The following is a 144179-nucleotide window of genomic DNA, read 5'->3' as shown; positions in this document are numbered from 1 at the left end:
ATATAAGTAACAAGAAACAAGTTTAGTAATGGATGCTAACTTATCAGTATCCACAAGGCAATATTTCAGGCATAAAACAAACCATTTGCCTTCCTATGGACAAGAATCTTTTTGCATTACTGTATTTTATAACTTACAGAGCTGTGAAATACTTCAAAGGCAATGAAAGGTACAGGCTTCTTCAAACAAAATAACCTGGAAGCAGGTACTTGACAGGATATTCAGTAATCTATTTTTGTTCGTTTTTAAATCTTTAACAATTTTTCTGAGATAAATATTGGAGTCCTTTGTTTCAAACGACATGTTCTATGGAATCAATCTCTAGTCATAGCTCATATAAAGAAGAATCACTTTGGTTGAAATGAGTATAGGGGCTTCTGACTAAGCTTCCTCCTTATTTTTTCTCTTGGATTTTTCACTGAGACCCTAATCCAGAGTTTTTAGATATGTACAAATCACAGCTTGGAAACCATAAAAATGATCTCTGTAATTACTGATTTGCCTTATATTCAGTCCCTCCGTTTTCCTTTAGTAGTTCCCATGCCCACACATTGACCCATGTTTCTAAATGTTCTCTACTAAACACACACACACACACACAGAATTGTGTTAAGTAATGAAAGTATCCCTTTCAGCATCCTTACATATTCTCAAAATTATTCATGACTCCAAAACTATTCAGGGCTGTAGAATTTTCCATTTCTGAATTTCATAGAATAATTGAAAGTTACCTGAAAGAAAACTTCCCACTTCAGTAAATAACCTGCATCCTAAGAGTCTTGGCGTATTCTTGAAAATAATTTACAAATATATTTTTAAATTGGATTTTAGTTGGATTTTAGTGCGATGCCTCCTCTGTCATTAATGTATGCAGTTTATTTTCTTAATTTTGCAAAACATGGCCATATTTTTAGATGCCTCTGGGCATATGTACCAAAATATCTTTATGAATTCTGAAATCGTGCTTTATTTCAATCAGTTCTTTATTTCTATTTCAAATTATATGGATTGTGAACGTCTGTTGTCATGTGAAGACTGTGAAAGACATTCTTATAAACAGGACCCTGTTTCATCACTACCCATTCTGTTCTAAAATATTTCCTCCTCTATCCTGTTTGTTGACTTTACAGTAGTCTGGCTCAATCCTGATCCTGGGCATAACATACGTGAGATTCTTAGTGGCAATGGTAATTTCATTTCTTAGAACCCAGGGTCATTGTTAGTAATTCCCATCAAATGATCCACTGTCTTATTGTCCCAACTCCTTATAGTGAAACTCAGATCCTCAATTAATTTTCTGATTCATGCTACTTGTTCTTGAAAGTACCCTTCGTTTCACTGACCTATAATCAACTGTCTATTCAGCTGATCTCCTAGACTTGACCTTTTTGCCAAGATGCCTTTCCATTTTTTTTTCCTTGACTTACCCCAGAATAATTCTGAATGTGCTCTATACTCCTGTGCCATTTTGGCTAGTCTTTCCTGTCTTTAGCTTCCCAAATCTTCACCTGAGCTTCCTTCTATATAATTCCAGAATTGTAAGAGACCAAGATATTAAACTTCACTGTTACCTAGTAAAATACCAAGTTGTTTTTCTTGCCCTAAAGCTATCATTCACCCCCACTGCAAAATCCAACACAGTGATGTGGAGTATTTTCATAAGAGATCAATATTTTCTTAAAACATTATCAAAGAAAATCACTAGTTTAAGTCTGTTAGGTCCACTGAAAAATTTTTATTCTTCCTTCCTTCCTCACCTAGTCTCTTGAGTAGGGTAGAAGCATAGACCAATGAGAAAACTTGATAAGATAGTTAATTTTGCTAAGTAAAAGACTTAGCAGTCCTTTATTATTATTACCCACTCCAGTATTCTTGGACTTCCCTTGTGGCTCAGCTGGTAAAAATCTGCCTGCAATATATATGTCAATCCCAGTCTCTCAGCAAGAACTGGGAGTAAGGACTTTCTTAGCTGGTAAAGGACTCTCTCAGCTGGTAAACAATTTGCCTGAAACAATCCCCGGGTTGGGAAGATTCCCCTGGAGAATGGAAAGGCTACCCACTCCAGTATTCTGGCCTGGAGATTTCCATGGACTGTATAGTCTATGGGGTCGCAAAGAGTCAGACACGAATGAGTGACTTTCACTTTCACTTTCAAGGACTGTATACTAAATATGTTAAATGTTTTAAATATCTTATTCTTCACAATATCCTCTAAAAGGAATACTATTACTATCCTCATTTTACCGATGAGAAAAGGCTGAGTAATTTGCCAATGTCACCCAAATGATAACTTTTATAGACAGGACTCAAATTCAAGTCTTTCTGACTTCAGAGCTCACTAAACTCGACATCCTCCCAGGATAACACACTAATATCACAATCTATTACTAAATGAGTGGCAACCTTGACTGATTTGCATTTCAAAACATTTACATTCATTTGTGGTAGAAAAGTTCAGAGACAAATCATTAACCAGAGGGAAATCTCAGGAAAAAGAAAAACATCCAAAATAGTGGCAAGGGCACAGGTCAAAAGATAAGGAGGCCCAATTCTAGTCCCAGTTCTTGTAGCAGAAGCTCTCAGGTTTTCTGTTTTCTCATTTGTAAAGTCAGAGTTTAAAAAAAATTATTAGAGTATAGTTGCTGTACAATGTTATTTTCTGCTGTACAGCAAAGTGAACCAGCCATATATACCCTCTTTTTTGCAAAGCAGAATTAGAGAACAAATGTATGGATCCCGAGGGAGCAAAGTGGGCAGGTAGGAAGAACTGGAAGATTGGGATTGACATATATATTGCAGGTGGATTCTTTACCAGCTGAGTTACAAGGGAAGCCCATGAATACTGGAGTGGGTAGCCTATCCCTTCTCCAGCAGATCTTCCCTACCCAGGAATCGTACCCAGGGTCTCCTGCATTGCACGCAGACTCATTTCAGGCAGATAGTAACTGATCTATCAGGGAAGCCCTACATATATACACTACTATGCATAAAATAGATAACTAATGGGAACCTTGGAGAAGGCAATGGCACCCCACTCCAGTACTCTTGCCTGGAAAATCCCATGGATGGAGGAGCCTGGTAGGCTGCGGTCCATGGGGTCGCTAAGGGTCGGACACGACTGAGCGACTTCACTTTCACTTTTCACTTTCCTGCATTGGAGAAGGAAATGGCAACCCACTTCTGTGTTCTTGCCTGGGGAATCCCAGGGATGGGGGAGCCTGGTGGGCTGCCGTCTGTGGGGTCGCACAGACTCGGATAGGACTGAAGCAACGCAGCAGCAGCAGCAGTAGCAGCGGCAATGGGAACCTACTATATAGCACAGGAACTCTACTCAATGCTCTGTGGTGACCTAAATGGGCAGGAAATCTAAAATGAGACTTTTGTGCTAAATAGTCCCTAAGGTTTCTTCCAAAACATAACTATTTACTTCCTGAGGGGGCTGAAAAAATCCACAGACAGTATCATCAGTCTCTGAAGTTGAAAGAGAGCTATGACAGCACTGTACCTGGGTTGAGCTTGTGTAGATTGAGATTAATTATGCAAGTCAGTCTGGCTCACCTGTTGGTCTTCTCCTCTCTCGCTCTGTATCAGGACAACTGCTGAGTGAGTCGATGAGAACCAGGCAAGTGTGAAAGCAGTGTTACTTCCTAGGAGTGCTGTCATCAAAGTGGCAGGTCAGATCACCGCCTGGAAGGTAGTTGTGCATTCTACCTTAAAGTCAGTCTCTCAGCATGGAAGAGCCATTCCAACTTGAAGACACTGGCGTGGGCTCATGTGAACAAAGGAAGTGTCCACAGCAAATGATATAAGTGAAAACTTATAACTACAAGATGAAAATCTGGGAAACATGCTGTACAGTTTCCATGGAACACAGCTTGAGGGAGGAAGGCCTGGATGAGTATTGTTGAGCAACAGCAGCAGCAGATAGATCACTGATATGCGGTAATCACAGTGAGGGTGTCAGAACATCTGTTATTATGTCTGCCTGGCTGCCCTTTCTGTTGGAAACTGCTCCTCTACCACATCAAGCAAATCTGATGTGGCTATATTTCCTGCCACCCAAGGGTGGGCAAATAACTCAAGGGGGCCAATCAGAGTATCTCGTTTCCCAGAGCTCAGATACTGATTGACCAGAAATGGGCATGAGGCCTAAGTTGGGCCAATTAGTGTCTTTTGGGAAGAATTTCCATTGTTATGGGAGAAGAGGAATTTGTTTTGAGTTTATGAGCTATAAAGATCATTGTAAGATGGCTGCACCACTTGGAAAGAGTAAACCAACATGAAGGAAGGAAAGACAAGGGACATCACCTAAATACCCAACGCCAAACATGCCTGAAACCAGAAAACACTCAATATCTTAACTAGATGAGCCTCTAAATTCCACCCCCCCCCCTTTTTGGACAGGTTTATTGGGACACAATTTACATGCAGTAAAATTCACTCTGTTTAGATGAGTAGTTCCATGAATTTTGATCAATGTATAGAAATGGTATAATCACTACCACAATCAAGATATAGATTATTGCTGTCACCCCAGAAAGTTTCATCACACCCCTGGGCAGTCTCCTACTTTACCCTGCCCCTGGCAAACACTGATGTGTTTTTCTATCCCTATAATTTTGTCTTTTCCCTGCATGCTTAGTCACCTCAGTTGTGTCTGACTCTCTGCGATCCTGTGGGCTGCAGGCCCCAGGCTCCTCTCTCCATGGGATTCACCTGGTAAGAATACTGGAGTGGGTTGCCATGCCCTCCTCCAGGGGGTCTTCCCAACCCAGGGATTGAACATGGGTCTCCTGCTTTGCAGGTGGATTCTTCACTGACTGAGCCACCAGGGAAGCCCATAGTATTGCATTGTTTGGATATATCACAGTTTTGTTTATTCATGGGCTCACGAGTATATAGACTCTCTCACTTTTGGTGAATATGAAGAAAGCCACAATAAATAATTGTTTTTCAGGGTTTTGTATGGACACGTTTTCATTTCTCTTGGGTAAATATACCCAAACATGGGATCGGCTGAGTACTATGATAGATATATTTCTGATATTATAAGAATTTTCTGAACTATTTCAAAGTGGCTGTACTGTTTCGCATTTCAACCAGCAATGGAAATTTCTATTGTTCCTTTCTTACCAGCATTTCATGTTTTTTCTTTCTCTTTTAATTTGAGCAATTCTAATAGGTATCTCTTGTAATTTTAGTGAAAAGTGATGCTAAGTGTCTTTTTTAAATGTTTTTCCAGTGTTTATTATGAATAAATTGGACCTCCTGGAATTTTCCTACAGAATCATAATTAAATAACCCTGGTGGTGCTACCCAGGCTATGTGAGGAGCGGCTTGCTTTCAAATCAAAATCAACCATCTTTTCATACGCTGATTTTTCATTCATATCTTTAGTGAAGTATCTGATCAAATCTTTTGCCCACTTTTAATTGTGTTTATTTTCTTATTATTATATGATTAGAATATAGATTCTGGATACAAGTCCTTCATCAAATTTATGTTTTGCAAATATTTATTCCTAGTCTTTGATTTGTCTTTTCATTTTCTTTGCAATGTTTTTCAAAAAGCAAAAGTTTTTACTTTTGAAGAATTTCAATTTGCCAATTGTTTTATTTTATGGGTTATGTTTCTAGTATCCTATGTAAAAAAATAAAATTTACTAAACCTAAGGCCATGACATTTTTTTCCTAAATTTTTTTCCCCAGACACTTTCTAGTTTTAGATTTTCCATATAGAATTATGATCAGTTTGGGTTTAATTCTTGAATATAGTGTTCCTCCCTTTTAAAGCTGACTTAATTTGAGTTTTTGCCTCTAATGTCTAGAGTCTTGACTACTATAAATGGAGTTGTTCACAAATGTTGAATGAGAAGTATTTTAAGGAATTATTTAGAGGAAGAATAAAGGTGTGAGAATAGCAATGTATTTTATAAAAATAAAGAGACTTGGGCTCTAGATATTAAAACATACAGTAAACCACAAGAATTAAAGCAGTATGGTGCTGGTATAGGAAACAGTGGGCAAAACAGACAACCTAGACATAGGCCAGCATGTATGATTTTATCAGTATAAAATTATTTCCCAATAAATAGTGCAGGTAAAATTAGATTTAAAAATGTAAGTTATATTCTTACATTCATCAGTTAAAAGTAGATATTTAATTTCTAAACACATGGGGTTTTAAAAGTATCTTTGGTATTAATTTCTCATTTTGATATTAATTTCTAATTTAAATGCTTTCTTCTCTACAATCACCACCTGTGTTTTCTTAGTCTTCTAACTTTATTGAGGCTTTCAATGGCTAAGTCAAAGATCTCTTGATAAATGTCACATTGCACTTGAAAATATGTGGGTTATTTTCAAATATCTTTTGATATTGATTTCTAACATAATTCCATAGTGATAAAGGAACAGACTCTATCATTTCAATACTTTTAGACCATGAAAATTTTGCACTTGTTTTACGCCCCTAGATATGTTCCAGTGTCTCCTAGTTTATAGTCTATGGGAACTTGAATTCGTATCCTACCATTGTGTGAAATTGTATAAATCTTAATTATGTTGAATTGGTTTATGGTACTTTTCAGGTCTACTATATCCCTCTACTTTTCTGTATATTTATTATATTGAATTTTGAAAGTTTGATATTGAAAACTCCAACTAAATATCTTAATTTATCTACTTAAATAAACTGTAATATATAATAGAATTATGTGTAACTGTGTTCTGTATTTTCCAAGTCTCCTGGTAAATGTGTTATCATACTTTCATAATTTAAAAAAGAGAAAAAAATGAATTATATTCTTAAACAACATCAAAATTCCAGGTGCATTAGAATGAAATATGAAAGATTAAAACATCTAGGGGAAAAACTTCTGAAATGGTAATTCAGAGTTGACATCTTGGTTTTTTCAAAAATCTGTATCTCATTTCATTATACTCAGGTCACACAAGCATCTAGATTATATCAATCTTTTATGTTGAAAGTGTAAGCACTCTCTTTTGATGGGTAATTTTATTAATTTTCATCTATCACTCTCAAAAGTATGGGTATTCAGGCAAGATTTGTGAAAATATTTTTCTCACCAAATTAAATATTGCTTCTAATATATTCCAGCGAGAATGTTTTATAGTTAACTCTGTGGGTGTGGGGTGTGGGGGCAAAGTCGAGGGCTGAATTGACTGCAGTGTTTCTGTGAGGTGAAGCCACATTTTTCTTGTCTTCATAGATGCTTCAGCCTGGGGGATTAGTGTTTACCTTGATTTAATGTCTCATCAGAAGCATGACATCTGCAGCAGTCTGGCTGCAGCAGGATTAAATGAAGCATGGCTGTTTCTTCAAGAGAGACTTAGCCCTAGAGGGGAGGGGCAGGAGATGAAGAGAGAACAAAAAAATTTATTGAACTACAGAGTGAGAAGGAATGATTCAACCCCCTTCACCACAGGCACAGTGTAGGGAAGAGAAGGCACCACAGAGAAGAGGTTTGTACTCAAGAAATCTAGGAGTTGAACTCAAGTAGGAGGCTTCAGACTTTTAGGGAAGCTGCTCTGGGAGTTCAGGGAGGGGCTCAGCTTCTCTTGGACCACTCCTGCCCCTACACCACACCATTCTGTCTTTAAGGGAGAAAAAAATTGGGATTATTTTCAGTGTTTGGAAATTGACTCCAGAGCCCTGTGAGGACAAATTTTGCCACAGCAGCATATTACTTGTCCCAGAATCAAGCAAGTGAGTATAAAAAATGCTAAACTAGGGCAAGATGAAGGTCAGTCCACCCAGAATTCTGCCTCTGGCAGAGGATCAGGGAAGGGCTGTGGGAACTGAGCATTATGGGGTTCTTTTTGCACCCCCAACCCCAAATCTTCTGAGTTCCTCCACTGAATCATTAAGGATCCAGGGCTCATGAAATTATTTAAGTGTTTCTTATAACTCTTATATGTTTACTATTTTAATGAGATAACAAGTACTTTAAATTCACTCAATATTGTGTAAAGCGGTGCTTCTAATTTGTCCTAAAGTTAACCACTTTGAGTTTTAGTGAGTGGATCTATATTCATACATAGCAGAGTGTTAGGATTCTCACATTCTTTCTGTCCATCTTTTTCATGACTTCATAGGCTTCTATTCAGTTCAATTCAGTTCAGTTCAGTCTCTCAGTTGTGTCCAACTCTTTGCGAGCCCATGGACTGCATCAGGCCAGGCCACTCTGTCCATCTCCAACTCCTGGAGTTTATTCAAACTCATGTGCATTGAGTCGATGATGCCATCCAACCATCTCATCTTCTGTCATCCCCTTCTTCTCTGACTTTCAATCTTTCCCAGCTTCAAGGTCTTTTCAAATGAGTCAGTTTTTCGCATCAGGTGGCCAAAGTATTGGAGTTTCAGCTTCAACATCAGTCCTTCCAATTAATATTCAGGATTGATTTCCTTTTAGGATGGACTGGTTGGATCTCTCTGCAGTCCAAGGGACTCTCAATAGCCTTCTCCAACACCACAGTTCAGAAGCATCAATTCTCAGCACTCAGCTTTCTTTTTAGTCCACTTCTCACATCCATACATGACTACTCAAAAAACCATAGCTTTGATAGACAGATGGACCTTTGTTGGCAAAGTAATGTCTCGGCTTTTTAATATGCTGTCTAGGTTGGTCATAACTTTTCTTCCAAGGAGCAAGCATCTTTTAATTTCATGGCTGCAGTCACCATTTCAGTGATTTTGGAGCTCCCCAAAATAAGTCTGTCTCTATTTCCATTGCTTCTCCATCTATTTGCCATGATGTGATGGAACCATATGCCATGAATTTCGTTTTCTGAATGTTGAGTTTTAAGCCAACTTTTTCACTCTTCCCTTTTACTTTGATCAAGAGGCTCTTTAGTTCTTCACTTTCTGCCATAAGGCTGGTATCATCTGCGTATCTGAGGTTATTGATATTTCTCCCTGAAATCTTGATTCCAGATTGTACTTCATCCAGCCCAGCATTTTGCATGATATACTCTGCATGTAAGTTAAATAAGCAGGTGACAATATACAGCCTTGATGTGCTCCTTTTCCAATTTGGAAACTGTCCATTGTTCCATGTCCAGTTCTAACTGTTGCTTCTTGACCTGCATAAGGATTTTTCAGGAGGCAGGCAAGGTGGTCTGGTATTCCCATCTCTCAGAATTTTCCAGTTTGTTGAGATCCACACAGTCAAAGGCTTTGGCATAGTCAATGAAGCAGAAGTAGATGTTTTTCTGGAACTCTCTTGCTTTTTTGATGATCCAGTGGATGTAGACAATTTGATCTCTGGTTCCTCTGCCTTTTCTAAATACAACTTGAACATCTGGAAGTTCACAGTTCATGTACTGTTGAAGCCTGGCTTGGAGATTTATGAGTATTGCTTTGCTAGCATGTGAAATGAGTGCAATTGTGTGGTAGGTATTACCTTTATTCAGGATTGGAATGAAAACTGATCTTTTCCAGCCCTGTGGCCACTGCTGAGTTTTCCAAATTTGCTGGCATATTGAGCACAGCACTTTCATAGCATCATCTTTTAGGATTTGAAATAGCTCAACTGGAATTCCATCACCTCCACTAGCTTTGTTCATAGTGAGGCTTCCTAAGGCTCACTTGACTTCACATTCCAGGATGTCTGGCTCTAGGTGAGTGATCATACTATCATGATTATCTGGGTCGTGAAAATCTTTTTTGTATAGTTCTTCTGTGTATTCTTGCCACCTCTTCTTAATATCTTCTGCTTCTGTTGGGTCCATACCATTTCTGTCCTTTATTGAGCCCATCTTTGCATGAAATGTTCCTTTGGTATCTCTAATTTTCTCTAGTCTTTCTAATTCTATTGTTTTCCTCTAATTTCTTTGCATTGATCACTGAGGAAAGCTTTCTTATCTCTCCTTGCTATTCTTTGGAACTCTGCATTCAAATGGATATATCTTTCCTTTTCTCCTTTGCTTTTAGCTTCTCTTCTTTTCACAGCTATTTGTAAGGCCTTCTCAGACAACCTTTTTGCATTTCTTTTTCTTGGGGATGGTCTTGATCTCTGCCTCTTGTACAATCCCTGCCTCCATCCATAGTTCTTCAGGCACTCTGTCTATCAGATCTAATCCCTTAAATCTATTTCTCACTTCTACTGTATTATCATAAGGGATTTGATTTAGGTCATACCTGAATGGTCTAATGGTTTACCCTACTATTTTCAGTTTAGATCTGAATTTGGCAAGAAGGAGTCATGATCTGAGCCACAATCAGCTCCTGTTTTTTTTTTTTTTTTTTTTTTTGCTGACTGTATAGAGCTTCTCCATCTTTGGCTGCAAAGAATATAATCAATCTGATTTCGGTATTGACCATCTGGTGATGTCCATGTGTGGAGTCTTCTCTTGTGTTGTTGGAAGAGGGTGTTTGCTATGACCAGTGCATTCTCTTGGCAAAGCTCTATTAGCTTTTGCCCTACTTCATTCTGTACTCCAAGACCAAATTTGCTCGTTACTCCAGGTATTTCTTAACTTTGTACTTTTGCATTCCAGTCCCCTATAATGAAAAGGACATCTTTTGAGGATGTTAGTTCTAGAAGGTCTTGTAGGTCTTCATAGAACCATTCAACTTCAGCTTCTTCAGCATTACTGGTTGGGTCATAGACTTGTACTGTGATATTGAATGGTTTGCCTTGGTAATGAACAGAGATCATTCTGTCGTTTTTGAGATTGCATTCAATTACTGCATTTTGAATTCTTTTGTTGACTATGATGACTACTCCATTTCTTCTAAGAGATTCTTGCCCACAGTAGTAGATATAATGGTCTTCTGAGTTAAATTCACCCATTCCAGTCCATTTTAGTTTGCTGATTCCTAGAATGTCAATGTTCACTCTTGCCATCTCCTGTTTGACCACTTCCAGTTTGCCTTGATTCATGGACCTAACATTCCAGGTCCTTATTGCAATATAGCTCTTTACAGCATCAGACTTTACTTCCATCACCAGTCACATCCACAACTGGGTGTTGTTTTTGCTCTGGCTCTGTCTTTTCATTCTTTCTGGAGTTATTTCTCCATTGATCTCCAGTAACATATTGGGCACCTATCAACCAAGGGGGGTGGGGAGGGGGGTTCACCTTTCAGCATCCTATCTTTTTGCCTTTTCATACTGTTCAAGGGTTTCTCAAGGCAAGAATACCTTGCCTTGAGAAGTGGTTTGCCATTCCCTTCTCTAGGGGACCACATTTTGTCAGAACTGTCTACCATGACCCGTCTGTCTTGGTGTTACAAGGCATGGCTCATAGTTTCATTGAGTTAGACAAGGCTGTGGTCCATGTGATCAGCTTTGTTAGTTTTCTGTGACTGTGGTTTTCAGTCTGTCTGCCCTCTGATGGAGAAGGATAAGAGGCTTATGGAAGCTTCCTGTTGGGAGATACTGACTGAGGGGGAAAGTGGGTCTTGTTCTGATGCGTGGGGCCATGCTCAGTAAATCTTTAATCCAATTTTCTGTTGATGGATGGGGCTGTGTTCCCCCTGTTATTTACCTGGGGCCAAACAATGGTGACCCCAGGTAAATATGGGCTTCCCTGGTGGCTCAGCTGGCAAAGAATCTGCCTGTGATGTGGATGACCTGGGTTCAATCCCCAGGTTGGGAAGATCCCCTGGAGAAGGGAAAGGCTACCCAATCCAGTATTCTGGCCTGGAGGATTCCATGGACTATATAATCCATGGGGTCACAAAAAGTTGGACATGACTGAATGACTTTCACTTCCCTTCACTTCAAATTATGGTGGAGATAATGAAGACAATGGCGATCTTCTTTGAAAGGTCCCATGCTGGCACTGCTACACTCAGTGCCCCCAGCCTTGCAGCAGTCCACTGCTGATCCACGCTTCCACTGGAGACTCCTGGACACTCCTGGGCAAGTCTGGGTCAGTCTCTTGTGGGGTCACTGCTCCTTTCTCCTGGGTCCTGGTGCACACAAGGTTTTATTTGTGCCCTCCAAGAGTCTATTTCCCCAGTCCTGTGTAAGTTCTGGCAGCTTTATGGTGGGGTTAATGGCAACTTCCTCCAAGAGGGCTTATGCCACACCCAGGTCTGAGGCACCCAGCCATACCCAAGTCTGCTGCACCCTGAGCTCCTGCCCCTATAGCAGTCCACTGCTTCCCCTTACCTCTACTAGAGACATTCAGACACTCAGTGCCTCAGTCTCTGTGGGGTCTTTGGGTCCTGGTGCACACAAGGTTTGTTTGAGCCCTTTCAACATCTCTGATAGGTATTGGGTTTGATGCTAAATGTGATTTTGCCCCACCTACCGCCTTTCTGGGGCTTCTCCTTTGCCCTTAGATGTGCGGTATCTCGTCACAGTTGCTCCAGCACTGCGTGGCCGCTGCTCCAGTGCCTACTGTCTTGCTGAGGAGATGCAGTTTTTCTCAAGTTTCCCAAGCATGCCATCGAAAGGGCTTGTATATGGTACATCACTTGATTCAGTGGTGAAGAAGAGAGGACTTTGGAACTGCCTGAATCCAGAAGCTGGGTGATCTGGGGAAGTTCATTTCTCTCTCTGAGCCTCAGGATCATCAACTCCACAGGAGACACTCAAACACAGTTCTGTCTCTGTGGGTCTCTGGGTCCAGGTGCATACAAGATTTGTTTGGGCCCTCTGAGTGTCTCTGGCAGGTATGGGGTTGATTCTAAACATGATTTCACCCCTCCTACTGTCTTGCTGGGGCTTCTGTTTTGCCCTTGTATGTGGGGTATCTCCTCAAAGTCATTCCAGTGCCACACAGCTGCTGATCCTGCTAGGCTTCTATTAGTTCTTTCCTATTGTGGTCACTTCCCTCCCCTTCCAACTCCTTCCTTCCTCTCTCCCTCTCTCTTTCTCTTCGTTGCTTTTCTCCTTGTCTTTCTGCCATATTCTCTTTCTGTCTCTGCCTCTCTCTTTCTCTTAGTAATGAATGCTAAGGAGAATTATTCACTTTTCATCCTCCTCCTCCTCCCCGCCACCTTTCGGCAATCTTCGCCAGTCCCAGCCCCGACCAATCTGCCCTCAGATGGCATGGATCAGGGTCTTCCCCTGAACCCCGGTCCGCGCGGGGCGTCAGGCGGCAGCGGCGGGGTGGAAAAAAAAAAAAAAAGAATTATTCACTTTAGGCCTTTAGGCCATGCTCTTCCTTCCATCATGGTGCACTTCTATTTAAGTCAGTGCTTAGTTCTATAAAAGGCAGTGAACTTGCAGATAGAACATGGGCTAAAGAGTCAGACAGAGCTAGGTTCAAATCCTTCCCATATTATTTACTACTTTCATGACATTGAGTTTTTTTTAAAGCTTCTTTTTTTTTTAAATTTGAGAATAAATATGCATATCCTCATGAGTCATTATGAAGATTAAGTGATTTGAAAAACTAAATGGTTTGAAAAATATATAGTTCAATATTATTTTGATAAAACTTATTTAATTTATTAAGCAAATGAATACAAGTCTCAAGACAGGGTCTGACTTGTTATCAAATCTTCCCTGTACTTGAAAAATAAAGTTTTCCAGGTAAATGGTGAAAACTTCCTCCTTTGCCTAACTGGCAAGAACATGGCAGTCATTGACCAATAAGTAGAGAAATAGTTCATCACTTCTCCATTACACCTGGTAGTGTCGGTCTTGAGGGGACAAAATGAGGGAATTTTATCAGAGTAAACCTAGAAGCTGATCATGTATGAGCTAATGCTTGCCACTATACTCTACAACCACTTGGAAACTGCCCCTAGTACAAACATTCCCACAAAATGTTTAAAAGCCTTGGACAACCCAGTGGGGAGTTCTTGGGCAGGAACTGTTCATGAGCATTTTACCTTTTGGACTGAAATTGCTAGGACTTTGTAGTCCCACCTCACTAACTCACTGAATGTGGGCTTCCCTATTAAAGGCATGACCTCAGGAGAGGTATTTCTCAGTAGCTGAGGTAAACTCTGAAGGACTGACAGTTAGATGCTGTCTGCTAACTGCATTCCTACATCTGGGTAGCAAGTTCTTCCCTGAAGGAAGGTTTGGGCATCATACATGGTCTTGTCTGTCACGATAAGATATTATCTTCAAAATATGTTCTAGTGCTTTTTATGTCTTTATTACTGCTTCTTTAGTAAAAATCTCTGTCTTTATTCCTACGTCTTTAATGAAATAACAAATAATATTGCTACTTGCATTATTGATATGTAGTAAAACACTCCAGTATTTAGTGACTAAAAGTAATGACTTAGTATTTCTCAAAATTCTTTGTGTTGTCTGGGACCAACTGTATAGTTCTTCTGCAGTCTTGGCTGAAGTGACTCATGTACCTCCAGTCATTTTCCCTCTCTGTCATGGATGAAGGATATAATGGGATCTTACTCACATGTCTTGGGCCTTGGTGTTGGCTGGGTCTCTCTCCATGTGATCTCACTCAGTAGTTTAGCCTGTTTCCCTATGTGGGAGTAGAGTATTCCAAGAGGCAAATGTGGAAGCTATGGGACAGTCACCAGAATTGGTTGCATTCTATTGGTCAAAGCAAGTCATAAGACTACTCAGATCCAAAGAGTGGAAATGTAGATTCTGTTTCTTGATATTAAGAGCTGTAAAATATTGTTGCTCCATTTTTTCAATCTACCACATTCTATTCTCTGGCTCTGAAGTGCAAAAGGCACTCACTCTCTCCCCACGAAGCTGTTCAGTGCAGCACCATTATCAAGTTTGAAGTCCACAGTCTCAATGTAACTTGGAACAAAGCTTGATCATTTTTATTGCCATAATTGTGTTGTGCTAAAGAGATCTGCATCTAAGAAATGCAATTTTTAAAAGAGAAACTCTTTTGATATCCTTCGTGATGCAAGTTACTCCCTAATTTCTACTTTAGGTTTAGCTGATTTTTCTGGGTGACTTAAGAAAAAAACCTTTAGATCTGCCATAATGACAGTAAGCATCCTATGTTATTAAATATTAGGGCTTATCATTGTAGAAAATAAGTTCTGTTAATGTCCAATCAAATTGTGATCTTGATCAGTCTGTGTGGTAAATAGGTCTTTCGGATGGCTCTTTCCATCATAAATCTTATTTGAGACAAAAAGTGGAAAAGAGTTGTAAAGGATTGTTTGTCAAAAATACCTTGAAAACTGTAGCACTTCAAGAAAAAGTTGTAGATGGGGTTCATCTTTTTAATTTCATTTTTAAAATATTTTTTATCTATAATCTCTGTAGATAAATAATATTTGTATACTCTGCTTGGAAAAAAGTCATCTTAAAATTTCTTTTGACTCCATGAACCTATTAAAAATCTATTAATAGCTATGAAAAGTGATCATACACACAGGATTTAGGGGTTTGTGGCTTCTATGAAATCTTTTATGATAATGCTTGAGTTCTCAAAATTTTGAATGCTTATAAATATGTGGAAGTGTTTGTCAAAGTTTGAGTTCCAGGCTCTAGGAGTCACGATTTGTGACTAGATCAGGCCAGATGAGGATCAGAGATGTCCATTTTCTTTACAAAAGTGCCAGATGAGTCTGACGCAGGTTAGTTTTGAGTTTGATTTCATTTGAGAAACCTAGGAGTTCATAAACCTTCCAATTAAACTCTTTGCTCTTTCCAGAGATAGATATACAACTAAAAATAGCAAATGAATCATTTTTTTCCTTTCTTCTGGTCCCAGAATACTTAACAAGAATTTCATCGATTTATCTATTACATCTGGTTCAGCTAATGATTACAGTGGAGTAGATTTCAATTGGATGGTTGTCTCATTGTAAAAATAAAAATATGATATGGCTTTGATTACTTAGTTGCAATTTTAAAGTTCTAATTCCTTGAACATTTCCTAAACTGCCCTTGAAAACTAAACACCAGAGATTAACATTCTTCAATTGCTGTTAATATGTTTGTATTCATTTTCACATAGCTGGAATCAGCATAGTAATCTTCTTTCTTGTAACATTTTCCATATACAAGGCTGTATTTAATTCCCTTTATCAAAATCATCTACATACTTGTATTTTGTATAGCTATAATATCCCACTGTGACATGTGTCAGAATCTGTTTTATTTCTTATTGGTAAGCTTTGGCTTGTAGATTCAACTTAACATCAACTTTATGCAATGATATCTCCTTTTTTTTTTAATAGGTATTGTGAAGGAATTATCATGTGAAAGCATCCTGTAAACTGATCTTGAAAGATACTTGGGCCTTATATTGACACATAATTAGTCCACAAAAAATGGGTAATAAATTGAACCCAAAATGTTGTCAAGGAGGTAAACACAATTTTAGGCATCGTTAAGCATGATGTTAATAGATTCTAGACAGGAATATGGCAAGTGGAAATCAATCAAAAAGAGGGGGTGGAAGACGCTCCTCCCAGAAAAAAATATACCAACTCTATGCAAATTTATAAACTTGAGTTTGTAAGCATGGCAGAGGGCAGCTGGATGAAGTGATATTGTGTAAAGTTTCACAAGCCTCCTCAACAGACAAAATATGCTTTCTTAAGGCAGATTATAAAGATATATATTGGTGTTTCAGGAGACTTCAATTCTCTTGAAATCTGTTAGAACTCTAAATTTGGCTAAAAGGAGGACATCTGATAAATTTTTGACTACCCGACTATTTTATTACTGAGAAAGTAAGAGATTAAATGCAGGCAAATTCATCCTGGACTTGATTTTGACTGAGAAGGAAAAACTGATTGTTAATGTAACAGTAAATGCTTAATACCAAAGAAAAGGAACACTGGGCTTAGTTATTCATGTGCCCTAGACTTTCAAAGCCAGTTGTTAAAATGCTTCCTTGAGGCTTTGAAAGGGAAAATAGATGATGAAGGGCAGAAAGTTCTATAAATGTAATTCAGGCTGTATAAAAGTTTTTAAAAGTTCAATGAGAAAGGCAAAAGGAAAGACATCTAAGGAAAATAATGTGGTTGCATAGGTATTTTACTCTAAGTCCAGATTCATAAAAGACTTTTACAAAAGACATAAAGAGAGACATAAAGAGGAATATAAAAGAATGACTGGAATATAAGAAATGCACCAAGAAGCCTAAGGCACAAGTGAAGTGAATGAGGTAAACTTTAGAGAGACAAAACATTAACAAAAATGGTTCTAACTACACAGAGTAAAAAGAACCTTAGGTCCGTGGTCCAGACCTTTCTGGTCCGAGGTACCAAAAAACTGGAGACTTGCATGGTGGCTCAGACGGTAAAGCGTCTGTCTACAATGCGGGAGAACTGGGTTCGATCCCTGGGTTGGGAAGATCTTCTGGAGGAAATGACAATCCACTCCAATACTATTGCCTGGAAAATCCCATGGACAGAGGAGCCTGGTAGGCTACAGTCTATGGGGTCGCAAAGAGTTGGACACGACTGAGCGACTTCATTTCATTTTTCATTTCATCCCAGTTTTTAAAGGGAGACATGTTTATGTCAGAAGGTATGAACTGAAGAACTGAATTTTAATCAGTAACTGAGATTGGATTTTTAAATATAAAGTTCGTGAACCTTTAGAAAAGAATAGGGGGATCACCAAGAACCAATATGTACTCATCAAGCACGGGTGAAGCCATATTGATTTCATATCATTTTAAGGTGATGATTGACTGCTAATTCAGAAAAAGTGTCATTGACTTAGTACCTACTCATTTCAGTGAAGGGTTTGATTATTTTTCCTTCATGTTATTTGGGATAAAATGGTAAAACACTTCATGGATCATTAAATGAATTAATAACTTGTAGCTACTGTTTAATACTTAAGGAAAAGAGGTCTTTATTTGGCTAGAAAATGTTCTATTCTTAGCAATTCAAAATTTACACCAGTGACTTGAATGAAGGAATATATCGTGTACCATATAGCACACATGAGTTCTAGATAAAATATATCTCACTAAAACAATTTTATGTAGCTCTTGTTTTGCCACTCACACTGTTCACTGAATCCAGGGTAGATGAGGTGCAACCAGGAAAGCTAGAAGAAGACCGGAGGAGCCGTGGTGACTATAGACATGTTTATTCTCTCAGGGAACCAGCAGCAGCATTAGAGAGTCTTCAAAGACTACTGATATACTAAAACAGACAAAAGTGGCCCATGGCCAAGCGTGTGCGCAGGTGCAGTGCTCCCAGGGTCAGCAATATTGTTGTTTACAGAACATAAGGTGTGAGGCCATGAGAGAGTGGGGCAGGAGAGCCTGCCTGACGCCACGTTGTCAGTTGCTTTCTCCATGGATGTTGTTTACTCAGATTTGAGTCTTGAACACCACAAGTGAATCTGTGCCAACTAGAACCACATTGGACTATACGGATTATAAGAAGGATTTATTGACTATTATTAACTAACCCTCCATCTTTGAAAAAAAATTGTTGAGAGTTCACCCCCCTGTAGTAGGCTGAATGAATGCCTCTCAAAGACATCTTAAGTCTCAGTCCTTGAAACCTGTGAATCCATTACCTTACCTGGTGAAAGACACTTTGCAGATGTGATTAAGTTAAGAATCTTGAAATTGGGAGATTGTCTTGCACTGCTTGAGTGTAGCCAATATGATCACAAATGTCCTTATGAGAGAGACCTAAGAGGGTCAGAATCAGACAGGAACACAGAAGCAGAGGTTGGGCTATGTGAGCAGCCTCTGGAAGCTGGAAAAGAAGGAACTGAAGTCTCACCTGGAGCTCCCAGAGGGCATTCAGCTCCAGACATCTGACCTCCAGAACTGTTAGATAATAAACTTGTGCTGTTTTAAGCCACCAATTGGCTCCAGCCTGGGGCTCCAGGTTGTTGGAGGTGGGGTGAGGGAAGAGAGACCAGAGAACTCAGGTGGTTGGCATCAGCAAGTGTGAACTTCCTTGGGACAAAGCTTGGCGAAATCTGCAGGGGTCTTCAGCAGCTGTGCTGACCCTTAGTTTCTTCAGTTATGAAAAGTGCCAGGGCCATCTGAAGAGATGGTCACTGGCAACTGCTGTTGCTTCCACTGCACAGAGGATATTGGTAGCTCCTGCTTTTCTTCCTTGTTCCTAACTATCTCTATTCATCTCAGCTATACCTGTTCCTGTCAGGAGTGGTGGCGGTGGTGAAATGAATCTGGTTCTTTGTATTGTGCTTGGAAAGGCTAGGAAACCTGGCCACTCGCCCTGCACTGAGTTTGAGTAAGGGAAGCTTTTTCTAGCTTTCTGTCTTATTGTGGGCCGGTGCTGGCCTAGGAGATGGGGTGATACAGAAAAAATGAAGCTGTTCATCTTTTCCTTGTTGTGTGGCTATTCTCAAGTTTTTTTTTGTTTGTTTGTTTTGTTCCACGGTGTTGCTGGAGTTTCCTAAGTGAACTTCAGAGCTCTCCCAGAAATGTCTGTGTGTCTAAGTGTCCACTGTCTAACTGTGGAGCTTTGTGAGGGGACAGACGCTGATCTCTTACTCCACCAGCTTGGTGACATCACTGTAGAAATAGCTTTTCAATTCTAGCTCTTCATCAGGCTTTGTTTCCTTCAAATGCTGGTGCTGTCTATAGACTACTGTAGCTCTCCATTGGTCTAGTCTGTGTGTTCTGCATCGGTGTTCTTTTCCGTTCTTATAAGTGCCCTCTGCTCTGGCACCAGGATTCTTAGTGCACTGTGTCAAGAAGAGGGGAGTTTTTAATCCTATAATGCATTCAGTTGAAAAAGAAACCTAGTCATTGAGATTTCAGGGGATGTCTGGACGGAACAAATTACATCAATAACACGTGGAGGTGTCAGGTCAATCCGTGGCAGAGGAGAAGTAGTGAAGAGAGCAGTAAGGACCAGTTCTTCTTATGATAAATCATACAAACAATTAAGGCCATTCTTAATACCTCAAACGAAAGATGACAGTCACCTCCACAGAGAGGTAAAGGGGGAGGGGTCTTTCCTGTCTTAGAACCACCCTTCTTAATGAGTACCTAATGGGGTTAATAATTTATTACTGGACTCAGTGCCAATTTAACTAGCTTAGTATAACCCTTCAAGTTTGAATCAAAAGATGACACCTTCACAAAAGCCAGAAGTCATAATAAAGGCATGTTTTATATTCAGACAACAAACCAATGAGTAATCACTACCTATGTTCCCATAAAAAAAATGGGATAATGCTCTCTTCATGAGGAAAGAAAGAAAACCATCAGATTTCTACCAGGAAGGGAATCAACTCATCAGATTTCTATCAACACCAACCTCTTGATAGTCTTCAATACAACATAAACAGGCCGTGAAAGGGCAATAGAACCATACACCATCATAAAAAAGATTTAGCTTTGAGAGCAACCATTGAACAGAAAACCCAGACATAATGACGGATACATTTTGCTCCTATAGAACTTTGGTCACCCTATAGTCAATTTTACAACACTATCTGGCTTTTGGCAACATGAAATATATGTCTAGTCCAAGATGAAGAATCAAAATGATTTTTAAAAAGTATTCAAAAATAAAATTGGGGCTAAAATACAAAAATATTGAGCCCAATTAATGGCTAGTGCCAAAGATACAAGATACAAGGTTAATCAGTAGCTTTTCAAGTAATAAGGTGAATTGGCTAAACTGGAAATAAAAAATACTTGGTCAGTGAATGGCATTAGAATTGTCTTGTCCTTACACTACCAAATCCCACAGCTGAATCTGTTTAGTCTCCATCAGAATTCTTTGCACTGCTCCAGTTTGGTTTCTATTGCTAACCAAGGGAAATTATGAGAAATGGTAGACCAGTCACTCAGAGGTATTTGTCAAGACACATGTCAAAGACTTTTGTTCGGTTGTGAAAAAACCTGCCTGCCAAGCAATGATAGTGTCAAAAAGTTCTTTATGATCCAGCCAGTTGAGAATGTTTTGACTCCCCATTCACTTAGAAAGAACATAAAGAAGACCTTTACTTAGCATATCAACTAATAGGCATCAAATACTGATAAAAATAATTTTAAAAATGAGACTTCTAAGTACTTTATTATACGGGAGGATGGGAAGGAGAAACCTTCCAAATTTATAGATTATGCTATTTGAATGTCCTGTAATTGAGCAGTGCTGTGCCTCAATGTTCTCATCTGCAGCTGCTCAAATGCCCGCATCAACCATTACCATGATATTAGTTATCTGCCGGAATGTCAATCCAACCTCTGCCTTACTAACCCAGTTAGTTCTTCAAGACACAGCTGTGATGTTATCACCTCTGAGAATGAGACTTCCTGACCTGGGCTGGGTGCTCTCTCTTAGGAGCTCTTATAAGATGCTGCACTCTTTCTCTTTTTCTAGCAGCTTGTGCTTTGTGTTCAGTCTCTCAGTCAAATCCGACACTTTGCAACCCCATGGACTGTAGCCTGTTAGGCTCCTCTGTCCATGCAATTTTTCAGGCAAGAATGCTGGAATGGGTTGCCATTTACTCCTCCAGGGGGATCTCTCTGACCCAAGGATCGAACCCATGTCTCTTGCATCTCCTGCATTGCAAGCGGATTCTTTATTGCTGAGCCACCAGGGAAGCTCTTTCAGTAGCATTGCCAGTTTATTATTTCTCCTTGGGATTAAGTTATTCAAAGGAAGGGATTGTCATTTTTATGAATGCTTCTATAGGAAATTCTGATACATTGCAGACGCACAATGATGTGTTGAGTCAATGAAAAATGAGTGCATGCATGACTTCTCCATAAACCAGAATAGAACAGACATCTAAAAGGGCAGATTTCTTAGCAAAAGTCTCTAAAGATAGGGTTTAAGAGCTTAACAATCTCTATTAGAATATAAGTGCCATGAAGGCAATGACTTGGTTGGTTTTATTCACTGTTGGCTCTCCAGAACCAAGAACATTGTTTAACAGACAGTAGGTACTCAGTGAAAGTGTTAAACGAAAAAGTGGAAAATAATGAACCGAGGCTCATTTGAACTAAAACCTTGTTTCAAAGGCATCTATGAGAGAGTCTCAAAGGTAACTGTAATTATAACTCGAATGGTATTTTACAGTTCACAGAAGATACTTCATTTAATTCTCTTAACATTGCTCGGTAGATTTTATTGTAACCCACCTCTATTATGCAGAGGAGAAAACTTGAGCTGAGAAAATGGCACAATCAGAACTGAAACCTTAGATCTCTGACCACAAATTCTGGGATTTTTCTGCTGCACTGAACCTTTTCAATCCCTAGCATTAAGTGTAATTGTTAGGTGGGAATAAAGCAGCCCTTCCGCAGAGAGAACACAGCTTTGTTTCCAAAATAAACATTTAAAACATCTGACCATAAAATGGGACAACAACAACGATTCCCTGAATAGCATTAAAAGAAATGCATAAGATACAGAGTCTAGGACGCAATTCTCCTTTTTGAAAACAGAAGAAAAGCAACAAGACCTTTAGTGTGACAGTCCTTTGAGAAAGAAAATGGATTTGATTTTTTAGCTCACTGAGTGAAACTGTCAATATGCATACCTTCAGTGACAAGAAGCTGACAAGTCTTGGAATAATTCAGAAAAAATAATTACTTGCAGGAATTAATATAAGAACTGATTATTTGTAACTGTGCTCTCAGTTCCGTTCAATCACTCAGTTGTGTCCGACTCTCTGCGACCCCATGAATCGCAGCACACCAGGCCTCCCTGTCCATCACCAATTCCCGGAGTTCACTCAGACTCACGTCCATCGAGTCAGTGATGCCATCCAGCCATCTCATCCTCTGTCGTCCCCTTCTCCTCTTGCCCCCAATCACTCCCAGCATCAGGGTCTTTTCCAATGAGTCAACTCTTCGCATGAGGTGGCCAAAGTACTGGAGTTTCAGCTTTAGCATCATTCCTTCCAAAGAAATCCCAGGGCTGATCTTCAGAATGGACTGGTTGGATCTCCTTGCAGTCCAAGGAACTCTCAAGAGTCTTCTCCAACACCACAGTTCAAAAGCATCAATTCTTTGGTGCTTAGCCTTCTTCACAGTCCAACTCTCACATCCATACATGACCACTGGAAAAACCATAGCCTTGACTAGACGAACTTTTGTTGGCAAAGTAATGTCTCTGCTTTTGAATATACTATCTAGGTTGGACATAACTTTCCTTCCAAGGAGTAAGTGTCTTTTAATTTCATGGCTGCAGTCACCATCTGCAGTGATTTTGGAGCCCAAAAAAATAAAGTCTGACACTGTTTCCACTGTCTCCCCATCTATTTGCCATGAAGTGATGGGACCAGATGCCATGATCTTCATTTTCTGAATGTTGAGCTTTAAGCCAACTTTTTCACTCTCCTCTTTCACTTTCATCAAGAGGCTTTTTAGTTCCTCTTCACTTTCTGCCATAAGGGTGGTGTCATCTGCATATCTGAGGCTATTGATATTTCTCCCGCCAATCTTGATTCCAGCTTGTGCTTCTTCCAGCCCAGCATTTCTCATGATGTACTCTGCATATAAGTTAAATAAGCAGGGTGACAATATACAGCCTTGATGTACTCCTAGGTAATAATAAATAACAAAAAAATTGGGAAAATGTTAAAAAGGATTCTACTCTACAGTATCCAGGGAAGAAGACATCAATTCAACTTTTAGAGATACAAAGTTGATTGCAGCTGGATTTTTAATAAACTCAAGATCTGTGCATTCTATCAGCAGTATGTTTAAGGGCCTTGCCCGAAATACATATACAAATGTGATAGTCTTTAAAATGCCCTTTCCACAAAGATATCTATATCCTAACCCTTCTACAAGGGAATTTTAACTTATATGACTATATATATATATATATATATATTTTTTTTTTTTTTTTTTGGCAGGTGTGATTAAATTGAGAATTTTGAGATGGGGAGATTATCTTGGATTATCCTGGTGGACCCTAAATGCCCATGGATTCTTATAAAAGGGCACAGAGAAACCCTATCAAACAAATGAAGATTTGGCACAGATGGAAACAGGGAAGGTAGTGTGACCGTGGAAGCAGAGCTTGGAGTGCGTATCCACAAACCAAGGATTGCTGGCAGCCACTGGAGCTGGAAGAGGCAAGGAATGGATTCTTCCCTATAGTATCTGGAGGGAAAGTGGTCCTGCCAGTACCAGTGAAACTGCCTTCGGACTTCTGGCCTCCAGAATTACAAAAAAATAAACTTCTATCTTTTAAGCCACTAAGTTTGGGGTAATCTGATCATAGGAAACAAATACACCCACTACACATAGAGCAGCACTGGCAGGTCATTTTGCTGAAATGCTACCTTGATTTTGCTGAGGAGGCTTCGTAAAATGAACACAAGCGACAAATGATTTTGAACTTATCTCCAGTCCTTAAAATGTAAAATCTTCTGCTTGATACTAGAAGAGGACTCTGTTGTTTCTCTTTTCTAAGCAATTCAAATTGGATTTGAATTTTGCAGAGGGAAATATGGAGAGCATCGTCTTTCGTTGAATGATCCTACTGGAAAGTTGAGGAATGACTTAGTTTTTTGGCTTGGGCATGTAAGGCCCATGAGGAGTTAGAGGAACCAGTTGGGATAGTACGGGCAGAAGTAGAAATCTTTTTGACACATTAAATTTAGGCCCTTCGTTAGACACCTAAGTATACACATCAAATAGGCAATTGAATACATGAAATTAAAGCTCAGGGGAGAGGCGAAGGCAAGAGACAAACATTTGGAAATAATCAGCAAAGAGTTTGAGAGAATAAATGTTACTAATATAAATCTGACATACTTTTTTTCTGAGTAGCTAAAATACTGATGTTTATTTTATGGTTTAGAGATTTGTTTTTAAACAGCATTACTATTTCTTGCCATTTTTCAACCCTCTCTTTGTTAATTAGGGTTATATGCACTATCATTGAATCCCCATACCAATTATTCTTTAAAAACTATGATGCTCAGTGAAGTCATTTCCCTACACACAAGTAAAATGTGATAAAATCTGTCCATACTAGGTATCTTTCTCTCATTAGAGGTGACAGAGATCTAGCACTTAGTTTTTAGCAGCTTTATTTTTATCAGAAATGAGAACAAGCTGACCTCTTGCTAAAACAATCACAGAAATCAGAAAAGGAATATCATTATATGCAGCATAGTACTACATGTAATTATACGTGTGTGTATGTATGTGCTTGTTTTACTGTAGAAAATTAAATGCTTTCCAGAGCTAACTCTTGTAAGAATAACTTGCTGTGCAAACTACTAGAGATGTGGGAGAATATTTTTTGTAAATTAAATGCTTTTTAAAATTATACATTCTCTGAGAAATACTTTATGATAATATCACTCCAGATACTCAAGTCTATAGCTAATATGAAATGTATTATAGTTGTGATAAACAAATATGTTCATATAATTTTATATTTTGAATCATCCTCTTGAGTCTCCACCTTTGCTTTTAGCAGCATATCCAGACTTCTTGAAATGTCCAAGAATGGCAAGGTCTTAAGAGATTGATTCAAAATATAAAATTATATGAACATATTTGTGTATCACCACTATAATACATTTCATATTAGCTATAGACTTGAGTATGTGGAGTGATATCATCATAAAGAGTTTCTCAGAGAATGTATAATTCTCAACATTCAGAAAACTAAGATCATGGCATCTGGTCCCATCACTTCATGGCACATAGATGGGGAAACTGTGGAAACAGTGACAGACTTTATTTTGGGGGGCTCCAAAATCACTGCAGATTGTTATTGCAGCCATGAAATTAAAAGACGCTTGCTCCTTGGATGAAAAGTTATGACAGACCTAGACAGTGTATTAAAAGGCAGAGACGTTACTTTGCCAACAAAGGTCCATCTAGTCAAAGATATGGTTTTTCCAGTAGTCATGCATGGATGTGAGAGTTGGACTATAAAGAAAGCTGAGTGCAGAAGAACTGATGCTTTTGAACTGTGGTGTTAGCGAAGATTTTTGAGAGTCCCTTGGACTGCAAGGAGATCCAACCAGTCCATCCTAAAGGAGATCAGTCCTGGGTGTTCATTGGAAGGACTGATGTTGAAGCTTAAACTCTAATACTTTGGCCTCCTGATGAGAAGAGCTGATTCATTTGAAAAGACCCTGATGCTGGGAAAGATTGAAGGCAGGAGGAGAAGTGGATGACAGAGGATGAGATGGTTGGATGGCATCACTGACTCAATGGACATGAGTTTGGGTAAACTCTGGGAGTTGGTGATGGACAGGGAGGCCTGGCGTGCTGCAGTCCATGAGGTCACAAAGAGCCAGCCACGACTGAGTGACTGAACTGAACTGAATCTACTTACATAGTCCAAAAATGAAATTCACCTACTACTCTTTCACGGAGAAAGAATTGGAGTCCGATTAGTCCACTAGCAGTGATGTTTCTTACTGTCAAATGGTTCCATAGATGAAGACTGGTCCTACACAGCCTATTTGACTACGCTTATCCAAGGCTCATAGTAGGGTGCTCTATGCCTAGGGTACTGAAACTTTAGCCCCAACCCTCAGCTTAACATCACCTACCAAGGATTAGCTGGTGTTGAGATTCCTTTTCTGGTATCTATCTGTGTATCAGAATGATTTTCTTTCTAAACCTTTCAGACAACACCTTCTGAAAATGGCTATTATCAGAGAGTCAAAAGTACATTATCCTTCCAAAGAAAACTTTATAAGCAATTTTTAAGGAATGTGGCAGGGGATCCTTATCAACAATAAGAAAGACCACAATTTAACTCATTTGGGCTCATTCATTTAATAAAAGATAAATAATTCCAAATAAATTCTAGCTTAAAAAAATCAATGTGCTCTCCTACTGTTATCCAACATATAACTGGAAATAAGAATATAGGACTGTTTCCTACACGAGGGAAACAAATAAGATGTGCCCTATGATAGGCCCAGCTTGCACCCTTGAGGTATCTTCTAGACCATAAGGTAGGAAGAGAAAATGAAAGCAAAGCCTGGGGTGCTCACTGAATCAAGGAGACAGAAATTAGGGATAGAGAGGTGGAGAAGGTATCTGGAACTTGTGGAGAAGAGAATTGGATAGAGGCAAACTATATATAAAAAGAGCTCCAGAAACTTGCATAGGGGTTCCTTATATATGTTGATGAATATGAAGCTGTGCATAATGGAAAGAACAGCTCCACATGGTCATATTAGTACTGTTGCGGGGATATAAACTGAACAATTCCAAGAGATACCAAGAACTGAGACACTTTCAAGATCTAATCAGTCAGAGTAAAGACTCTGTTAAATACCTGGGGTATTCAGTAGAAATCCCAAAATGTTGTACCACATTAGTAGGGGTAAACAAACCCTAGAGAAATGGATACTCTAGACCTCACCATTCTTGAAAGTGAAAGTGTTAGTTGCTCAGTTGTGTCTGACTCTTTGTGACCCCACGGACTATGGCCCACCAGGCTACTCTGTCCGTGGAATTCTCCAGGCAAGAATACTGGAGTGGGTTACTTGCCCTTCTCCAGGGTGTCTTCCTGACTCAGAGATCAAACCTGGGTCTCCCACATTGCAGGCTAGTTCTTTACCATCTGAGCCACCAGGCGAGCCAGGTACAATGATCACCACAATCTAATTTCAGAACATTTTTGTTATCCTGAAAAGAAACTCTATACCCGTGAGTAATCGGTCGTGAATCACTCTTTCCTCTAGCCCCTAGCAAACACTCATCTACCTCTGTCTATATGGATTTGCCTTTTTGGGAAATTTTATGTAAACGGAACCATATAGTGTTTTGTGACTGATTTCTTTCACTTAGCATAATGTTTTCAGGGATCATTCATGTTGTAGCATGTTGCAGTAGTCCATTACATTTTATGGCTGAATAGGATTCCATTCTATGGATATACTACATTTGGTTTATTCATTTATCACTTGATGGGCATTTGGAATGTTTTCAATTTTTAACTACTATGAACATTTTCATGAAAATTTTATGTGAATGTATGTTTTCATTTCTCTTAGGTTATACCTTAGTAGTGGAATTCTTGGGTCATATGGTAACTTTATGTTTCATTTTTTGAGAAACTGCTACAGTGTCTTCCAAAGTGGCTGCACCATTTTAAATTCCTATCAGCATGTATGAGGGTTCCAATTTCTCCACATCCTTGGCAACACTTATTATTGTGTTTTTAAAATCTTAGTTATTTCAGTGAGTGTGAAGTGGTAGTTTATTGTGCTTTTGATTTGCATTTCCCTGAGCTTTGCATGTGCTTACTGGTCACTTATATGTCATTACTGTACCTATTTAAGTTCCCTCCCATTTGTATTAGTCTGTGAGGGCTACCATAACAAAATGCCACACAACGGTTGGCTTAAACAACAGAAATTCATTTTCTTACTGTCTGGCAGATGGAAGTACAAAATTAGGGTGTCTGCAAATTTTGTTTCTCCTATGGCCTCTCTTTTTAGATTATAGATGACTTCCTTATCACGTGACAATTTTTATCTGTGCATGTACCTCAGAACTCTTCTTATAAGGTCACTAGCCATACTGGATTAGGGCCTCAACCTTATGACTTTATTTAACCACAATTACTTCCATAAAGGCCTCTCTCCAAGTCACATTGGAATTAGCACTTCCACATACAAATTATGAGGGGAGACCCAGTTCAGTCTGCAACACCACTTTTAGATTGGGTTGTATTAGTTAATTGTTGAGATGTAGAAGTTCTTCATATATTCTGAATACAAATATCCTGTAAGACATAAAGATTTGTGAATATTTTCTCCCATTTCATGATTTTTCTTTTTACTTTCTTGATGGTGTTCCTATAAGCATAAAGGTTTTCAATTTTGACGAAATCCAATTTATCTATTTTTGTCTTTCATCATCTGTGCATTAGGTACCATATCTAAGAAATTGCCTAAACTAAGGTCACAAATATTTACTCCTATGTTTTCTCCTGGGAATTTTATAACTTTAGATTTTATGTTTAGTTATTTGATCTATTTTGAGTTAGTTTTTGTATATGGAGTGTAGTAGGGCTCCAACATCATTCTTTTGCATGTAGATATCCAGTTCTCCCAGTAAGTAAGTGTTAGTCACTCAGTCATGCCTGACTCTTTGCTACCCCATGGACTGCAGCCCACCAGGCTCCTCTGTCCATGAGATTTTCCAGGCAAGGACACTGGAGTGGGCTGCCTTGTTAAAGGCTATTCTTCCCCTATTAAATTATCTTATCACCCTTGTTGAAGATAAACTGACCATAATGTAAAGGCTTGTTTCTGGGATATGAGTTATATTCCATTGATTTAAATATTGAACCTATACCAATACTAAATTCTCTTCATTACTATAGCTTTGTAGAAAGTTTTGGAATTGGAACATATAAACCTTCCAACTTTGCATTTCCATATAAGTTTTAGGATCATCTGGACAGCTGCATTTTTATAAGCATTATGTTAAATCTGTAGATCAGTTTGGGAAGTATTGCTATCTTAATATCATTGTCTTTTAACTCATGAACATGGGATTTCTATACATTTATTTGGTTCTTTAATTTTTTTCAACAATGTTCTATGATTTTTAGTGTGCAAATCTTTTTTTAAAATTTATTTTTAATTTTTAAAATTTTTTTATTTTTTTAAATTTTATTTTATTTTTAAACTTTACAATATTGTATTACTTTTGCCAAATATCAAAATGAATCCACCACAGGTATACATGTGTTCCCCATCCTGAACCCTCCTCCCTCCTCCCTCCCCATACCATTCCTCTGGGTCGTCCCAGTGCACCAGCCCCAAGCATCCAGTATTGTGCATCAAACTGGACTGGCAACTCGTTTCATACATGATATTATACATGTTTCAATGCCATTCTCCTGAATCTTCCCACCCTCTCCCTCTCCAACAGAGTCCATAAGACTGTTCTATACATCAGTGTCTCTTTTGCTGTCTCGTACACAGTGTTATTGTTAGCATCTTTCTAAATTCCATATATATGGGTTAGTATACTGTATTGGTGTTTTTCTTTCTGGCTTACTTCACTCTGTATAATAGGCTCCAGTTTCATCCACCTCATTAGAACTGATTCAAATGTATTCTTTTTAATGGCTGAGTAATACCCCATTGTGTATATGTACCACTGCTTTCTTATCCATTCATCTGCTGATGGACATCTAGGTTGCTTCCATGTCCTGGCTATTATAAACAGTGCTGCGATGAACATTGGGGTACACGTGTCTCTTTCCCTTCTGGTTTCCTCAGTGTGTATGCCCAGCAGTGGAATTGCTGGATCATAAGTCACACTTCCTGGGTTAAATTTATTCCCAGGTATTTTATTATTTTTGATACCTTTGTAAAAAATGGTTTTCTTAGTTTCACTTCCAGGTGGTTCATTACTAGTATATACAAAATGATTTATTTTCATGTATTGATCTTTATCTTGCAACACTGTTTAAATTATTTATTGGTTCTAATAGCTTTTTGATGAATATTGCAGATTTTCTATATATTAGATCATGTCATCTATACATAGAGATAGTTTTACTTCTTCCTTTCCAATTTGTATCCCTCTTATTTCCTTTTCTTGCCTGCTTTTCCTAATAGAACCTCTAGTACAATATTGACTAACAGTAGCAAGAGCGTACAGTCTTGTTTTATTCCTTACAGAAGGCTGAAAACAATCACTCTTTCACCATTAAATATGATATTAGCTGTGGGTTTTTTATAGCTGTCTTTTATCAGGTTAAGAAAGTTCCCTTGTGTTCCTAGTTTAAGTATTTTTATTATGAAAGGTTGTTGAATTTTGTCAAATTGTATTTTTGATCATATGGTTTTTGCCATTTGTTCTATTAATGTAGTATATTGCTCTATTTTCATATGTTATAGCAACTTTGGCTTCCCAGGTGGCTCTAGTGGTAAAGAACCTGCCTGCCAATGCAGGAGACATAAGAGACGTGGGTTTGATCCTTAGGTTGGAAGATCCCCTGGAAGTGTGAATGGCAATCCATTCCAGTATTCTTGCCTGGAGATCCCATGGAGAGAGGAGCCTAGGCATTTCTAGGATAAATATAACTTATGTGTGGTATGTAATACTATTTACAAGTTATTGGATTCAGTTTATTAGTATTTTGTTAAGGAATTTTGTGTCTATATTTGTATGGGATATTGGTCTATACATACTTTTCTTGTGATATCTTTAGTTTAAGTGTCAAGGTAATACTGGCCTCATAGAAGATGTTGAGGGATTTTAAGCAAGTGAATGGTGGTAAAACTCAACTTAGGCAGGAGTAACATAATTTTTCAGGAAGGTCACTCCAGAACATGGTGAATGGATTAGAAGATGTGAGGATGGGAGGGGTTAGAATTTGGAGTCTTGGTGACCAGGAGAAGATAATGAAATGATGCAAATTGGAAATGATGAGGCTCTAAATTGAGATTGTTGGCATGAGGATTGAAAAGAGGTGCTAAAAGCAAAATATATTGAGGCCGTATATGAGAAATCTCATTTTTATATTCTCTAACCTGTATTTTCTTGGTGTTCAGAGGATAGCTATACAGGCCTTTGGGGTTCTTTTATTTTATTTCTGCTGACACTGCTGTTCTCCCTTTGTTTATCATGCAAGCGTTGGGAAAACTATTCTCTGACTTTATATAGCAGACATCAGATGAATTTTAGAAAAGGAATTTTCCTAAAAGACCAATGGATAAACAAAAGAGAAATAAGAAAAGAAAGTATGCAATACACACAAATGTGCCTCAAAGCAGCATCAGACGAACATAATATAGGTTTCTGACGTTCCAATAGCTGATTCTTGCCAAGTAAACAAGCCCAGTTCTAATTTGTACCATGTACAAAGACCAAACTTGGAGAATTATCTTTTTGTTTCCCTCCCATGCCCCCTTTACCAGAGTCCATATTCAAACAGAAGAGGTAACTGTAAAATTCAGTGGTAAAAATCAGTGGTATTATAGGTACTTTAGTTAGCCTTGGTAAAATAAATTTTCTTTAAGAATCCATCATCTTAGAAATGAATTGTCTGGGAAGAGGGATTCACTTTTTCACTTCCCTTAAAGGATAAGGTCATTAAGGAAGTGTTTGCTTTCTTCTGTGTCAGAGTTCATCCTCAGATATTCCATAATTTGGTAGAGGTATCAGTCATTCATGTCTCCCAAAGGGTAGAAAGGAGCATCTACTCATCCATTCATTTAACTTTTTATGACAGCTCTTTGTGCATCTGTCAGTAACTTACCAGGCCCTATATTCACAACAACAACAACAACAACAACAACAACAAAAAACCATCCACTGTCCTCAAGAGGAAGGAGTTGAGGGAAACAGGGAACACACCTGAAGAACCATTACAGTACAACATGATGAGAACTGTAAATGTTAGCAGAGAGAGCACATAAGAACATCTCATTTGAGCCTGATGTAAGGAAAGGGTATCTGGGAAGGCTTCTTGGGAGTAGTGATTTGTGTTTGAACGAGTTTTTATTAGTCAAGAGGAAAAAAAAAAAAGATATTTGTGTCAAGGAAAAGCATTAAAGCAAAAAATAAAAACTATCTGGATTTTGTTTGTATCTGCTCTCAGGATACTGTAAAGTTTCCCAAATAGTTAGGGTTGCAATAATTAGGTTGCTGCAAAAGTAATTGTGGTCTCAGGCCATGGATTTTAAATCATTGTAACTATGCTCAAACACATCTTTATTAATCAAAATAGGAACTATTACAATAAACACATTTTTGTCAATGAGAAATAAGTTTGTTCACTACTCTAGCATAAACATTTGTGCTTTGGGATTTGACAAATTCTTGGAGAGCATTTTCTGCCTTCTGCTGGTTGTGGAATCATTTTCCCTGCAAAAAGCAGTTGAGATACTTGAAGAAGTGGTAATCAGTTGGCGAGAGGTCAGGTGAATATGGCAGATGAAGCAAAATTTCGTAACCCAATTTGTTCAACTTTTGAAGTGTTGGTTGTACAACGTGCAGTTGGGTGTTGTCATGAAGAACTGGAACCATTCTTTTGACCAATGCCAGCTGCAGGCATTACAGTTTTCGGTGCATCTCACCGATTTGCTGAGTATACTTCTCAGATGTAATGTTTTTGCTGAGATCCAGAAAGCTGTAGTGGATCAGACGGGCAGCAGACCACCAAACAGTGACCATGACCTTTTTTGTTGTTGCAAGTTTGGCTTTGGAAAGTGCTTTGGAGCTTCTTCTCGGTCCAACCACTGAACTTGTTTTCATATAAAATCCACTTTTGATCACATGTCACAATCCAATTGAGAAATGCCACATTGCTGTTGCATAGAATAAGAGAAGATGACACTTCAAGACGATGATTTTTTTTTTTTTTCAGTCAGCTCATGAGGCAACCACTTAAGGAGCTTTTTAACCTTTCCAATTTGCTTCAAATGCCTAATGACCATAGAATGATCAACATTGAGTTCTTTGGCAACTTCCTGTATAGTTCTAAGAGGATCAGATTCAATGATCGCTGCCATTTATTCATTGTCAACATCTGATGGCCAGCTACACACTACTCATCTTCAAGGCTCTCATCTTTTTACAAAACTTCTTGAACCACCACTGCCCTGTACATTTGTTGGCAGCTCCTGGGCCAAATGTGTTGTTGATTTTGAGAGATGTCTCTGCTGCTTTATGACCAATTTTGAACTCGAGAAAATTGCTTGAATTAGCTTTTTGTCTAACAGCATTTCCATAGTATACAATAAATATAAAATGAACAGCAAAGTAATGTCATTAGCAAAAAAACATAATGTGAGAAATACACATTAAAGTGATGTATAACATAACCACATTTATTTAAGAATGTATTCCAATATCAAATGCCAAATTTCAACAATGCAATAATCACAATTACATTTGCACCAACCTAAATCCAAATCAGTCATCTGATAGAACACTGAAATGAGGCTCACAGATTGCTTCTAAACTCTTACACAAGTTGCTTTATCTATCTAAGCCTTATTTTACTTTTAAAAGAAAATATCTGTATTCTTATGAACTTTATTATTCTAACATTGTATGCTCTCCTCAGAAGAGTATTTTTTGGTCTCTAAATAGGTAGTAGAGATGTCCAGAAGGGACTTTTTGTAGTGTAATTGGAATCCTGGGATGGTGTGGGGCAGCTGAAAGGACTGGAATAGTAGGTAGATTGGGAGGGAGGTAGATTGGAAGTAGGTAGATTGCCGAAGCTTTATTTGGGAGTGGATCAGAGGAGGGCAAGAATGTAGCGATGGTCGTAATGCACTTGGGTTATAGAAGATTCAGAAAGGATCCTCTTCTACTTACCATACACGTAGTTGTGTGTGTGTATCATTCTGAAATTCATAAACTATGGTCTAGGATAGCAGCAGTGCGGTTTGTGCATGTATTCAAAAGACGTACAGCCCAGGAATGAATGAGTGAATTTCTACCTTTCTTTCTCTTCCTTCCTTCCCTTATTTTTGGCTTGTTCAGAAGGAATTCTTAATCTTGTCACTTTTCCAGAAAGTGCTAAAAGTACTAACTGAAGAAATGTCATTCTTGAGGAATATCCCTTTATTAAAGTGTACTACATATCAGAAGCACAAGCTAGTGTTCTCTGGGCTGAATACTATACATGTTTGGTCCATAAAATATGTTTAAGGATCACAAGCCATAATTCAAAACTAAGATTTCACATACACATTTGAATTCCTAGCTTCTTTTATAAAATCACAAGTCTTGATAGCATTGAAACACTAGAATGACAGCGATTTGTGGGGCTTGAAGGCAGGAGGAGAAGGGGACAACAGAGGATGAGATGGTTGATGGCATCAACGACCTGATGAACATGAGTCTGAGCAAGCTCCAGGAACTGGGGATGGACAGGGAAGCCTGGCATGCTGCAGTCCATGGGGTCACAAAAAGTCGGACACGACTGAGCAACTGAACGGAACTGAACTGAGTAGTATTTGCCTCCTTTACATGAGATATGTGCTTCTAACCTAAGTGCTTTGTGTTCCAGTTTTCCTACCTTTACCTTGGGAGATAAGGGAACCTCATGGTTTGGAGGGTTAAATAAATGAATATGTGTCAAGCTCTTCAACCTGTGCCTGGTAGAGAATAACTGCCATGTCAGTGTTTGCTGTGATTGTGATTATTATTCCTTTCTTGAAGGCCTGGTTGGTGGCAGTAAGCCATTTAGTTTCTGAGTGGGCTTGGCTCAGCATCCACTTCTCAAGGGGTGCTGGTGTACTCCTGTTCTGTGCAGTAACTCTCCTGAGGGGCCATGTAAAGGGGAACATCTATTGCAGTGCTCATCTGACTATCAACATATGCCCTCTTTGTACCTCAGGATCTATGGTATTTTTCACTGTGATACAATGTTATCCCCATGTCTATATAAAAAAACACTCTGCTACTGCTGCTAAGTAGCTTCAGTCATGTCCAACTCTGTGCGACCCCATAGACAGAAGCCCACCAGGCTCCCTCGTCCCTGGGATTCTCCAGGCAAGAGTACTGGAGTGGGGTGCCATTGCCTTTTCCAAAACAAAAAAAAAAAACAAAAAAAAACCACTCTAACTAAACACAATTCTATGGGTCAAAGGGTTGAAACACATGAAAAAGTTGCGGATACAACTGTGAATAATTTGTATGAGAAGGAAAAGAAGGGATCTAGTTAGAAACTAAGGGGGTGCACAGAGAGAAGCTGCCAGTTTGGCATTTTTAATGGACCCAGGCTCAAGATGGCAAGGCAAACATCAAAAATGAATTCCAAAAGGGGTGTCAGGTACTTGGATAAATAGTCAAGGAAAGCAAAAATCTAGCAGGAGCTTACTTTTGGGGAAAAAAAAAAAAGGCAACTAATAATAATAAAGGATCTTGGGTAGAAAGTAGAAAATGTATAGGCAAGGCCTGCTGTTGCAGAAAAATAAATGTGATATTACAGATAGTGAAGAGGTAAGGAGAAGGCAGAACTTCCTGACTCAGGTCTTGTGACCATCCCTTCTGGTAAGCGGAGCTGTCCAACAGTGGAGTAGCTTGCCTGGCAAAGTCGCACTGTTTTTAAGACATGGGAAATGTTCAAGCAATGGCTGCAAAATCACTAGCCAAGTACAAAGCCACCAGGCTCTTGCGCCCAGAGGTCCCTCTGCTCAGGTGGACTAGGGACATGTGTTCTCCAGTGGGCCCCTGAATCCCTGTCCTGCACTGAAGAAGTACCACAGGACAGACCCACTCTCTCAGTTCATCCCTTACTATCTTGTTTCTGCTGCTCTTCCTAGCTCCTTTGGATTGTGTTTTATTTGGCTCTTTAGTTTGATTCTATTTTCTTTCCAAAGTCGCTAAGGAATATTTTACCCATCTGGAGTTCAGCCCAGTCTCCTGACCCTTTTCTGTAGCTTGAAACTGCTAGTCTAGGAGAAAAATTAGAGTGTGTTATCATAAATCTGGTGGCCAAGTGGGGGAATCTCATTTTTCTCTGCACTTTTATGGGCCTATTTTTCTTTTCTATTTGCTGAGATCCCACTGTAAGTAGAATATTTGGCTAAATCACCACTGTAGATCAGTTCATGTATTTGGAACATGATCGTATGATTTTACAGCATTTGGAGAAACAGTTCATCACATTTTCCTAATAAGCAAGGGAGAAGAGAAGCTGACTACAGAAGTTGCAAAAACAGGAGGGAAAAGATTTTTCTGATGTCCCTTTATCATTCTACTGTGTGCTCAGTCGCCCCCAACTCTGCAGCCCAGTGGACTGTAGCCTGCCAGGCTCCTCTGCCCATGGAATTTTCCAGGCAAGAACCTGGAGTGGTGTGCCATTTCCTACTCCAAGGGATCTTCCCGACCCAGGGATCGAACCCATATCTCTTGTGTCTCCTGCATTGGCAGGTGGATTCTTTACAACTAGCACCACATGGGGAGCCCCCTTGTACTAGAGTTATATGCGTTAGTAAGAAGGCACGCTGCTTTGCCTCCACACACATGACAGGCTAGAAAGGGCCCTTACATCTGACCATGGCATTAGGCTATAGCTGCATTCGGGGGTCCTCACAGTGCTGCTGTTACATTCCTCTTTGGCTTTACGGGTTAAACTGGAGTGCAAAGTAGAAATTGGCCCTTAGCTAAATATAACTGCAGATATCACTTGCCCAGTTCTTGGCTATTCTAGTAGGGTTTGTTGCTGGATCACAAGAGTATAATTAATGTGCCTCTCTTTCCAGCTGACAGAAGTTACCTTTAAAGAACTGGTGAAACATGTTTCTTCTGTAAGTTCCAATTCCCCCATCAGAAAATTATGAAATTCATTAAAAATGTTGCAATGATCATAATAGGTTACTTGTTATATGTGTGCTTTCAAGATACAGAGAAATATTCCTGAAATCGCACAATGGGGAAGAGGGGTGGCAGGATAGATGGAGGGGGAGAAAACACTGTGAAAAGTTCTTCCTTGTCCTTAAAAAGATAGAAAATATTTCTAGGGCATAGTGTTCCATAGAACATGCTGAATGGACAGTCTTGTGAGACCCAGAGGCAAATTGAAGTTTTGCCCCCACTGGCCTGCCATTATGGATAATACCTCCTCTCTCGCTCTCCCCACCCCGACTTTCCACCCTTCCTCTCTCTTCTCGTAGTATCCCTATCTGTTTTTGAACCTGTGCTACCATCTACTTCTTGGACTCTGCTTGTTTCTCTTTTTCTTCCTTCCTCCTGTATCCTCTAACTTAACTTCTATGCTTCAGTTCATCTCTCTTTCATTCATTTATATAATGCATTGGGACCACTTCCTCTGTCCTGCCTGTGTGTATGAGCCCCCCCAGCCCCCCAGCCTGTCCTCAGTCATTGACTCACGGCGTTGACATCCTTTCCTACACACCTATGCCCACACGCTTCCTGTACGACATGGCTTCAACTGTTCCTTTGTTGGGGGTCCTCCTTTGCCGGCACTGACTCAGTGATGCTTCCTCTGCAATCGTGTGTTGATATCTGTTTGGATCAATGCCTTTTTAGTTTGACATGCAGACAAAGTACCACTCCAAGTTGTTCCTATGGAGCAGAGAGCAAGGATAATGTCCTGGGGAAAGAGAGACAAAGCCACCTGACTCTAAACTCAGTAACACGACTCTTGATCCTCACTGATCTAATGAATCCTTACACGCACATGTAATCTTTTTAATGAGCTCTAGGTCATTCCCCACATTAAATGGTTTTGTTCAGGAATTTTTAGTTTGTGTTTACTATTTATTTATAAAAATTTAATTTTATTTAATGATCTATTCATTTACTTTTTTAAAAAAGATTTTTTTTTTTAAAAAGCAGTTTTAGGTTCACAACAAAGTTAAGAGAAAGGTCCTGAGGTTTCCCATATACCCCTGCTCCCACACTTGTATAGATTCCTCCATTATCAGCATACTCCATCAAATATCTAACTTTTTAATTTCTGCTGCTGCTGCTGCTAAGTCACTTCAGTCGTGTCCGGCTCTGTGAGACCCCATAGACGGCAGCCCAGCAGGCTCCCCTGTCCCTGGGATTCTCTAGGCAAGAACACTGGAGTGGGTTGCCATTTAGGTTTCTAGTTGTATGTTTTTCCCAATTTGTTATGTGATTTACCTTCCAACCTAAAACCTTCTCCAGAAGGAGCTCGTTCCCTTTGTCTCTATTCTACAGTAGCAACCTTCGCCAGTAGCAATGTTTCCATTGTGTCAGTTCTCATGCTGCATTATAGTTATATGTTTACATGCATCACTTTCTCTTGAGGAAGAATTTGTATTTTGTTTCAGTCAGTTCCAAGAAGATTGTATAGCAACTACAGAACTGACCTTTCTACACATGTGGCAGAATTAGTCATGCCTGTTCTCAGGAAGCACCTAAATAAACAGAAATGGAAAAATCTTAGGTTCTACAGTGCACAGTCACATAACAAGAATTGCATAATCTGAAGTGGAGGTTCAGAAATAGAAGGATCACACAAGCAAAAATTTAAGTACCCAGAACACTTAAAATGAGTCTGTGCAATGTCCCTTTGCTAAGGAGCATACTTTTGCTCTATATGGAAGCGTAAGTTATATCTGGACACCTTCATGGCCACTCCCACAGAGGGTAGAAAAAAATCTTGGGAAACTCCTTTTCAGATTCTCTGATCTGGCTGGTTCCTTTCTCCATGCTGACTGCCCACCAGCAGCACCACTGTAGACACCCTACCTCCAATAAACAGAAAGGGACCCAAGGTGCTTTGTTCAGTCTGATGTAACTCTTTGTGGCTCTCCTATCATTTTGATGTTTGAGGAAGTTTGGACATGGGATTGGCCAGTGTCCATGAGTTTCTTCCTCAGTTCCTGAGGAAGATCTAGTCCTTTATAGACCAGGGTCTAAGATAGAATTTAATGAAGAAATTGGCCACAACATCACAGTTTGATATTTTAAGTCCCATCATAGTCACAGGTTCTGCCCACACTCAAGGAAAGGGAATTATAAAGGGAGTGTACACCAGGGTAGAAATCCTTCCTCATCAAAGTTTTACTTAAACTAAAAGTTTAACTAAACTAAAGTTAATGTTATTGTGTATGGCCTCCATTAACCAATAAAGGCTTAGTGATTTGTACTTGAGGCTATAGAAATGTACAAAATATAATTCATTCCCTGAAAGAATTAGTTGTAACCATGTAATAAAAGAACATTAGATTGAGGGAGGGGATTAAGATAATTTATACAAGTTGTATAATGCATACATGTACTGTAAAAGGTAAGTACGGGAGATGTCAGTGCAGACTGGAGTAGTATAGAAAGTTTTCTGGCAAAGATAAGTCTAAATTATGGACAGAAGCAGACATTGACGCATGTAGCAATGTTATTCCTCTATTGGTTACTGTCTGTAGGTATTCTCTACAGATACCATGGAATAGGAAGAGTACGGAGAGTACAACAGAATTCATTTTCTTGAGGGAGCTATGGCTAGACAGTCTGGTGGAGAGCACAGATATGGAGGAAGGGATTGGCAGACAGTACAGGGACTGCTCTCCAAGGTTCTGAACCATAGTTTATTAATTCTCCTAAGACGTCTGCAAGGAGATCCAACCAGTCCATTCTGAAGGAGATCAGCCCTGGGATTTCTTTGGAGGGAATGATGCTGAAGCTGAAACTCCAGTACTTTGACCACCTCATGCGAAGAGTTGACTCATTGGAAAAGACTCTGATGCTGGGAGGGATTGGGGGCAGGAGGAGAAGGGGACAACAGAGGATGAGATGGCTGGATGGCATCACCGACTCGATAGACGTGAATCTGAGTGAACTCCGGGAGTTGGTGATGGACAGGGATGCCTGGCGTGCTGTGATTCATGGGGTCGCAAAGAGTCGGACACGACTGAGAGACTGAACTGAACTGAAGACGTCTATGGGGTCGCACAGAGTCAGACATGACTAAAGTGGCTTAGCAGTAGCAGCAACCTTGACTGGGGCTTCCCTGGTGGCTCAGTCAGTAAAGAATCCACCTGCAATGCAGGAGATGTGGGTTAGATTTCTGGGTTGGGAAGATACCCTAGAGAAGGAAATGGCAACCCATTCCAGTATTCTTGCCTAGGAATTCCCATGGACAGAGAAGTCTAGTGGGCTACCCCCATGGAGTTGCAAGAGTTGGACAGGACTTAGCAACTAAACCACCACCCACCTAACCTTGGCTGATTGGTTCAAACTCTCAGGAATGCTGAACCACATATGGGTAGAGGTGTGGAAGGGGAAGAAGAGAAGGAGTAGAAAGTAAGATAGTGTCCCAGTGGTACAACCATGGGAAACTGGCAATTTTCAAATAACTGCAGAGACAGAAGAGAGTCACAGATCATGTCAGGCAAAATAATGGATAACTGTATTTGGTTTCTATTGTTGTGTAACAAATTCCAACAAATTTGGTGGCTTACAAACAAAATAATTTATTATCTTTCAGTTTCTGTGGGTCAGCAGTCCAGGCATAGTTTAGTTAGGTCTTTTGTCAGTCTCATGAGGAAAAGATCAGGGTGTTAATTTTTTCATTCCTGTCTGGAGGTAAGAGTGTTCTTTCAAGCTCATGTGGTTGTTGGCAGAATTCAACCTTGTGGTTCCTTATGGTTGTAAGACTGAGCCTTACTCTTGTTGGCTCTTAGGCAGAGTACACTTTGAGACCTTAGAGGCCACCCACAATTACTTACCACACAATCTCTTTCATAAGTGCTTAAAATCTCTGTAACTTCAAAAAGGACCTACTCTCCTTTAAGAGTTCACCTAATTGGGTCAGGCCCACCCATAATCTCATTTTTTATTAAAGTCATCTTATTAGTAACTTAGGGCTTCCCTGATAGCCCAGTTGGTAAAGAATCAGCCTGCAATGCAGGAGACCCCAGTTTGATCCCTGGGTTGGGAAGATCTCCGGAAGAAGGGATAGGTTACCCACTCCAGTATTCTTGGGCTTCCCTTGTGGCTCAACTGGTAAGGAATCTGCCTGCAGTGCAGGAGACCTGAGTTTGATCCCTGCGTTGGGAGGATCCCTTGGAGAAGAGAAAGGCTACCCATTCTGGTATGCTGGCCTGGAGAATTGCATGAACTGTTCAGTCCATGGAGTTGCAAAGAATCAGACACAATGGAGCAACTTTCACTCACTCAGTCATTAGTAACTTAATTATAGGAGTGGTATCTTGTCATATTCATAGGTTCTGCATCCACTCAAGGGGAAGGAATTATTCAGGGAGTGCACACCAGGCTGTGGAATTTGGGGGGCCATTTTAGAATTCTGCCTACTACAATAAACAAAGGGAAGATAAACTTGTATAACAGCTTCTTTATTAAAATGCTTTTGACTGCAAATAGCTGTATGAATTCTAAATAACTTAGGCTAAAAAAATAATTAATTAGACACATACTAGGCCATCTTTGGAGAAGGCAATGGCAACCCACTCCATTACTCTTGCCTGGCAAATCCCATGGATGGAGGAGCCTGGTAGGCTGCAGTCCATGGGGTCGCTAGGAGTCGGACACGACTGAGCAACTTCATTTTCACTTTTCACTTTCATGCACTGGAGAAGGACATGGCAACCCACTCCAGTGTTCTTGCCTGGAGAATCCCAGGGACAGGGGAGCCTGGTGGGCTGCTGTCTCTGGGGTCGCAAAGAGTTGGACATGACTGAAGCTACTTAGCAGCAGCAGCAGGCTATCTTACTGGAGAAGGAAATGGCAACCCATTCCAGTATTCTTGCCTGGGGAAACCCAGGGACAGGGGAGCCTGGTGGGCTGCCGTCTATGGGGTTGCACAGAGGCGACTTAGCAGCAGCAGCAGCAGCAGGCTATCTTACAGATTCCAAGGAAGAATTGGGCAACCAGCCATTAGTAATAGGCTCTGGGAAAGTACTAGAGAACTCATTTAGCGGACCAGTTCTTCAATGAACCAAAGTAATTGTGCCTTTTAGTACAAAAGTATAGTAAAATCCTAGGAGAAAATTTGGAGATAAGTGTCCACCCTAAATCAGTCAAATACAACCAGGGATAGGGTCTCATAGAATAGACATAGTTTATGAAACCCACTCCTCTGTATTGGGAATAGTTAACAGAGAAATCCTAATCACTGTGAACTATGCAGCTACCCCAGTGGGAATTTATGCCACTAGTGAGGCAAAATGATGCAATGTTGCCAGTTATCAATGAATTTGGTGTAGACAGCACAAAAAATGCCACCCAAATAGAAATAAGTTAAAATGTTATATTGTTTAAGTTACATTAAAATATTCAAATTTTCAGTGTTAACAGATTTTTGTTTTGATTAAACTGTTGCATTTTAATTGATGCAATTTAAAGAGCATATAACCACAGTCTATATAGTTTTATCGATTTTCAAAAGTTTTGACATGTTTCCAGTAAGTTGAATATGTATCTTTCCTGTCTTGGAAGTTTGGAAGTGGGTGGGAAATAGTCCCTGTTCCCCAGGTAATCTCACACTATTTCTGACTTGTGAGATGGACAGTAAGGGTTAGACTGGGTGGAAGTAATTTGAGAAAAGTTTTGGCATTGTATGCTAACCATATCTGTCATTAGAACACCCCATCTGTGTGTCAAAGGATGAAACATACTTTAGTCTTTGGCATAGGTGGGTTTGACACTGCAATTTCTGATGTTCACAAGCAATACCGAAAAATTATGCATATTTTACTTCTGTGAAGACATAAATTAGAGTCATGTATACTGGTAGATTGAGGGAGAATAGTGAGACACTTTGCTAGTGAGTGGGCACTACTGACCACCCAGTCCCTGAAACATTGCTAAACATTTATTTTGTCCCTACTACTGTTGTACATTTTGTAAGATGAGAGGAATTATTTGCAATAGTAGTATTATTCACCTTGATTTCATTAAATTTCCAAGGTGTGTTTGTCTTTTAATATAATGATCTTATATGCAGCTTAATATATATTTATATAATACTCAGCAGATTATCAAGCACTTTTCTATATATTATCTCTCTTGATTCCTACATAACCCTTTAAGGCTGTTGGAAAAACCCTCTTCAGAGGGAAGAACTCAGAGGGCATGGAAAGCGAATGTTTTCAGATTCTCAACCAGAATCCCTTGTCTTTCGACTTCTACTCCTGTGCCTTTCCAATAAAACAATGCCTTTGCTACTGTCTGAAATTGTGACTGCCATTAACATACCTGTGAGTGCTCAATAAATATTCACTGTGACATTTAGGCCATTTTTTTATTTTTCATAACTGAGAGTCCAAGAATCTCTTAGTTAAATGTGGAATCATCCCAGTAACATTCTTCCTCTTTGGGCTCTGTTCCTGTTAGTTCTTTGAAGCACAAACAAAATAGACTCATCAATTATAATTAGTTTTAAATTTCTTTCCAAATGGGCATCAAAGAGAAAAGACACCGAGCTATAAAAAAAAAAGAAGTGATACAGAATTAGTGACAGGTTGGGCCTTGGGGAAGCCCTGGGAGTCCAACAATGCAAGACACTGGTCTTAATTAACAGAAGTGAATCATACACAGGCATACACAGAGCTTAGTTATGCCTTCCATTCCCTTGTTAAGTTAAAAATTACTGGACATGAGTATGTGTGTGTGGGAGTGATGCTGGTGACACAGTGAGCTGGAGGGGGCAATGATAGATGACCATTCTTATATCGCTTTTTTGGCCTCAGTAATCTTTCTGGACTGGCAGTCTTTTGACTCACAGCTGTATTCTGCTAGTTGGTTATGCCAGATATCTTTTTTGTAAGTGAAAAACAAAATGAAAAATAAATGCAATATATCTGTTTGGTATTGTTTAAAGACACAGTCATAAAGATACTTTTTAAATGTAATGTTGTCCTCAGGCTCTGCATGGTCCCAAAAGTCTGCTGTGTTGAAGATGTGTATAAAACCTGAAGGTGATATTGCAGATTGAAAAAAGATTTTTGCCAAGGCAATAAACATATGATGCTTTAGTGTCCTTCACATTATCAATCCTTTGTATTAACGCCCATTCCTTCACCTCCTCTCTTGACTCCCTGTGATACAGGTTTTGAATCACTTCTTCTCTTGAGGTGTTTTTTGTGGTTTTAGGGGTAATGATTTGGTATTTTTCCATTTCTCTCTTCAATGTACATTCTTGCAATTTTTGAGTCACTTGTTTTTTTCTTTTTTTAACCATAACAACCATTATCTCAAGGTCTATTGAAGAGAAAAATTATCTTGGTAACTAAATAGCAATAAACTGGTAGTAATTTCAGAGGAATTTGCGTTTAAAAGAGGAAGTTTAAACAACTTTTGACAGAGAAGGCAATGGCATCCCACTCCAGTACTCTTGCCTGGAAAATCCCATGGGCGGAGGAGCCTGGTAGGCTGCAGTCCATGGGGTCGCTAAGAATCGGACACGACTGAGAGACTTCACTTTCACTTTTCACTTTCATGCATTGGAGAAGGAAATGGCAACCCACTCCAGTGTTCTTGCCTGGAGAATCCCAGGGACGGGGGAGACTGGTGGGCTGCCGTCTCTGGGATCGCACAGAGTCGGACATGACTGAAGTGATATAGCAGTAGCAGCAAACAACTTTTGAATAGGGGAACTTTCTTGAACAATCAGTAGGTTTCACAGATGAGGAAGTGGGCTCAAAAGTGGTCAGGAATTAGCCCAGTTAGTAAAGGATGCAGGTGAGATTTGTCTTCCTCCAAAATCTGATCCAATTTTACTACCTAGCAATGCTGACCACAAAGGAAAGAGTTTCTTACAGAGGGAATTCCTGATAATGAGAATAATGAAATTACAGAGTTGTGAGGTCTTGCAGAGAACTCCCAGACTTCACTGTGTTCATTTACTCTGCTCAAGGAAAACCTCACTGCCCAGAAAAACTTTGGTAAAAAGGAAACCCTGTTTCTTCTCTTTGTGAAGGTGGGCTCATTGAGGGGGAAAAAAGTATAGCAGTGAGTGGGAAGCAGAGGAGCATCAGTTCTGTGCTCTCCTCAGGTCTTCAGTTTCTCCCTGCACTCATGCACAGGTCTGTCTTCACCACAGCCTGGACAGAGTGTCTGGTCATGCTCAGAATGCGAGAGCATAGAATAACTCACCAGTTAGTTCTTTGAAGGATGTAGAATCATCTTAACCTGCCCACGAGTGTGTTGGGGTCAGTAGGGATTTGGGGGAATGAAGTTATATGAAAAGTGAAAGTGAAAGTTGCTTAGTCATATCTGACTCTTTGAAACCCTATGGACTGTAGCCCACCAGGCTCCTCTGTCCATGGATTTCTCCAGGCAAGAATGCTGGAATGGGTTCCCATGCCCTCCTCCAAGGGATCTTCCCAACACAGGGACCGAACCCAGGTCTCCTTCATTGCAGGGAGTTTGTTTACCATCTAAGCCACCAGGGAAGCCTCATGAAGCTCTGTGTACAATGCTTAAGATGGAAGCCTGGTATCAGTCACACCCAGGTTTGAAGCCTGATTTTGCTGTTTATTAACTATGGGACTTCGCACAAGTTAATTACCATCTTCACTTATAACATGAGATAGCATCAGGGCCTACATCATGGGCTTTTGAGTGGATCAAATGACATAATGAACATAGCATGTCTGACACAGAGGATGTGTTCAATAAATCTTAGCAAATTTAAAATCGCTAATTTAAATAATTCCTGTATGAGCTCCATGTAATTGTTCCTTTCAGTCATAGCACTAACTGTGTGAAGGGCTTCCCTGGTGACTTAGCTGGTAAAAAATCTGCCTGCAGTACAGGAGGCCTGGGTTTGATTCCTGGGTTGGGAAGATCTCCTGGAGAAGGGCGTGGGAACCCATTCCAGCATTCTTGCCTAGAGGATTCCATGGACAGAGGAGCCTGGTGGGCTACAGTCCATAGGGTTTCAAAGAGTCAGATATGACTAAGCAACTTTCACTTTCGCTTTTCATATAGCTTCATCCCTCAATCCCTACTGACCCCAGCCACACTCGTGGGCGGGTTAACAGTGATTCTACATCCCTCAAAGAACTAACTGGTGAGTTATTCTATGCTCTCGCATTCTGAGCATGACCAGACACTCTGTCCAGGCTGTGGTGAAGACAGACCTGTGCATGAGTGCAGGGAGAAACTGAAGACCTGAGGAGAACACAGAACTGATGCTCCTCTGCTTCCCACTCACTGCTATACTTTTTTCCCCCTCAATGAGCCCACCTTCACAAAGAGAAGAAACAGGGTTTCCTTTTTACCAAAGTTTTTTCTGGGCAGTAAGGTTTTCCTTGAGCAGAGTAAATGAACACAGTGAAGTCTGGGAGTTCTCTGCAAGACCTCACAACTCTGTAATTTCATTATTCTCATTATCAGGAATCTCCTCTGTAAGAAACTCTTTCTTTTGTGGTCAGCATTGCTAGGCAGTAAAATTGGATCAGATTTTGGAGGAAGACAAATCTCACCTGCATCCTCTACTAACTGGGCTAATTCCTGACCACTTTTGAGCCCACTTCCTCATCTGTGAAACCTACTGATTGTTCAAGAAAGTTCCCCTATTCAAAAGTTGTTTAAACTTCCTCTTTTAAACGCAAATTCCTTTGAAATTACTACCAGTTTGTTGCTATTTAGTTACCAAGATAATTTTTCTCTTCAATAGACCTTGAAATAATGATTGTTATGGTAAAAAAACAAAAGCAGAACACCTAATTGTGTGGCCTGCTACTAAATGACATGCCCTGATGAAAGAGAGAGAAGAAGAAGGGATGTGTGTGAGGGAGAGAGGTAAACCTGGCCAAATGACCCCAAAGCTAACATCATCAGTAGCCTGGGAAGAGATATCCTCTTGGACTATAACCTGCGAGTCAAGGCCTCCTGAGCTCTGCTCTGGGGAGGTGAAGGTGCCGTTTCTTGCAGTCCTGGATATGTGCTTTGTTGCAGGCCCCCCACTTTGCTTGTCTTTGCAGGGCTGTCACCGGGTGATTCATAACTCAGTATTAACTGCAGACGAGGGAGGAGTGAATAGGGGAATTTTTTTCATGTGACATAAAGTAACCAGCATCAGGGCTTTTCCACAGAAGCATTAATTACCCTTGTCAGTCTAACCAAGAACAGATTTTACTTCAACCAAGGACCATGGTATTTCATTGGCACCCAGCAAATGTGCAATGAAGGCTTTGCTATTTATCCATGAGTATAATAAGGTTAAAGTCTCTTGTGATTTATGATATTCCCCCTTTCTGTTTAAACAAGTATGGTACCTATTAATAATAAGCACACAATTCCAGAATGTGAGACAGACAGACGGAAGGTTATTGGTGACGAGACCAGGTTATCAGTGTGGAAATTAAGTTTTTTCAGACTTCTCTATTCATTGGTTTTCTTACCCTTTTTCTTATTTTATTATTCCCTTTACTGATTGTGGAAACTAATTGAATATTAGAATTAGAAAGAGCCCAAGAGATCATCTAATCTAGTTTAAGGAAAAATTGTGAAAGACTAAAATTTGATGAGTGTCCTGTTTGATTCTTATCTTTGATGAGAATATTTTATGACTCTACCAAGATAAAAGTTAATTTATAAAAAACTGATAGTAGTGCAAATAATAGCGATTTATAGAAATGCATGTGGTAGAGTCCAGTTAGTTTTCGCTCTACGGATATAGATTAGTTTTACTAGTTTTGCATTTGTAAATTCAGCATTCCTTACCTGACTCCAATTATGTGGCACCTTGCATTCTGTTTTTAACCAGTTGTGGTATCTTCTTGGTTCCCTCATCAAAATCTTGGCCTGTGTTGATTTTACATCTGTACAACAAATATGATTGTCTTTTTTAAAATGATGCCTTAACATTACAGATAATGAAAAAAAGAGAGAGAGGAAGTAAATTACACAAATTTTTTGTCATTGTTGAACTCAAATCCATATCTCTTGACCTTGATTCCAGAAACTGAAATTGACACCATGAACTCTTCCCCAATCTAACTGCCTGTATTCTATACTTCCTCATGTTTTCTTGACCCTTTGAAATCAGACCACATCTCCAGAGCACAATAATTGATAGTTTCGATATCTACTTGGTATGTTTCCTTCCGCCCCCTCCCCCTATAAGATATGTAGCAATTACTTTGCAAAAGGTAGGGAAGGTGTTAACTATGGTGTATGCTCTGAGGAGCTACTGAGATCCTCTCTGCTTCCTTCTCCACACTCCTTTTCCCTGACTGTTCAAAACGCATCCTCTCATCTGACCCTCACTGACACTTGGGTGAGTACTAACACAGCATCATTTATTTGACCAGAAGGAACTGATCCTAAATAAAACCCAAATATACTTAGAGGAGTAAATATAGTATTTCACACAAATGAGTTGATTGAATTATTTCCAGTTTGCACTCTAGATGAAGGACGGTTGACAGAAGACTGGTTTAAAGGCTGTGGACATTTGGTCTTTGGTGGGGAGAGGCTTATTCTATCACACTCATCATTGATCTGTTTCGGTAGTTCTGGGATTTGAAGGAACTGATTTCTACTCTTAAGTGCTTGACTCCTGAATCATTGTGCCCCTACTTTATGTGTTCTTCTCTTTTCATACAGGATAAACTTAGTGGCGAGAAGTTTCCTATGACTGAAGGTGATGACCGTGGGAACCTCTGAAATCTGTATCAGAGAATTCCAAATTAGTTTGCAAAGTCATATTTTTCTACAGCTTACTGGAGTGATATGTTTTATGCCTTTCTCTCTTTTAACCTGTTCAGCATTAATGCCTTCTTAAACTGATTTGTTTACCTCTGGTGCCCTCCTATAAAGCTATCTTCTCCTCTAAGCTTTCCTGATGGGCCTCATGATAATACATCACCATTCCTCTAGACGACCCCAGGTTTTTATCTAGTCACTAGAGACAGGTATCTACCAGATTACTTAAACTCAGTTATAATCATCTCTTTTCATATATAGGCAAGTACTAATGAAGTTTCACATACTGTGGTATTATACAGTATGTTATGGAGGTTCATAATTTGTGCAGACCCTTGATCTCTGGATATTGTTATATTCTAGTGAATACCCACTTTTCTATATTACAGGGGCATCCTTAAATTTCTTACTTAACTTCTTTCCACCTCTTCTTTTTCCTTATTTCTTTTTCTTTTTTTCCCCCCTTTTCTCCTCCCTTCTTTCTTCCCTAAGTACTTACTAAGTTCCCAATATGTGTCTAGTACTTTGCTAGACACTATGGAATATGCTATATCATCCAAATTAAACATTTTTTAAGTCAAAGTTTTAGAGATTATATAAGCTTAGAATGTATAAAAGCCATTTTGCCTGGAGATGATTTTCATTTGTTTTTGTAGGGAGACATGAAGAATATCTTTTGAAATTTCTACCATTTAGAAAATGTAGACAGAAAGGCCAACTTTAGGTTGGGTCATGACAAAATTTAAACTTTCAGCATGGTTAATGAGTACTTGTTTTGGTAGATATATTTAAAATATCAACAACTACGAAGATAATAACAGTTATATACATTCAGAGCATTTTCTATCTCGGTCCTCTGTAAGGCACTTTATATATGGTTGGCATGATCAAACTTTGTCTGGGACCCAGAGATAAAGTCCTTAACTAAGCAAAAAGAAATCATATGCAATGATTGAAGCAAGAAATTCAATTGAACAGGTACTGCTAATTGATTAGATTCTACACTTGAGACAGAACCTCTAAAATAGTTATTTTATTAAATGAGTTTTTTTTTCAAGCCAGGACTTAAATTGACCAATATTAGTTCTGTTGAACTCTTCCTTTTTCATTCTGGATAACTCAATAGTACTACAGATTAACCTTTGGAAAAGTGTCCTTGAATTTTATGTTTGTGTGAAATTCCCCTTTATTAAACTGTTTCATGTGATAAGATGTAAGGATGAATCCTGCTGGATATGGAGAAATTGGAACCCTCACACATTGCTGGTGTGAGTGTAAAATAGTGCATTTGGGAAACAGCTTTGGCAGTTCCTTAAATGTTAAAGATAGATTTACCATATGACTCAGCAGTTCTACACCAGATTTACCATATAACTCAACAATTCTACACCTAAGTCTAAATCCAGAGAAATGAAAATATATGCTTATACAAAATTCTTAAAGATGAATGTTCATAGTGGCTTATTTATAATAGCCCCAAAGTGGGGGCAACCCAAATATCTATCTACTGATTATTGGATAAATAAAATGGAGTATGTTCATGTAATGGAATACTGACAGTCAAAAAGGAATGAATCTTTGTTGCATGCTGCTAAGTTGCTTTAGTCAAGTCCGACTCTGTGCCACCCATAGACGGCAGCCCACCAGGCTCCCCAGCCCCTGGGATTCTCCAGGCAAGAACACTGGAGTGGGTTGCCATTTCCTTCTCCAGTGCATGAAAGTGAAAGTGAAGTCGCTCAGTCATGTCTGACTCCTACCGACCCCATGGACTGCAGCCTACCAGGCTCCTCCATCCATGGGATTTTCCAGGCAAGGGTACTGGAGTGGGGTGCCATTGCTTGTTACATGCTGCTGCTGCTGCTGCTGCTAAGTCGCTTCAGTCGTGTCCAACTCTGTGCGATCCCATAGACGGCAGGCAGCCCACCAGGCTCCGCCGACCCTGTTACATGCTACAATATGAATAAACCTTGAAAATATTATACTAAGTGAAAAAAGCCAATCACAAAAGGCTGCATATTGTATGATTCCATTATATGAAATTTCCCAAGGAGGCAAATCCGTAGAAAAAGAAGATAAATTAGTGGTTGCCAAGGACTGGAGTTGGGGGTAAATGGGTGATTGCTAACTGGTAAGAAGTTTCTTTGGGGGTTAATGAAAACGTTCTGGGATTAGATTGTGTGTGGTTCTGTGAATATAATAAAACCACAAGAATTTTGTACTTTATGTGTTTAAATAGTGAATTTTATGGTATGTGAATTATATCTCCACAGAATTGTTTTTTAAAAAAATAACTTTCAGGATAATATGCATAAATGTAAAAAAAAAAAAAAAAGGATCTATAGTACATAGATTTCCTTCTATACCAAGAATAGTACCAATATATGTGAGGAAACTGAATAAATATTATTTATCTGGCTAACTAGAAGTCTGGAAGTTTGAAGTCTTCTGAATTCTAGGCAGTTATTTCAAGGAGAGATTGGGAGAGTCAGTAAAAGCTGTGGAGGTTACTTCTACCACTAAGGGTTACTGGCTGTGGCTGCTGGATTCTATTTTCTGTTCTTTGAGAAATGACAGTAATGATGTCCCATGGTGGGGCATGGGGTGTGTGTGAGGCAGAGAGAGACTGAGAAAGAGAGACAGCCTGACACATAGGGGTACATTATTATTTTATTATGAATGTTATCATTACCTTAATCTAGGAGAGCACAGCTTCTGTGCCTGGTGTAACATCTAGGACTTGAATTTAGCATAGGGAATATGTTAAAATAGCCACAGAGACCCTTGCCCCTCAGCTCTTGCATATCTAAAAATAATTTTCTTGTTTGTCTCAGCAAATTATCATTTTAGTGAAATAATTTTTTTCTTTCTGAATTTTCAAAGTGTACATTTTTACCCTACAATATTTTCTATGAAAGGACTTTTTAAGGAATACCTATTTTTAAAAATTGAGGGCTACTGAGATGAAGTGGAAAATTAACTGGAAGCTATGTGAATTTAAAATCAACCGAATTTTGTTATTTTTAAGAGTGAAAGAATTATCAGTTTAAAGACAAAGAACAAGGTTCTAATTAGTTAATGAATCAATGGCAGAAGTATCTCTCTGAGGTGAAGAGATTTTAAGAACTCAGTGAAGGAGCCAGGTGTAAAAACAGAGAGAAATTTGAGGTTAAAAATTACAGAGAGAAAGGTAGAAAATAACACCAATGCTCCCCAAAATTCAGTGTTAAAAAGCTAGCACATTTAATGAAACTTTTAATTAGCTTAAAGTTTAAAAAGTACTAATATTTGAGGCATAAATGGGTTTAAAAACTTTGTTTTTCAAAGAGAAATCAAATCTTTATTCAAGAATGTGGTATGTATTGTAACATATTTTTAGAAACAACTAGTCACAAGTGGAATTATCGTATGTTTTCTACATCAGAAGTTTAAATAATTTTCTACTTTAAAATTGTAAGAAAAACACATTTTTGTATTATAATGTTCCTAAAATTAAAAAAAAAAAAAGTTGTTTTGAGAAATGGTAGAACTTTTTTTTCTTTTTTCTTTGTTTTCTGAAAGCCTTAGTCGTGTCTAACTCTTTGCGACCCCATGGACTATATGCTGCCAGTCTCCTCTGTCCATGGAATTCTCCAGGCAAGAATACTGGAGTGGGTTGCCATTCCCTTCTCCACGGGATCTTCCTGACTCAGGGAAGCTGCTATCAAATCAGAGTGCTATTCAGTGACATCAGACAATTAAGAAAATTGGTAAATGTTGTGCTACATTATGGCTACAGAATGGAAGTTTCCTATAATAAATCTAGACTTCATTATACAAAGAAGTGTACTAGAAATATGGACCTTTACAAGTCAGGAAGCTAAATTGTGTTACCACCTATGGCAGCGCATCAGTATTCATTTAATAGCAAAACACTGAAGTCCATTAATATTCTGAACCGTATAGAATTAGAATTGTCTAATAAATGTGGCTATTTAATTTAATTGCAATAAAGTAAAATAAAACATGTAGTTCCCCAGTCATATCACCCACGTATGGCTAGTGGGTATTGGATTTTACTGCTTGGATACAGAATATTTATATCATCTCAGAAGGATAGTTGGATAGTTCTAATAAACAAAGCTACCAAAAAGATATTTGTCTTTGTTAATGGACTGGCTTTATATCTAAGTTGATTGATTGAGGTTAATCATAAGGCACAATTTTGACACCAACCTAGGGCTTTAATTTCACATAGAATTTTCTCTTTAGAGGCCATAGAAATGTCCTTAAGCATATCCAGAAGCATGACAGATGTGTTAGTAGACCCAGGTACTAGAAGAGAGAGTATAAAATAATTATTCGATTATTCATTCATTCATCAAGTACTCATTGAGCACCTGCTATGTTCTGAGCATATGTTCACTCATGCTAGATCCACTGGTACAAAGAGGAAGATATTGCTCTTGGCCTAAAGAAACTATATCAGACAGAATTAAGTTAGGCTATTATGGGGAGCTCAGAGAGTAAAGAATCTACCTGCAATGTTGGAGACCTGGGTTCGATCCCTGGATTGGGAAGATCCTCTGGAGGAGGGCATGGCAACCCAACCGAGTATTCCTGCCTGGAGAATTCCCATGGAGAGAGGAGCCTGGTGGGCTGCAGTCCATGAGGTCTCAGAGTCTGACAGCACTGAACAACAAAGCACACAGCACACGTTATGGGGCTGGCAATACAAGTAGTTCTTCGGGAACACTGTGGAAGGAACTGGGTAACAAAGAGAAATTATTGTGAGGCCTACTTTAATCTTTTTTTTTAAGTGGTTTGTGACACTTAAAAAGAAGGTTGGTTCCATGTCAGTGAGGAAAAGGATTGCATGGACTATTTCTCTTTTATCCCTTACAGAATCTAACATAATCCTAAATTCATGAGTTGATCAGTACATCAATTGAATAATTTAGCAAGCACCAAACGCTTAACGTTTTTTAGAGGACTTTTCTTAAAGTAGCTGTCTCTTAAAAATAAATTTTGAAAAAAAAGACAACCAACCAGTCAAAGTAAGAACATATCAGGATGAATCCTAAAAATGCAGGTTAGTTGTGTGAAGAGCAATTAAGAAAAATATAATTTGTTTAAACATCAATGTATTTTAAATTTACCCTGATTTAATATCAACCAAAAGGGCCTTATAGACATCAACTACAGAGATTTCTTTTTTTCCACCTAATTTATGATGTACTGTAGATGATTGACAGGGACTATAATAAGAGGTCTGAGCACTACCTACTGGGTTGGAAGTAGTCTGGACTTGGTAATACTGAGACCCTGCTAAGAGAGAATAAGAGTCAGGAACCAGGACGATGTGCCAGTTGTGGTGAACAGTAGGGTGGGCATCAGCTCTCCTGAACATATTTATGGTTTGAGCAGTTCCAAACAATCATTTTATTCTTATAGTTACCACCAGATGGACTGTCCAGTTCCTCCTACTTGATATTAAACAACATGTCTAATAAATATTCAACGCTTAGCACATGCAAACTGCACTTGTTGAGCCTCTCTAACAGCCACTAATGAGGACATTAGCTTTCAATTAACTGTGTAAAGCTTTGGGTTTGGACTAGAACATTCATTCAGCACAGGCATCAATTTGTAGATCATTATAGGATATTAGTTGGTTGCTTGACAACCACATGGCCTAGCAGATTTTAGGCTGAGTTCCAATGATAAGCCAGGATTTCAACTCTTAAATTGGGCCGTATTATCTCTTCCACCTGGACTATTATAAAAACTCTTTGAGTCTTACCTGGCAAAGATTTAGGGGAAGCAGCTGCTAAGTTCAAAAATGAAATAAAGTATGAAAAAGTAGAATATTTATCTTGCATGCACAGGTAGAAATGTTAGCATAGCTTGAGACCAGTGACAATTTCAGCCAAACTGCTAAGAGGACTGCCACGGGATATAAGATACAATTTCACAGTTTAATTTTAGTGTCTTCTTTGGATTTTCTAGAGTTTAATAATTACTATTATAATAATATTTTTCTATGAGAAATGACTTACAAATATTTTCTATAGTTTTGTTTCATTATATACAAGTATTTTCTATCTACATGTCTGTGCGATTCTAAAGCAAACAATATGAAAAATAGAATATGATGTAAATATTACTTTGCAAAAGCAAATTTCTCTGCCTTAATGATCTACTATTTAGTTAAGTGTTCCACAAGTGAGGCTTCCCCAGTGGCTCAACGGCAAAGAATCCACCTGCAATGCAGGAGACTTAGGAGAAGGGCATTCTATTCCTGGGTTGAGAAGATCATCTGGAAAAGGAAATGGCAATCTAGTCCAGTATTCTTGCCTGGAAAATCCCATGGACAGAGGAGCCTGGAGGGCTGCAGTCCATAGGGTTGCAAACCGTGAGACACAACTGAACAAGAGCATGTTCTACAAGTAAACCTGAATAAGCAGATCTCCCAGATCGTGTAAAATGGCCACAAGACAGTGTTGCCAAATTGGGAAAGGTAATAACTTGATTTGTACCTTTTACACTTTTGAGTCAGGTTTGCAAATTTTGTGAGCCTTGTCTGTGGAGTCCAGTCATCATTGTGGCTTCTGAGATTACTCTACGGTTTATATTGCATTGTATTAATTCCATGAAGCAAGATACTGTTGTTGTTGTTCAGTCACCCAGTCATGTCTGACTATTTGTAACACCATGGACTGCAGCATGCTAGGTTTCCCCATCCTTCTCCATCTTCCAGGGTTTGCTCAAACTCATGTCCATTGAGTCGGTGATGCCATCCAACATCTCATCCTCTGTTGTCCCCTTCTTCTCCTGCCTTCAATCTTTCCCAGAATCAGGGTCTTTTCTAATAAGTCAGCTCTTTGCATCAGGTGGCCACAGTATTGGAACTTCAGCTTCAGCATCAGTTCTTTCAATGAATATTTAGGGTTGATTTCCTTAGGATTGCCTGGTTTGATCTTGTAGACCAAGGGACTCTCAGGAATCTTCTCCAACACCACTGTTAAAGAGCATCAATTCTTCGGCACTCAGCCTTCTTTATGGTCCAACTCTCACAGCCATACATGACTACTGGAAAAGCCATAGCTTTGACTATACAGAACTTTGTAGGCAAAGTAATGTCTCTGCTTTTTAATGTGCTGTCTAGGTTTGTCATAACTTTTTTCCCAAGGAGCAAGTGTCTTTTAATTTCATGGCTGCAGTCACCATCTGCAGTGATTTTGGAGCCCAGAAAATAAAGTCTGTCACGATTTCCATTGTTTCCCCACGTATTTCCCATGAACTGATGCGACCAGAGGCCATGATCTTAGAAACAGGTTATAAGTTCTGCCTATTCCTTCCCTATCATTAAAGGTTGAATCAAGTGTATAGTATAGTATACACGGTCACTCAGTCATGTCCAGCTCTTTACAACTCTATGGATGGAGTCTGCCAGGCTCCTCTGTCCATGGGATTTTCTGGGCAAGAATACTGTAGTTGGCTGCATTTCCTCCTCCAGGAGATCTTCTGGACACAGAGATTGAACTCACATTTCTTGCGTCTCTTGCATTGCTGGCAGATTCTTTACCGCCTGATCCATCATTGTTGTTCAGTCGATAAATCATGTCCAACTCCGCAATCCCAGGAACTTCAGCATGCCGGCTTTCCTTGTCCCTCACTACCTCCTGGAGTTTGTTCTGATTCATGTCCACTGAGCCAGTGGTGCTATCTAACCCCATCTCAGTCTCTGCCACTCTTTTCTCCTTTTGCCTTCAATTTTTTCCCAGCATCAGGGTCTTTTCCAATGAGTTGGTTGTTCACATCAGGTGGTCAAAGTATTGGAGCTTCAGCATCAATCCTTCCAATGAATAGTCAAGGTTGATTTCCACTAGGATTGACTGGTTTGATCTCTTTGCTGTCCAAGGGACTCTCAAGAGTCTTCTCCAGCACCACAATTTGAAAGCATCAATTTCTTCAGTACTCAGCCTTCTTTATGGTTCAAGTCTCACATCTACATATGATTACCAGAAAACCCGTAGCTGTGACTATATGGATCTTTGTCAGCAGAATGATGTCTCTGCTTTTAATTATGCTGTCTAGGTTTGTCATAGCTTTTCTTCTAAGGAGCAAGCATCTTTTAATATCATGACTGCAGTCACCATCTGCAGTAAATTTAGAGCCCAAATAAAATCTGTCACTTCCTCCACTTTTTCCCCTTCTACTTGCCATGAAGAGATGCTATGGGACCAGATGCTATAATCTTAGTTTTTTGAATGTTGCATTTTAACCCAACCTTTTCACTCTTGTCTTTCACCCTCTTCAAGAGGCTCTTTAATTCCTCTTCACTTTCTGCCATTAGAGTGGTATCATCTACATATCTGAGGTTGTTGATATTTCTTCCTGCAATCTTGATTCCAGCTTTTGATTCACCCAGCCTGGCATTTCTCATGATGTACTCTGCATAGAGGGCTTCCCTGGTAGCTCAGCTGGTAAAGAATCTGCCTGCAATGCAGGAGACCCCGGTTTGATTCCTGGGGTGGGAAGATATGCTGGAGAAGGGATAGGCTACCCACTCCAGTATTCTTGGGTTTCCCTGGTGGCTCAGACAATAAAGAATCTGCCTGCAATATAGGAGAACTGTTATCAGTTCCTGGGTTGGGAAGATCCCCTAGAGAAGGGAACAGCTACCCACTCCAGTGTTCTGACTTGGAGAATTCCATGGACATGGAGATGGAGAATTCCTGTAGCCTGGCAGACTACAGTCCATGGGGTTGAAAAGAGTTGGACACAACTGAGTGACTTTCACACACACTCTGCATAGAAGTTAAATGAACATTGTGACAATATACAGCCTTGACTTACTCCTTTCTCAATTTCCAACACTAGTTCCATGTGTGCTTCTAACTGTTGCTTCTTGACCCACATACAGATTTCAGGAGATAGGTAAGGTAGTTTGGTATTCCCATCTCTTTAAGAATGTTCCACAATTTGTTGTGAGCCACACAGTCAAAGGCTTTAGCATAGTCAGTGAACCAGAAGTAGATGTTTTCCTGGAATTCCCTTGCTTTCTCTATGATCCAACAGATGTTGGCAATTTGATCTCTGGTTCCTCTGCCTTTTCTAAACACAGCTTGTACATCTAGAAGTTCTCATTTCACGTACTGTTGAAGCCTTGCAGCATTTTGAGCATTACCTTGGTAGCATGTGAAATGAGTACAATTGTGTGATAGTTTGAACATTCTTTGGCATTGCCTTTCTTTGGGATTGGAATGAAAACTGACCTTTTCTAGTCCTGTGGCCACTGCTGAGATTTCCAAATTTGCTGGCATATTGAGTGCAGCACTTTAACAGCATCATTTTTAAGAATTTGAAATAGCTTAGCTGGAATTCCATCACCTCCCTTAGCTTTGTTCATAGTAATGTTTCCTAAGGCCCACGTGACTTCAGATTCTAGGATGTCTGGCTCTAGGTGAGTGAACACACCATCGTTGCCATCAGGGAATCTCTAAAGGTTGAATTATATTTCCCTAAAATTTATATGTTGATGTTGTAACCCCTAGCACCTCAGAACATGACCTTATTTGGAAACAGGGTTGTTGCATATGTAAATTAATTAAATGAGGTCATGTTGGAGTTGGGTGGAGCTTCTAGATATGAACACCAGGAGAATTCTATGTGAAGATGAAGGCAGAGATCAGAGTGATGCTACCCTAAACCAAGGTATACCAAACATTGCCACAAAATCACTGGAACAAGTTTAGAGGCATAAAACAATTCCATAACCCTCAGAAGGAAACAATTCTGTTGACACTGTGATCTCCTTCTAGACTCCAGAAATGCCATGATAAATTTCTGTTGTTTAAGCCACCCAGTTTTAGGTATTTTCTTCTGGCAGACCTAGAAAACTAATATACCTGTAGCAGTAAAGTGAGCAGATATGTATTCATTTTCTGAGGTATTCAGTTCTACGAAATATCCTGCCCTGCGGTAAAGCTTCAGGCTACTGGTCATACAACACTTTCAAAATATAAAGGGGGTAGAATCAATAGACTTAGATGCTGCTGAAAATTCATTTGTGTCATCCATCAGTAATACAGTCCTTGTGGCTGATCCATATCAGCTTGATTCCAGCAAGCAATTTTCAATGGTATCAAAAGAAGTCACCCCCTCTATTCATTTTCAAAAGCATGTATCAGTACTCCCTAAAACCCTCACTGATCTCTTTCCAATAGCCTCCCCTGCTTTGAGGACAGAGAGAAGGACCTAGTAAAAGCCAATAAAAAAGATTTGCCATTGACTGGGGCACTTTTCTGGAGGTAACTGAAAGCATCTTATATATCTTCAGTCCATTAGGGTAAGCCACACTTGCCAGAGGCTCATTGGCAATTAAAAGTTACAAGACACTGAAGGTCCCCAGTGAGTCCTGTAAACACACATTGAACTGGAAAAGTGCAATGCATTATGATGCTCTTCACATCTGATTCAAGGCCATGGTTGAGCTCCATGGCCATTAATACATGTATTGTTTCTACCTGGGGCTAGTCTCTTTTGAAGCAGTTTCCTAAAACTGTTCATCATACATAGTACACACTTAGAAAAATCTGATTAAATCAATGGAGGGATAAATAAATAAAACTAATTCCTTAGAGGTGGTTTCTGGATTCACCCATAAGCTGTAAGAGCCTTTTTAAAGAACCTTTGACTGGGTGTTAGCACTGTGTGATCACAATGTCTTACACACTAACAAAATAAAGTTCATATATCTCCTTACCACAGGCTGCCCTCTTGCTATACCTCTTATCTATTATTTGTCATCAAGTTGTACCTCATTCCGCAAATTATGTCAAAATCCACATAGCTCATGATCTGTTTCACAGATATTGCTGACCATGTGTTCACTCAGTTGTAAAAAATAAGTTTTATATGTTGATCAAATTTAGTGACCACATAAGCTGCAGCACGGATTGAAGACAACTAATTTATTGTTTGTTGGGATTTAGATTCATTTAATCTCTCCTGGAGGAGCCCTAGAACCCCTTCAGTTTATGTTATTAATTAACCACTCTAATCATTGCCATATGAGTATCCAGTTATCAGCATAAACATACACACTCAGCATCATTCTCTACACTGAAGCAGTAGTAATGGAGACTGGAATTCAGAACTCACAACTGAGATCCCTAGTAGAAGGGCAGTAGTGGAGTAGCAGACATGTAAGGTCAGCAATTTTTGGCTGGTTATTCTACTAAGAAGAGAAGTGAAAGGCAAAAGAGAAAAGGAAAGACATACCCATCTGAATGCAGAGTCACAAAGAATAGCAAGGAGAGATAAGAAAAACTTAAGTGAACAATGCAAAGAAATAGAGAAAAAAATAGAATGGGAAAGACTAGAAATCTCCTCAAGAAAATTAGAGATACCAAAGGAACATTTCATGCAAAGATGGGCACAATAAAGGACAGAAACAGTATTAACCTAACAGAAGCAGAAGATATTAAGAAGAGGTGGCAAGAATACACAGAAGAACTGTACAAAAAAGATCTTCATGATCGAGACAAGCACAATGGTGTGATCACTCACCTAAAGCCAGACATCCTGGACTACAAAGTCAAGTGGGCCTTAGGAAGCATCACTACAAACAAAGCTAGTGGGAATGATAGAATTCCAGGTGAGCTATTTCAAACTCTAAAAGATGATGCTTTAGTGATTCACTCAATATGCCAGCAAATTTGGAAAACTCAGCAGTGGCAACAGGATGAGAAAAGGTCAGTCTTCATTCCAATCCCAAAGAAAGGCAATGCCAAAGAATGTTCAAACTACCACACAATTGTACTCATTTCCTGTGCTAGCAAGATGATGCTCAAATTCCTTCAAGTTAGGCCTCAACAGTATGTGAATCAAAAACTTCCATATGTACAAGCTAGATTTAGAAAGGTAGAGGAACCAGAGATTAAATTGCCAACATCTGTTGGATCATAGAGAAAGTAAGAGAATTCCAAGAAAACATCTACTTCATTGACTATGCTAAAGCCTGTGACAGTATGGATCACAACGAAGTGCAAAAAATTCTTAAAGAGATATTAATACTGGATCACCTGACCTGCCTCCTGAGAAACCTGTATGCAGGCCAATAAGCAACAGAACCTTACATGGAACAACTGACTGGTTCAAAATTGGGAAAGGAGTACGTCAAGACTGTATATTGTCACCCTGCTTGTTTAACTTATATGCAGAGTACATCATGAGAAATGTCAGGCTGGAATGAAGCACAAGCTGGAGTCAAGATTGCTGGAAGAAATATCAATAACCTCAGATATACAGATGAACCACTCTTATGGCAGAAAGTGAAGAGGAACTAAAGAGCTACTTGTTGAAGGTAAAAGAGAAGAGTGAAAAAACTGGCTTAAAATTCAACATTCAAAAACCAAGATCATGGTATCCAGTCCAATCACTTCATGACCAATAAATGGGAAATAAATGGAAACAGTGACAGCCTTTATTTTCTTGGACTCCAAAATCACTGCAGATGAATTGATTGCAGCCATGAAATTAAAAGATGCTTGTTCTTTGGAAGAAAAGCTGTGACCAACCTAGACAGCATATTAAAAAGCAGAGACATCCCTTTGCCAACAAAGGTCTGTATAGTCAAAGCCATGGTTTTTTCAGTAGTCATGAATGGATACGAGAGTTGGACCATGAAGAAGGCTGAGCACTAAAGAAAACTGGTGCTGGAGAAGACTCTTGAGAGTCCCTTGGACTGCAAGGAGATCAAACCAGTCAATCCCAAAGGAAATCAACCCTAAATATTCATTGGAAGGGCTGACGCTGTAGCTCCAATACTTTGGCCACTGGATGCAAAGAGCTGACTCATTGAAAAAGTCCCTGATGCTGGGAAAGATTGAAGGCAGGAAGAGAAGGGGATGGCAGAGGACAAGATGGTTGGATGGCATCACCGACTCAGTGAACATGAATTTGAGCAAATCTGGGAGATGGTGAAGGACAGGGAAGCCTGGAGTGCTGCAGTCCATGGGGTCACAAAGAGTTGGACATGACTGACTGACTGAACAACCGAATAACCAGTTCTACTAAGAAGGCTATGATTAATCAAAATGCATCTGGCTAGGTCCTCTCCTGATGTAGACCGCTGGAATCTTTATAACTGCCTTCTTTGACATTGTGAATGATGATACCTTATCATTTAAAGGACAGAAAGTAACTTAAATTTATAGAAAGACAAAGGTCAAGTCCTGCTAGCCTTTGGGCACAACAAAACTGGCACTGATGACACATCAGCAATGTATCTGTTTACCCTTTTTTATCCAGGGGTCAGGATGGGTTTCTTCTCATCTAGCTTACACACTCTTGTTTGGTGTCTTTTTGAACCACACTTTGGATACATAAGGCTCTGGCCTGAATTTGGACAGTGGAAGAGAGTAGGCTTTGGCTCAGAGTTAAGCCAGCACAAGGTAAGGATCAACCTCATGGCTTCATCAACATGAGGTTCTCATGTGAGAGAAGCATAAAGAGTAGAGAAACCATGGTTCTCAGAGCCAGACATACCTGGAATCGTATGTCTGCTACTCATAAGCTATGCTTATTGAAGACTTATTTATATTCTCTTAGAAACTCAATTTCCTTTTATTTAAACTCAGGATAGTAATAGAACCTTCCTCCTATATTTGTGTATATATGTGTGTGTATCATGAAATGGCATATATTAATAGAATAATATATTGGAAAGTATCTGCCACCTTGCCTGGCATCAAGCAGGTGTTCAATTGCTAATCCCCTTTTCTTCTTTCTTTTCAACCAAACCAGGATGCTGGAAATGTTTTCTCTGACTCATATATCCCTGCTTGCAAAACACTGCCCCCTTTTAAATCAGAAACACAAATAAATAAATATCCAATTTGGACAAATTCTTTTTAAATCAATAAACTTCACCTTTATGATCAACAACAAAACCCAGTTGTTCCATTTTTAGCCAGTCCATAATTGTTACTGCGTGATCTGGAAGAGAGGTGGGTATTTTGCTGAAATACAAATGTTGTAGGTGCTTTGAGTGCATGAATAATACATATCCTGTTACTACCTGTCTGCTAGAAAAATGTCATTTTTAGGATTTGGGGAATAATAAAAAGGTACAGGTATTGATAATGAATAAACCTCTTCCCAATTTGATGTATATCATATTATGTTCCCTTTTGCTTGATGTTATACATTTTCTTTGTTTGAAAAATAGAGATCATTTTATAGGTAGTAACACTTTGGCACAGTGTTTGTCAAAAGAAGGGGCTTGTTTATGTCTCTTTTGTCTGTATTTAGACAGAAGGCCCTCAAGGATCTTGGGCTATTTTGTAATCTTTCCTCTTACTTAGCATAGTGCTGGTTACACAGGAAGTAAATTTTCAGTGATTAGAACTGAATGAGTCAGAACACAGAATTATGACCAAGAATAAAAGAGCAGGATGAGTCAGAGAGGAGTGACAGGAGCCAGAGTTTGAATGAGAAAGTAGGAGGAAGAAAAAGGAGAGACTAATGTGTAGAGACTGCAACTGCTCTGGGGGTGGCCGCTGTTTGGAGAAACAGACATACTGGAATCCAACAATCCATGTCTGAAACATCAGCCAAAAAAATCCTGTCTTATGCTGTGCTGTGAAAGTAGAGGAGGACCTCATCCTATACATTTGCCTTTTCATATTAGTCTCCTCACTGCCTTTGGGGCTTTGCTCAAGTATCAGATTACCAATTAGTTCTTCTGTGACAGCCCCACCCCTCAATCTATCCTTGGATTCCCCATAACTTTCATTATTTTTGTTTTTCTCCATGGCACTTATCATCATCCACCATATAAATGTTACTTATTTGTTGGTGTTGTTCAGTTACTCCGTTGTGCCCAACTCTTTGCGACCCCATGAACCACAGCATGCCAGGCCTCCCTGTCCATCACCAACTCCCAGAGTCCATCCAAACCCATGTCCATTGAGTCCATGATGCCATCCAACCATCTCATCCTCTGTCGTCCCCTTCTCCTCCTGCCCTCAATATTTCCCAGCATCAGGGTCTTTTCAAATAAGTTGGCTCTTCACACCAGGTGGCCAAAGTACTGGAGTTTCAGCGTCAGCATCAGTCTTTCTAATGAACACCCAGAATTGATCTCCTCTAGGATGGACTGGTTGGATCTCCTTGCAGTCCAAGGGACTCTCAAGAGTCTTCTCCAACACCACAGTTCAAAAGCATCAATTCTTCGGCGATCAGCTTTCTTTATAGTCCAACTCTCACATTCATACATGACTACTGGGAAAACCATAGCTTTGACTAGACAGACCTTAGTTAACAAAGTAATGTCTCTGCTTTTTAACATGCTATCTAGGTTGGTCATAACTTTCCTTCCAAGGAGCAAGTGTCTTTTAATTTCATGGCTGCAATCACCATTTGCAGTGATTTTGGAGCCCAAAAGAATAAAGTCAGCAATTGTTTCCACTGTTTCCCCATCTTCCATGAAATGATGGGACTGGATGCCATGATCTTTGTTTTCTGAATGTTGAACTTTAAGCCAACTTTTTCTCTCCTCTTTCACTTTCATCAAGAGGCTCTTTAGTTCCTCTTCACTTTCTGCCATAAGGGTGGTGTCATCTGCATATCTGAGGTTATTGATATTTCTCCTGGCATTCTTGATTCTAGCGTGCTTCTTCCAGCCTAGCGTTTCTCATGATGGACTCTGCATATAAGTTAAATAAGCAGGGTGACAATATACAGCCTTGACGTGCTCCTTTTCCTATTTGGAACCAGTCTGTTGTTCCATGTCCAGTTGTAACTGTTGCTTCCTGACCTGCATACAAGTTTCTCAAGAGACAGGTCAGGTGGTCTGGTATTCCCATCCCTTTCAGAATTTTCCACAGTTTATTGTGATCCACACAGTCAAAGGCTTTGGCATAGTCAATCAAGCAGAAATAGATGTTTTTCCGGAATTCTTTTGCTTTTTCCATGATCCAGCAGATGTTGGCAATTTGATCTCTGGTTCCTCTGCCTTTTCTAAAACCAGCTTGAACATCTGGAAGTTCACGATTCATGTATTGCTGAAGCCTGGCTTGGGGAATTTTGAGCATTACTTTAGTAGTGTGTGAGGTGAGTACAATTGTGTAGTAGTTTGAGCATTCTTTGCCCTTGACTATCTATGGGATTGGGATGAAAACTGACCTTTTCCAGTCCTGTGGCCACTGCTGAGTTTTCCAAATTTGCTGGCATATTGAGTGCAGCACTTTCACAGCATCATCTTTCAGGATTAGTGCACTACAGTTCATGGGCTTGCAAGAGCTGGACATGACTAAAAAGACAGCATGCATCCATGCACGCACTGTAAAGATACCAGCTATGTAGAAAAAAGGACATCATCTACTTTGAACCCATGGTGTATTGGAGTCAGCAGTTCAGCTCACAAGAGCCAATTCTTAAACTTTCAGAAATTCTGAGCCAGTTGTTAAACATCCATTACTAAAAATGAAATTATACAAACTTTCAATTAAATATATTGAAACAAAGATGATAAGGATTCCAAACATGTTTTACTGCATTTTGCTATTAGCTCTACTCTTGAGCAGATTTGTATTTATTATCTCTGTGTTGTGGAAACAATTTGGAATGAAGTCATGCACAATCTCTTCCCCAAACCCTGGATTCAATGACGACATGTTGATAGCAAGATGTCAGCTACGTTTGAAGTATTTACTGCATGGAAATTGGCACGCACTAGGAATCATGTGGGCTTCCCTGGTGGCTTAGATGGTAGGGAATCCACCTGAGATGCGGGAGACCTGGGTTCAATCTGTGGATTGGGAAGATCCCCTGGAGGAGGGCATGGCAACCCACTCCAGTATTCATGCCTGGAGAATCCCTATGGACAGAGGAGCCTGGTGGGCTACCGTCCATGGGGTCACAAAGAGTCAGACATGAATAAGCACAGCGCAGCACAGGAATCATGTGCCTCCTGTCCAAAAAGCTAGTCATTCAGCGTTTTCTTGCATATCACTGCTTTGAGCCCAGAGACCTAATAGTTTGAGGGTCTGAAGGCTGAGTTTGTCAGGTTTGGCACACAGAGTAGACCTTTGTCATAACTGTAGTTACTCAATACATTTTAAATGCTTTTCTTATATTTTGGTAAGTCCCTTAGGTGCATTAGAGTCCAAAATGGCTCTCCCACCTCCCACGCCACTAGGCACAGGTGTGTGACCTAAGAAGGGGGTGCTGCCTGGAATCTCTCTTGCTTGCAGTGTTGGTGGAGTGTGGGGGAGGGGTGTGGAGAGTCAGGGGCAGTGGTGGGGCTGCTCCTATGGTACCCTTCTGGGTCTCCTAGGCTGTGAAAACTGTGCTGTCTGTTGTGCCTTGTGATGGGTAGATCACACATTCAGGGTACTAAATGGGTGATCTGGTTCTTATTCAGGGCTAATCAACCTTGGAGCTGAGCCTCAGCCTGATTTTCTGACTGTGTGCTTCTGGAGATTTTGTGGTCTTCCTCTTTCATCCAAATATCTTCAGCATGAAATAACTAGATGGCTTTTGAGGTTTGAAACAAAGGGCCCATTAATGTAGCAGCTTATTTCTGTTTTAGCCCATCATAAGTGAAACTATAATTGTTTAAACTTTGACATTATAGAACAAAAATTACGTGGCATAGATTAAAATCTTTATTACAAATTTATTTATATATTTTTTTTTATTCTTCCAATTTTATTTTATTTTTAAACTTTACATAATTGTATTAGTTTTGCCAAATATCAAAATGAATCCGCCACAGGTATACATGTGTTCCCCATCCCGAACCCTCCTCCCTCCTCCCTCCCCATACCATCCCTCTGGGCCGTCCCAGTGCACCAGCCCCAAGCATCCAGCATTTATTTATATTTTTATAAAAATGTTGAAAAGTGTAAATGCACTTATTACCCATGACTCATCACTACTAACACAAAATTTCTTCCTTTCTCTTTTTGTTCACAGTATACATTCTTATAAGAGCAAGCTCACACTGTTTATGTTGTCTTGCATTATATGACATTGGTGGCATTAGTCATATGTATTTAATAAACATTACCTGCATTTGTCTTTCTAAATCAAAATTTTATTATAGACATTCTTTTGAATCTGTTTCTTCTGAAGCTTTGCTAAGGTTTTGATTCAGGGAAAGACAATCATATTCTGGAACAAGCATGGCCTTTGGAATTCATTTACTCTTTCATTCATGTATTTAATAAATGATTATTGAGTATACACCATGTACAAGGCACTGTTAGTAAGTGATAGAGATACAATAGTGAGCACATAGAAAAAAAATCCTTGCCCTCAAGGAGAGTATATTTTGATGGGGAGATAGACAATATAGCTAGTGAACGTGTACATTAGCCTGTGTGGTAAAGGTGATAAGGTACTATGGAGAAAAATAAAACTGAGCAGGGAAGGTGGGAAATGCTGGGAGTAGGGAAAGTATGTTTAATTCTAAGCAGAGTAGTTAAAGTAGGACTCATTTTTTTGCAACTCTACTCCTGGGCATATGTCTGGGCATAATTCAAAAAGATACACACACCCCAGTGTTCACTGAGGCAGTATTTATAATAGCTATGACATGAGGCAACCTAAATGTCCAGCAACAGATGAATGGATAAAAAATGGTACATCTATACAATGAAATATTACTCAACCATGAAAAAGAATGAAATGTCATTTGCAGCAACATGGATGGACCTAGAGATTATCACACCAAGTGAAATAAATCAAACAGAGAAAGACACATATCGTATGATATCACTTATATGTGGAATTAAAAAAAGTGATACAGGTGAACTTGTCTACAAAACAGAAACAGACTCAGGGACCTGGAAAACAAACTTGTGATTACCAAGGGGAAACATGAGGGTGGGGGGGGGTATAGATTAGTAGGTTGGGATCAACATACAAGTGCAATATATAAAACAGATAATCAACACAGATCTACTGTATAGCAGAGGAAACTCTACTCAATACTCTGTGTGTGTTCATCGCTGAGTCGTGTTTGACTCTTTGTGATCCCCATGAACTGTAGCCCACCAGGCTCCTCTGTCAGTGGGACTCTCCAGGCAAGAATACTGGAGTGGATTTCCATGCCCTCCTCCAGGGGATCTTCCCAACCCAGGGATCGAACCCAAGTCTCTTACATCTCCTGCATTGGCAGACAGGTTCTTTACCACTAGTGCCGCCTGGGAAGCCCACTCAATACTCTGTACTAACCTATATGGGAAAATAATCTGAAAAAGAATGGATACATGTATATGTATAACTGGATCACTTTTTGTACACCTGAAATTATCACAACATCATAAATCAATTATAGTCCAACTTAAGATAAAAAATATTTTAAATAATAAAATAGGACTTGCTGATAATGTGACAATTGAGTCAGGACTTAAAAGAGTTGCTGAGGAAAAGCCTTCCAGGCAGAGAGAAGCTGGTAGAAAGGTCTGGGGTAGGATTTTGTTCATCATATTTGAGGAACACTGAGAAGGCCAGTGTGCCTGAAGTAGAATCAGCAAAGGAGAGAATAGTAGTAAATGAAGGTGAAAGAGAGGACTCAGAGAGTTTGGATCATTTAGGATAGTTGGCCCCTACAAGGAGTACAGCTTTTACATTGAGTGAATTGGAAAAACAGTTGGATTATTTTGAGCCAGAAGAGAAACATGATTTCAATTGTGTTTTAAAAGCATCACTCTGACTTCTGCTATTCAAAGTGTTATCTATGAACCAGGAACATGGTCATCACTTGGAGCATGTCAGAAATGGAAACTCTCAGGCCCCACCCCAGATCTTTTAAACCAGCATCTGTCTTTAACAAGATCCCCAGGTGATGTGTATGCACAATACAGCTTGAGAAACAGTAATGCAGACTGAGGAGGAGGGTAAGAGAAATATCCAGTGACCAGTAAAAGGCTCTTGCTAAACTTGTGGAAGAAGATGATACCAGCATGGGCCAGGATAGTGTCAGTGGAGGGGGAGAGAAGAAAAACTGAGTGTGAGTTGTAAGAGAAAGGACAAACCAAGACTGACTTCATAGTTTTTTGCTGATGCAAGTGGAAGGATGGAGCTCTCATTACCTGAGTTGGGGAAAGAAAACAAGTGGAGATTTGTCAAATTATGTTTGAGATGCGTGAAGGTTAATTACAAGTGCTTACTTGGAGAATGTTTTGGACATGATTAACATTTAAATTGGTAAACTTTGGATAAAGCAGATTGCCCTTCATAATGTGTGGGCTTCATCCAATCAGTTGAAGGGAATAAAACAAAAGCACTAATTTCCCCCAGCAAGAGGGAACTCTCCAGTAGACTGCCTTCAGACTTTTCTGAACAGTTGACTCTGGATATCTGCCTGTCAGCCCACACTGCATATGTGAATTTGCCAGCCTCCATAATCATGTAAGCCCATTTGCCAATTCCTTATAATAAATTTCTTTTTGGTTCTGTTACTCTGGAGAGCCCTAACTAGTACAAGATATTAAACCGTTATGTAAGTTTAAATTTTAGGGAAAAAAATAGGTCTCTGAACATTAAAATAATTGAGAATCACCAGCATAATATAAAGTCATTGGATTAAATAAAATTACTAAGGAAGTGAGGTAGATAGAAAAGGAAAGAAGTCAAAAGGACTAAATTTTGGGGCCCTTCAATGTTAAGAGGTCAGAGAGGAAAGAAGAAATAAGCAAAAGCTGAAAAGGAGAGGTCAAGGAAGAGAAAAAACAAAAACGAAAAGCAAACATGTGAATGTGATGCCTGGAAGAAAAGTGAAGTGTTTCAACAAAGAGGTTGTGAGTAATGTGTCTAATGTTATTGATAAGTGAAGTAAGATGAATACTGAGGATTACACACATGGAAATGGAGGTCGCGGATGACCCTGATGTGCTCAGTGTCCATGCAGAGGTGGAATCATGGAAAACCCGACTGGAGTGAGTTTAGGGGAGAGTGGGAGAAGGAATGATTAGTTAAATGTGTGTGTATGAATATTTTATTTATTTTAAAATTATTTTTAAAATCAATGACTTTTTATAACAATAGTGGTTTTGCAGAAAAATTGAGAAATACAGAAAATTCTATTATACTTAACTCATAATTTCTCCTAATAATAACATCCTGAATTAACGTGATAAATTTGTTACAATTTATGAACCAATATTGATACATTATTTTTTATAGCATTTTATTCATTTATTTTTGACTGCACTGGGTCTTCGTTGCTGCACATGGGCTTTTCTTTAGTTGCAATGAGCAGGGGCTACTCTTCTGTTGCTTCGCTCAGGCTTCTCACTGTGGTGGTTCCTTCTGTTGTGGAGCACAGGCTCTAGGGGTATGGGCTTCAGTAGTTGCCGCATGCAGGCTCAGGAGTTGTGCCTCACAGGCTTAGTTGCCTTAAGGTAAGTGGGATCTTCCCTGACGAGAGACAAAACTTGTGTCCCCTCCATTGCAAGGCAGATTCTTAACCTCTGAACCACCATGGAAGCCTCGAAACATTATTCTGAATTAAAGTCCATACTTAACATAGAGGAGAGTGGAAAATTTGGCTTAAAGCTCAACATTCAGAAAACTAAGATCATGGCATCCAGTCCCATCACTTCATGGCAAACAGATGGGGAAATAGTGGAAACAGTGGCTGACTTTATTTTTGGGGGCTCCAAAGTCACTGCAGATGGTGACTGCAGCCATGAAATTAAAAGATGCTTACTCATTGGAAGGAAAGTTATGACCAACCTAGATAGCATATTCAAAAGCAGAGACATTACTTTGTCGACAAATCTCCATCTAGTCAAGGCTATGGTTTTTCCAGTGGTCATGTATGGATGTGAGAGTTGGACTATAATGAAAGCTGAGTGCCAAAGAATTGATGCTTTTGAACTGTGGTGTTGGAGAAGACTCTTGAGAGTCCCTTGGACTGCAAGGAGATCCAACCAGTCCATCCTAAAGGAGATCAATGCTGGGTGTTCATTGGAAGGACTATGTTGAAGCTGAGACTCCAATACTTTGGCCATCTGATGCAAAGAGCTCACTCATTTGAAAAGACCCTGATTCTGGGAAAGGTTGAGGGCAGGAGGAGAACAGGACGACAGAGGATGAGATGGTTGGATGGCATCACCGACTCAATGGACATGAGTTTGGGTGAACTCCAGGAGTTGGTGATGGACAGGGAGGCCTGGTATGCTGTGGTTCATGGGGTTGCAAAGAGTCAGACATGACTGAGTGACTGAAGTGAACTGAACATTAGGGTTCACTCTGTATAGTATAGTTTCATGAGTTCTGACAAGTGAATAATGGGTCAATCCACAGTTAGGGTGAAACTTCTGAATCACAGATCAACTGCTTACTAAGCTATGTGACCTTGAGTGAGTGACTTCAAACATTGACTCTCTATAAATTATTATGCTTAAATAAGGTAAAATAGATGAAAATGCCTACCATAATTAATGACATCATTTAGTGTTAATACTCTTCCACTCTCTTTTGAATGGAAACCAGGAGGTCTTGCCAAATACTTGCAGTTTTGTTAAAATGCAACATTGCAGTTTTATAATAATTTAAATGTTTCCAGCTTAATGTGATTTTTTTTCATCTCAGGACATCTATCTTTCCCATATAACTGTTTAACTACCATAATTGTTAATATTTGGTCCAGATGAGTGTTGGTTCCAAGTGATGAAGAGGCAAGTCATCAGTTCATCTTTATATGGGTCAGTTAGTTCTACAATAAGAAATATAGTTACATTGCCACAGATAACACATCTCACCAGCCCTGGCCATCCATCTCTTGTGGACTGACCGGCCTTGGCCTGAGCATGCAGATATCCCAGTGCAATTTTAATCACTTTTAGAAAAACAACTAATGCCATAAGACTTTCAGGTGGTTTAATACATTTTTAAGCAAAAACTATTTCCCATTAGAGGTTTTGGTAGAAGGAGTTTTAACCCTGTATGGAAGGTTAATTAGACAAACTGTAAGGACCCTTTCAGCCTGATTCTTAAATTTATTTAAGAGCTAGTAAAATAAGTATGAGATTCTGGAGTCAAAGAACAATACTCTTATGGGAGAAAAGAGCATAGACTGTTGAAAGGAAGTCTGTTTGAAAAGTTGAAATTTTGATGGGCTTCATAGAGCAGAAGGAAGGTGAATATTTCTCTAAGCTCTACTAGAAGGAGATTTGTTTTTTTTTTTTTTTCTGGAAGGTATAATGATCACTCCATGGAATCAATTTTTTTATAAGATAGTACTTTAGGAAAATATCTAGTTTGTGGAACTAATGACTAAGATGAGCTGAAATGGATTGGTTCAGTAAGAACATAGAAACATTGTTTTCCTCAGTTTTTCTGAAAAGTGCATTAATTATAACCTGTCCTTTTGAATTTTTGGTGGAAGTCTGATGATACTTCTGGGGTCTCAGACTGACAATGAGTTCTGGCATGGAGGTGGAGTTCACTAAGAGTGGTGAGTATGTTAGTAAAGGTGGTGGTAGAGGCTCAGAATGAGACATCTACCACGTAGAATAAATTGTCAGCAGCAGTTATTATAGCTGCCCAGAGTGGGACAAGGGAGGATTAAAGTGGGCATAATTTCAGAACTGTGGATTAGAGCTTCAGATAAAGAGTAGGTAAGACTTAGGATCAGGTTAACAAGATCAGGGTAAAGGAAGTCAGGAAAGCAAAGCCAACGACATGCCCAAGAGAACGCAAGGATGAGACCAAACCTTCTAGTTCAGCCGGGTTGTTTCATTTTGAGTGACTGTCCTGGTTTCAGAGACAGAGCCATCGCCCAGATAACTCTTTACGGCCCTCACATAATTGTTTCCATTTACTCAATCATTCATGTAACATCTTCATTAGTTTTAGTGTATTCAACTAACACTATATGATTAGCTACTTAGTATATTTTTATATAGATTTTAAAAACCATGAACTTTATGTCTGTATTCTTTAAAAGGGAATTTTTTTATCACTATTTAAAATGTGGAAACTTTTTATTATAAAAAGAAAGCTAACTATAAATATAATGGAAACAAAGCAATGTTAATTAAATATCTCATTACTCTTTCCTGCATCTTTCCAGATTCTGATATTGATATCCATTATCTCTTTATTAAATGGAAGATTACCCTAGTATTGGATCACTGATTGAGTAGTATCAAATTGAGTCTTCCTCTCTAGTTGGAAGGGCTGAAGGAAAACAGAAAAAAGCATGATAACTTTTTCACTATTTGATTCAACGTTATTTATTGCCTGTTCTAGGCATGATATGAAACCTTCTCACATAGCACCCCAAATCATCACATTTACAACTCAAATTTATTTTAAATGTCATATTTGGGGAGACACTGTGTGAGTGTGTGTGTTAGTCACTCAGTCGTGTCCGACTCTCTGTGACCCCATGGACTGCAGCCCACCAGGCTCCTCTGTCTGTGGAATTCTCCAGAGAAGAATACTGGAGTGGGTTGCCATTTCCTTCTCCAATGTAAATTCTAATAGTAGTAGTTTTGTTGCTAAGTCATGTCTGACTCTTGTGACCCCACAGACTGTAGCCTGTCAGGTTCCTGTCCATCAGATTCTCCAGGCAAGTATACTGGAGTGGATTGCCATTTCCTTTTCCAGGGGAGATACTGCTCTAGAATAAAATTTCTAAAATCTAGAGAACAATTTCCAAGCCTTAGTGTATAGACTTCTGTTGATCTATCAAAGGATTGATGATGGTCCATATTGAAATAAATTTTAAAAATAGGGTAATATGTGAATTTTCTTAATGTTAAAATTATTCAATTTATGATTGCTATGAGATTAACCTTATTTTTTAATTGTAAAATGTTTATTGATATGAAATGACAATAATAATAGAGGATTAATTTTATTCTGTTTTTATGTTAAAACATATATAAAGACTTATCCTTTCCAATTTTGAGGAAAAAAAATGTTTCCGATTGGCCAAGACCATAGTTTGGAAGCCTCGGGTCTAGACTTTTACCTTTAAAAGCCTGCAGATTCTCTTAGTAGTGTGCCCCTTTTGCTCCATCATCTCAGAATGTGGATCTTATCCTCAAGGTTATCTTCTTGGTTCCAAATGGCTGCTGCTGCTCAACTGCCATATTAAAGTTTCAGGCGAGAAAGAGGAAAAATGGAGAACACATAGAATTGGTGCCTGATGATTTATGTCATTTTAAGCAGCCTTTCTCGTTGTCCACACAACACTTTAGCTTACATATCATTGGCCAGAACCTAATCACATGGTTACAACCAGGTGCAAAGACACCGGGAAATGTCTTTTGACTTGGTTTCCATACAAATAAGAGTTAGGTTTCTTTTACTAAAGATAAAAAGGAAAATAGATGTTGAGTGGCAACTGGTGTCTGTACCACACCGTCTTTCAATTCTAGCTCAAGTCATGTGGTTCTTTTTCTGAAACACACTGTCTCTTGTGGATTCTCTCACCTGAAATAGAATCTTTGCAGGATTCATTTGGTTTTTTTTAAATCACATTCCACCTTCCTTGCCTTCTTGTCTTTTCTACCCAACTATATAATAAGCTCTTTACATGCAGGAGTTATTTTTATACCTCTTTAGAGTTACATGAAGTATCTAACCAGTCTTATATATGCTTGATGATTAATAAATTTTGTCAATTATTTTATTAGGGTATCAAGAATGAGTAAAGAGGCTGGGTTGGAAGGATAACAAGTAAATCTCAACTCTCTGCACCAACGTACCTACCCTCTCCCCAAAGTTTTTCTAGGATTGACCCAGTCTGTACTTCTCATCTGGTAGGTCATCTCTCCTAGCCATGCAATTGTTACCTTTTCCCAGGGCTACTTTCCCACATGTAAAACTTCCTTTCAGACTTCATTTGTTTGTGTGTGTGATTCATGACCAAGAGAAAACTTTTCAGGAGTATAGATGGTTCTCTGTGAAGCAGGAGTTGGTAGCCATCCAGCTTCCCTGGGCAGAAATCCACACTACAATCTGTGAGTGTCTAGCTTGGCAAGAATTCTCTGGATTCAGCAGAAAGGACACTACCTGGACAGACAGCAGAATTTGAAGTCCAAATTCCCTTTTCTGGCTTGAGTGACTCCCTATAGCTCATTGCCAGCAGGGATGAGCTTTGCGTGTTCCACTGACTCTAGACTCTTCATGTCCTGGGCCCTCCAGTCAAGAAAGGATTAACCTGGATCTTTCTCCCAGGGCTATATTTTGAAAAAAGAAGAAAAATGAGAAGAGAGCCTTTGTTTCTCAGTCACCTGCAAGTATATCATTATAGTCTAAGAGAAGTAAAACATGGGTAGTTTCCTGTAATTATCACCATATATTTACATATATATACATTATATATTTACATATATATACATTAAAGATGAATGCTAGACTAAATAGTGAGGCTGTGTGTCTGTATGTGCATATGTACAAATCAGTATGTTAAATATATCTGGTAAATTTTTCATGTTTTTTTGATCGGTGTGTGTGTGCATGCTAAGTCACTTCAGTCATGTCCAACTCTTTGCAACCCTATGGACTGACTATAGCTCGCCAGGCTCCTCTGTCCATGGTATTATCTAGGCAAGAATATTGGAGTGGGCTGCCATGCCCTCCTCCAGGGGAACTTGCCGACCCAAGGATTGAACCCAAGTCTCTTAGGTCTTGTGCATTTGAGCAGGTTCTTTACCACCAGCACCACCTGGGAAGCCCCTTTGAGGCAGTGTGTGTATGTGGGTGTGGGGGTGTGTGTGTTAGTTGCTCAGTCGTTTCTGACTCTTTGCAATTCCAGGGACTGTAGCCCACCAGCCTCCTTTGTCCATGGAATTCTCCAGGCAAGGATACTGGAGTGGGTTGCCATTTCCTTCTCCAGGGGATCTTCCTGACCCAGTATTTTCCTTGAAATGTTTTAACCTAGTTAGCCTTTATTACTTGGAAAGAGCAGCTGAAAAAAAGGAGTATGTCAGATAAATACATCAATCTGTGAAGGTCACAGTGAAATAAAATCATGAAATAAAATATTCAGGGCAACTGAATAATACCTGTTACAGACCTTCTAAGAGACAGCTGAAATTTCCAAAGAAAATACACTGGGATCAGAAATCAGTGCTGCAACTATTAAAAACAATCTCAGCCATGTTCTTCTGCTTTTTTTTTTTTTTTTTAGCAACTTTAAAATGTAGCCTTTATGGTGTGGACAGAGAAATCAGTGATTCCTGACCCGACAGGTTTAGTGAATTGTGCTATCCTGATGACCTGGACTAAGATTAGAGTATTTGAACTGTAAGGAGGTAATTTTTGCTCACCCAGACCACTGAAGGAGGATGTACAAAGTAATTTTCAGATACATACTTTCTCAATTTCTTTAGGCTTTGGTTTCTTCACCTGGAACCCCACTCCAGTACTCTTGCTGGAGAATCCCATGGATGGAGGAGCCTGGTTGGCTGCAGTTCATGGGGTCGCAAAGAGTCAGACACGACTGAAGTGACTTAGCAGCAGCAAAGTGAAAGAACTGGACCAGACTATCTCAGAGGCTTGTTTCAGCTCCATGGTTTATGGTTCTACAGAATCCACTGTGTAGAATCAAGATGCTGCACTAAGTTCATGCCAGGTTTGATGAAATTTCTGACATCTTTAGTAAGGTTTTGCTGTCTGAACCAACACAATAACATTGAACACTGATTACATTATGCTTCCTAGCTCTTCCCATTTCCTCATAAACATGGATTGTTGCAAACAGTTTTCCTCAGGCTTAGACTGTGGCTCGGTTGAATTCTTACTGACTCATTTGGGTACTGTATCATTATCTAATTTTGCTCATTGCTCACTTAATCAGGTGCTTCTATGGAATGCAGTTTCCGGAATGTAAAAAGCAAATTGTTAGGCAGAGCAAGAAGTGGAAAGCAGGTGCACCACACTCAGCACTGCTAACTGAATATAGCAGAAAACGATAATCTGATTTCTGGGGGGCACCCAGCCCTACCTATCAAAACCTGGGTCAAGTTATTGCTTCTCCCTCATAGCTTAATCACTCACCTTCATTCTCAATATAGATGAAGCAATAACAACATCAATACCATCTCCCCCTCAGGCTATTACAGCACCCGTAGCTTGTGTTTTCTGATTGCTTCAGACTTCAGTGAAAATAAGGCATATATTACTTTTTTAGTCCCTCTCCTTTTCCATTTATTTCACTAGAAAGTTGTGACTTTCTTTTTAATTAAAACAGATAACTGATCTTAAATGGCTTCACTGCCTTCATCTACTTTTGTTCATTTCTCCCACTGATCTCAAACTATCCCTGAAAATAGTATATTTCCTTTTAAACATTGAATGCAGAGTTAGGCATGTAGTAGGCCTCTGAAGAGTTTTGTTGTTGTTGTTGTTGTTGTTGAATAAATGAAATGTGTCGAGATAAGAATAAATGCAGAAATAGATAAATCTGGACCAGGGAGTCCTGGCAAAAAACTATTATTTAAAATAATAATGCTGAAGATGGGGAGAAGAGTATGTATTTGAAAACTATTAAGAAAGTTTAATTGATGGAAATTGGTGATTTTTTTATAGGTTGGTAAAAGACAAATGAATTCAAAATGACAACCAAGTTTATGATTTAGAGAACTGGGTTAAGAAGGCTATGACATTCAAATTTGGACAAGTTGGATTTGAGATATAGTACAACTTGAAACATTCATTTGGATGTTTAAATCAGGAACTCAAGAGATAAGCTGAACATATATTGTTATCAGTGAATAAGTAATAGTTAAAATCATGGAGCCTAAGTGGAATAGAATAACACGAGGACCTAAGATAAAGCTGGGAAAAAGATGGAGACTTGAGAATGCCAATCATTTTGATGGATTTTCCTGCTTCCCCATTAGTTGTGAATTGCTCTCCCATCCATTGAGTTAGCTGAAATATACTGATGAAAATTTGGGTTTCTAAATGTGAATTTTATAATGAGCCTGACCAGCAACAGAACATAACAGAAAAACAGTGAATGAAAATAATAGCAATCTGTACAGATAAGTAGGAAGATAATAATTGTGGTGGGCATTTTAAGTAAGAAAACTGATTCGAGGGAGACTTGTTTTGGGAATGAAACTCAGGGGAACATGTAACTTGGCGCTCAGCTGTTGCTAAAAACTAGAATTACATCTAGAGTATAACAAGATGCAGTATCCTTAAGAACTCAGGCTAAGAACTGGCTGACCAGCCTGAGAATCAAAGTGATTGGATTTATAAAATTCACTTTTCTGAATTATACTGTGGTAAGCTGGATGTTATGGTTAGTTTAACTGTATGAATTCCTCATCCTAGAGGAAGGCAAACTCTATATAACATGACTAAATAAAAAAGCCACATGCTGACATTCTACCTCAAAGGCTGCAGAATACGAAATTAGACTGTGACCCCAAAGTAAGTTTGTTTCCTTGAACAGCAGAATTCAACAGAAGGTCTCCCAGAGGATTTGGTATAGTAATATGGTCTAGGGTTTCACTAACCTTTGAGTTAAGAGATTCTTTTAAATTTAATCATTTTGGTTGAAAATAAAGCACTTGTTCTTCCCTTAATAGGAACAGAAAATAATCACCCACTATCAGTCCTACAATATCCAATGGTATCTTAAAGATTAACCAACGCTTCCTACATTTTTTTCTTTAAGACATGTAATCTCAGCTCCTTTGGGGTTTCATACTGGTACTCGTTTCACTAATCTGGAATCATTTTTGTTTCTGTCATCTTGAATTCCTCCAAGGACCCCACATCACACTTCATTTGTGTCACCAAAGTTTCAAGAGTTTTCTCATTAAAGATAGACAAATATTAAAAGTAGAAAGGAAATTCAAATCCAGTCTAATATACTGTGCTTCAGTCTTTTAAAGCCTAGTAGCTTTTGTTCACCAGAGAAGGCAATGGCACCCCAACCCAGGACTCTTGCCTGGAAAATCCCATGGACGGAGGAGCCTGGAAGGCTGCAGTCCATGGGGTCGCTGAGGGTCAGATACGACTGAGCGACTTCACTTTTACTTTTCACTTTCATGCATTGGAGAAGGAAATGGCAACCCACTCCAGTGTTCTTGCCTGGAGAATCCCAGGGATGGGGGAGCCTGGTGGGCTGCAGTCCATGGGATCATGAAGAGTCAGACACAACTGAGCAACTTCCCTTTCACTTTTCACTTTCATGCATTGGAGAAGGAAATGGCAACCCACTCCGGTGTTCTTGCCTGGAGAATCCCAGGGACGGGGGAGCCTGGTGGGCTGCCGTCTATGGGGTCGCACAGAGTCAGACACGACTGAAGCGACTTAGCAGCAGCAGCAGCTTTTGTTCACAGCATTCCGTTGCTGAGTGGGATTTAGCTTGTGCTGAATATAGCATTCTAACCTAGTAAGTCAGGCTTGGGAAAGAAAACTGTGTTTTCCATGTCACCGAGGCAAGCCTATTTAATATCAGTTATATGTTAAGAATACAAAACTAATCAAAGGAATTGGGAGGTGAAGATATTGACATTTAAAGGATACAAGTGTATTCAGATTTTTTTTTAATAGAGGCTTACAGTGGGGATTTTTTTTTCTTTTAATGAACATAAAGGAGACAGGGAAATGTGAAGATGTTGATAAGTGGAATGAACTAGCGTGGCTCAACCCACGGGTGGAAGAATGTTGAGAGAGAAATTTTAATCACCCTTGGTTCGTTCTCTTCTCCACCAGTTCTTGCTCAGGATCCCTGTCCAAAGCTTCAGTTCCCTTTCCTTCCCTCTCTCCTTTGTCTTTCTCTCCTCCATCTTTTTTCCCCCTTCTGCTTTCATCCTACCTCTTTCTTCTTTCCTTTATTACTGAGGTTTGTGACAGGAAATATAGAAAACATGCCGGTCTACACACAAGTGTAAGGAATAAATAATAGCAGGGGTAAATAGGAGCTAGAATAACTGGGAAACATGCCACATAAATTCCACTATTCCATACAATGAATCCACTTCAACAATAATTTATAAAGCACCTCCTACATACAAGGCACCGTAGTAAGTAAGCACTAGGGACATAAAGGTGGAAGCTATCATGTCATCGTATTAAAGGATGTTCCAGTATATTAAATTCAGAAATTCATTGTTTTCTTTTTTTTTTTTGAATTTAACTTTTTTTTTTAAATTTAATTTTATTTTTAAACTTTACAATATTGTATTAGTTTTGCCAAATATTGAAATGAATCCGCCACAGGTATATCCACGTTCCCCATCCTGAACCCACCTCCCTCCTCCCTCCCCTACCCTCCCTCTGGGAATAGAACTGCCTTATGATCCAGCAATCCCACTGCTGGGCATACACACTGAGGAAACCAGAAGGGAAAGAGACACGTGTACCCCAATGTTCATCGCAGCACTGTTTATAATAGCCAGGACATAGAAGCAACCTAGATGCCCATCAGCAGATGAATGGATAAGAAAGCAGTGGTACATATACACAATGGAGTATTACTCAGCCATTAAAAAGAATACATTGTTTTCTTTTGACTGAAGAGAATTGTCATCTTTCCACTTTTCATTTACTGTTTTCTACAGAGTTACCGAATATAGCAGCATCTGAAGACTCAACAACAAAGTTCTGGGAAGGATGATGGTTTGCTGTTGTGTTGCCTGGCACAAGTGTTCATCAGAGGAATTCTTTATGTGCATAACCAGCACAGCCTTGATATTTAAGACTCTAGCATTATGCCATTACTTAATTTTATCCACCTGGAATCAAGAACAGAAGGATAAAACGAAGTCCTAGGCATCCGTTTTTGTCTTTATTGTAAATGGGTTAAAAATATTTCATAGTGAAGCTTCTAAGCTGAAAGCTCCAGGCTGGCTTTGCTGTGTTTGGACACCTTTCCGATGCACAGAGGAATGAGCTTGTGATGGTGGTGGTACTAATCAGAGGTTTCTCTCCTCAGCCCTCCGTTCTTTTCTTCCCACTTTCCATTTCTTTCTTAAACATCTCTTGACTCTGTACTACTACGAGCTAGGTACTATGCTCTAGTAGTATTCCCTGACTCTGCTCTTTCTAACCTAAGCTCGACATCTCAAGGACACCTATGGCATCTGAAAGCATAAGGTATACGAATCATGGAAGTTATGCAGCATTTGTTAATTTCCACATACATCTTTAACATTTAATTATTCTTAATCAAAGTTTAAAATGAACTTTATTTAAGGAATCAAAGAACATATGACATTAAAAAAAACTAACAGCGGTCTGTATCCCATTTCCTGCTCTGCCAAGGAAAATTCTTCTGACACTAAAACTGTTTCTTTTGAAATATACCTCTGTATTGCTAATGCATCTAAATTGCTGCTACTTATTTCTTTTTGTTTGTTTTGCTGCTGCTGCTGCTAACTCGCTTCAGTCGTGTCCGACTCTGTGCGACCCCATAGACAGTAGCCCACCAGGCTTCCCTGTCCCTGGGATTCTCCAGGCAAGAACACTGGAGTGGGTTGCCATTTCCTTCTCCATTTTCTTCTCCTTTGTTTGTTTTAGGCATTATCTATTAATTGAATGTTTTGGAAGATAAGCCTGCAGCTCTTTTTGTTGCTTCTCCTTAACACCTTTGCAGTTCTTAGATGGGTCGGTATGATCCTTCACAGTGAAGATGGAAGAAAAGTCCACTGGGATGTGTATTAGACATCATTATGGGACCTGGCTCACTTTCAGCTCACCTCTCTGCTCTGACCATCGCTGCAATAAGCAGGCATTTATCTCAGTATAGCTCACAGCACTTTATCAATTTCTCATCTTCTGCCTTGGACCATCTCTGTACCTCCCTGTGAGGTATAGACATATTCATGCATTCGTAGAACAGAAGTACAACAGGGTTAACTTCCTGGGTCAACCCTTGTCTAGTGGGGGACAGGAGCTAAGAGATAAGTGTTCCCTTCTTCTGTGTCTTGAATGGACAGTCCTGAAGGATGGCCTACGTGGTTCTTCAGAGGCCTCTGAAGACACAATTGCCTATGACAGTAGCCAGCTTAATAATGTATCTATACACTGACTTTCCCTCTTCTCTTGTTTCAGTCATCCTAGCCCTTCTCCCCACAAAAACCACCTCTATGCGTCTCTTATTCTAGGCTGTGTGTTTTGGGGAAATTCAGAATAGTATGGAGGTTTGGGGGAAAGATGATTTCTTTCTTTTTGGAGAAAGATTTGCCCTTTGATTTCACTTTTGGGCATTGCATTGAGAACATGATGCTTGGAGTTATGAAAAGAAAGGTCAGAGAATCACAGAAGATTGAATTTGCCAAAAAAAAACCAACAACATAAAAGAGGAGCTCTGATATTGTTAAACTGCTTAATTAGTCAATTCTAGAAATACCTTCTTTTGTTTTTCCTGTTATGTGAAATAATAGTGCTTTTAAAATGTTGCTATCTAGTAATTTTTAAATTCTAGCTAAAAGTGTACAATACAAATCGTGATCTCTTTGGCTTTATGCTCATGTTGGTGGGTACTGGAAGAGCTTCCTCCCATGTCTTCACATTTGCACATGCTATTCCTTCTACCTGGAAAGACCTCCCATTTTCTTCCTTTTATTCCTATTTTCTCTCTTCTCAGCTGCCTAATTCTCATTCTTCTTTCAAGATTCAACATCCACATTTAGTTTGGATTAAACACCCCTCCTCCATGGTTGCCTAACACATTGTGTGCCTCTTTCAGGACACCTAAAAGAGTATGATATAATCTTCTACCTGTCTTTATGTCTCCTTTATAGATTATAGTATCCTGAAAACAGGAAATCCACTCCAGGGCTTAGGACAATGCCAAACACTTAGTTATCTACTTATTGAAAGATAGGCCTTGCTTGGTGGAGGAAGTATTAGCAGAGATGGACAAACTCATATTGGACACAGAATCAAGGTCATTTGGTCCAGGACTCCCATTTCATAGAAAACAAAAACAGGTTGCATATAGCTAGCCAAAAATTCCTACTGTAAAAAAAATTACTAAGATACTATACAAAACAAATGAAGAATATTAGATGGCCCTTATAATGCCTCACAAAAGGCAACAAAAATATATTATTTATTTTTCCTTAAATTAAAGAAAGTACCAGATACTGGGAGAGCAAGTCCAGGAGTCAAATTTTTTTGACATTTAATCTTTTTTAAAATATCTCCCTTGTCACTATTTCAATGGATACATGAATAGATATCATTATTGAAGTTGACCCAAGACAACTGTGAGCACAATTTATGGGTAAATAACAAATGATTAAAAACAAAATAATGTGCTGGTTATCAAGGTACTGATTTTCAGATTCAAACGTAATCTTCTATACTCTGGTCTTGCTGTGTCTGGGACTCCACAGACTGCATTGCTGCTTTGCCAGCTGGTTATCACGAGGTTCTGTCAACAGAGAATACTACAGGGATTCTAGAAGGCAGGAGGAGGGAAAGAAAATGGTCACTCTTCTTCCTATTGGCTTCCTGTTCTCACCCAAGCCATGTCTTGGCCCAGCAGCAATGGCTTATAGCAGTTTGTTTCTGTTTGCAGTTGTTTTCTCCATTTGCCCATACTCAGCCTTCTTCCTCACAAATATCTGTACCAGCTGAGTCCTGCTTCCTGGGAACTCTTCTCTGAGCATCAGAGTCATCAGCATCAGCCAGGCAGTGCTTCTTCTTCAGGATTCTGGGTCTCAGTGTTGTAGGGCCATTCTCCAAACTTCTTTGTTCTAGTAACTCATTTCCCTCCCTGACCCCAGCCCTAGGGGGTCAGGGAGAGAATTCTGCATGTACTAACCATTTTGCATATATTTGCTCTAATTCTTCCATAAAATCTTACTGATTAGTTATATTTTTTTAATTTTACAAATTAAGAGACAGACTGTTAGAATCTAAGTAAATTTCCCAAGATTACATAGCTAGTTAATAGCTCTATGATTTAACCACCCCCCTGCCCATTTTTTTTTTAACTCCAATGACCATTGTCTATTATGATGTCATCCAATGGCCTAAGTTTTGGACTTGTTAAACTGAGATTAGAAAAAATACTTAGTGTTTTTATATCAAGAGCAATGTGTTCTAATAAGCACTTGAAATTATTGTGGGCCAGTATGACAGAGAAGAGTTTTAAGAAAACTTAAAAGTTTGAAGTTTTTTTCTTCAAAATACTTTTCTTACACTTTCCTAATGATCATTAAATATAGTTAAATCTACCACTGAGCCAGTGATAGGCTTTAGTCAGATTATTCCCCTGAATCTGAATCTGGTTCTCTGTTGAAATTTGAGATTTAGTTTTGCTTATCTACCACTCCCTGGTGGCTCAGAGGTTAAAGCGTCTGCCTGGAATGCAGGAGACCCAGGTTCGATTCCTGGGTTGGGAAGATCCCCTGGAGAAGGAAATGGCAACCCACTCCAGTACTCTTGCCTGGAGAATCCCATGGAGGGAGGAGCCTGGTAGACTACAGTCCGTGGGGTCGCAAAGAGTCAGACATGACTGAGCAACTTCACTCACTTTTGCTTACCTTGTATCAAAAGTCCTTGGGGGCTTTTTCTTGTAAGGGTTGGTAGTTTTACCTTCTCTGTCTAAGATGATAAACTCTGTGTCATTATTAGAGTTATCTCTATTAGCCATTGGTCTTATTTTCAATCACTGATCTTAGTTTTTCTGTTTTTATTTTTCTCTCATCAGTTCAGTTCAGTTCAGTTGCTCAGTTGTGTCATGTCTGACTCTTTGTGACCCCATGGACTACAGCACACCAGGCCTCCCTGTCCATCGCCAACTCCTGGAAACTACCCACACCCATGTCCATTGAGTCAGTGATGCCATCCAACCATCTCATCCTCTGTTGTCCCCTTTTCCTCCTGCCTTCAATCTTTCCCAGCATCAGGGTCTTTTCAAATGAGTTAGTTGTTTGCATCAGGTGGCCAAAGTATTGGAGTTTCAGCTTCAGCATCAGTCCTTCCAATGAATATTCAGGACTGATCTCCTTTAGGATGGACTGGTTGGATCTCCTTGCAGTCCAAGGGACTCTCAAGAGTCTTCTTCAACACCATAGTTCAGAAGCATCAATTCTTTGGCACTCAGCTTTCTTTTTAGTCCTACTCTCACATCCAGCCATGACTACTGGAAAAACCATAGCTTTCACTAGACGGACCTTTATTGGCAAAGTAATGATGTCTCTGCTTTTTATTATACTGTCTAGGTTGATCATAATTTTTCTTCATAGCAAAGGCCAATTCTGTACTAGAGATAGATAAGATAAAACTACTGATCTTGTCAGAACTAAATCCTCAGTTTGACCAACACTAGAGGAATTTCCCAGTGTGCATTTCTGCTGAATTTATTGCTCATCCTTTCTCACCCTTTAGAAGAATAGAACAACTCCTTTAGCTAGAACATGTATAAATTGATTCACACATGTTAATAGAAAGGCCCTTAGCCTAGCAGATTGTTGCTACCAGCAGCTGATTTCACATTTATACTACCTCCTCTCAAGGGCCCTTTATGTCTTACACAAAATATTCTGAACAAAAAAACAGAATTTCTGAAATAAGATTTCCATAGATAGAAGAGAATTAAGTTTTGACAACACTGTATGTGGGGGAATACATGTTGAGCATAGACCCAGAGCTAGTTTAAATGAGCTAACATTAGAGAGACTTTAGGAAGCAAAGGGAAACTATAGCCCCTCCCCTAGGAATTCTCTGAGGGATGATATCAGAGGGGAAATGAGCTTGCTGTTCAAGGCAGGATTTATTGACCTCCTAATGTTTTCTTCAGAGAAGGCAATGGCACCCCACTCCAGTACTCTTGCCTGGAAAATACCATGGGCAGAGGAGCCTGGTAGGCTGCAGTACATGCTAAGGGTCGGACATGACTGAATGACTTCACTTTCACTTTTCACGTTCATGCATTGGAGAAGGAAATGGCAACCCACTCCAGTGTTCTTGCCTGGAGAATCCCAGGGACAGGGGAGCCTGGCGGGCTGCTGTCTATGGGGTTGCACAGAGTTGGACACGACTGAAGGGACTTAGCAGAAGCAGCAGCAATGTTTTCTTAGGACTGACCCTGTTAGTAATCTGCATTTCCTAGAAAAGTGCTAAGTGAAGATTTTCTGGTTTCAAAACTAAAAATGCAAAATGACATGTAACCCATGTATATAGTCCATTTCTTCTAATTTGAAAAGGGAAAGAGGTGCTAGTGATTTATGGAGAAATTTCAAAGCAAGAAAAAAGATTAAATATAGAAATTGCTACAAAAATTAAAAGAACCCTAATGAAGAAGATCCTATCATCCAGAAGACAATTATTATAATTTAGTGCACATTCTCTTACTGCTTAATTGCTGTTTTTCAAATCAGTCTGCTAGAGATGTGGGAATGTAACACTAATTTAACCTTTGCCTGAGAGATACATTTATGAATGCAAACTGAAGAATACCTGTAAGAATTTATGTTAAAGAATACGGGGAATCTACTATGTGTCAGACATTGCACTAGGTATTTAAAGAAAGAAAATCTTTAATTTTGAGGTAATTATAGAATCACATGCAGTTGTAAGATAAAAATGCAGAAAGAGTCTATGTATCTTTCACCGTTTCTTTCCTCCAATGGTAACATCTTGCAAGATTATAGTATAATATGAAAAGCTTGTTTACTCTAAAAATCCAATTCTATCCCATTTGAAGTAACAACATTTGGGGAGAGAACTTAAAATAATGCTGAATTTCACCTGGAAAAACAAATCAAAGATTAAAATTGAATGTGTTTTAGATTCACATTTTAGCTATTCACCCAAAAGCAAAAGATATCTGCAGAAAATAATGTAAGAAATAAACATTACTAATAAACATGAGTGAATAGCCTGGGAGATTCTAAAGAAAGAAGATAACTTAAAAGGAGTTAAAAATTAGAAGGTTTAGTTCCTATGAGCTATTAAAAGATGATAAATCTACAATAATAAAGAAGTTTGGTATCCATGAAGGCTACCAAAGTAGATCAGTAAAATAGAATACAATGTTTAGAAATAGAACCAAATAGATACATAGTTTGACTTTATTATAAAAGAAAAATCTAGAATTAGCACAGAAGAGATGGAATATTTAGAGACCATGAGGATAATTTGGCAAAAGAAAAAAAGCTGAAATTCTACTTCATTATATCAAAACTGCAGATTAAACCCAAATTTTAAAGGAAAAAAATATAAAAATATTATAATTAGATAAGGACTTATTTTGAAAATATTACTAGAGCTGAGAAGAGCTTTATAACCATGACACAAAACCCAGAAGCTATATTGGAAAAAAGATAAATTTGACTTCATGCAAATTAAAACTATTGAATAAGGGAAATGCCATTAAAAATTTAAAAATCAAACCACAAACAAGAACAAGTATTTGCAATATTTATGGAAAAGAGTTAATTTCTTTTACAAAACACTCCAGCAAATCAATAAGAAAAATACCAACAACCTAGTATTAAAAAGGCAAAGAACATAAAGGGGAAGCTCAGAGATAAACACAAATGATGAGTAAGATATAGAGCAATTCTGAATATACCCGGAATGATGAAGTTGCAAAATAAAGCATTAGCAGAATGGCACAAATTAAAAATTAGATAGTGAACATTATTAGATAGAAGGTGGAGAAAAATAGGCACCCATGCATATATGTTTCAGTTTAGTTTAGTGGCTCAGTCGTGTCCAACTCTCTGCGACCCCATGAATCGCAGCACGCCAGGCCTCCCTGTCCATCACCAACTCCCAGAGTTCACTCAAACTCATGTTCATCGAGTCGGTGATGCCATCTAGCCATCTCATCCTCTGCCGTCCCCTTCTCCTCCTGCCCCCAATCCCTCCCAGCATCAGAGTCCTTTCCAATCAGTCAACTCTTCGCATGAGGTGGCCAAAGTATTGGAGTTTCAGCTTCAGCATCAGTCCTTCCAATGAACACCTAGGACTGATCTCCTTTAGAATGGACTGGTTGGATCTCCTTGCAGTCCAGGCATATATGTTTAGGGATGATAATTGCTGCATAGTTGTTAATAGCAAAACGGAGCAAAGCAAAAAATAACTTAGATGTAACTTAAATGTGCCTTAGAGATGTGTCAGTTGAGTAGAAATGGGTGGACCTTGTACCACAGTTTAGCTCAGTCACTGACAGAACCACACTGTTGGCTCAAAAGTTGAGGTCACCCTTAAAAGAAGGAGGCCAGAGGTGTCAGTTCATCGCATCCCTTGGAACTAGGCAAGAAGTTCTTTCTTGAAAGGGGTCTAAGCGGTTCAAAAGAATAAGCTAATATGATACCACTTGTATATAAATGTTACTCATATACATGAATTTACATATACAAAGATAGGAGTTTTTTAGAATATACAAGATAATATTATTATAATGTAAAATATTATATATATTGATAATATTAATATCTCCCTGAGTAGTAGGATTAAGAGGAGGATATTGGGTTTTTTATATCCTGTTGTTATTGTTGCTGTTCATGTGCGACTCTTCGTGACCCCATGAACTGTAGCATACAAGGTCTCCCTGTCCCTCACCATCTCCTGAAGTTTGCCCAAATACAGGTCCATATCCTACTATGCTCTAAAAATGTTTTAGTAAGTGCATGTATTGCCTTTATACTAGTATCAAAAAATCTTGATGAATTTAGAAATAGTTTCCAAGCTTCACTGAGACCCTCTTTAGTTAAAGGCTATGACCAACATGCTTAGAGTTTCTTATATCCTCACCAGCTCACAGATTCTCCTGCCTAAGGTATTTCCCATGCCCTGTCTCAATCATTTTCTATTCAATTATCCTGCTTTAATTTTCTTTGTATACTTCATTCCAATTTGGGTTTGGGCTCTCCCCACCCCATTACAGTTGCCATTTGCAACCCCAGGTTGTAACCTCTGCATCTGACCAACTGGCTTCATAGTAGAGGTTCCCATGGCCTCTTTCTGGGTTTTCACTAATTTGTCAGAGTGGCTCACAGGAATCAGAGATATATTTTACTTACTAGATCACAGGTGTATTATCAGATCAGATCAGTTGCTCAGTCGTGTCCGACTCTTTGTGACCCCATGAATCACAGCACGCCAGGCCTCCCTGTCCATCACCAACTCCCGGAGTTCACTCAGACTCATGTCCATCGAGTCAATGATGCCATCCAGCCATCTCATCCTCTGTCGTCCCCTTCTCCTCCTGCCCCCAATCCCTCCCAGCATCAGAGTCTTTTCCAATGAGTCAACTCTTCGCATGAGGTGGCCAAAGTACTGGAGTTTCAGCTTTAGCATCACTCCTTCCAAAGAAATCCCAGGGCTGATCTCCTTCAGAATGGACTGGTTGGATCTCCTTGCAGTCCAAGGGACTCTCAAGAGTCTTCTCCAACACCACAGTTCAAAAGCATCAATTCTTCAGCGCTCAGCCTTCTTCACAGTCCAACTCTCACATCCATACATGACCACAGGAAAAACCATAGCCTTGACTAGACGAACCTTTGTTGGCAAAGTAATGTCTCTGCTTCTGAATATGCTATCTAGGTTGGTCATAACTTTCCTTCCAAGGAGTAAGCGTCTTTTAATTTCATGGCTGCAGTCACCATCTGCAGTGATTTTGGAGCCCAGAAAAATAAAAAGTCTGGCACTGTTTCCACTGTTTCCCCATCTATTTCCCATGAAGTAATGGGACCGGATGCCATGATCTTCATTTTCTGAATGTTGAGCTTTAAGCCAACTTTTTCACTCTCCACTTTCACTTTCATCAAGAGGCTTTTGAGTTCCTCTTCACTTTCTGCCATAAGGGTGGTCTCATCTGCATATCTGAGGTTATTGATATTTCTCCCAGCAATCTTGATTCCAGCTTGTGCTTCTTCCAGTCCAGCGTTTCTCATGATGTACTCTGCATATAAGTTAAATAAGCAGGGTGACAATATACAGCCTTGACGTACTCCTTTTCCTATTTGGAACCAGTCTGTTGTTCCATGTCCAGTTCTAACTGTTGCTTCCTGACCTGCATACAAATTTCTCAAGAGGCAGATCAGGTGGTCTGGTATTCCCTTCTCTTTCAGAATTTTCCACAGTTTATTGTGATCCACACAGTCAAAGGCTTTGGCATAGTCAATCAAGCAGAAATAGATGTTTTTCTGGAACTCTCTTGCTTTTTCCATGATCCAGCAGATGTTGACAATTTGATCTCTGGTTCCTCTGCCTTTTCTAAAGCCAACTTGAACATCTGGAAAATCGCAGTTCACATATTGCTGAAGCCTGGCTTGGAGAATTTTGAGCATTACTTTACTAGCATGTGAGATGAATGCAATTGTGCAATAGTTTGAGCATTCTTTGTCATTGCCTTTCTTTGGGATTGGAATGAAAACTGACCTTTTCCAGTTCTGTGGCCACTGCTGAGTTTTCCAAATTTGCTGCCATATTGAGTGCAGCATTTTTGCAGCATCATCTTTCAGGATTTGGAATAGCTCAACTGGAATTCTATCACCTCCACTAGCTTTGTTCGTAGTGATGCTTTCTAAGGCCCACTTGACCTCACATTCCAGGATGTCTGGCTCTAGGTCAGTGATCACACCATTGTGATTATCTGGGTTGTGAAGATCTTTTTTGTACAGTTCTTCTGTGTATTCTTGCCATCTCTTCTTAATATCTTCTGCTTCTGTTAGGTCCATACCATTTCTGTCCTTTATCAATCCCATCTTTGCATGAAATGTTCCTTTGGTATCTCTGATTTTCTTGAAGAGATCTCTAGTCTTTCCCATTCTGTGTTTTCCTCTATTTCTTTGCATTGATCACTGAAGAAGGCTTTCTTATCTCTTCTTGTGTATTATAACAGGTTATAACTCAGAAACAGCCAGATGGAAGAGATGTATAGGGCAAGGAGTGGGGAAGAGGATGGAGCTTCCATGCCTCCTTGGAGCATGCCATTCTCTCCACACCTCCCCATGTTTATCAACCCCTGCAGCTCTCCAAACTCATCCTTTGTGGCTGTTAGGGAGGCTTCATTATCATAGGCATGATTGATTAAATTCTTGGCCATTGATGAATGAACTCAGTCTCCAGCCTCTCTCCCAGCCTTGAGGTCAGGAGGTAGGACTGGAAGTTCCAACCCTCTAATCACAAGGGTGGCTCCACTGGCACCAGCCCCCATCTTTAGGTGCTTTTAAAAAGTGATCTCATCAGCATGTCAAAAGAGACCTTTTATCACTTTTGCAACACTTATAAAATTTGAACTGTAGAGGAAGAACAAATATATGTGAGAAGCATTAATATCTTGTGGTCATCTGAATAATCAAATATGTATTTTTTGTTACAAATCACAATATCAAAATTTTATTTATAGCAATTCTCATTATCTGAAATTCCTATTTGTTTACATTTTCACTCCATGCCTCCACCAATATGTACTCAACTCCAAGAGGGTAGAACTTACTACCTGACTTGTTTACTGCCTCAGCTTCTAATAGAGTGCCTGATACATAAGTAAGCGCTATTCAATAAATATTTGTTGAATGATTTAATGAATTACAAGCAATAGAAGAACGGGCTACATGTTATCTCATTTTACCTAGAAGGTAAGTTGGATTTCTCCACCTTGGAAACTTGGCTTCATTCTCTATTCTTCAATTAATACAATGTGCAGTTAGAACCCACTGTCTAGAAGAGCCATGAGCTGTGAGGCATAGCAAAGTAAGGTCTGTCTTGTCTTCATAAACCTTAAAATTGATGACAGGTTATTTCTATCCGGCAACCATCAGCAAAGGGGTGCCTGAGACAGAAAACACCATGCAGGGTGAGAATGAGAGAAGCGATTCTTGTCTCATTAACTGGTGGGGTACAAGAGGAGTTTTTGCCTCCCAGCACCAGAAGATCGGGGCCTGGAAACCACTAGCACATCAAATCTCCTGGGATTTACCCCATGTGGATACAATTCTGATATACTATCCCTCCTCTGCCAGTGTTTCTCACACATATGGTTTCTATGGTTGCCCTGAATCTCCGATGCCTGGGAGGGACCCCTGCCATGTATGCCAGCTGGCTTGTGGGCCCCGTGTTCTCACCTCATTTCTGCCAATCCTGTTTCAGAGAGCTGGGCCTTTTTCCCAATTTATCCAGCCTATCTCTGAGAGTGTTTTTCTGAACACAGTTGTCCTCAGAACAGGAAAAGAAATGTAATCAGGATACAGCAGCATTTCAATACTTTTTGGATTTTTTGTCTGAAAATTTGCGCTATTAGAGACTTCTTGGAGTTAATACATTAGCCTCTTTTGGGAATAAAGAGGGGCACCTTCAAATATTAAAGCAATAAAGAAGAAGCAAAGAAAACTACTAAAACCTTAGTGTGAAAATGTAAATTAGGCATTTGGATTATATCAGTAGTGAAAGATTATATCTTTCACATATATATGTGTCTGTGAGTGTGTGCATATATGTATATATACTTTCAAAAATGTTTTTTCTTCCCTCTCATTTTCACAGCATAAGGACACAATCCTAGGAAAGCACAGAGGCTTGGCTAAGGTCACAAAAAAGTTTCTTGAATCCCTGCCCTTTTAAGAATTCATGGGGAAGAGCTTGTCAACTGTTAAGTGGAAATCCTTAGGACAGCCATCAACAGACTCTGACACTGAGCACCTGGGTTAGTATCATAAAGAACCATGTTTCTGGAAGCCCTTTTCAGTTATGTAACAGTTAAGGGCTTGGGTTCTGGTTACAGCAACATAGATTTAGCTCTTGCTTCACTATGCAAATTGGACAAGTAATACCATCTGTAAGTTCAGTGTATTCACCTGTAAGAGACAGATGGTGATAGTATCTGCTTTGTAAAGGTGGTATAAAAATTAAATGAGCTGAAGAAGGAAAAGCATGGAGGAAAGTCCTTGGCTCATAGTAGGCACTTGATAAACACTGGCTGTTCAAAGTAAATGATTAAAGACAAGGTTTAACTACTTCACAGTGTTGTGAAGGGCTCTCTCAACTAGCCTCTCACTACCCTGCTTCTCTGCATCTCAATTTTCATAGCTGCAAAATGGAGTTGATGATTAATTTCCCCTACCTTCCCCCAAGAATATCTCATTTTTAAACAAAACTGTTAACTTTAGATGAGATAGTGTGCACTTGGGCATCTTCAAATCCATACTGGAGAATATGGAAGAGCTAAGGAGCATGGAAGAAGCAATGGAAATAGTAGAGTTTTGAGATACTTAAAGTTGCCATCCACCTTTTTCCTCTGTTATCCATTGGCAGAAATGTGGTATGGATTGAAACTTGGAACATTTGGAAAGCCACTGTTCCCTGGAAATTCTACTCTGAGGTTTAGAAGTTAGGGGAAAGTTCTGTGTGGTTCTAGTATGCTCCATCCAACTCTGATTCATCTCAAAGATCCAAGAGGAATACAGGGTTTAGCTAGCTAGCTTAATCCAGTAATGGAGATGGGCTTAGACCTTACTCCAAAAGAAACCAACTTCTTAAAAAAAAAACAAACAATCATGCTCTTATAGGAAAAGCAGCCTTAGGCCTTAAACACTCAAGTGAAAAGACAGAGTCTTTTTATTTTTCTTCTCATAATAGCCTAAGCTTCTCTGAAGGTCCATGGAATCACCCATTAGTTTGAAAATGCAGATTCCTGACCTCTACCCCACAGAGAATTTGATTTGGTAGATTTGGAGTGGAGCTTGGGAATAAGAATTTTTAGTGAGCACCCTTACCTGATTATGAATTGAGGGGCCATCTGAAGCACACTTAGAAATATATTAAGTGAAATACTTGCACATAAATTCCTATGCCAGTTAGAAAATTAACACAATCCTCATCTCTTTCATGTTCTTAACCTCTTTCTTCAGGAACCACTCATTTTAGCTGGAGCCAAGATACAATTTCATTACCTGAGAAGTTGAACAGAGCGAAGGAATTTAGAAAGATGTGTCTAATTTCAAATTTTTACATTGAAAAGAAAAATAACAAGGTAAAAATGGTCTGCTACTGTTTTTGTAGCAAAAGGAAATCTGAACACACAGACATATAAATAAACATCTTCGAAGGGAAGCACAAGATGGTTAACACAGAAACTAAGGTAATTGGTTGTCTATTGGAGATGGGTGAAAACAAAGCGATAATAGAGGGATTGATATTTTCCAAGTTTACATTTCAATTTATTTTTGACTTTTAAACCACATTAATGTTTTGTATATTCAGAAAACATTATTAATTTATCAAGCATATAGTAAAATCTAGAAATTGAATACAAACACATGAATTGAACTATATGTAGAAGAAGCAAAGCCAGAATTAATTCCAGTAAAAGCTTTGAACCTTACTCTGACTGCATCCCACTTTCAGTGGTATATTTTCTAAAGATGAAAAGAAACTTTTGGTGGTTGAATAGTTTGAAACAATTTTGTGGGTATTGCACAATTGAGCAAACAAGCAAATATATTGGTGTTTGGAGGGCATGGAATTCTCATGGTAGGAGAGTGGCAAAAACTGGGGAAAGGGGGAAGGAGAACTCTGCTGTATTGGATTAGACTTGGAAGTATCAGTACAAACTCAAAGAAAGAGCTTAAAAGTAATTATACTTAAGTAGCAATGAATGTATTTATCAATGCCAAAGAATGCTCAAACTACCGCACAATTGCACTCATCTCACACGCTAGTAAAGTAATGCTCAAAATTCTCCAAGCCAGGCTTCAGCAATATGTGAACCGTGAACTTCCTGATGTTCAAGCTGGTTTTAGAAAAGGCAGAGGAACCAGAGATCAAATTGCCAACATCCGCTGGATCATGGAAAAACCAAGAGAGTTCCAGAAAAACATCTCTTTCTGCTTTATTGACTATGCCAAAGCCTTTGACTGTGTGGATCACAATAAACTGTGGAAAATTCTGAAAGAGAAGGGAATACCAGACCACCTGATCTGCCTCTTGAGAAACCTGTATGCAGGTCAGGAAGCAACAGTTACAACTGGACATGGAACAACAGACTGGTTCCAAATAGGAAAAGGAGTACGTCAAGGCTGTATATTGTCACCCTGCTTATTTAACTTATATGCAGAGTACATCATGAGAAACGCTGGACTGGAAGAAGCACAAGCTGGAATCAAGATTGCTGGGAGAAATATCAATAACCTCAGATATGCAGATGAGACCACCCTTACGGCAGAAAGTGAAGAGGAACTAAAAAGCCTCTTGATGAAAGTGAAAGTGGAGAGTGAAAAAGTTGGCTCAAAGCTCAACATTCAGAAAACGAAGATCATGGCATCCGGTCCCATTACTTCATGGGAAATAGATGGGGAAACAGTGGAAACAGTGCCAGACTTTTTATTTTTCTGGGCTCCAAAATCACTGCAGATGGTGACTGCAGCCATGAAATTAAAAGACGCTTACTCCTTGGAAGGAAAGTTATGACCAACCTAGATAGCATATTCAGAAGCAAAGACATTACTTTGCCAACAAAGGTTCATCTAGTCAAGGTTATGGTTTTTCCTGTGGTCATGTATGGATGTGAGAGTTGGACTGTGAAGAACGCTGAGCACTGAAGAATTGATGCTTTTGAACTGTGGTGTTGAAGAAGACTCTTGAGAGTCCCTTGGACTGCAAGGAGATCCAACCAGTCCATTCTGAAGGAGATCAGCCCTGGGATTTCTTTGGAAGGAATGATGCTAAAGCTGAAACTCCAGTACTTTGGCCACCTCATGTGAAGAGTTGACTCATTGGAAAAGACTCTGATGCTGGGAGGGATTGGGGGCAGGAGGAGAAGGGGATGACAGAGGATGAGGTGGCTGGATGGCATCATTGACTCGATGGACGTGAGTCTGAGTGAACTCCGGGAGTTGGTGATGGACAGGGAGGCCTGGCGTGCTGCGATTCATAGGGTCGCAAAGAGTCAGACATAACTGAGTGACTGAACTGAACTGAACTGATCTGATCACCTTATCTTGGTTTATAACTGCCAACTTCCATTCAAAGGAACCAGGACTCGCTGGAAAACTGACAAACCCTAAATCTGGGGCAGTGAAGTACAGGGTGAGCCAGGAGCACTGAACTGAATCAAAAAGTAAAGAAGTGCTCAAACACTGATAAGACAACGTCAAAAAATCATTGGTACCAGATTAAAGAGGCTTACACTGAACAAATCTGTGACAACTAGAATATTATTATAAATATTGGCCAGAATGGATTATAGTAAACCTCTCTGAGGCCATAATGGTAGCAAAAATAATGGAGGTGAATGGAGAAAATAAAAAGAAACATTTATTTCTACAAAAGAATAACAACTCTTAAGTGTAGAAAGAATGTAAAATGATTTTCTAAGGCTATCAATGACTATTGCAATAATTGATTCAAACAAAAAACATCAAAACATGCTAAAACTATTGTGTAAAACATTGGTCTTACAATCACCCAGTTTCATAATTATTTATTAATAACAGAAGGAACAGGCTCTATTTACAATGGAGAAATTTGACAGCATCACCTTAACCAAATGGTGAAACTTACAATCACCAAGTTTGACAAACTGGCAGCATATGCCTCCTGAAGTGATGTACTACGAGAGACACATCCGGCCAGAAATGTTTAACCTTACTCTAATCGTGAGGAAGCAATCAGAAAAATCTAAATTGAGAAATGGTCTGCAAAACAACTAGTCCAGACACTTCAAAATGTCAGTGTCTTAACAGTTAAAAAGAAAAGCTGGGCACAGTTCTAGAATATAAATTATTTAAGAGATATGTTTACTAAACAATACATTTTTTTAATCAAATCCTGGATTTTTAATAAAGCTATAAAAGACATTATTGGAACAACTTGGGAAATTTGAACATAGATTGTACGTTGTATAATATTACTTGTGAAAGCTAAAATTTCCTGAAAATCATCAATTCCATTGTGAATATGTAGGAGAATGACCTTGTTTGCAGAAAATACATACCACCACAGCATTTTGATGTCTACCACTTAATAGTTCACCAAAAAGAGAGAAGGAAAATGAAAGACAAAGCAAATGTGGCAAAATATTAGCAACTGGTGAAGCCTGCATAATATTATCAGGTGCTAATTTTATTACCAGTGCAACTTGCCAATGGCTTCCCTGGTGACTCAGCAGTTAAGAATCTACCTGCAATGCAGGAGACTCAGTTTCTATCCCTGGGTCAGGAAGATCCTCCAGAGGAGGGCATGGAAACCCACTCTACTACTCTTGCCTAGAGAATCCCATGGACAGAGGAGCCTGGCAGGCTGCAGTCCATAGGGTCGCACAGAGTCGGACATGACTGAAGCAACCAAGCAGCAGCAGCAATTTGTCAGTAGGTTTGAAAATTTTCAAAATAAGAAGCTGGAGGGTCTGCAGGGGGCAAATAAAGCGAACAGTATTGGTTGCAACCAGCATTGGTTGCCAGAATGGTGTGGTGTATATACTTCTGTTTATCTCTTATCATGTGGGGCATGCACCTGCTAACCCATTCATTAATTCATTTCCCTCTGCTGTCTGGCTGTGTCCCATCCCCCTCCTCTCACCAGGATGTGCTTAGGTACAATAGTGAGGGGAGGAGGCGTATGGAGAGCTTTCTCTGTATTACCATCTCAGAGGGATATTCCCACTTCTAGCACCTCTCCGAAGGGCTAATGGCCTACAGAGCCTTATTACCATCCTGAGATAAGTTCAATTTTTTTTTTTTTATGATAGCAATTTGTTACACCAGTTTGCCACTTGCCTGCTGCTTCCTTGTTAATCCAATAATCTATATGAGGAAAGCAATTTGACGTACCTCCTTCCCATCTGCCGCCCATCATCCAATCTATATCTTAACTATCAGTGATTTATTAATGGTGTCTACATTAAGCACATCTCCGCTCCGTTGGCGCCCTCCTTCTCAGTCTCTCACTTGGATACCCTCTCTGGGTGTGTTAGGAGGCAAACTCAACATGGAGATTAAAAACAACAACAGAATAATAAACTGAGCCTCAGTTCCAGGAGTTGCTCCTTTCAGACAATTTAATTTACGCACAACCATGAGCTTATCAGATCCATTTCAGAGCCAGTCATAAGACATGTGAGAATCTAGGATATTTCTCATCATGTTTGTCACTCTGTCTTCAAACTTGATTTTTTAAAACTGGTTGAAGTTAGCCATTGGAACCTGCAAATAAACATTGTTAGTATTGTCCCTGTGCTGTAACTGAATGTTTCGTTCCTTATCCCCAACTTCCTGGATGTCCATTCACTTGAATTAAGGGCCCACATGAGCCCTGGAACTTGACCTCTTTCCTGCAGAGACCGAAGGGGCAGGTAACTATGGGCTAGCTGTACTGAAGCACCTCTGAGAAAGGCCTTTATTCTCGAAGGTGTGAGCCTGGTTCTCTGCACATCAGGGCATTACTTGAAATTGCCAAGCTTCGTTTTCCTCCGTGTACTGTGGCCTACCCAGAAGAACAAAGGCTCCAGGCTGACACTTCCAGAGGAGGGACATAATGGAGTCAAGTGGTTGAAAATGGCACATATAGCAATGTCTGTGGTCTGCTGAAGATGCCATTCACTTTGACTTTGTGCTATCCTTTACCTATAGAAGCTAGATGCACATGGCCCAACCTAAAGCCCATGATAAGAGAAGAAACATGGGCATTGGATGGAAATTTCCAGAATCCACTGCTATTGGTATCTAGTTGCAGTTTCCAGAGTCCAGCGGAACTGAGAGTCCAGATGTTCTAGTGGTTAGCTTATCAGCTGATACGTTAATTCTGGCTCTGCAGATTCCTGTCTCTCTGCTCCATAGCAAGTTTCTGAATCTGGAAAATGGGACTGCTGTCACCACTTCATAAGGTGGTGATTATAAGTAACAATGATTAATCAGTAAATTATTTTTATTGTCCTCTTTCATCAAATGTGATGTGAATATTAATTCTGTAATGGGTCCTCTCCCTCGCTCTTTTTTTTTTTTTTTTGTAAGCAACTTTTTTCCATTAAGTCCCTCAGGAGTCCTGCTTGCATTTGCCTTTTGTCCTTGCTTCTGTTTGCACTGGTCTAACTTTTACCTGCGTTGTTTGGCTGCTCTTGGCTTGCATTGCCTACCATTCCTGTTTCTTCCATTCTAGGCAGTGACCTTGAACTCTCTGCTGGGTAAATAACATGTAGCTTGTGGTGGGGGTGAGCTGCTAATAAGTAGAGGGGTATTTTCTTGAGTTGATGGATTTTAAGAAAAGAAAAATGAAAAAAGACAGTCAACCTGGCTCTGCAACCTACATTTAACATTCCTGTTCTTCCAAAGTCAATGGTGGCATCTTAAGTTGTCATCCTTTTAAACTCATCCTAGCAATGTGCTTATAATAAGGCAACAGTTCTAAACAGCTGGTATGTTCCACCTTATAAGTGACCAAAACTTGTAATTTTGCATAGCAGTTGTTGGTATAAATTTTTTATCCTTGCAAATTAATGCCAATTGCTGAAGAATAGAAACTGTCTAATCCCATTTCTTTTCCCCTCATGAAATTCAGCATTTCTCAGTAAGTGCGGGATAAATGCTTGAGGAACAAGTAACTGTGGTTTCACCTTGAAGAGTGATAACCTATTTTACTTTGATTTATTTTCCTTTGAGTCATTGTCTTTCAAAACTCTCTATTAAATTTTTCCCCTCTGTTCAGGAGTTGTATTGCTTTCTAAAAACACATCCCCCTCCATCTTTTCTTAATTAACAGGCTTTTCCAGGACCCTTTTGGTTCTCGGTGACAGTTCCCCCTATTGTCTGTCTGCAGCTGTTACATGGTTCAGAAGCCGAGGAGACATGCTAATGAGCGCCTGGTGTGTGGGAGGAACACCTCTAAATTCTCCTGGACTGGCCTTGCCGCCTGTTCCTACTTACTTTTCCTAAAATAAGCCTCTAGTTGGCAGCCAGGGGATGGGTTATTTGCAGTTTCTTTCTGTGGAGGAAGTTCTTGCTTGGACTAGCTATCTGCGTTTCTATTTAAGCACAAATAAACATATTGCTGCTCCCACACTCCTTAGGTCTACACCACACTCCAAATTGTCAGAGCTAGCCCTCCTCACAAACTCGGCCGATGACTGGAAACCAGCTGTGGTTTCTGTGTTTATTTCATTTAATCAGTTAATTTAGCAAATTTTGTGTGTGTGTTTTTCTTTTGTCCACATCCAGTCTCTTCCTACATTGGTCTTAGATACAGTCTCTAGAAAATTGAGTCATTATGACACTGAATGGATTTGGTCCTTGTGATTGTCTTTGGAACTCTTGTGGCTGAAAGTGAACTCCATTGAGGAATTTTGAGCACTTCGTTGCTTATTCTCTCCAGGAGCCTTGAGGAAATGATACAGATAGTTCCTCTTCCAAGAGGGGTTACATAGGTGTCTGAATTTCCTGGCATCTGGGATGACAATCCATAGTATTAATCTGAGATTCTCATTCTGAGTCATGTATTTCAGTCAGTAGGCTGGAATCAAGCTAGTTAATCCCCCTTCAAAATGTTTTGCAGCTGTTAGGATTCCATGACCTTTACGCAAAGACACAGAGAATCTTACTGATCAGAGAGCAAGCTGGAGGGGAGGAGTTGGAAGCCTGCAGAGATGGTAGGCTTTGAACAAGGCACAAGGTGATTGCCCGCCATCCTGTTAATGCAGTCAGGGTCTGAATGGCAAAGATGCTTTTAGCTTTCCAGGCTGTTCTACGACTATTCTTCTTTTCTCATTGAGCTTCTAAGGTGGCTTTTCTTTTGAAAATAAAAGTCTGAAGTGACCATGCCTAGAGAAGTGGCCCTCATTAAAGACTTAAGACAGCAGGTTAAGTTCTTTCTATTTTTAGGGGCTCTTTGGAACATAACCACAGTGTCCATTAAAGACCAAAAGCCATGTAGAAGCTGGAACTATGAGGATTCTTTGACAAATCTTTTACCCTACTGCCCTCTGAACATAGAAGGGACCTATGGAAAAACAAAATCACCTCTGAGTTTTTCTCTCAGGGGAAGAAAAACTTTCTCTGAGGAGGTAGGAATAAGGGCTAGACAAAGTAAGATTATACGTTCTTGTGAAGGGGACTTATCTTACTCATTTTAATTTCCTACTTCTTTGCCGATTTGTTCTTACTCTTACCTCTCCAGGACATAAGTGAATACATCTTGGGCATGTTCCCAAAGTAATCTCATCTGTTTTCATAGATTCATATATACCGCCTGCAGTAGTAATGAGATTCAGTTGAAATCAGCACCAGTTTTATTTACATGTGCCAGGAGCTGTGGACTTCCTCAGTGCCTCAAAATACAGCAGCACAATGCATTCCCTGAATTCTACCCCATGGCTCAGTTGTACCACTTAGGCTGCTCTAAATAAGTCGTCAAGATAAATTGCTGGTGGGCATTATCACTTTACTCATCATTTGTCTCAGCTGGGGGAGTTTTTTTAATTGAAAGAGTCAGTATAAAAAGTAACTCACAGCTGGAGAAGTTGAAACTATGTGATGAGATCATCAGACTAATTGGCCAGGTCTGCTAATCAGTAGGTAACCCAATAATTTTGACATAGAAAACAAACAAGAGATTGAGTGGAGTACCTTAAATTTTCCAGCTATGAAGAAAACAGTCTCCCTTTAATGTGGGGAGACTATTCTGACTAGAGACGCTAGGATATTTTAATTTCTTCGTATTACATATTGATTTCACTCACACACTGTGAAACTCAGTACTGACGGTTAGCTGAATCAGCACTGCAGTTTGGTTAGGATTCCTCCTAACATGGAGAAATTGTAGAGGGAGAAAACTTGAGAATATATATCAGGCCAGCTGATGGTGGACATTTGTTTTTAACCCAGTGAGAGTGTGAATATAATGGCACTGCTACGACCAACAGTAAAATGAAGGCAGAAATATCAACAAACCCTGCTCCCGTCTTGATGCCATGCCTTTCTGTCATCCACTGTCTCAACCATCTGTCACCAAAAGAAGTCATATCAGTAGTTCTTCCTGTGTGGTCCCACCCACCAGCAACATTCTGCATCCCATGGAGTCTTCCAAGAAATGCAAATTCCCAGGCCCCACTTTGGCCTTCTGAATCAGACACTCTGAAGGTGGGGCCCAGAAATCTGTTTTATCACAATTAGCAGGTGATCCTGATGCACAATAATGTTTGAGAACCACTGGTCCACAACTTTACTACTCAGAATATGGTTTACAGACCAGCAGACAGTCAATCACCAAGAATTTGTATGTAATAAAGAATCTTGAGCCTCTGCTCATAGTTTGCAATTTTAGGCAAATCTCCAGGTGATTAGGATGGCCATTAACACATGTGAAGCTCTAGTCATTATCCCAACTTGAAATAAAAATTACATTTTTGAGCCTACCTTGCAAGTAGGTTTAGCAATGTGTTGATGAGTTTGGGCTACTGAAATGTAGGCAGGAGTCTTCTAGGAAGACTTCTGTCTTTCAAGACAGGAAGCGTGAACCATTTAGTCCTTCCTCCAACTTTTCTGCCTGTAACAGGGAGGTGCTGGTCAGTCACTCACAGCAGATGACTTCCGCTTTAGTATATATTTTACCACCCCTCCTTTCTTTTGTTTCCATTTCCGAGGAGGAGGTTCTGGTCTTCTTCCCTGCCGAACCCACTGAACCTAGTCCTAGGCCTCCTGCCTCAAGATGGCATTATGCTGTCATAGAGAAAGCGTGGCCTTTGGCCCCTGCCACACAATGGCTAGAATTTCACAGCTATTGCGGATATAGATGTATGTCCTGGAGCATCTTGTTTAACCTCCTTGCACCTTGTATTTTCATCTATAGTAGAAAATAATAATAACATCTTTCACACAGTGCTGATATGAGTACCAAATAAGAAAACATAAGTGTATCTTGCATAGTAGGGCTTTCCTGATGGTTCAGCAGGTAAAGAATCGTCCTGCAATGCAGGAGATACAGGAGACACGAGTCCAATCCCTGCGTTGGGAAGATCCACTGGAGGAGGAAATGGCAACCCATTCCAGTATTCTTGCCTGAAAAATCCCATGGACAGAGGAACCTGGCAGGCTACAGTCCAAAGGGTAGCAGAGAGTCAGACAGGACTGAGTGACTGAGCATAACTTGCATAGTGTTGGGACAAAGTAAGCACGGAATGAATGTTAGTTTATTCCTTTTACCTTGTGCTGTGTTAATAATTCTTATCCTGTTTTTGGTTTTTACATAAGCTCTCTAGCTCCTTTTCCTTTGTGTACACATGTGCTTATACATACCCTACTCGAAATAAGCCTTCCTTCATCACTAAGAAATAAATGCCATGATCTTTTGTTAGTTCTAGGAAATTCAGTACTTTTTCTTAGTTCCTCAGTCCCAAGGATATATCTGATGCTATTGACTAAACTTTTTTCCTTGTAACTGTTACCTTCCTTGGTTTCCATAAGTAAGTTGCTATCCTACCTCTTATTGCTCCGTATTTCTTAACATTTCTGGTTCTTTTTCCTGCTGCCACTAACCAAAAAATAAAAAAGTACCTCTAAAATTAGACCCCTGCTTTCTGCCCTTTTCTTTCTACAGTTATTTCCCCAGTGTTTTGATTCCCTTCCATGGCCACAATTCTCACCTTTGAAATGATTTCTACTAGCAAATCTCCCACAAGGTCCAATCCCAGATTTCCATCTACTCATCTCCACCTGCCTGTCCTAGCAATACCTTAATATTCATTAAACTGAACTCTGCATTTGCTCATAATAACTCATCCCAAGAGGTGCCATTATTATTAAAAAATAATCTTTACATTTTTCTCTACCTTGCCTCACATCTAATCAATTGCCAAGATCCCTTAAGGATACCATCACAAGTTTGTGTTTCTTTTCAGAAATTATGGTTCCTAGTGCCGTTGCTCTACATCTCAGACGTTCATGATCTCTCCTCTGTACCTTAGAAGTACATTCCACGCCAGTCTCCCACCTATATCTACTTCCTCCATCAATGCTAGATATACTTAGCGACACTTCCCAACTCAAAACCCTTTGGGAAATCCCACTGCTTTCCAGCATTCCAGTTTCTTCATAATGTTGACCTGGCCTATTTGACACCATCTAACTACTTAACACTCTTTACCCCAATGACTTGCCTTTCAACCAATCTGGAGTATCTGTCCTCCAAACCTGCCTTACCTCTTTCTGTCTTCTTTTACTTATTTTTACTGTACCTTCGTTCTGAAATGAATTCTGGGTCTCTCTTTATAGTTTGCAATCCTACCTTGCTTTTAAGACTCATTTCAAATCATTCCTCCTTCTTGAAGTAATTTATGTTCCTCACCTAATGTCTCTCAATTTTATGAGATTTTTTTTGAGAAATTCATTTCTTCCTCATGTTATTTGTACACTTATCTACTATGCACATAGTATGTTGTCTAAGAGCTAAACAGTGTTTGCTCATCTTTTTCTCCCATTTTGTGCTAAAAACATTATCTTGCTAATAATATTTAGGCCACAAATATTTGTTGAATTGATTTAATTGGAAGTGCACACTGGTTTATTATGTGCAAGCCAAAACTCTGATTTAAAGAAAAAAGACAGACTAAATTATTGATTGTTAGGCTTTTTGCCCAAGACAATATAGAAGTCCACAAAACAGTCTATAAACACAGAAAAAATAAATAGCTGACTAAGAGTGGGTAATCAGGTAACAAGTAATAGAGCAAGAGAAAGAGAATGACTATTTAAGACTTGGCTTTAAAGGATTGCCAAAGGAGCAAAAAAAAAAAAAAGCATTCAATTTGGTAAGCTGGCTTCATTTTGTAGAGGATTCAGTTTAGCATTTGGGAGATAATTATTTGCTTGTCTCTTAACAGTCATTTCCAGGGTAGGTGACAGCTATCAAAATAGTAACCTTTAAAGTCTGCTACTAAACATATACACGAAGGTTAAACAAATGTCATTACCATCTACACCTCCATGGATTTGGAAGTGTGTGCTACATGCTTGTGGCTCAATTCATTCAATTTTCAAATGTCACCTCCTTAGAGAGGCCCTCCTTGTCCCTTCTACCTAAATAGCATTTATCTATCACATGACCATCAGTCCCTTTACCTTTTGTTCTTCGTAGCAGCTGTGTGACCCGTGTGTCTTCCTCACTGGAATGTAACCACCATCAGGGCAGTGGCTCAACTATTTTGTTCTCGGCAGCCTCTCTACTCTAGAACAACCTGCTATGTGCTGAGAATTCAATAAAGAAATATATTTTGTATGAACAGAAGTGCCAAAAATAATTGACTCTTCTATGATATGTTTATTACAACACCCAGTTTTTTGACAAGACAATGCTTTATTTTGTATCACTCAGGTTTTGCTCACCTAGGCAATATAATTGTAAAGCTCTCTAATCCTTTCTAGAATTACTCTTTCATAAATTGGCCAACCTACTCTTTCCTTTCACTTTCCATGATTTATTTTGCTTATTACATGAGAGAAGTTGGCTCAAATTTTCCCAGTAAGTGAAAATGGGTCTCTAATTTGGGCTTTCACTCCTTATCCTTCCCTTTTAATTCATGGTCCTCCTTGTTCCTGGCTAGTCCCTGTTGACCTACTCAGAATCATTACTGGGAACCAGAAGATGGTATGTAATTGAATTGGTATCGTTGCTGTCACCATCAATTTGTGTAGGAAAAAAGGCTGAGGAAACACAAAGGCCGAAACTATAATTGAATTTGGTTGCTCCAAAGGTAAAACACAGTTGCAATTTTCAGAGAGCATGGCAGGTCAGATGGTGAATGTGACGGGGATGAGTGAGATGGATTATCCCTAGGGGATATGAAAACCAAAGAAATGGACTTCAGCCAAAATGGATGGTCAGATGTCACTAAACCCACAGCTTTCACAAGGTCAATTCTTTTTCTAGGCACTCAAGTACAACGAACACTGGATTATGAGGTGGATAGGGGATACCTGGGGATATGGGTTCTAGTTTCAATTTCTTCAGTGGAGGTAAAACAATAAACAAATTATTTAATTGCCCTGGACCACAGTCATCTCACTTATAATATTGGGACAATAAGATAATTCCTGGCTCTCGGGGCTGCTGAGAGGACCCAATAACATGGTATATTTGATTGCTTTTGAATAGGGCTTCATGCTGTTTGAAAGCAAAGTCATCTTATTACATGATCAATACCTTATTTCTACAGTGACTAATCATTTCAGTTAGCTTTTTATCCGTTACAAAAAGCATACCACAGAGAATTGACTTGCTCAAATTATGTTTATTTAACTTCCAACCTCCCATTAATATGTATTATCATGACTAGGAATTTAACAGCCTGCAAGCCAGGAAATATGGAAGTGATATTTGCATAGCACCGTTACATATTAGTACTTCTCTTGTCACAGTGAGGGATGATATTTACCTTGAATATATTTTTTCAAAGTCATCCACTTATTCTGATGCCTAAACTACTATTTTTGTGACTTTGTTATAAATACTTTTTGGAGGGGACCATGTGACTAGACAGTATGCCCATCATAGATCAGTCCTTTATCCTCTCTTCTACCCAGAAGTTTTACCTACCATTGTTTCGCTTCTTGAAAACTTACCACATTTGGTAATTCTAGAACTCATTTATTGCCGTGTTCTAAGCCTGGCCCCAATCAGTCATTGAACAGAAAGAGTGCGAGCTGCTTAAATTTTGCTGCCCTATTTCATATGTCTCTAAAACTGTTTAAAAGTTACCAACAGACTAAATCTTATTTCCTTTGGTATCACCTATTACTCTCAAAAATACTGGCAACTGGATATAAAGTTAAAAGTTTGAAATCCTAGTAAGGGTCTGGAAAGTGGTTGTCAAATAAGGACGGGTCACCATAAAACCCAGTGTACCTAGAGGATTCTGGTTTATACCTGATGTCTAGGAATAATTGATAATTGTACTCCTCTGCCAATCATAAAATGTCTTATTTTAATCAATAAATAACATGACCACCCGGTTGAGGACATTTCCACTGAGGACAGTGTAGCTCTAGGTGCGATCTGAGGAAGAGGTGTCACTGTCACAGCAGTGGATACCATGGAGGGCTGTGCTCCTTACAACGTTTTTGTGCCTTATGGCTCTGCCATTCCTAATCCAATGAATATACATACCCCTTCCGTCTTAGTTCAGCTTGACTTTATGGCTTGATGGGTCAAAAAGACCCAGCTCAGATGGGCAGTCTTGGCTCCATAATCAGTTGACATCCCATGATTTTCCTCTATCAGGTCCCAGGAGCATAGCAAGACTTATTTTGCAAATGCTATCTTGATTTCTAGCAGTTTACTGCAGATGTTATAGCCTTACTCTAAAATATTAGAAGTCCACTTTAAAATTTGCCTACTGGGACTAATCAAAAATTTCAAATATCTTTTCCCATCATAGATAACTATTAAATACCATTAGTGTTGCAGTACTGCAGGCCCATATATCAGCCATTCAGGCTACAGAGCCTTTCTGACCTGGGTCTTAATCAAAGCTCATAGTCTTTCTGTGTCACATTGGTGAATGGGATGAAGCAAATTTCTGAGTATTAAATATGTCACTCCAGAATCCAAAGAGGACTTAAAAGTGTTGAGCTTTTACTTAGGGGTTGTTGTAGTTGTTCAGTCACTCAGTGGTGTCCGACTCTTTGCAACCTCATGGGCTGCAGCCTTCCAGACTCCTCTGTCCATGGGATTCTCCAGGCAAAAATACTGCAGTGGGTTGCCATTTTCTCCTCCAGGGGATCTTACTGACCCAGGGGTTGAACCCTCGTCTCCTGCACTGGCAGACTGATTCTTTACCACTGAGCCACCTGGAAAGCCCATGAATACATTAGGTTGCTCACAAATATGATAATAATCTTGGATGGTTGGAGAAGGCATGTGCCGTCCAAAGGCCAAGGAACCAATGCAGAAATTCTGCCAAATATGAAGTGTGCCTGTTCCAACCTTACATTTGGGGATTAAGGAAATTATTACATATTGAGTCCATGAACCTAGTGAACTCACTGAAATGGAATTAGACCAGGTGTTTATTTATTATTTGGTTCTCATATGCTCATACTCTAATTAATGCCACATAATTTTTCAGGTCCCTTCTCACTGTTCACTTAGAACCTATGTATCATACTACTTGAAATTACTGCTGCTGCTGCTAAGTCGCTTCACTTGTGTCTGACTCTGGGCAGCCCTATAGATGACATCCCAGCAGGCTCCCCCGTCCCTGGGATTCTCCAGGCAAGAACACTGGAGTGAGTTGCCATTTCCTTCTCCAATGCATGAAAGTGAAAAGTGAAAGTGAAGTCACTCAGTCGTGTCTGACTTTTAGCGACTCCGTGGACTACAGCCTGCCAGGCTCCTCCGTACATGGGATTTTCCAGGCAAGAGTACTGGAGTGGGGTGCCATTGCCTTCTCTGACTTGAAATGACTGGATATTCCCATTTTTCTTGGGGCATGATTATTAAAATAGTCATAGATGCCTTGAGGAAGTACTGAGGGAATTCTCATGTACACTTAATATGTGATTTCAGATCTCTTCCTCCTGAAGACCTGACTTCTTCAAGTAGTGGGATCTGGGGCTGAGAATTGGCTCAGAAACTGAACAAGGGATTTTGACTTTTTATTGGACTAAGTTCCCTTAACCTCCTGAATAGATCAAGCATACCCTTGTTGACTGCCTAGAGATACACTGTGTTCTATTAACCATCTCTTTGGCCCTGTGTGGGTTAGGTCTTCCTGGCTCTTATTCAGACTGTCCATTTATGATGATGATTGTGATCTTGTTTTAGATAGCTAGGTGCTACCACCTAACCTGCATTATTTTGGCATTCTCTTCATTACCATCAGGATTCCCAAATCTACAATTGCATCTTCTATCTTCAGCACTAGCCTACAGAGGACAGCAAACACTGAGCATCTTATTTATGCTGGTGACTTTTTCATCAGTGCATTTTTTATCATTATGGTAAAGGGAGTGTCCTATGGACCCTTATGTGAATCATGGTTAGTCAGTGGGTTTCTGCTTTACATAGTACATCCTCTCTAGCAAGCCTTCTCTGAACCTTTTGATCTCTTCTTTCACCACGTGCCAGTATTTTTTTTTCTAATTTTATTTTATTTTTAAACATAATTGTATTAGTTTTGCCAAATATCAAAATGAATCTGCCACAGGTATACATGTGTTCCCCATCCTGAACCCTCCTCCCTCCTCCCTCCCCATACCATCCCTCTGGGTCGTCCCAGTGCACTAGCCCCAAGCATCCAGTATCGTGCATCGAACCTGGACTGGCAACTCGTTTCTTACCAAGCCTTTGACTGTGTGGATCACAATAAACTGGAAGAGATGGGAATACCAGACCATCTGACCTGCCTCTTGAGAAACCTGTATGCAGATCAGGAAGCAACAGTTAGAACTGGACATGGAACAATAGACTGGTTCCAAATAGGAAAAGGAGTACACCAAGGCTGTATATTGTCACCCTGCTTATTTAACTTATATGCAGAGGACATCATGAGAAACGCTGGGCTGGAAGAAGCACAAGTTGGAATCCAGATTGCCTGGAGAGATATCAATAACCTCAGATATGCAGATGACACCACCCTTATGGCAGAAAGTGAAGAAGAACTAAAGAGCCTCTTGATGAAAGTGAAAGAGGAGAGTGAAAAAGTTGGCTAAAAGCTCAACATTCAGAAAACTAAGCTCATGGCATCCAGGCCCATCACTTCATGGCAGATAGACAGGGAAACAGTGGAAACAGTGCCTGCCTTTATTTTCTTGGGCTCCAAAATCACTGCAGATGGTGATTGCAGCCATGAAATTAAAAGACACTTACTCCTTGGAAGCAAAGTTACGACCAAGCTAGATAGCATATTCAAAAGCAGAGACATTACTTTGCCAGCAAAGGTCTGTCTAGTCAAAGCTATGGTTTTTCCAGTAGTCATGTATGGATGTGAGAGTTGGACTATGAAGAAGGCTGAGCACAGAAGAATTGATGCTTTTGAATTGTGGTGTTGGAGAAGACTCTTGAGAGTCCCTTGGACTGCAAGGAGATCCAACCAGTCCATCCTAAAGGAGATAAGTCCTGGATGTTCATTGGAAGGACTGATGTTGAAACTGAAACGCCAATATTTTGGCCACCTGATTCGAAGAGCTGACTCATTTGAAAAGGCCCTGATGCTGGGAAAGATTGAAGGCAGGAGGAGAAGGGGATGACAGAGGATGAGATAGTTGGATGGCATCACTGACTCAATGAACATGAGTTTGGGTAAACTCTGGGAGTCGGTGATAGATAGGGAGGCCTGGCGTGCTGCGGTTCATGGGGTTGCAAAGAGGCAGACATGACTGAGCTGAATAGCTGAACTGAACTGAACTGAATAGATTTCCCCAAGCTTCTAAGGACCATTCAAGCAGCATGTAAGCACTGTCTCCTGGGTCACTGACAGGGTGTTAAATCCTGCATCAGAGGATAATGTTCCCACATAAATAAATTCTCCCTTATCCAAATTTGTTTTGCTTTTATTCCCCTCCCCTACTACCTGGACCCAGGATCAGGGTCAAGTTCCATACATTATTTCCTGGTCCTGTTGACACATGTTGGCTGGGGCCTACAGCTCTCTGGATGCATAGTTCCTTCCTTCTGCTAGTAGACAGACCAAACATTTTGCAAGCCAGTTATGTTGTGACCCTAGTTATTGTTCTGGTGGCCAAGAGGGAAAGTGGTGAAGTGAAGGGGAAGGGAAAGGAGGTGTAGGCATATATCTTATCTTGATGTCTTGCAGAAAAAAGAATGTGATATCTTTTAACCTGAAGAATTACAGCATTTCTAGGGGTTCAGAGGAGACTAGAGATTCAAGATTTTCAAGGGTATCAACCCAAATAACCCCATCCCAAGCCTCAGAGCTTTACTCCTTTTCATTTAAGGCTGTAACCTTGGTGAAGTAGATTTTCCAGGTCAACAAATCAATGTTCTCTGGAATCTACTACACTTTAAATCACATTCTGGGTTTGGTCCTCTGCCTTTCTGCCCTCAGGCCCTCTGGCTTTTTAATTTTGTCCTGAATTTGAGATTAATTGCTCTCAGTCCTTCATTGTCTTTCACTAATGCCTTGGTAGCACCCAGGCAAACCCACCTGATTCCATGGCTTTTATAATCATTGAGTTCCCAGAACCTCTCGATTATCTGAAGCAGTGCACCTGCAGTATATTCTCTTTTAGTTCCCATTCCAATTTACCATCAGTGAAAGATGTAACTTTTGCATTGTTACAGTATTCTAGGAATTACCCAAATTCCATTTGATGTACCACCAGTAACAGGTTTCTCATCGTCAGCTATTCAAAGACTAATATAGCTCCAAAAGCGCACTTCAAAGACAAGTCTTGGTACCAACTGTTTCCCAGGAAACAGACTGTGAAGCAGAGATTTGAATGTACTATTATGGAGAGGGCTCTTAGGAAGGAAAATGCTTATAAAAGAGTAAGGAGAGCAGGATTAGGCAGAGGGGGGAAGCTGAACAGCAATGTGGTACCAACAGAGGACTCAGCCCATCCTATGGGGAAGCACTGAGTTGGAATGGCATTCAGAGGTCTCCCCTTTTGAGTACTTGGCTTTATACACCTCCACTGACCAGTCATGGGGTATATGCTGCTTCTGGATTGGGGTGCAACTTCGTGCATGGTATCTTCCTTTGATGTAAGGCAGTTCCTTCAGGAATTCTCAGCTGTGTGTCGGCAACAGCCAGTACTTCTGCGAGTTGTGGAAATGTATGTCTCGATCCCAAAGGAAAGATACACGTGGGATAACACAGGAGCCATTACAGTATGTGCTTTTGTTTTTGCCGAACTGCAAGTAGCTCAGTAGGGCTCAGGTGTGGAGTATGAGAGGGAGAGGGGATAAGTGATAAGGCCTGATGGATAAGCGGCTTTCAGATCAGGGAGAGTCTTTGTCTTGCAGTGTCAATCTCCAAAGGGTAGTAATGCCCAACAGGTACTTAGACATACATTCTGGACCTCAAGAGAAAAATCTTGATAGAGAATTATCTTATATCTGAGATATAGAGTTGAGGGTCATTAGGGGAAGCCAGTTCACCTAAGTTTGAATTCTAGCTCCACCCACATCACTTCAAGTCCTCTGAACCTGTTTTCTCTTCTGTAAAGGCCTGACAGGGTTATTGGAAAGAACAGGTGGGATGACTCATACAAAGCACTTAAGCAGAACTCTTTGCAAATGTTAAACCTTTATATGGCACATTAAACCACCCAACTTTGTTCTCAAGTCAACCCAAAGATTAATCCTGAACTGACAAAACTTCTGTCCCCATTTTTCCTTTAAAAACACTTATGAAATGAGTGTGTGTATGGTGGGAGGGGAGCTTTTATGATGTTATTATTTGTCTTTCATAGCTGGAAAAAATTGAAGGCTGAACTGTTAAGCTCTTTGGTTGTTATATCACAGCAGGATGAGTCATGATAAACAATTTTGATCCTTAAACTCCTTGTGCTACTTGGCTCTGTAACCACCCAACTCATAACCTACTGGGAAAAGAAAAGGACATTAATGTATAATGCTAATCCTATAACCAATGAAAGGAACTTTAGGGTCATCTTTTTGAGATCATTGCTCTGAGGTTAGGCCCCAGGTGTTGAGAAGCATAGACATTATAAGGTCTATTGAGAAGATTCTGACAGGGCTTCATTATCAGGTGACAGGGTGATGAGGTGGGTGATAAGATTGCACCTCAGCTCAGAGGTCAGCCTCAGATTGAAGAAGGCAATGTATTTGACTCTGTGGTAGGGGAGGTGAATTTTCAGTGACTTCTCTCTGGAGTGAAGAGATGAGAGCTAATGAACTTCTAGTCTTAGATAGCAGACTTCCTCTCCTGGGTCTGATCAGTTCTTTAAGTTTCTTGCTTTCTTATGGCCCCTTTTTATGTAGATATCATTTCAAGAAGGGAAGGCAGAGAAGCAGCCCTGGAAATCCCAGTTTTGTTAGTCATGTTGAAAACAAAGCTACAAACACAATTTAGGGGGAAAAGTGTATCACTTCCTCCCACCTAGTGCTGTGGGAGGAAGGGATACATACTCTGCAAAGAGATGGATTAGCTGGAGGGAGAAGGGGAGAAACAGAGGAAGAAAGGTGTGACTGGCAGCAACTATCAAACAGGAAGATTTATCTGTTTTCTGAGACGAGAGGAGGCAAGGTGAAAGCAGAACTTGCTAAATATAAATGTCAGCTGCAAGCCTGATCTATAGAGTAGTGAAAATAGTCCTTGATAAAAAATAAAATCACCAAACTCCGCTTGTCATCAGATTTGTTAAATAATTCTTCTAATTTCCCTATTTGGAGTGAAAGAGGAGGAATTGGTGAATAATATACATCAGTGCTGCTGCTTTACCCACCCTCAACTCAAGAGGCAATAGGGTAAACATTTAGGAGCATACTACTGATAAGGATCCTCTGAAAAATGTGTTGAATATCCACACAATAGTCACAAAAATAAGTAATGTGGGCCCATCTACAAAGACTTTTAGCCAACTCCATAGTAATGCTGATGTGAGTGGTCTAAGAATCAGACTGTAAAAAACACTACTTTTCTACATGACCAGTGCCCATTCCCAACTTTAACCCAACAATCATGGACATCTACAGCAGATAAATAAACATTTGTTTGACCAACCCAAATAAGAAAACAGGATAAGAACATTACTATTAGTGTAGACACTTCTTCCCCCTGGCAGGTGGCAGTGGGGGTTCTTCTAACGTAGGAATCTTCAGAGGACAGCTCTTTCCAAAACAAAGGATATTCTGCTCAAAGTTAATTCCCACTTCTTCCTAGAAGGCAGAAATTGCTCGTAACTTTTAATCCATTTTTTTTGTTTGCTTTTAATGTTTAAAAAATGCTAAAACCTAGTCTATATTCTGTTATAGGTATAATATCAAGTCCTAGCCCCAGACTGCTTTCCTCATTTCCCAAAAGCACCTGAAACGAAAAGGGTAAACTATTTTTACACCAAAATAGTGGGAAATGGAAAGATAAATAGGATTGCTTTGGCAGGGATTACTTTTCATTGTTATTTTTCTTTTTCTACTCATTTTTCTGTTAAAATATTAATATTAGGCTAAATTTAATTTCTGCCTTTTCCATTTATAGCTACCCAGGAGAACTTTTCTTTGATTTGATGACTGAAACTAATGTTGCATTAGCAGTTTGATAAAGAAACTGATTCGGAATTGGCTTAATATCTGAGAGTTGTAAAAGTCAGGCAACAACAAACCAAAATATAATGATCTACTGGGGCACACGATTGAGACTGCAATATTTGGGACCTGCGAGGGTTCTCAGAGAGTACTTATCTATCTTTGTTCATCCAAGCCCTTTGAATTTGGGACAGGAAGTTGGAAGTCTCATGCTAAATCATTGATTTCATATTCAAAAATGCTCTATTGCCTCCAACCTTTGGAAGTAGAGGAAACCTCTTGAACTCAAATCTTTTTCAAATACTACACCATTTTTTTCTTTTTTCAGCCAAACTTCTTGAAAGAATAGTCCTTGGTTGATGTGTCTCCTTATTGCTACCTATTTAGTCTTCAGCTCTGTTCAGCCTTGCTTCCAGCCTACCATGGCTTTGAAACTCCTCTTGGCAAGGGAACTGATGTTACCAAATCTAACAGTTACATGTCTGTACACGTCTAACTTGACATCTCAGCAACAGTCAATGCAGCTTACTCTTCCCTTCTCTGATTGTTTGACACTATACTCTTGTTTTTCTCCAACTTTATGGATTTTCATTACCAGATTCTAATTGGCAGCTCCTCCTCTGCTTGCTTAGCCTCTTTTATATGTGGGAATTCTCTGGCCCTCTGCATGTTTCCAGCCACACTGTCCCCAGGTGATTTCATTTAGTCTTTAATTAAAGTACTATCTATAGTCCAATTAATCCTAAATGTACATCTCCATCTCTAACCTCTCTCCTGTATTACAACCTAATGTATTCAACCTGCTTCGTAAACATAATATGTCTAAATAAAGCTCTTGATTGCCTCAAATATTATGCTTTCATGTCTTCCTTCAGTACCATATCCCTGTTTTTTCCAAAAGCTTAAGTTCATTCTCTCCTCAGGGTTCACAGAATTTGTTTTTTCTTTCTAGAACCACCTCCCCACCATGTCTTCATACAATCGACTTCTTTTCATCATTTAGATCTTGGTTCAACTGTCACTTCCTCAAAGAGGCCTCTTGGCCACGCTAGCTAAGGTGGATCTCAGACATCCCAGAAAAGCTCTGTTACATCACCCAGTTTTGTATCTGTGTAGCAGTTTTGTATCTGTGTAGCAAACAATAAACAAGACTTGTTTATTGTTTACTTGTTTCACTTGTTTATTATTTACTCATTCCCCAAGCCTGCTAGATTGTAAATTCCATGAAGGCAGTACCTACTCTTTAGATTAATGCCTAGCAGATAACAGGGGTTGGAGAAGGCAATGGCACCCCACTCCAGTACTCTTGCCTGGAAAATCCCCATGGACGGAGGAGCCTGGTGGGCTGTAGTCCATGGGGTCGTGAAGAGTTGGACATGACTGAAGCGACTTAGCAGATAACAGAGGTATAAAAATAATTAAGTTATAAATTTTAGGATTATATATAAATCATGAATTATTCAAAACCATAGAATGTTGACAATGATTGAGCCCTGTAGAATTTCTTATATTTTGCTTAGAGTAGTGGGTCCTGAAACTGAGTTATGTCTGAAGGACTGTAAAGGTTGGTGGGTGAGAAGCTTCTTGGTATCTGTTTTATTGATTTGTGTTCATTGATGATATCTTTAAGAAGGGAGTTTGGGTGAAAATTCAAAGAATCCAGGAGCATCTATGGAATGGGGGTAAAGATGTGAAAGAGAGAAAAACTCTTTTTCAGTCAAATCCCAAGTACTAGAGACCACATCTATGTGGAAGGAAGTTTCCAGAAGAAGCAAACAGCCATTTAAAAAATTAATTTGGTAAGAGACAAGCAATGCTGATTCAATTATCAGGTACAAAAGTAAGACACTGTACTGGGAAAAAGGCATCTCAGCATCTCTGCACACCTGTGACTCCAGTGCAGCATGGGAACTGCTGATGCTGGTTCCTGTGACCTTGCAGGGGTGGGCCGCTTTGGGAGACCTTGGGAGCAGTCCTCTGGGAGGAGAGTTGGAGTTCTCACTTTTTGACTCTGCTCTGTTAGGATTAGCTCTTGTCTTAAGCCACCATGATGGCAAATTGCCGAGGCAGAAGCGGACGCTCCGTATTCTCTTTCACATCCAGTGGGAAGACAGTGCAAGTTTCTTGCTAGAAATTCTAAGAAAAATTCTCACTCTGTCCCATTATCTCTGACTCATCCTAGACCCATTTTTTAATCAATCCGCCTGATGAGAGAAGAGGTACTCTAATAAAAAGCTGAATCCTGGGTATTCCATTTGTAGAGGTCAGGGCTGGGCTCCCCCTAAACTAAAATTGAAAATGGTAAGATGACCCTGACCCAGGAAGTTGAAGTGATTTCTTTTCTTTCATTCATCGGCACTTACTGAGCTCCGACCGTGTTCTTGGTGCCCATCTAGGTGCTGACGATACCACGGTGAACAAAGCACACAAAACCCCTTCAATTGTAGCAAAATGCCTAAGGTGTCAAAGCCACCTAATTACTTTTGGCACTACCTTGGCTGACCCACTCATTTTTTAGAAACGGGGGATGAGGCCAGGGTAACTCTTCTCCATACCACAGGAGAGGCGAATGTTCATCAGGGCTGGCAGTTCTTTTCAATTGTAAGTTTTACATAATATGTCTCCCAGGCTACCAAAAGCTACAATCACCCAGGGCAACCATCACCTGTTCCCTGAACTCAGAGGTTGTCAGCTGCTGAAGTTGTCTTCAGGCAATAGCCAAGCATAGGCATGGACGGAAGCTGTGAGGGCAGAAGCATGGATGATGGGGTCATGGTCTCCCCTAGATGCCGGAGAAACGTCACCTGTGTCCTCTTGACAGGGAGCATTCACTGCATTTTAATATAATGTTGTTCTTTGCAGTGATTTTACTTTCAGACTAGTGAAGAAATGAGGCCTCAGAAGAAAGAATGCAGATGGGAGTTTGGTAAGGGACAGAGAGCTAATAAACATTTCTTTTCCAACCCAATATGAAAACACCCACATTTAAGGATATGTAGTTTGCATGAGAAAACTCAAAATGAATTATGCATTATTGATGTTTAGTAAATCAGGAACTAACATTCTACCATTACCCCACCCCATGCTCTTTCATTTTGGTAGTAATCAGTGGAAGTCTGCCCTTCAAATACCACCCAATATTTTCATTTTACCCTCTTTTCTCATTTTCATTGTCTTTCTTATTTTTTTTCTCTCTCTCCCCCTTCCATTCTCATATCTCTCATTCTCTTGCTCCCCCTCTTTTCTCTTCTGTTTTGCTTTAGGGTGTATCCTAGCAACAGCTATTTCAATTAAAAAAGGATGGGAAGGGCCACCAGTGTTGCCAAGGTTACCAGTATTTCCTGCTGTCACCAGAGGAAGTTAACTTGTGCATTGATCATAAGGGAATCAGATGCCTCGGCACTTTGCTACTCTGCCTTTCTCCTCGAGATAATCTCTTTCTCATTCAGAAATAATGAGGGTTCTTCACATCAAAGTTTTACCAAGTTTCTCACAGTCTCATGGATGTTATTATTTAGTAAGAAATTACTCTATGGCCCAGATGTTTATAGAAAAGTTTGGGGAAACATAAAATGCCAATAATAACACTAGACTTTGACATCATTTAAGGGAGCAACAATTCTATTCATTTGATATGCCCTCAGCTTTCCAATAAGATAACAGTTTTAATTGCCAACAGAGCCATACTGTAATAATGCCTCTAAATCAGATACATTTGATTATTTTTTTGGGTGGCTGGGGGAGGTTTAAACCATTTTATTGAGGGGCTTCAGTGGGCTGAGAGGACAATGAGACCTGACGTCGTTCTCCCAGCTGGGATCTCCCCAGCTTCACAGTTACTGAAAGATACTTTTGCTTTTAAAAATAAAATCACCATAGTACTTTGTACGTACATACCATTATTTAAGTGCTATACTCAATTTTTTAAAATGACAATATTTAAAAACATCTCTCCAAATTACTCTTAACATCATAAAAATTTATTCAGCAGTATCTTTTCTGCTCGTCATAGTGTCCAAATACTGTCTGAAATGAGGCCGAGAACACAGGCTCAGGGCCCAGGAGACCTAAGGAGCAGCCCCCACGCGTGGCCCCAGTTCTGAACCCATATTCCCCAGACTAATCAGGTTAAAATATTTACAATTTTCCTACATCAGAGCACCTGACATTAGCATACCCTCTCACAAAGCCCTTCCTTAGTCTTCCTTATTTCATGCCCACAATGGCTCTGAAAGGATGCATTTTCCCTATCTTACAGATGGTCAAACTAAAGATAAGAGATATGCATGATTTACATGGCCGAGGACCTGGCACCAGACCTTTTGACTCCCTTCCACCTTAACTCATTGTGCAGCACCTTCCTTCCAACTGATGCTGGGGAAACTGCGTCCATGCATATCTTTCTCCCCTACTTCCTTACCAAGTCCCCCTGGAAGCACTTCCTGAATAAATTACTTATGCAGTAATCCTCCTCTGGGGTCAACTTCTGGAGGACATGCCCTAATAAGGTTTCAGCTCCTATCGGGTGCTCCAGCCCTTACTATTTTCTTCCTTCCAGCCCTCATGCCTGGGGTTGGTAACCATTCCCACTGTTGCTAGTCCCAGAGTACTTTAACAGTCTTGGTGGTTCCCTTAACCCTGCTCACACTCTTTTTAGTTCTTTAATTGAAGTCTTATGAAATAACCTTAGTTTATTCTTGTTTAATGCAGATAACATAGTTGAAAAAGCCAACTCACTGATCTCCTTTCATCCTTCCCTCCCATCAATCCATTCTTCATAGAATGGCCGGAGTGACATTTTTAAAATCTTAATTAGATCACATCACTCCCTACTTAAAACCATTGATGGATCCCCACCATGCACAGATAATGTCTAAGCTTCCTGCCAACATGCAGGAGGTCTTTCATGCTTCAGCTAGTGTCTTCAGCTTCAACTGACTACTTCCTTCCTAATATGATGCAGCATAGCAAGCTACGTGTAATTCCGAACACACACCAGGCTGGATCTCACCTCTGTGCTCTGGTTCAGTCATGCTGCTCCCAAAGTGTGGCGTGCTCTCTTCTCCAAACATCACTAATTCATGCTTCCCATTCAAGCAAGTGTCATTTCTCCTTGGAGACTAAGAGTTCCTAGAAGATGTGGATTACTTATTTATTAATTTTATCCCCTCAGTTTCAGCCTGAAACAGAATAGAAAGTGTGTTAAATGAATGGCCTTTCAAGGAGTGAAAATAGTTACTACTATGTCTAGTCAAGGCTATGGTTTTTTCATGTATGGATGTGAGAGTTGGACTGTGAAGAAAGCTGAGCACTGAAGAATTGATGCTTTTGAACTGTGGTGTTGGAGAAGACTCTTGAGAGTCCCTTGGACTGCAAGGAGATCCAACCAGTCCATTCTGAAGGAGATCAGCCCTGGGATTTCTTTGGAGGGAATGATGTTAAAGCTGAGACTCCAGTACTTTGGCCACCTCATGTGAAGAGTTGACTCATTGGAAAAGACTCTGATGCTGGGAGGGATTGGGGGCAAGAGGAGAAGGGGATGACAGAGGATGAGATGGCTGGATGGCATCACTGACTCGATGGACGTGAGTCTGAGTGAACTGCAGGAGTTGGTGATGGACAGGGAGCCCTGGCGTGCTGCGATTCATGGGGTCACAAAGAGTCGGACATGACTGAGTGATTGAACTGAACTGACACTAAACAACCTTGACAAACCCGCAATTATTACCGGAGATGTCTTTGAAAAGTGAACCAATAATGTTAATAATCACTATTTATTTTTAACAACTCTGCCCCAGACACTTCATACTTACTTAATGTATGTTATTATTAACTTTCACAACAAATATATCCTGGTGGCTCAGCAGTAAAGAATCCACCTGCCAATGCAGGAGATGCAGATTCAGTCCGTGAGTTGGGAAGATCCCTTGGAGAAGGAAATGACAACCCACTCCAGTATTCTTGCCTGGAGAATCCCCATGGACAGAGGAGCCTGGCAGGTTACAGTCCATGGGATTGCAAAGAGTTGGACATGACTTAGTGACTAAACAACAGCAAAAACAACAGTATTAACTTTCACACAAATATAAGGTATTATTATTTTTTAAATATGAGAAAAATTAAGATCAGAAAGATGAGAAATGTCCCTTAGCTCACACAGTGAATAAGGGAAAGATTTGGCATTTGAGTCCTTCCATGTCAATCTTCATTACAAGGACTATGCTCTCTCCTTAAAGAAAAGGGTCAGTGTCATAACGTAGAGGAGGATAGCACCTATGACCTCCAGGGGCAAAACCATCAACCACTTCCACCCCCAGTCTCCTGGTTAACATGAAGAGGAACACTTGTTGGTTTCATATACCCATGTTTCTACTAAATTCACAAAGCTTCAGCAGCATGAACACTACTTTATACGTGCATTTATTTCCAGACACTTTAGAAGCCATTTTCTTTGGAGGTGTTTCACCTGAAGAGATGGTAGAACTAGAGACAGTCAGATATTTACAGGGAATAGATAAATCCTTACTATATGCTCTATACAATAAAAATACTCATGGAACATTACTTCCCGGCAAGAGCTACTACTACAGCCTGCACTGCTGCTAATATATTTTCCCAGTTCTCTTCAGGGCTCAGCAAGGCCCTGATCACATGCTGATCACACACACAGAGCCAGATTCAGACAATTAAAGTCATGATTTGTTTTTGTTTCCCTCAAAACTTGATAACTAAATGGTAGTAGTAGTTAATGTAGCATTTTATAAGCAACAGTGAATTACCCATGGTTAGTGAATAACAATAAATTAGTGTGGTTATACTCAACACACACAAAAAAATCCACAAATGGGAGATCATGTCACAAGCATGGAAAAGAGGAAGTTTGATCAGGTTACACAAAATCACAGAATAGGCAATTCATAACAGACCTGCCTCCTTTTGACTTTTGTCTGACTTCAGAGCTTGCTTTTAGAGTCTTTTTCACTGCAGCATGATGTGGCCACTCCCACAAGCAATAAAGCTCTTCTCTGCCCTCTACCACCCAATTAAGGGACCAACTTGTCCTGGTTCTGCCTAGGACTTCACTGGTTTCAATACTGAAAATTCCCACATTCCAGACTTCCAGTCATGGTAACTGTGGTAGGCGGAATATTGGCTCCCAAACAATATTCTAATCCAGGAATTTCAATTCCTGGAACCTATAAATATGCTACCTTTCATGGCAAGAGGGACTTTACAAATGTGAGAAAATTAAGGATCTTAAGAAGGAAAGATTATCTTGGATTACCCTATCTAATCACATGGGTCCTTCCTCAAAATCAAAGAACCTTTCATAGCTATGGTCAGAAGAAGATATGACTACAGGATGCTAGTTACAGAAAAATAGCATTGCTGGCTTTGAAGTCAGAGCAAGGGGGCCTCTAGAAACTTAAAAAAAAAAAAAAAAAAAGTATTATTTCTACACCTTCAGAAAGAAACACAGCCTCATTAACACTGATTGTAGCCCAGTAACACTCATGTTGGAATTCTGATCTACAGAATTGTAAAAATAACAGATGTTTTTGTTTCAAGCTATAAGTTTTTAGTAATTTGTTATGATAGTAATAAAAACTAATATAATAACTAAGTCATTCTACTTTGTCCAGGACTGTCCTGGTTTTAAGACTAAAAACCATCTGGAAAAGTCTTCAGTCCTGAACAAATGGGACAGCTGGTCACTCTACCCCCATTTCTCCACTGATATCTAGGTATCCTTCGGCTGAAACTGTCTTCTGAAAAGATGCCCTAAAGCAGTGATGCTCAAACACTAGTATGAATCAAGATCATCTGGAGGACTGAAAACAGAATTTTGCCCTCCCCCACCATCCCCAGGTTTCTGATTCAGTAAGTCAAAAATGGAGCCTGAGAATCTGCATTTTAATATGTCCTTAGAATAAGCCATCACATTGGTCTGAGAATCATACTTGTAAACCACTGTCCTAAGACACAAGAACTGGGAGAACCACGAACAGAGTTTCATTTCTTCATCCACATGCCAGGCACAGATAAAAATGAGACGGATTTGTGGGCATATACCAATTATTAAGTCTCATCAAACACACAACTCTGAAATCTCCTCCTTGATCTGCTACAGCAGAGGTTCCCAACCTCCGGCCAAGGCCTGGTGGTTCCTTTCAGATCAGCGGCAGCATCAGATTACAGATAAAGTGAACAATAAATGTAATGCACTTGAATCATCCCCAAATCATCCTCTCTGCTCCTGGTCCCTGGAAAAATGGTCTTCCATGAAATTCATTTCTGGTGCAAAAAGGTTGGAGACTGCTGTGCTAGAGTACTTGTGAAAACACTTACACTGTGATGGAGTGGAAGGGGTTCTTATCCCATTCCTGCCTTTAATAAACATTTGGACCTGGGGCAAATTGCCTACTGGGGCTTCCCTGGTGGCTCAGTGGTAGAGAATCTGCCTGCCAATGCAGGAGATGCAGGTTTGGTCTCTGGGTAGGGAAGATTCCCTGGAGAAGGAAATGGTAACCCACTTGAGCATTCTTGCCTGAAGAATCCCCATGGACAGAGGAGGGCTACAGTCTATGGGGGCAGCAGAGAGTCAGACACAACTTAGTGACTAAACAATCACTTACAGTTTTGGTTCTCAGAGTTGGAGCTAATGCATGTAAAGTACCTGATATGATGTCTGGCATATGAGATACGCTCAGTAAAGTGATAGCTGTGCAAGAAGCCAGGCCTTTCCAAAATATCACTCTCACATAGCTCATATAATCTGATAAGAATGTAGAAAGGAAAGGTGGATGTTTGCTGTTCAACCTTGGTGTGAGGATTTGAACTCTTGATTACATCATTCTAATTCAGCAATATTTCAAACATATTCCAATAATATAGGTTTTCTGGATTCTTCTGTTTTTAATTAATTCAAAAACACAGTTGAAGCACCTCTTATATATAAATCTTCATGTTAAATGCTATAGTCCCTTCTAAGGCTAGGATTCATCCATTCTACTATTTATTTAACAAAAATGTGTTAAGGGCCTACACAGTATGCCAGACTACTGTAGGTGCGGGCATTATGAAGGGACAGAAGACAGAAAAGATCTCTGCTCCCGTAGAACTTTTTTTTTTTTAAGGGAACTGAGACAGAACATAAAAGGAATGAGGACAGGAGAAAAGAGAATAAGAATATCAGTGGTGTTAAGCACTATGATGTGATAAAAAAGGCAAAGGATTGCTTTGTCTTAAAAAGGTAGTCAGGGCACTTACCTGGTGGTCTGGTGCTTAAGACTCCACTCTTCCACTGCAAAGGCTGCAGTTTTGATTCCTGGTTGGGGAACTAACATTCTGCATGCTGTGTGGTGCAGCCAAAAAATTATAAATAAAGGTAAATGTGCTTAAGGTAGTCAGGGGTGTCCTCTATAAGGAGGTGATATTTGAGTTGAATCTAAATAATTAGGGGAAGATCACTTCAGAGAAACAGCTAGCATAATCTAAGAAAGAATGAGTTTGTGTATAACAAATAGCCAAAGGAATAACAATATGTATGAATCATGGAAAGCAACGGTTTGAGACGCAAGGATTCTCTGACCCTCTGATGTTGTAGATCTTAGATTGGTGTGGATTAGCATGTGGCAGCAGGAAGGCTTATAAGGTAGGGGAAAAAAAAATCTTATTTTAAGGTGTATTTTCCATACATAATTAGCTTCTGATAGCTAATCTGGTTTCAACTTATAGTAAACATTTGTTGTTAATTTGCTATTATTTTCAGTTCAACATTTCTTTTTTTAAAAATGTGAAGTATATAGTTGATTTACAATATTATATTAGTTCAGATGTATAGCAATGTGATTTAATATTTTTATAGTTTATACTCCATAAAGATAATGGCTATAATTCTCTGTGCTATACAACTTACCCTTGCTGCTTATGTATTTCATACACACTAGGCTGTGAATCCCATAGCCCTAATTTGGTCCACTCCTTTACCATCCCCTCACTTTCAGTTCGTGCGTGCCTCTAGTCCTGAAGTGAATTTCTTGTAGGTAGCATATCAAAGAGTCTTGTTTCTCTTATCCAATAAGCCATCCTATGTCATTTTTTCCCAAAGCATTTAGTCCACTGACATTTAAAGTAATTATGAATAAGTATGTACATATTTGCATTTTAAATCTGGCTTTCAGGTTGTTTTCTTAGTTCATCTCTGTTCATTTCTTCTTTTTGTTTCTTTCTTCGTAATTTGATGGTTTTCTTTAGTAGCATGCTTGGGTTCATTTCTTTTTTGTCTTTGTTGTCTATCATAGGTTTTTGATTTGTGGTTACCATAGGGTTCATATACATTGCCCTATAATTGTACATACTTTTTAAAACTGGTATTCAAGTTCAAGCATATTTCATTTCTCTCTTCCACATTTTATTTTACATCTTCTTGCTTTTCCCTCAAATGTTTACTGTAATCATAGCTGCTTTTACATTTTTCTTTTTGTATTTTAGTCAAAGTACTGGCTTATTTACATTGTTGATCTTCAGTTCTTACTATTTGCCTTTCCAAGTAAAAACTTTCCCTTTCCTATATATTCTGACTTCTTTTCCATTTAGAGAAGATCCTTCAACATGTTTTTAAGGGTAGGGTTAGCCAGTGTGACTCACGAGTGGAGTCCAGGCTTTCATAGCCCTTCTATTTGTGCCAACTGTCTTCCAACCAGTCAATAGGCTTATCTCCTCTGAGTAGGACCCCAGGACTGGGACCTCCCAGTCTGTGCCTGACCCACTCACTCCCCAAGATGGGTGTCCACCTGTGTAATCTCCTTTTCCCTGAGTCCACTCCCAGGGGCACATGTCCTTGCTAGATGGCTTTTCTTCCCTTCCCACCTGATAGGATAATGTATTTTTTTTTTAATTCAATTGTGGTTGTACAGGCTTCTTTCTGTCAGTTTCCAGTTAGTTTTCTGTGAGAATTGTTCCACACGTCGATGTATTTCTGATGGGCTCGTGGGGGGAGGTGAGCTCCACATCCTCTTACTCTTGATCTCCTCGATCATCTTGACCTGCTCCCCCCATATTTCTTTTTCTTCTTTTTCTACAAGAGGAAACAGTTTTACTCCTATCTTATTGTTGATGGGAATGTTCCAATCAAAGTGCTACCCTAGCCACAGGGAGGTAAACAATTGCTAGGTGAAACGAATCAGAAATTTTCTAGGGATTTTTCTAACTGAATCTTATGAGGAACAGTTTTTCTTCCTCATAGGACTTGAAGTTTTAAAGATAAAATTCTGAGGCAGCTGGTAGACGTGGTTTCAGCCTTATGGGGTGAGCTGGTGTTGAAGAGGAGACAGACAAGCAGAGCTGCAGTATGAGGGAACAGAGACAGACGGACACTTGAAGCCTTTACTTCCCTGGATGAATACCACGGGATCCACTTGTCTCCCACTCTTGCCAGAGTTTGCTTCTCTGAGACAAAAACTTCCTCAGTAATTTATGATAGCTTGAGTTGGGCTTCAGTCCTTTAAAACAAGAGTTCTTACTGTTACATGCTTCATGGCCTCACCTGAAACCTGGATGTTTCCCAAGTCCTGTCTTTCTGGTTCTTTCCCACAGACTCCTCAGACACCCCGGCTTTAAATACATGCAGCTTTTCTTGAATCTCCCAATCTTAGGAAAGGGTGTGGCATAGTCATTAGGACCTGAGCTTTAAAGAATCAGATTTATGGTTGAGCTCCAGCTCACTCCAGACTCACTTCCTGGCTGAAACCAAGTTACTTAACCAAACTGAGTCTCAGTTCCTTTGCTTGTAAGGAAATGGCAATAATAAGAGTGTTTAACCAAAAGTAAGTACAACCCTCTTTAACTTGTGTGTGTGTTAGATGATGAAAGTAAGGCCCTCAGCACTATGCCCAGCACACAGTCAGTCTTCCATCAGGGTAGCCTTCACTATAACTCAGCATTCAGATGCTGCCAGTACCTCTTAACTTCCTTTGCGGGCTTGCCTTCTACTGTTGGCCAAATGGAATACAATTGATTCATTCTTTTTATTTCTCCCCTAATTATTGACTGAGTGTACACAGATGCTAAGTCACTTCAGTCATGTCCAGCTCTTTGTGATCCCATGGACTGTAGCTCACCAGACTCCTCTGTCCATGGGATTCTCCAGGCAAGAATACTGGAGTGGGTTGCCATACCCTCCTTGAGGGGAGCTTCTCGACCCAGAGAGTGAACCCACATGTCTTAATGTCTCCTGCATTGGCAGGCTGGTTCTTTACCACTACTGTCACCTGGGAAGTCCAATTACCGCCCCGCTGACTGGTTTATCAGTTCCTAATATTTGAAAGAAAAAAGGGACTATGTGCCCATACAGACCTAAATAAGCTGAGATGTGTGACCCTTAGTGCTGGTGCTGTTTATGTGAGATTACTGATGCTAATTTGCTAGACACTGTGTCACTGCTCTGAATGACATGAGAAAGTGAGATTGGCTGCACACGGTTTTACAAGGGGATAGGTTTTTGGAACTGAACTATGAAGCTGTTGTACCTTTGGAAGGGTTGATAAAATAATATATGCAAAACATTTGGTTTCCTTGGAAGACAAATATGAGCAAAATCCAAAGTAGGATTAATTATTGATTATCTGTGGGAAGGAGAAATGGGGAAGCAGAGAGACATGCTTCTCTTTTGGCATCTTTTACATTCTGCCTTGTATTGCAATTATTTCTTCTATCAGGTTGCAAGCTCTGGGAGGTGAGGGGCTTTGTCTTATGAATTGTTCATCCTCTATCAGTCAGTTCATTTCAGTCACTCAGCTGTATCCAACTTTGCAACCCCATGGACTGCAGCACACCAGGCTTCCCTGTCTATCACCAATTCCTGGAACTTGCTCAAACTCATGTCCATCAAGTCAGTGATGGCATCCAACCATCTCATCCTCTGTCGTCCCCTTCTCCTCCTGCCTTCAATCTTTCCCAGCGTCTGGGTCTTTTCCAACGAGTCAGTTCTTTGCATCAGGTGGCCAAAGTATTGGAGTTTCAGCTTCAGCATCTGTCCTTCCAATGAATATTCAGGATTGATTTCCTTTAGTATTAACTGGTTTGATCTCCTTGCAGTCCAAGGGACTCTCAAGAGTCTTCTGTAACACCACAGTTCAAAAGCATCAATTATTTAACACTCAGCTTTCTTTATGGTCCAATTCTTACATCCATACATGACTACTGGAAAAACTGTAGTTTTGACTATATGGACCTTTGTCAGTACAGTAATGTCTCTGCTTTTTAATATGCTGTCTAGGTTGGTCATAACTTTCCTTCCAAGGAGCAAGTGTCTTTTAATTTCATGGCTGCAGTCACCATCTGCAGTGATTTTGGAGTCCAAGAAAATAAAGTCTCTCATGGTTTCCATTGTTTCCCCATCTATTTGCCATGAAGTGATGGGACTGGATGCCATGATCTTTGTTTTTTGAATGTTGAATTTTAAGCCAGCTTTTTCACTCTCTTCTTTCACTTTCATCAAGAGGCTCTTTAGTTCCTCTTTGCTTTCTGCCATAAGGGTGGTGTCATCTGTATATCTGAGGTTGCTGATATTTCTCCTGGCAATCTTGATTTAGCTTGTGCTTCATCCAGTCTGGCATTTCGCATGATGTACTCTGTATGTAAGTTAAATAAGCAGGGTGACAATATACAGCCTTGACATACTCCTCTATAGTCCCTGGCAAATAAGAGGTTTCCAACAAATACTGGTTAAATGAATATTGAATGAATTCCTGGAATATGTGTTTAATAGCAAAACAACATTTACCTTGTGTTGTTAAAGAATAAATTGGTGAATTTCTAAACTGTGTGCTAACTGCAGTAAATTATACGAACTGAGAAAAAAAAAAAGAATAAGTAATGAGGCATTTTGATACAAGAGGGGAGAACGGGCTTTGGATTCAGGTCCAAGCTCTTTCTTTCTTCAGTTTTATAAACTTTGGTTGATACTTGATACACAATATTTGTGGAATTTCGATGCCCACCTAGTACTGTTGTGATGAAGGAGGCTTCTCAGAGCTAGAAGTTCTGTGGTCTGATCCACCACAGTCCCCACCACCAGCATCATGTGTACAACTGGCACACTTTAATGGTAGGCATCTGTTTCCAGTCTAGTCTGTGGGACCCGCTCACTGTCCCCTACACCCTTCTCTCTTTGTCTTATACCTTGAAACCTCACCAATTCTTTCTAAGGTGAAAGCCAATTAAACCAATAAACTGGGTGCATTCTTTTCCCCAGTGATATATTCATATTTTAGCATGCGGTTTATGGAAGAATAGCCTGTAAATATTTTAACATTATATTAAATATTAGTTGATAAACATTTCAATATTTTAATAATAAATATATTCCATTTATTGTGCATCTAAAACATATTTGTCATCAAGAGTCACTTTATACCCATTATTTCCATTCCATGCCACAATTACAAAGGGGATAGATTATATTTGCAGTTTTATATAATGAGATAACTAAAGTAATTTGCCTGAGGCCACAGATCCAACAGTGATCAAAGCTAGAAAAGGATTTTGGATTTACCTGGTTCAATCTGATTGTAATCTCTAATACAGGACTTTGGGTGTTAAAAATAATAAACAATAATCACTAAGCCCTTTCAATACTATAATAGTAAAGTGATCTGGGTAAATAGGACTCTCAATGACATTTATATCATTGTAGCTTCCATTCTCCATCTCAGCATGTAGACAGCTCTTATGTATCAGTGGTAAAGAATCTGCCTCCCCTTGCTAGAGACACAGAAGATATGGGTTAGATCTCTGGGTCAGGAAGATCCCTTGGAGAAAGAAATGGCAACCCACTCCAGTATTCTTGCCTGGAGAATCTCTTGGACAGAGGAGCCTGGTGGTCTACAGTCTATGGGGTCACAAAGAGTCAAACACGACTGAAGTGACTTAGCACTCAACATTCTGGGACCAGGTACCCTCCTTACCATTTCACATGCATTCTTTACTCTAACCCTCACAGAGCTCCTCTAACAGATGTATTATTATTATTATTCCTCCTTCACATTTAAGAAAATTAAAGCCTAGAAATGTTAATCAGTGGCAGGGCGGAACAATTCAGGGAAATCTGACTCCAAAGCTCATGCTAATATCTATTTTACTCTACTGCCTCCAACTTGCTTTATACCAAAATGTAATGAAAGCTGGTGTGTGAGATCATTTTAAAACCAGGGTGCATAACTGATACCCAGGGATCCCCCTGAAATCACAGTGGGTAGAAGGACAGGCTTGGCAACCTCCCCTTATATCACTATGGGAAATTTTGATCTTTAAAAAAAAAATAAACCTCATGAGAATAAAAACCAAGGATATGGCTCAGAATTACAAAGTGGGTGGGGATGATCTATTTTCTACAGGCAATAGTCAAATGGGCCCTAAGGCAGACAGGGCTGCCATGCGAAGATGATATAGCATATAGCGTGTGCGCATGCTCAGTCACCTCTGACTCTTTGCGACCCCTGGACTGTAAGCCATCAGGCTCCTCTCTTCATGGGGTTTCCCAGGCAAGAATACTAGAGCGGATTGCCATCTCCTCCTCCAAGGGATCTTCCTAACCCAGGGATGGAACCCATCTCCTAAGTCTCCTACCCTGTAGGCGGATTCTTTTATTGCCAAGCCATGGAACAGCTCATTTCTGGAGAGCTGTCATAATAAAGTCATAATACAGAAGGCACATTTAATTGAGTCCCAGACCTGCCACTTACTAATTGTGTGACCTTGGACAAATCACAGCCTCTCAGATTCTCAGTCTCCTCATTCACAAAGAAACAGCAATCGCAGTGCCCACCTTGGTCCTCTTTCAGAACCCGATAGAATAACAATACGCAAATCAGTTATAACACTGCAACCATTCTCTTAAAACAGACTTTTAAGTTTTCAGTTATTTTCAGTTCCATGGAGATTTCTTTTAAGCAAAATGACACATCCCTGTTCTATCTCCCTGCCTCTCTCTGTGCTATTTTTCCTCAGAAAGTCACAGCAGTTTTCAGTGTTCAGGGATAGAATGTGATTTCTTCATGATAAATCATTCAAACAAGTGGGTAAAAAAGAGTTCTCTGAGAAAGAGACCAGGATGCTCAAACCAACAGTGAGTGGCGCTGGTGACAGATGGTCAGGGAAGCGCCACCTCTCACCAGTGGCCTCAGGAACCCTGGGGCGGGGGGGGGGGGGGGGGGTGGGGCGTGGCAGGGAATCCTGCTGTTTGCTCCTGGTTTTCATCTCTGCAGGCTGGTGTTTAAGAAAAGCAAACTCCTTCCCCATTTGCCTGAGGGGGGAGATGCCTAATTACCATGCTTCTGATTTCCCTCTGGAAGGCTGGCGCCAGGGCCTGAACTCAGCTCCACCCCAAAGTCTCCAGAGACACCTGCTCCTGGAAAGCCTTGCTGTCACCCTTCCCCCACCACACACACACACCCTTCCCTCCCCCCAATACCCACCCCCTCTACACACACACCCTTGAAGACACAGACAGACAAAGCCTGTCGTGTCAGCACCAACCCTGGCCTGTTCAACAGCTCGACCCTGAGACTGGGATGGAGAGTCTGGAAGACACTGCTCTGCACAAAACTGGAGCTTTGACCAAGACTGTTTTCAATATTCCATTCACATGTATATTCTACCACCACATTGACAGTTTTTCCCTGGTGAGCAGGCCCGATTTTCAAATTTCTTCTCCTTGCTTTTAGAGAGCTTGCCTCATAGAAAAAAATCTTCCCTCCCCCCAACTCTGCCGGGTAATACCCCAGAGAACATTCCTGACTAAGGCTGTTTCCAGCCTCCATTCCCTGCCCCCTCCTTCTATTGCTTGAAGAAACTATACAGCAAAAACTCAGAAAATATTTCATCCCCCTTAGGAAAATGCAATTTGAATGTTTTAGGGGGAAAAAAAAATCACTTCAAAAGCATTTGCTTCTACCCGCCCCCTCCTCCATCAGCCCTCCAGAAGCCCGGAAATGAAGCCCTGTTCTCCAGTACAGAAGCCATCAAGGAGCAAACCAACACCCCAGGGACTGCAGCGAGGGGCACTCTGCTACACAAACAACCAGCCACAGCCCATTAACTGGAGCTGGTTTAACAGGATCATGGGGCTTTCCACTGGGCTTCTAACCCCAAGGACTCTCCTTACTTACCAGAGGGAAAGATGCTGCAGACAAGCATCTTTCCTTCTGGCATCTGCAGGTTTTATCCATATGGTTGCCTCTTCTCTTTCACAAAATGGATAATGTTGATCCTGATGAATAAGAAGAGGCTCCAGGGGCACCTGTTGCTAGCAACACAGAAATCTATGCTCAGTTGGTTCTGACCACATGCTACGTTCCCAATTCAGTTTTCTTTTTTCTTTCCTTCTCTCTTATTTTCTTCCCTTTCTCCCTTCTCTGCTACCATCTTTTCCTCCTTTTTCCCTTAGAAAGCACAGGAGGTTAGGAAGAAGTAGTAAGAAATAAGAAACTACAACTACAATATAATTATGACTTGTTTCTTTAGGATTATCAGCTTCAGTTAGCCTTTAAAGCTAGTGCCAGTCTTGGGCTTCTTTTGTGAAAGATCGCAGGTTTCTGTGATTGGAAGAGAAGGAAACCATGGTCCCTGAGCCAGCAGTATCAGCATCACCTGGGCATGTGCTTAAAATGAAGGCTCTCAGTTCCTACCCCAGATCTACTGAACCAGAATCTGCACTTTAACAAGATATCCAGGTGACTTAAATGCAGGTTAAGGTTTGAGAAGCACTGTCTATGGGATGATGACACATTTTATCTTCCTGCCTGGACTTTTCCTCATCATAAATTCACACTAAGTCAAAGGAAACAGTTTCTACTGTACAAGCTTAATGGGTCCACTGACAGTATACACATAGGATTCTGCACAGGCTCAGAGCTGCAGGAGGCTGAAATGTAGGGAACTGAAACACTGCGAAGGGGCCTATGGGCTCCTGCCTACCTGCAAGTTAGTGCTGCCTAGTAACTCAGCTTCTGCTGAGAAAAGACTCCCCAGGGAGACAGGCTACCCCAGGCCTGGGTCTTATCAGCTGCTTCATAGCCTGTGAGGCTCTGCTGATTCCGGCATCACGGAAACAATCCTGGACCAGGAATCAGCAGGCCTGGATTCAACAGTTCAACATTCCATCCTAGTTTGGGACAAGTTACTAGATTTGTGCTCAGCTTCTTCATTTTTACAGTGAGACTATTAATACTAGCTTATCCTGGCACATTAGTTAGTTGTGAGGATCAAATAAAACAGCACCTTTCAAAAACTGCAAATCATAGCAGTGGTCAATTGTTATTATTAATTAGCGTAGAATCATAGAATACTGGAGTGGGTAGCCTTTCTCTTCTCCAGTGGATCTTCCTGACCCAGGAATGGAACCAGATTCTTTACCAACTGAACTATGAGGGAAGCCCAAGTCAATAGTTATTATTAATTAGTATAGAATCATAGAATGAGGGTAGCTTCAAAATAGAAGTGAATCAATAGGGCTAATCTCCTTCCTTAAACAGAAATCCCTTCTTGCTAGTAAGAGAAATTACCAACTGATTCTCTCCTTTCAATCCTATAAACTCTGGAGAAGAAAAAAAAGTAACAAGAATGGATTGGTAGGTGGGTGGACTAGATGGGCAAATGAACATCTATTGAGTATGGACACTGTGTTATGTATTTTCAAATATATTCTATCAATGTGCACCAGAGTGAGAGCACGCAGACATTCTGAGGAGGATGCTGTGATGTACCATCCTCTTCAGGAATGAAGGGCTTTTTCTTCCAGCTACCGAGAGTGCTGCTGGCAGAAAGCCCTTGATTGTCAGCGCTCTTTGAGAATTATTTTGACTAAAGAGAGTTGTTTCATCCCAGGCTGTATCCAATGACTGCTCAACACAAGGTATGGAGGCATAGCCCTCTGTCCAACTCAGGATATCTCTGAAGTTTCACCCCATCTGTGTTTTCCTCTGAGACTGCATCAAAGCTCTACTTGTCACTCTGCTCATTCCTGCTTCCTTCCTTTTCCTTCCATTGGAATCCATCCCAAAAGCCTTCCCAATAAACCATCTGCTTAATAATCTGCAGAGCCTGCTCCCCAGGGAACCCAACCTGGGACACATCCTCATACTAATTTCTGATGTTTTGAGCCTATTTTGTCAACACATTCATAGATACCCTTGAGATCAGAAACTATAAGGGAGTCACAGGGAAACAGAAACTATCCTATCAAAACTGGAAGGAAACCTGGATATCATTTCATCCAACCAATTCATTTAATAGAAAAGATTGAGTTTAAGTAATTTAGCCAAGGTGCCTTTGCTAATTAGTGGCAGAGCCAAAACCAAAACCCAGGTATCCTGATTCATGATCCAGTATGTTTTCTATCGCAGTGACATTGTCTAAGAAAGAGAAAAGGCCTATGTCCGTACCTGAGGAAGCACACTGTACAACAACCTACAAAGTCAAAGAGTAGCAAAACATTCAATAACAAACCCTCCAGCCCTAATTTTTGGCATATTTTGAGGAACCGATACATTAATATTTTAAAATATTGCTGGTTACCTATTTTCCCTTAGGATACATAACCAAATACATAAAGGTGTCTCAGCCAGCCTCTACTTGTGATGACATACTTGGGTTGGAAAACAACCAGACAAATTCAACAGGCTCTTTTCTGAGATCTCATAGGGCCAACTGTAGCACAGCTCTCTTTTGTATACTCATAATATCATCTATGGAGAAGGCAATGGCACCCCACTCCAGTACTCTTGATTCTATACTGCCCACATTGGATTATGAATATGCTTTATGGTTCTGTCTGTCCAGTAAAATATAAGTTCTTTGCAGTTAAGTGCTGTGGTTATTTACCTGAGTGCTTTCATGTGATCAGCACTGAATTAATGTTTGCCAAATACAGGAATTGAATAAACACCAACATTGAAGTCTCCTCATACTTTCTTCAAAATATCTTTTCCATAAAAGCATTATAGGGTCCATTGACAGATGAATGGATAAAGAAGTTGTGGTACATATATACAATGGAACATTACTCAGCCATAAAAAGGATCAAATTTGAGTCAGTTCTAGTGAGGTGGATGAACCTAGAGCCTGTTATACAGAGAAAAGTAAGTCAGAAAAACAAGTATCATATACTAATGCAAATAGGTTCATAAGTATCATTTTTTTTAGATTCTATTTGCAGGGCAGGAATAGAGATGCAGATATAGAAAATCCACTTGTGGACACAGCGGGGAAAGGAGAGGATGGGACAAATTGAGAGAGTAACATTGAAGCGTATATATTACCATATGTAAAATAGATAGCCAGTGGGAAGTTGCTGAATGACACAGGGAGCTCAACCTGGTGCTCTGTGACAACCTAGAAGGGTGAGATGGGGTGGGTGGTGGGAGGGAGGTTCAAGAGGCAGGGGGCATATGTATACTTACGGCTGATTCACATTGTTCTTTGGGAGAAGCCAACACAACATTGTAAAACAATTGTGCTCTAATTAAAAATGTTTATAAAACAATTTATCTGTTAAAAAAAAAACAAAAAAAAACTTGATAGAGCCTAAGGATCTCACGAGAGTTCAAAGCAGAAAGGGGCTTTAAGAATCATCTTGTGTTAATCATTCAATACATTTTACATATTAGGAAAAGAAGCCAGAGGGTTTAAGAGTGAAAGGACTGTGACCTTATGCTATCAGAATAATTGTTTTGGGGATAAATGCTTAGAAGAAGTAAACAGGATCCAAAGTTTTATTAGTCCATACTTTTATTGCCTCCCCTTGGTAAGGTTTTTCAGCTCTTTTTTCTACGGTTTAAATCTCCCTGTTAAAACATGCAAATATGCCTTCTGCCCTGATCTTCATGATAAAAATGGAGTATCTGGGCTCAAAGTTATCTTCGCAGGTTCTACTCGACAGAATCAGGGTCTTCAGCCATCGATTCTTCAATTCTTCTGCTTATGTGAAATGGGATGGAGCTCAGCTGGGGTGCCTACCTCAAAGTCTTATTAAACAGGGAGCTAATCTGATCAGAGTCTTGCCTTATCTGGGGCTGACTACATTTCCTCAGGGTTTTGGTGTCCCTGAGGAGGAGGGGAGTTAGGATGCAGGTCAGAAATAAAAGTGCTTTCACTGAGGCATGGTTGGATTTGCAATTCAATGCAGCAAGGATAAAAAAAAAAAAAACAAAAAAAACCAACAAGCTACTGGGCTGAGGCTGAATGCCTGGGGTCACTGGGTTCTTTTGCAGTAGTGACTATTCAAGCAGTAGGAGGTTGTGGATCTGAGCAGAGAAAGAAGCATTCAAATGTATTCTCTGTCATTCTGGAGAGAGAGTTGACTCCAAGGATTGCATCACCAATTTGATTAGCAGGAGGAGCATGGCTAGGAATTGCAGGTGTGATCCTATGCACCGTGTGATTTTTCTCAAACACCTCCATCTTCTCTTACTGTTATCTCTGCTGCGCTTTATCAAACAGGCTATCAAATCCAAACCAGGTGGAACTGGATAATCATAGAAATGTCATCAGCCTTATTTTTGTTTGTTTGTTTTTGTAATGTTACCAGGTTCTAGAATTCTGCTTGCATAAAAGTTTCCTTATTGTTAGCATTAATAATACAGGCCTGAGAGGCACACAGAATTGGAAGTGGGTCCCTGACAGTAAAGCTGAGAACACAGGGGACTTGAAATAAAGCAGAGGTTAGATACCCAAAGGAGTGTGAGCCTCAGCAATAGAAAAGGAGGAACTCTAAAACTGAGAGAGGAGAGGGAAGTGGTACAGGAGCATCAAGAAGCCTACTTTTGGATTAATTTAATGTGAGAAACAATTTAAGGATTTTTTTCAAATTGTCAACTGATAAAGAAGTAAATACATAACTTGATTGTCTGATTATTAAACCCAAGGGATGAAACATTTTCTACACCATACCAATATCTGATCATATGTATGCTGCTACTGCTAAGCCGCTTCAGTCCTGTCCGACTCTGTGCAACCCCATAGACGGCAGCCCACCAGGCTCCCCTGTCCCTGGGATTCTCCAGGCAAGAATACTGGAGTGTGTTGCCATTTCCTTCTCCAATACATGAAGGTGAAAAGTGAAAGTGAAGTAGCTCAGTCCTGTCTGACTCTGAGCAACCCCATGAAGTGCAGCCTACTGGGCTCCTCCGTCCATGGGATTTTCCAGGCAAGAATACTGGAGTGGGGTGCCATCGCCTTCTCGTATATCTGATCATAAAACTGGAGGAACTAGTATTAAAATCCCTCAGTGTGGAATATCCTCGAGCAGTAAGAAACACCATAACTATATTCACCCAATGAATGTGGCCAAAATAACATCAGTTCAGATCAGTTCAGTTCAGTCGCTCAACCGTGTCCAATTCTTTGCAACCCCATGAACCGCAGCACGCCAGGCCTCCCTGTCCATCACCAACTCCCAGAGTCCACCCAAACCCACGTCCATTGAGTCGCCATCCAACCATCTCATCCTCTGTCGTCCCCTTTTCCTCCTGCCCTCAATCTTTCCCAGCATCAGCGTTTTTTCGAATGAGTCAGCTCTTCGCATCAGGTGGCCAAAGTATTAGAGTTTCAGCTTCAACATCAGTCCTTCCAATGAACACCCAGGACTGATCTCCTTTAGGATAGACTGGTTGGATCTCCTTGCTGTCCAAGGGTCTCTCAAGAGTCTTCTCCAACACCACAGTTCAAAAGCAATTTGTCTGCACTCAGGTTTCTTTATAGTCCAACTCTCACATCCATACATGACCATTGGAAAAACCATAGCCTTGACTAGACGGACCTTTGTTGGTAAAGTAATGTCTCTACTTTTTAATATGCTGTCTAGGTTGGTTACAACTTTCCTTCCAAGGAGTAAGCATCTTTTAATTTCATGGCTGCAATCACCATCTGCAGTGATTTTGGAGCCCAAGAAAATAAACTCAGCCACTGTTTCCACTCTTTCCCCATCTATTTGCCATGAGGTGATGGGACCAGATGCCATGATCTTCGTTTTCTGAATGTGGAGCTTTAAGCCAAATTTTTCACTCTCCTCTTTCACTTTCATCAAGAGGCTCTTTAGTTCTTCACTTTCTGCCATAAGGGTGGTGTCATCTGCATATCTGAGGTTATTGATATTTCTCCCAGCAATCTTGATTCCAGCTTGTGCTTCTTCCAGCCCAGCATTTCTCATGATGTACTCTGCATATAAGTTAAATAAGCAGAGTGACAATATACATCCTTGATGTACTCCTTTTCCTATTTGGAACCAGTCTGTTGTTCCATGTCCAGTTCTAACTGTTGCTTCCTGACCTGCATATAGATTTCTCAGAAGGCAGGTCAGGTGGTCTGGTATTCCCATCTCTTTAAGAATTTTCCACAGTTTGTTGTGAGCCACACAGTCAAAGGCTTTGGCATAGTCAATAAAGCAGAAATAGATGTTTTTCTGGAACTCTCTTTGTCTTTCAATGATCCAGTGGATGTTGGCAATTTGATCTCTGGTTCCTCTGCTTTTTCTAAAACCAGCTTGAACATTTGGAAGTTCATGGTTCACATATTACTGAAGCCTGGCTTGGAGAATTTTGAGCATTACTTTACTAGAGTGTGAGATGAGCACAATTGTGCGGCAGTTTGAGTATTCTTTGGCTTTGCCTTTCTTTGGGATTGGAATGAAAACTGACCTTTTCCAGTCCTGTGGCCACTGCTGAGTTTTCCAAATTTGCTGGCACATTGAGTGCAGCACTTTCACAGCATCATCTTCAGGATTTGAAATAGCTCAACTGAAATTCCATCACCTCCACTAGCTTTGTTCATAGTGATGCTTCCTAAGGCCACTTGACTTTATATTCCAGGATGTCTGGCTCTAGGTGAGTGATCACACCATCATGACATCAGCTATGATAATTTCACTTAGGCAGAATTTAATGACAGAAGTATCCAGAATACCTTCCTAAATACTGCAAGAAACAATACTGCAATATAAACAATTATTTTAAGCTTGACATTTGAATAAAACTTTGTGTCCCTCCTGGGTTCTTGTAGTAACTGAGACAGGTATGATAGAATTATTTATCTATTTTGCCATTTTATCTCTTTTCTCTTAATTTTACATTAGTTAGTGAGAACAACTACATAGGCAGGTTAGGATTCATATTTGCTAATTAGTCCTATGGCATTGGCTTCATTATAACATAAAGTCCAGAAATTCATTCCAGACATGTGCTTTTGGTAGCCAAGCCACAGTCTATATACAATGGAGTGTCTGTCCACCATGACACTTCATCCTGGGAAACTCAGGGCATCTGCCTCCTGTCACCATGGATCAGTTCAGGTATATCACTGCAACTAAATACAGCCATAGGAGCCAAAGAGGCCCATTAGCGTTCCAGTCTAGGAGTCACAATATAACCAGCAGGTATTTCAGACCATATTGAATCAGCCAAATAGGGTATGTTACCCCTTATCTGCAGACTTTTGTAGAATCAGATGACACATTCTAATGCAAAGACAGGGAGGCATAAAGAAGAGAAGAAAAAGCTGCCCTTACCCCACTTTTAGTTCACATACATTTGGAGAGAACTGATCTCTAGAAAAATCAGTTTAAAGAATGATAGGAATCACTCAGTATAACTAATTTTTCAAAAAGATCTTTAAAACTGTTCTGTAAGACATCTTTCCTTCTAGCACACACACACACACAAAAGAGAACCCTAAATATGTGTCAAATATATTTAACATAGGCTCTATCCAGAGAACAGAGATGTGGGGCATTTTTTCTTTCTAATTATTACATGGTTTATAATGTTTCAATTTTTAAATGTGTGCTGGGTGTGTTTAGTCACTCAGTCATATCTGACTCTTTGTGACCCCATGGACTGTAGCCCACCAGGCTTCTCTGTCCACTGGGATTCTCCAGGCAAGAATACTGGAGTGGGTTGCCATGTCCTCCTCCAGGGTACCTCCCCAATCCAGGGATCAAACCCAGGTCTCCTGCATTGCAAGCTGATGCTTTACCATCTGAGCCACCAGGGAAGCCCAGTTTTTAAATACTATATATTAATTTTGTAATCAGAAAATATCAATAAAGACTAAAGAGAGAGATAAAGATAAATGATATAGCTTCTAGGCCAGTGGTAGCATTTTAGAACTAAAACTCAAGTCAGAGAAAAAAAATGGGTTCATCAAGTTATATGGCTAGTTTCCAGCAAAACTAAGTTATTTAGTGAAAGTCGCTCAGTCATGTCCGACTCTTTGTGACCCCATGGCCTGTATAGTCCATGGAATTCTCCAGTCCAGAATACTGGAGTGGGTAGCCTTTCCCGTCTCCAGGGGATCTTCCTAACACAGGGATCAAACCCAGGTCTCCTGCATTGCAGGCGAATTCTTTACCAGCTGAGTCACAAGGGAAGTCCAATCTAGTTAACTAGAGTTATTGATGCTTTTCTCAGTGTCACCATAATTACAGAGTGGCAGATGACCCTAAAAAACCCTTCTTGCTCTAATAATTGATGATTCTAAAAGTTGGAGGGTGCTTCCTTTTTGGCCAGCTGATATAGAAGGAAAAGGACATGCTTGGTTCTTTGACAGGTTGGCTCTGTACGTGAGTTCAGGTGGGATGAATTCACCATGTGACTCCAAGTGTAACAAGGGCTTACCTGTGCTGTTACACCACCTAGATCCCTTTTCAGAATTATTCATAATATATACACCCCACAGCTGTGAGTGTGTAGGCTGCTGATAGTCTGTAGTTGATATGCTTTCTTGAAACTGTCCTTGGTTGAAGGCACCTGCCTTGTCCAAAGCCACATGCCTTACCCTGGAGCAGTCCAAACCAATCAACTGATGATACAGGAGTACAAAAGTTCAGCCTTTGTACTGCATGCAAGTATCTTCCTATTTTGCTGACAATTGGACCTGAGGTAAATTCTCTTCCTGCTTTCAGGCTTTTGAACATGCTAATAACTGTTTGAAGCATTCTTGTCTATCCTCCTCAGCTTCACCTAAGCCAGTGACTTACAACTCTTCCTTCCCATTAGAATTATTTAACTCATTAAAAAAGTTAATGCTGAGGGTCTGCTCCCAGAACAATGAAAATCACAGTCTCTGGGTTGGAGTCTTAATATCTGTATTTTTCAACCCCACTCCCACTGCCTTGATGTCTCTGATATATAATGATGGTTAAAAACTACTGATCGTACAAATGCCTGCTTACCAATGTTTCGTTGAGTATCTACTAGCTATCATTTTTTTTCAGAGAAGTTCTCCACAGTCTAGTTCCTTACGGTCCAGACACTCAGCCCTCTGTGCTTACCTCTGTTTGGAGATTTATGCCTTCTAGATGGCTCTCTCAAACATGACCAGAAATTTTTGACTTATTGCTAGCTTTAAAAAATTTACTCTTGTCCCATAATGGCTCTACTATTGCATAACCATATTATCAGTCATCTTATTTGTATGAATATGGCTGTATTTTCTTCCCAACCATATTTTTTATGCTTGTTTAAACTAGTAGAGCGGAGAAGGCAATGGCACCCCACGCCAGCACTCTTGCCTGGAAAATCCCATGGACGGAGGAGCCTGGTGGGCCGCAGTCCATGGGGTCGCTAAGAGTCAAACAAGACTCAGCGACTTCACTTTCACTTTTCACTTTCATGCATTGGAGAAGGAAATGGCAACCCACTCCAGTGTTCTTGCCTGGAGAATCACAGGGACGGTGGAGCCTGGTGGGCTGCCGTCTATGGGGTCACAAGAGTCGGACACGACTGAAGCGACTTAGCAGCAGCAGCAGCAGCAGCAAACTAGTAGAGCAGACCGCAAGAGTTAGTGTTACCTCTGCTCTGCTGCTGCTGCTGCTAAGTCGCTTCAGTTGTGTCCGACTCTGTGTGACCCCATAGACGGCAGCCCACCAGGCTCCACCGTCCCTGGGATTCTCCAGGCAAGAACACTGGAGTGGGTTGCCATTTCCTTCTCCAATGCATCAAAGTGAAAAGTGAAAGTGAAGTCACTCAGTCATGTCCGACTCTTAGCGACCCCCTGGACTGCAACTTACCAGGCTCCTCTGTCCATGGGATTTTCCAGGCAAGAGTACTGGAGTGGGGTGCCATACAGTTGGCTAATAATTTATTTCCCTTTGGAAATTTACACTGAAAGAATTTAACTCAGCACTATCAGTCAGGGTTCAACCAGAGAAGCAGACCAGTAGGAGAGTACATTAAGAGAATTATTGTAAGAAATTGGCTTATGTGATTGTGGAGGCTAGCTAGGCAAGTCTGAAACCTAAAAGGCAGGCCATGAAATCTTTGGCACAAGCTAAAACTAATGTCCACAGGCAGAATTTCTTCTTCATTCTTCATCAGGGAAGTATGGGCTCTGCTCTTGAGGCCTTTCAGCTGGTAAGAATCAGGCCTACCCAGATTATCTAGGATAATCTCCTGTATAAAAAGTCAATGAATTATGGACTTTAATCACATCTACAAGATGTGTTTATAGCTAATTAATAACTGACAACTGTAGTCTAGATTGGAGAAGGCAATGGCACCCCACTCCAGCACTCTTGCCTGGAAAATCCCATGGATGGAGAAGCCTGGTGGGCTGCCGTCTATGGGGTCGCACAGAGTCGGACATGACTGAAGCGACTTAGCAGTAGTAGCAGCAGCAGTAGTCTAGATGAACCGACACTTCAAAAGAACATCATAAGTGCCATGGGAGAGGGCTAACTATTAAAACATGAAATGTTATCACTGTTAGGAAAAAAGTAGTAATTTTACTTCTTGAAACTTCAATTTTCTCTGGAAAAAATAATCCAAGCAAATTGGATTTGACATTTTATTTGATTAATATTTATTTATTTGTTATCTGCCAGAAGTGCACTGTTTTAGCCACTTTTATTCATTTCATCAGAAAATCCTATCAGTTCTGCCTTCAAAATATATTGAGAATTCGACTACTGCTCTGTTTACTTTTACTATCCTGCCCGAAGTCACTATTTTCTCATTTTTGGACTGTTGTAATAATACCCTTAATCCATGCTTCTCACCTTGTCCCCACTATAATCTCCATATTGTACCTAGTATAAGTCTTTTAAGACTCCAGACAGATCATATTAATTACTCCTTTGCTTAAATGCCCCAATCAATTCCTTTAGCAAAGTCAAAACTCAGGTCTTTTCTATGGCCTGTGTGTACCTACTTGATCTGAGCCTGAGACCTCACTCCCGTCACCCAACTCTTTTACCCTCCTTTACACTGTTGCAGCATCATTGTTCTCCTCCCTTTTGCTCCATCACCCACCAGTATTCCCACAGCAGGGCCTTTACACAGACTGTTCTCTCTGGCAAGAATGGGAAATCTGCTTGGTTCCCTCATTTGCTTCAAGTATCAACTAAGTTGTTGCCTTTTCACAGTGATCGTTCTTGGCCACACCTTAATAAACAGCATCCTTTGCAATGTCATAATGCTTTATCCCCTTTCCAAGTGTTTTTCTTCTTTGTGTGTATTACTTGGTCTGCTTTGTTTGCTGTAGTGTCTAGAATAGTACCTGGAATGTAGTAGACATTCCAAAAATATTTGTTGAGTGAATGACAGATAGAAAGGTGTCTACTAGTGAGAGTCAGGAAAAAAAAAAAAAAAAAAACCACTAAATTCTCTTATCTGAGTACTTTACAGTGCTTTTGTGTTGAGAAAAATCTTTCTGTATATCAAATTTGGCAGGGAATTTTCTTTGCTTTTTTTCTGTTTTTGAATGTTATTGTGATGTTGTGTCTCTCATGACCATTCACTGAAGATGTGTTTCTATGGTTACTGCGTTATTTCCAGTCAGAATCCTGTAGAGGAGAAACCTGAATTTTGTATCCCAATAAGTTAAGATTCCCTTGACATGCTATTAAGATATAAATGGACTCTCACAAATCAGCTTCCTGTGTCACTCACCATAATTAGTTGGGAAGACAGCGTGAAAGACATATTTAGGATTCAACTCCAAAGTTCTGAAAAATGGCATTGTAAGGAAACAGACAAAATGAGTTACTCTCATGTATGCTCATCGGGGAGGGTCCCTGTGAAATCAATCCAGTTTTATTTTGCTACTCACCACTGGGGCCCTGGCATGCTAGCTGTCATTATGCCCCTATCTTTATACCCAGTTAAGCTGTGGATTCCTTAGGCTGCTTATTCTGTCTGTTCTATTCTGGGAATAGGAATAAGAGTATAAAGGAGTATACCTCTAGAGCCTAAACTACAAGTTTGCCCCAGAAAACAAATGAAGTATGGCTAGGCTGACATTTGATGAGTACATGGGGATCTGTGTCCATATATCACAGAAGAGCTAACCATACAATTTAGACACATGCCTTAGTATCTTAGCTCAATTTTTACATGTTTAGCTAGCATAGAGAACCTCCAAGAAGACAGAAAATTTTATTTTTATCCTTGTCTCATTTTGCCTTTTGGTGTCCCCTCTCTGTCTTGGCTATACTTATTCCCATCCATCTTCAATCTGGCTCCTATTGCTCATAATATGCCTAAAGGGTGAACCATATACAGTCCTTTTTACTGAATTATGAAAATGTGAAAACATTTATGTATTAATAGCTATGCAGATATCTTCATATAACCTTTAAAATAAGGAACATTGCAAATGCAAATTAATTTTCATATGCGTGGCTCAGATAAGATGACTGTTTCATGTCCAACCTCAGTTTTATAAAGATCTCAAAGTTAGTGTCATTATAATCACTGAAAAGAAATTTAGATGTTTAGTGAAATATCAACAAAATATGGCAAAATAAATTACATTTTAAAACATAGAACAACATCCCTATATGCTTTGCCTTACTGGGACTCTGTTTGATAGCTTTTTGTCCATAGGCTAACACTGCTTGCTCAAGCCTGTCCTCTTAACACATTTAAAAACAAAAATGTTCAGGACTTGTTATGTCCCCAGAGTACATGATATCCTTGAAAGACTAAACTTTATTTATTCATTCAACCAGCATTCACTGAGATATATACCATGTACTCTAATAAGAAGAACTGGCCTCTGAGTTGAAGAAAATCAACATATATTGTGTGTACTCTAGAACAGGGTAGGGAGATATGATGCGATCAGCATGTTATTGAGCAAGATGTGACA

The 144179-nt window shown here is 39.9% G+C and overlaps 3 long non-coding RNA genes and 1 other non-coding gene across 4 annotated transcripts; 1 reads left to right on the top strand and 3 right to left on the bottom strand.

Annotated features, from left to right (window-relative positions):
- Positions 1–43507: 43507 nt before the first annotated feature.
- Positions 43508–55666, bottom strand: LOC147379965 (uncharacterized). Its single transcript, XR_015165209.1, has 3 exons — positions 53451–55666; positions 47952–48049; positions 43508–43702 (listed from the first exon to the last, which is right to left on the bottom strand). It is a non-coding gene; the product is annotated as an uncharacterized LOC147379965 (long non-coding RNA).
- A 14439-nt stretch (positions 55667–70105) lies between these two features.
- Positions 70106–102489, bottom strand: LOC147379963 (uncharacterized). The gene is made up of 3 exons (XR_015165205.1): positions 102227–102489; positions 73921–74034; positions 70106–70352 (listed from the first exon to the last, which is right to left on the bottom strand). It is a non-coding gene; the product is annotated as an uncharacterized LOC147379963 (long non-coding RNA).
- Positions 84203–84274, top strand: TRNAS-GGA (transfer RNA serine (anticodon GGA)). Its single transcript has one exon. It is a non-coding gene; the product is annotated as a tRNA-Ser (tRNA).
- A 10996-nt stretch (positions 102490–113485) lies between the features above and the next one.
- LOC147379962 (uncharacterized) lies at positions 113486–117495 on the bottom strand. The gene is made up of 2 exons (XR_015165202.1): positions 114293–117495; positions 113486–113669 (listed from the first exon to the last, which is right to left on the bottom strand). It is a non-coding gene; the product is annotated as an uncharacterized LOC147379962 (long non-coding RNA).
- Positions 117496–144179: the final 26684 nt, after the last annotated feature.

The sequence above is a fragment of the Bos grunniens genome, chromosome 1, assembly GCF_055505025.1.
Source record: "Bos grunniens cultivar Pamir isolate PY7600 chromosome 1, Bosgru_T2T1.0, whole genome shotgun sequence".
NCBI lineage: Eukaryota > Metazoa > Chordata > Mammalia > Artiodactyla > Bovidae > Bos > Bos grunniens.
This window is presented reverse-complemented; position numbering and strand designations above follow the sequence as displayed.